The sequence below is a fragment of the Girardinichthys multiradiatus genome, chromosome 9, assembly GCF_021462225.1.
Source record: "Girardinichthys multiradiatus isolate DD_20200921_A chromosome 9, DD_fGirMul_XY1, whole genome shotgun sequence".
Classification (NCBI taxonomy): Eukaryota; Metazoa; Chordata; class Actinopteri; order Cyprinodontiformes; family Goodeidae; genus Girardinichthys; species Girardinichthys multiradiatus.
The window spans coordinates 43,367,248-43,509,077 of record NC_061802.1 but is presented as its reverse complement, the minus strand read 5'-3'; the positions used below and the strand labels follow the sequence as shown (position 1 = coordinate 43,509,077).

The 141,830-nt window shown below is 40.4% G+C and overlaps 7 protein-coding genes and 1 long non-coding RNA gene across 13 annotated transcripts; 3 read left to right on the top strand and 5 right to left on the bottom strand.

Moving 5' to 3' along the window:
* The first annotated feature begins 1,345 nt into the window (after positions 1-1,345).
* gadd45ab (growth arrest and DNA-damage-inducible, alpha, b) lies at positions 1,346-3,364 on the top strand. Its single transcript, XM_047375291.1, has 4 exons — positions 1,346-1,585; positions 1,941-2,042; positions 2,130-2,337; positions 2,554-3,364. Exons 1-4 carry the CDS (start codon positions 1,410-1,412, stop codon positions 2,665-2,667), a joined length of 600 nt encoding a protein of 199 aa, XP_047231247.1. The 5' UTR covers positions 1,346-1,409; the 3' UTR covers positions 2,668-3,364.
* Positions 3,365-12,553: 9,189 nt separating this feature from the next.
* On the bottom strand, positions 12,554-58,325 carry gng12b (guanine nucleotide binding protein (G protein), gamma 12b). 5 transcript variants are annotated; one of them, XM_047374012.1, is made up of 5 exons: positions 58,187-58,325; positions 42,088-42,148; positions 31,592-31,699; positions 15,351-15,471; positions 12,554-13,926 (listed from the first exon to the last, which is right to left on the bottom strand). In XM_047374012.1, coding segments are annotated over exons 3-5 (249 nt in total). In that variant the 5' UTR covers positions 31,594-31,699; positions 42,088-42,148; positions 58,187-58,325; the 3' UTR covers positions 12,554-13,800. The 5 variants fall into 5 exon arrangements, with proteins under 5 accessions (XP_047229968.1, XP_047229970.1, XP_047229969.1 ...); XM_047374014.1 differs by lacking the exon at positions 31,592-31,699 and adding an exon at positions 24,586-25,210; XM_047374013.1 differs by lacking the exon at positions 31,592-31,699.
* Positions 58,326-74,114: 15,789 nt separating this feature from the next.
* LOC124873511 (putative protein tag-278) lies at positions 74,115-80,726 on the top strand. The gene is made up of 2 exons (XM_047374209.1): positions 74,115-77,316; positions 79,309-80,726. Exons 1-2 carry the CDS (start codon positions 75,162-75,164, stop codon positions 79,410-79,412), a joined length of 2,259 nt encoding a protein of 752 aa, XP_047230165.1. The 5' UTR covers positions 74,115-75,161; the 3' UTR covers positions 79,413-80,726.
* An 8,957-nt stretch (positions 80,727-89,683) lies between these two features.
* Positions 89,684-98,070, bottom strand: dr1 (down-regulator of transcription 1). Its single transcript, XM_047374302.1, has 3 exons — positions 97,227-98,070; positions 96,932-97,095; positions 89,684-90,864 (listed from the first exon to the last, which is right to left on the bottom strand). The coding sequence occupies exons 1-3, from the start codon at positions 97,444-97,446 to the stop codon at positions 90,718-90,720; spliced, it is 531 nt and encodes a 176-aa protein (XP_047230258.1). The 5' UTR covers positions 97,447-98,070; the 3' UTR covers positions 89,684-90,717.
* Positions 98,071-98,250: 180 nt separating this feature from the next.
* Positions 98,251-101,560, top strand: LOC124873575. 2 transcript variants are annotated; one of them, XR_007039579.1, is made up of 3 exons: positions 98,251-98,670; positions 100,910-101,012; positions 101,506-101,560. It is a non-coding gene; the product is annotated as an uncharacterized LOC124873575 (long non-coding RNA). The 2 variants fall into 2 exon arrangements; XR_007039578.1 differs by having other exon boundaries at positions 98,251-98,698.
* On the bottom strand, positions 100,806-107,273 carry zgc:109982 (uncharacterized protein LOC553564 homolog). The gene is made up of 6 exons (XM_047374301.1): positions 106,954-107,273; positions 105,948-106,109; positions 104,686-104,865; positions 104,505-104,598; positions 104,016-104,199; positions 100,806-101,224 (listed from the first exon to the last, which is right to left on the bottom strand). The coding sequence occupies exons 1-6, from the start codon at positions 107,048-107,050 to the stop codon at positions 100,988-100,990; spliced, it is 954 nt and encodes a 317-aa protein (XP_047230257.1). The 5' UTR covers positions 107,051-107,273; the 3' UTR covers positions 100,806-100,987.
* A 46-nt stretch (positions 107,274-107,319) lies between these two features.
* On the bottom strand, positions 107,320-117,865 carry scinla (scinderin like a). The gene is made up of 17 exons (XM_047374300.1): positions 117,709-117,865; positions 116,539-116,728; positions 116,279-116,433; positions 114,929-115,090; positions 114,673-114,822; positions 114,477-114,563; positions 112,819-112,951; positions 112,531-112,619; positions 112,229-112,435; positions 111,973-112,106; positions 111,649-111,739; positions 109,868-110,038; positions 109,614-109,788; positions 109,408-109,523; positions 108,051-108,128; positions 107,903-107,963; positions 107,320-107,824 (listed from the first exon to the last, which is right to left on the bottom strand). The coding sequence occupies exons 1-17, from the start codon at positions 117,847-117,849 to the stop codon at positions 107,664-107,666; spliced, it is 2,301 nt and encodes a 766-aa protein (XP_047230256.1). The 5' UTR covers positions 117,850-117,865; the 3' UTR covers positions 107,320-107,663.
* A 16,718-nt stretch (positions 117,866-134,583) lies between these two features.
* si:ch73-389b16.1 (coiled-coil domain-containing protein 18) lies at positions 134,584-135,946 on the bottom strand. Its single transcript, XM_047375610.1, has 2 exons — positions 135,561-135,946; positions 134,584-135,476 (listed from the first exon to the last, which is right to left on the bottom strand). The coding sequence occupies exons 1-2, from the start codon at positions 135,739-135,741 to the stop codon at positions 135,259-135,261; spliced, it is 399 nt and encodes a 132-aa protein (XP_047231566.1). The 5' UTR covers positions 135,742-135,946; the 3' UTR covers positions 134,584-135,258.
* Between the last annotated feature and the right edge of the window lie 5,884 nt (positions 135,947-141,830).

Below are 141,830 nucleotides of genomic sequence, written 5' to 3'. Positions count from 1 at the left end.
GGAAGAAATGCTGGTTGCTGTTTATGCTGAATTCTTAACAATGATCTAGGAAAACTGACCGCAAAACTGGGACGTGTTCAATTTCTATATGTAAACACCAGGTCTATTACTGTCAGAAAATGCAAGGCAATAATTGGTTTTCCCACATTTTATACTTCTAATCAATGCAGAAACATGTTTACTAAATACTAAATCCCCAAAAAATATAGTACTGTCTGTGTGACAGTACTTTATGCAATAAAATAATGCAAACAGTTTTAACTGCAGATGACGACCACTGGTCTAAAGGCCATGGGTTCTCTGCAATCAGATCTCAAATTAACATTTGATTAGAAGTTGGCCATACTCTCAAATTAATCTAAAGGTTTGATTTATAACAAAAAAAAGTATAATTTATTGTTGGAAAGGTATAATCAATAAACCGGTAGTTTTTAGGTTCTAAGTTCCAGGTATAGCTCAGAAACCTTTATTTTTAAATTTCTCTTCACTATACGTTTTTTTTTTTTTTTTTTTTTTACTAAATTAGTAATAAAACATCGTTTTAATTTGCACCATGTTTGAATAATTTAGTTTGCCTGTTTTTGCCTTCAATCGATATAATATAAATCTTGTCACATTTCAGATTTCTCTTAATCCTAACAGGTGTATTTGTCTCTTTTATTAAGGATATAGACAGATGGTGGAAATGATTAGCTAACGTTATACATTACAAAGTAATAATCATATGTAAATATGTATGTATGTATGTATGTATGTATGTATGTATGTATGTATGTATGTATGTATATTATACTTTAAAACGTAAGATTATACAGTAATATGCAAGGAACATTGGTCTCACTCTAGGGAAACCCAAAGCATTCAAAAAGGGGTCCTATCAGATGCTCATATCAGCATAGCTGACTCCTTTCAATTTGAAGAAGCAGTGAATCTGCTCTGAAATCCACCTGCATGACACCCTTATCTCTGAAGGTTGCATCTGAGATCAACATCTTTTGGCTTTTAACCCTATGGGAAAAAGTGAGTCGAAACGCAGATTTGTCATACCTAAATTGAGAACTTTTGGGTTGTGCTCAAAGTTCACCAGACCAGAGCATGTCAGACCGCAGCAGAATCCACATTTTGTACAGACACAGCTTGTATCTGTCTATTACTTCTATAGTTGAACTTATTGTTACTGTTTTTATACTTAAGAACAAAAGGCTTAATTTTGAACATGGGTACTTCTTGCCTTGAAAAAATGCTTGGTCTGTTTCCTCAGGTTGTCTTGTTCCATCGTGCCCACAAGGGGGCGCTATATTCCCAAGAACGCAAGCACATTTCTGCACAGGTCCGTGATTAAACGGGTTGTAACCCGGCCGGGTATTTGCATGTTGCCGACCAACAACCAATGGGAGGGCTCCATGTAAATGAGTTCTGGGCACACAGGCTGTCTCACTACAGGGAACACACAGTTCACCAGGCAAACAACGAGCATCCCAGAACCGACAGCAGCTCAATCCGTTCTGGACTGTGTAGGACACCGAACCGTCTGGATGTGCAATATGACTTTTGAAGAGACCGGAGGAGAAAACTCTGCAGAAAGGTCAGTTCCTGTTACACGAAGAATATTTAGTATTTATTGTAAATTTACTTTAAAAATTAGTTTTTTTATGTCGAAGTTCGTCCGTTTTTGCTACCTTTTAATATTGTTACGTCGCACCAACAGTTTGCTAAGCTTCGGTTATGCTAGTTAGCATTAGCGGTGAAGTAGCCTGGAAGTTCAGGTAGAGCAGTTGTTTGATTCCGCTTCTGCTCATGTCTTGGTTCGTGCTGCAGTTGCACCCTACATGCAACGTTACATCATTGACTGACATCCTTCTCATGAAATGAATTTGGAAAACTCTGCGCCTCCTGATGCGCTTTCAGTGCTTTGATCCAAGTTTTCCTGTTTCCTCCAGGATGGAATCGGTGGCTCAAGCTTTGGAGGAGGTCCTGAGCTCTGCGTTGCCTCAAGGTTGCATCACTGTCGGAGTCTACGAGGCAGCAAAGTCCCTCAATGCGTAAGTTCTTCAGATCCTGTATGCACTCTTAAATAAAGATTTCTGAGGGGGTGGTCACTGTTTTTTTCTGATCTTTTCCTGTTTCAGGGATCCAGACAATGTGGTGCTCTGCCTGCTGGCTACAGATGACGAAGAGGATGTGGCCCTGCAGATCCATTTCACCTTGATCCAAGCATTCTGCTGTGAAAATGACATTAACATCCTGAGGGTGGGAAACATACGGCGTCTGGCAGAGATACTGGGGGGAGTGAAGCCTGTAGGGGAGCCCATGGACGTCCACTGCGTTTTAGTTACTGTAAGTCCTATTGCTCATGTCTGTTTACCCTTCTTCTGCTGTTAATTGCTTATTACCTTGAGTAGTCTGATGATTTAGGGCTTCACTGTAGCTCCATTGCATTGCCAAGTACCCAGAAGGCTCATATGTTAGTGTTGGTTATGCATTGTGAATAATTATGGTCTTTTTGCACACTTTGTGAACCAGCATGCACTAACTGTTCTGCTCCTCCTGCAGAATCCGCAGTCAGCCCTGTGGAAGGACCCTGCACTGAGCAAAGTGAACAGATTCTGCAGGGACTGCCGCTGCCTGGATCAATGGGTACCCGTCATCAACCTGCCTGATCGATGAAGCCGTTGGGAATATCATCAGTATTGTTTGCATCCAGGGGGAAAAAAACTCCTGCACAGGGCCTGCTTTGATGTCTGTGTTGGACTATATTGGAAAGCCCCCCTACTTCTGTCCCCCTCACAAACCACCCAGAGAGCAATGGGAAGATTCAGTTAAAAGAGGGGGGAAAATTTAAAGAATGAGAAACTTAAACGTTTCAGCAAATTTTCCATGTCCAGATGAACTTGCAGGTCAAGGAAGAGTGACTCAGCAGTCCTGGATCTCCAACGTATGACAGCGCCTCTCTCTGCCGAGAAAGGATCCTTTTACAAGGAAACTGCATCATGTGAGCAGAATGAGCGCCCGGCGTGGTGAGCACATGCACAGGGTCTGAAGGGAGGGGGGAGCTGACCACACTCCAGGAACTGGACCACGCGGGGGCGACCCGGTCAGCTCTGTGAAAGTTCGACAAAACAAATATTTCTTTAGCACCACGTTTATTTAATGCTATTTAAGAATTGTCACTTTGTTAAATTAAAAAGGGAAAGTTTTCTCCTATTGTTACCATTATTATCTTAAGGACAACATGTTCAGAGTCGTCCATTAGAAATGCGTGTTTTTACGTGTTGTTAATTTAATACATTTTATTTATTGTGCATAGTTCACTGGAGTTTGCCATGTGAAATTGAAAGAAATAAACCAACAACAGTTCTCAGGATTGTTCTGCCTCCTTCATTTCCAGTAACTACAGACATTCTTTGAAGGAAGTACCAGGCGTGTTTTTATGACAACTTGTACTGAGTTGAGCTTATTGCCCCAGTGTTTGGCACATTACCAGGCAGATAGCATTACTTCTTTAGCAGGTATTCAGCTTTTCATGCAGCATGCAGCCTTCTGCACAAAGCATAAATATCATTAAAAGGAACACCGGCAAACCTTTCTGACTCTATTCATTGTTTAGGATATGCAATTCTGATGAATCAAATCAGACCGGTAAAAGAGGTTTTTTAGTGCCTTGCACCAGTGTTCACACCCTCGACACGTCACATTGCAACTATAAACCTAGTGTATTTTACTGGGGTTTGATCTGATAGACCAGTCGTCCATAAGGCGTCCATTATTGCAACATAGAAATAAAAGGATACACGGTTTAATTCATTACAAATAAAAATCAGATATAAGGCATGCATTTATATTCAGGCCGTGTTTGCAGTGTTGCCTACATAGCTTGTGGCAAAATACTAATGAGACTTAAGTCTTTTTTTTCAACAATGGCTTTCTTCTTGCCACTCTTCCATACAAAGGCGAGATTTGTAAAGTGCATGACTATTAATCATCATGTCAATGGATTCTCTCACCTGTCTGCTGTGTTCCTTGGTCTTCATGATGCTGTTTTTTCACTAATGTTCTCAAACAAGCTGTTGAGGCCTTTACAGAACAGCTGTATTTATACTAAGATTAACACACAAATAGAGTATTTTTAATAATTAAGTGACGTCTGATTGAAATTAGTGGCACTGTTTTTTTAGGGGTATCACCCCAAAGGGGGTGGAATACAGATACATGCCACAATCCTCTTGTAAGGTTTTCCAGCCTGTAAAAAAGTTGGAAAACCCTAGTTTTTTCCTCCACATAACAGTTATGCATTACTTTATGTTTCTCCGTCACATATAATTCAAACAAATTACATTAAAGGTTTTAGCTGCAACAGAATGCAAAAAAGTCCCAAGGGTTGGAATACTTTTGCAAGGCAGTCTAGTTTGAGTAAAGGAAAATACCTAATATGGTTAAATCTGTGTAGGACCAGACTCATTGTGGCAACATGTTCTTTGAGGCCATCTGCTTTAATGCAATCCAAGCTAAATTTACTGCTGACTGGATAAAAATACCAAAGAGGGAAGGAAAAAAGGCAGCTGAAGACCCCTCTCAGGCTGTAAAAAGAGAGAACCAGAACTTATTAGTGCTTGTGCTCAGAGTGGATGCACAAAGCTTTCCACACAGAGGGTCACGAGACAATGGCTGCATGAGTCAGGCCTATTCAGGTCTCTTATTGCTAGAGCTGTACAGTAGTTTAGCTTTGAGGCTAAAAATAGCCCTGTGAATAGAGGCGTTCCCCCCTGACCGCTGACAAACTGGCAACAGAGGGTACTTGTGATCGACTGCTGCAGAGATGTCAGTTTGCAGATAGGGATGTCAAGAAAACAGCGAGCCTCTCTGGGGCTGCTATCAAGGATGAAGAAAAGCAGATTGGGAGGAGGAACTGGGTCAAAATGCAGGGAGCTACTGAATGTGGGTTAACACAGTAGCTGGAGATTTTATGCTGATCTTTCTTTGAAATTTGCAGGAATTGTTTGCAAATTTTATAAGGTGTGCAGGGTTCAAAATAAAGAAACGTATTAGAAGTCCCCTGCAGGGAACATTTTGCATTGGCACCACATTGTTTAAGACTTCCTTAATGATTCTGTGGAAGCTGCAGAATTATGAAAGTTTCAGTATGAAGGTCTGAAATGACATACAGGGGTTGGACACTGAAACTGAAAGTGGCCAGGTCACTACATGATACTGGTGGAGGAAAACGTTTCCTGACTCGCTCCTCCAAAACACCCCAAAGTGGCTCAATAATATTTAGATCTGGTGACTGTGCAGGCCATGGGAGATGTTCAACTTCACTTTCATGTTCATCAAACCAATCTTTCACCAGTCTTGCTGTGTGTATTGGTGCATTGTCATCCTGATACACGACACCGCCTTCAGGATACAATGTTTGAACCATTGGATGCACATGGTCTTCAAGAATGGTTCGGTAGTCCTTGGCAGTGACGCGCCCATCTAGCACAAGTATTGGACTAAGGGAATGCCATGATATGGCAGCCCAAACCATCACTGATCCACCCCCATGCTTCACTCTGGGCATGCAACAGTCTGGGTGGTACGCTTCTTTGGGGCTTCTCCACACCGTAACTCTCCCGGATGTGGGGAAAACAGTAAAGGTGCACTCATCAGAGAACAATACATGTTTCACATTGTCCACAGCCCAAGATTTGCGCTCCTTGCACCATTGAAACTGACGTTTGGCATTGGCATGATTGACCAAAGGTTTGGCTATAGCAGCCCGGCCGTGTATATTGACCCTGTGGAGCTCCTGACGGACAGTTCTGGTGGAAACAGGAGAGTTGAGGTGCACATTTAATTCTGCCATGATTTGGGCAGCCGTGGTTTTATGTCTTTTGGATACAATCCGGGTTAGCACCCAAACATCCCTTTCAGACAGCTTCCTCTTGCGTCCACAGTTAATCCTGTTGGATGTGGTCCGTCCTTCTTGGTGGTATGCTGACATTACCCTGGATACCGTGGCTCTTGATACATCACAAAGACTTGCTGTCTTGGTCACAGATGCGCCAGCAAGACGTACACCAACAATTTGTCCTCTTTTGAACTCTGGTATGTCACCCATAATGTTGTGTGCATTTCAATATTTTGAGCAAAACTGTATTCTTACCCTGCTAATTGAACCTTCACACTCTGCTCTTACTGGTGCAATGTGCAATCAATGAAGACTGGCTACCAGGCTGGTCCAATTTAGCCATGAAACCTCCCACACTAAAATGACAGGTGTTTCAGTTTCATTGTCCCACCCCTATACTTCTAAAGAAATTTATCAATCATTCCAGGAATACAAGGATTTGTTGACTAAAATGAATGAGGAAGCCAATGAAGGCAATAACAGAATGCCTTTCTGTTACTCAGATGAGTGGCCACTGAAAAGTAGGTGAGATGGTGGAGATACTGGATTACTAGTTTACCACGGCATACATATACAACAACACCTGAACTACAGCTGAGACTAATCTAAGCTCATATACCATCTGATTCAAGTAAGGATTACATCGATGTGGGCCATAAAATACAGCCTGACCTGGTTGTAAATGTAACATTACACTTGAGGAGCCAGAGGGGGGGTACACAGGGCTCAGGAGGATTGCATAACAAGCAGTGCATGGCTCTGGGGCACATAAACACTTGGGATGAGTAATTAGAGCAAACATGTTTGTACGCCTGACCTTGTTGGCTCATCCATCTGTTTGAACACAGTGACCTGTGGCTGCAACACAGGCATAATGATCACAGTGTAGAAAAATAACCTCCGAATGGTTTCAATCATGGATCATCGGATATGCTGATAAAAATATTTCATTTATGCCCCTATGGAACACTGACAATGTGGACTGATGTGTGGCTAGAAAAATCAGGCTGGTTATACAAATATGTTGTTGGCAAAAGGAATATGAAGCAACAAAACCTCCTGTCAGCTACAGTGTGATTCACCAACACATAGTACCAACATAATTATGAAGTAAAAGGAAAAGAATGAATGGGTTTAAAAACATTTCAACACTTAAAAATTTGAGTGTCAGCCTTTTTTTCAGCCCACCTGGATATATACTTTGTAGAATCACGTTTTGCTGCAATTACAACTCGAAGCCTTATTTGCCATGAAGTGACTGAAACGTTTGCCCATTCCTTTTTGCAAAATTGGATTGGAGAGCTTCTGTGAAAAGCAACTTTCAAGTCCAACCCCAGATCTTCATTTGGCTTTAGTTCCAGGCTTGGACTAGACCAATATAACACATGAAGTCATGATTTTAAATCACTGATTTGAACCATTCCATTGCAGCTCTGGCTCAGAATCAGAATCAGCTTTATTGCCAGGTTTGTACAGACAAAAACGGAATTTGACTCTGGTACACTTTGCTCTCAATAATAAAGAATATCTTTTTTAAATATACATATATACACAATCGACTTTATAATGGAAGATAATCTGAGATCAGTCCAAAAATGCATGGTATTGTTATGGAACTCTTGACTGTCAAGTGTTCATCAGAGAAACAGCCAGGGGGAAGAAACTGTCTCTGTATTGGCTGGTTTTAGCAGACAGTGCTCTGTAGCGCCACCTGAAGGTAAAAGCCTAAACAGTTTGTGTGCAGGGTGTGTGGAGTCTGCAGAGATGTTAGCTGCCCTTTTCCTGACCCTAGAGCTGTATAAGTCCTGGTTGGAGGCAAGTTCAGCCCTGAGTCTGGACCTGTCCTGTTTGGTGGGTGAGCCAAACCACACTGCGATTGATGAAGACAGGAGAGACTGAATAATGGCAGTGCAGAAGATGACCAGCAGCTCCTGTGGAGGGTTGTACTTCTTGAGTGGCCTCAGGTAGCACAGCTTCTGCTGGGCCTTCTTCTGAACATTGTTTATGTGTGAGAACCATTTCAGATTTCCTAGGAACTGGAAGTGGTCCCCAGCAGACACAGTGTTGTTGAGGATGGTGAGGGGTGGTTCTGACCACACCAGTGTACCAGCCGATCCATCTCCTGTCTGTATGCATCATCACTGTTTTGGATCAGTCCAATAACAATGCTGTTATCTGCAAACTTCAGGAGTTCCACAGATGGGTCCACTGAGGTTCAGTCATTTGTGTAGAGGGAGAAGAGGAGTGGGGAGAGAACACACCCCTGTGGGGCGCCAGTGCTGATGGTTATTTTGCAGGAGAAGATGCTCCCCAGCCTCACCTGCTGCTGCCGGTCCTTCAGAAAGCTGGTGATCCACTGACAGGTGGGAGACAGGACTTTAAGCTGGATGAGCTTCTAGTGGAGGATGTCTGGGTTGATGGTGTTGAAGGCTGACCTGAAGTCCACAAACAGGATCCTGGTGTACTTCCCTGGGTGGTCGAGCTGTTGCAGAATGAAGTGTAGTCCCAGTTTGACCGCATCATCTGCCAACCTGTTTCATGACAACAGATGTCAGGGCGACAGGCCTGTAGTCATTTAATCCTGTGATAGTGGGTTTCTTGAGTGCTGGGATGATGGTGGAGAGTTTGAAGCAGGAGGGAACCTCACACATCTCCAGTGACTTGTGGAAGATCTCAGTGCAGGTGGGTGCCAGTTGGTTGGCGCAGGCTCTGAGGCATGTGGAGGAGTTGGGCTGACGTGTGAACTGCTGCTTTTCATACCTGCAGCAGAAGCCATTCAACTGATTTGCCAGGTGATCATTCTGCTCAGAGTGGGTGGAAGGTCTCTTGTAGGCAATCAGGTTTTTAAACCATTCCAAACAGCAAAAACGTCTCCATGTGAGAAGCTTTTCTTTAGCTTCTCTTCACTGCTTTGATCTCCTTGATCAGTTTGTTCCTGGCCTGCTTATAATGGGCCCGGTTCCCACTGCTGTGACCCTCTTCTGTATCCCTGTGCAGCTGCCTCAGATGAGAAGTGAACCAATGTTTATTGTTATTGTATGTGCAGAAGGTCTTGGTCTGTACACACATGTTCTCACAGAAACGGATGTATGATGTCACCACCTCAGTGAGTTGATTTAAAAACAGTCTAATCTGTGCAGTAAAAGCAGGCCTGTAACATCTGCTTTGACTCATCCCTCCACTTTTTAACAGTCCGAACCACAGGTTTGGAAGCTTTCAATTTCTGCCTGTAGGTTGGGATGAGGTGGACCAGAGAGTGATCAGAAAATATGCTTAGGGTCCGGGTCCTGCTGAAATGTAAACCTCCGGCCTATTCTTTTGCAGTCTGATAGGTTTTCTTTGAGGATTGCCCTGTAATTAGCTCCGTCCATCTTCCCCATCATTTCAGCCCACCTTCCCCTGCTGAAAACAAGCATCCCCACAGCATGTTGCTGCCACCACGTTTTGCTGTAGGAATGGTATGTGTCAGATAAGATTTTATTTATAAATATGCATATACAGTTATGTACTACTTAATGTTGATTAATCACGTAACAGTCTAATTGTCGAGGTTTTGGTTTGTGTTTTTTCTGCACTTTTGTTTTCAGTTTCCAGATTATGCTGGAGTTTCTCAAGTGTGCTGGGTGACAGGTGCAACTGATCTGCTGATTGCATTGGAGGAGTATTTAAGCAGGAGGCTGCCAGCACTTCGATGCCAGAGTGTTCGCCTTCTGTGGTAACAAGCTCAGCCACTTCTAAGCTATGCTTCGTTCTTTGTCTCTAAGCTGATGTTGTTTATGTTCCTTCGCAGGCAGAAACCTGAACCTTTTGATCATTCTTCGTTGAACTTTGACTTTGGTTCCAGAAGTTTCTGGACGATCAAGATTACCTGTGTTTGGTGGATTTCGTTTGGATTTCGTTTCTAAGTACCAAGCTGGCAGCTTCCTGTTATCCTCTGTCTCCTGAACCAAGGCAGAAGCGTAACCTGTCCACCCTCCAACACAAGTACCTGAACATTGAATTAACTACTGAACTCACCAGAACTCACTCTACAGCTCAAGTAAAACCATCTGGATATCTCCGCTTCGCGAAAAAGTTTTTGAAAAAATGTCGTTTTGCATTGCATTGTGCACAGTTGTAGTTTTTATTTTACCTTTTTATGCTCTTTAGAGAATGAAACTAGAGCATTTTGTATTGATACGTAGACCTCAAAACAATAGGTTAAGAACAGCAGGATGATCTGAAGATCTATGAAAGACTATTGTTGGGACCCACAGCCATGAGTTACAACAGGAAATGCAGTACGGACCTTTCTGGAACTTTCAAGATAAATTGCATTAACCTACTTCTTAGGAAGTAGGGGTAACGGCAAACTTCCCATGATGCCACTGTCCACATAAAACCCCACTTCCCCCAATGGTCCAATCTCTACCATCCGGACTCTGTGCGAGGCTGGCCGGTGAGACAGCGCGCTAATGTCTCTTTGCTGGCAAAAAAGACAAAAACTCTTCAAACTGGATCCAAGGGTGTCATAAGATCACGCGATCATATGCACTTTACTTTCTCTCTGAGGCCTGCAGAAGCAAACTGTGTTCCAGAGTTCCCTGCAGAGATGGTGTCTCTACAAAACAGAGTGGAGTGGTTTTTCCCCGGTCTGAAAGGACGACAGCAGGAGCCGCATCCCGTGGTAACGTGCAGTGTGGTTGGCAGACAGAACGCACTTTCAACCCCCCCACAGCTACGGAGGTTAGCTGAAAGCAAACCGTTTGTTGACTGTGGACGTTTCTTCAAACTTCATTGTTGCCTGGAAAACTCCTCAACGCGTTCATAAGAGGTTAGGTTTGGGCAGAATAATAGAGAAGGATTTAGATTGAAATGATCTAAACGTTTTTAATTTTATGAAGTTTGGTTTTGTTTTGGTTGAACTCAGCTATCTTGGTGCTAGCAGACTTATCTGCAGCACACGTGTTCAGTTTTGTGTTCTTTGTTTGTATGTTTTTAAAGTTAAGACAAACTTTACTTGAAAGGTGATTTTAAACAGAAGATTGATCATAACGCGGCGTCCGGGCTCATGCATTTTAACCCTTTTATTGACGGTATTTTTAAAGGTTTGTGTTTGATTCTGGTGCTAAGCTATCAGCCACCTTTGTTAGCTTTAACTGCTAACAGGTAAGAACATGTGCTTGCTGCCAAATAATATTTACACAGAAAGGTTTAGTTTTCAATCCAGTAAATAATAATTCCCTAACATCATTTTACTAAATTTGATAACTAAGTAAACACCATTAAGCCCCATTTCTCTGGAAAGATTTGGCTCTTTTCTAAAATATACCCTTAATAATATTTCTTTAAATATTATTTTAATAAATAAAGGCAGCTAATGAGACACCACTGAGAATTAGTCATCCAGAAGGTTGGATCTATTCAGCAGATCATTCTTTAAAACATTATTTTATTAAAATAATATTTTATGATCTTGCATTGTGAAGGGTCATCTAAACGTTTGCTGATTATTGCCAAAGTTGGTTCCAAGACTAACTTAACTTCATTTCCAGATACTTCAAGATAATCCTTGGTTCTCAAACATAAATAACATTGAATGGTAATGTTGCATCACTCTTTTGGTATTTTGTCCTAATACCACCGCCTTACTGGGCTGGTATTCACAGGACAACCTTTAACAGACCAAAATATTATTTGATAATATATTGATTAGAAATAATATTCTCAGATTCATAATCACAACACTATACAGTCAGGCAGTAAGTCTCTATAACCTGACCCTTAAGAATGCATAGTAGTTATATTACACTTCAAGCTTGTCATCATCTGTCTTATAAAGACATTTTGTCACATAAATGGACAATTTGTCAAAAGCTCTGGCCATGAATTATTTCGCTCCAGCATGTTGGATATCAAATTCAGATTTAAATCCTGTTTGATGGTGACCAATCCATGTCTTATTATTGACTGGAGTTGCACAGAATGTGTTGCATTCGACATTCAAGAACCTATTTTAATGCAGTTATGATGTGGGGAGATTCCTGACTACAGTTCCAGGATTTCAGCGTTCAATCTTTGAGCCATTTTATCACTTTTACCCTGTGACATGGTGCATCATTTTCCTAGAAAGAGCAATGATCATCATCAAAATATGCCAGGGTTGTTGAAAGAAGCGGGTATTGGAGAACGTATTGACCCACCCTTCATTAATCACATCCTAGGAATGTTTACCACTGTTCCATGTTTTCTCCAATTGTGGATTAAGACGTGGCTTAGAAATGGCTTTATAACTTCTTCCAGTCCAATAGATATTAATGACTCTGCTTGGACTGGCACATTATGTGTTGCTCTTTGAGATCTTTCAGCCTATATCATGTTGTCAGACAACGTATATTGAAGTTATTTCTCATTTCTACAGGTCTGGTAGGAAACAGGCCTTGGTGTGACTAGTAAAATATAACCAACAAAATGTGGTTAATCCCAGTTAATTTACTATGAGGCGGAATTGGTTTTATAAATAGGGACAGGTTGCTTGAAATAGGTTTTGCCCTTAGTAAATGAAATCGTCATTTGACAACAAATTTCTGTTTACTCACATTATTCTTTGCTGATATGAAATATATTTGACGACATGAATTATTTCAGCATGACAACAAAGGATGGAATCTGTAAGGGGCCAAATACTTCTTAACAGAACGTTTAATTAATGCAAATAATCAATAACCAATCCGTTACACAGTGAAGCCAACACATGCTCAAAGCCTTCATTGTTCACAGTATCACCCTAGAGCACTTATGTGGCTGAAAAATGTAGGTATAAGAGTTAATGTCTGGTTTCAGGATTAAGAGTGTGACAGATAAACCTGTAACAGCAGTTCTTGAGTACAAGCATGCAAATTAAAGCCATGTTAATACAGAATATATATGGAAGCTAAGAGCAAAGAATATTGCAAAGTATAACAGTCATCTGCAAACTAGCTTCCACAGAGCTTTAACAGTCCAGCTTAAATACTCTAGAAACCTGGACTATTTAAACGGCACTGTTAAAGTAATCAGTGGGTAGATCACAAAGAAAATTATAGATGTGTAAAAAGATAAAAAATAATGGCAAGAATTCACCCATAAATAGGAATAGGTTTCAGAACCACAGTTGTATTCATCATACCCAGCAATGATGTTGCCATTTACTTTTAGATGCATATAATGAATAGTAACAGAACAAAGAAACAAGAAATAAGTAAGGAGTTTTTTTCTGGTTGACTTGGTTCATTCTGAGTTCATAGTTCCGCTGAACTAGACTGCAGTTTGTTTTTAAGCAGAGTGGGAGTCAATAATCTCAATTTACACCGTTTGAATACCAGAGCAATGACAGCAGGGTTTGTTTTATTCAAACTAAACACGCCACCTAGAGATACAATTTGTCGATTTTGAGTTTGACGGGCCCTAGCTGGTGACCAGCAGGTCAGAAACTCTGTCTGGTCCAGATCGCATTACTGAAAATACCAAACTTTGCACAGGCTGCAGTCACTCAGTGAAGAAGATTCCAAGTTAGATATTTTCAGTATCAGTGAGGTGTTTGAATTAAGGTCAGAGGAAAGTCCAACTATTTTCTATGTATGTTGATATGGATCCACATTCTATATGGAACATGGAGACTGCTGTTTGATGCAGTCTTAAAATGAACAACATAGTGATAATTTCTTCTTGATCATTACTGGTGATTGTTAACCCACGGTTTTCTAAGGCATCAGCTGAACATCGTGGCAACCACAGGGCCTTTTAGATATCTGCCTGTTCTTTGGTATTATCTGTTTTAGCAGGTATATGTGGAAAAGGTAGACAGCCACAGAAGCCCTTAGGCAAGCTACCTTCACAACTATCAGCTATGTCACATAAGAGTTTTGAAAAGTGAGAGTGTGGATCTTCAGCTACAAAACGGTGCAAGGCTTCTTGTCCTTGAAGGGGTTCTCTGAAGTTGGGATGCCCATTAGCAAAGGGTCATTCTTGGCATGCTCTCCACAGTATCGCATCAGGTCTGATGAAGCTTTAGACACCTGCAAAAAAGAAAACAAAAACACAAATTAATCCACCTGCAGTTTTTAGAGTGCCTTAAAAAATATTCATACCCACTGAAACTGTTCACATTTTGTTACATTCCAACTGCAAATTTGAACAAGCACTTTTGGGACTTGATTTTATAGACCAGTACAAAGTGGGGCACAATTGTGTAGTAGAAGTCACAGAGTCCACTTGTGTCTAATCTAATGTTAGTAATAAATCCACCAACTCTGTGAAGACCTCAGAGGTGTGTTAGAGAACATTACTGGACAAACAGCTTCATGAAGAACAAGGAGCACAGCAGACAGGTGAGGGAGAGCACAGTGGTGAAGAATACAGCAGAATTATATCTGAAACATGTGGAAGATGATTCTCTGCTCAGATGTGACCAAAATCAAACTTTCTGGCCTACAGTGCGAAATGCAATTTATTGGTGAATGTTGCGACAACAATATGACGAGCAAAAAATCATTTATTAAGCGTTGGTGTCTTTTTGCTTTATGTTCGTTGTAAACATAAACTCCAGACTACTATAACTACCAACTAGACTGAAAAAATATACAATTCAATATTTCCTTACCACCTTTTCTAAAACTTTCTATGCAGTACTAAACACACGTCACGAAACACACTTATTTCCATTTCAACATAAAGGTTCTGCTGACAACCTTTGTTTGGCAATAAAATAAGTTAATCATAGTTTCTTAAGGACTTTAACTACTCATCATCTTAATGTGGCAGCATCATGCTGTGGTGATGCTTTTTCAGCAGAAATTACACGATGGATGGAGAAAAATATATGACATTCCTGGAAGAAACCTAAAAGAATTGCAGATAAACTTACATCAAAATGTGGTCCTATGAAATGTTTTCTTAGTGTTTAGTTGTATGTCCAGTTTTTTCCTGTTTGTATAGTTTCCCCTGTATGTGCTTGTATAATTGCTTTGCTCTGTCATTCGTCAGTTAAACCCAGCTGCTAAGTCCCTTCACAGTTGCCACTCATTGTATATGAACTCACTTTTCAATCGTTGCAGTAATCAGTCCTCCTCAATGTTTAAACACTTAGTTTTCTGTCATTTCTCACTAGATTCTCTGTTGCACTGTCATTGTTCCTGGTTCCTTGTTACTCCTGAGTTATAATGTTTTAGTTCTTGTTATGTTTTAGTGCTTCTACTATGCCTGCCTGCCTGCATTTGGGTCCTCCTAGCCGCAACGCGTAGGGGACACAGACACATGCCAGACTTTTCAGATTGCTATGTATAACAAAAAGACTGAAAACCATGTAAAAACCATTCAATTATTCACTGCTTTGTGTTTGTCTGTCAACTAACATCTCAATAAAATACATTGGATTTGTTGTGACATGTGACATAACGTAGATAGAGCAGATATGTGTGAATAATTCCGAATATAGCCAGACTTTTATCCTCTCGATGCGAGCTTCTCTCCTCAGCTGCTGCACCGTCCGCCTGGCCTGAGCGATGCTACCAGAGCTCAGCGTTTTGGATGACATCTCCACTTTCAGACGACTGTGCTTGAACCTGTAGAAGAGAGAAACCGACTTGTTAACTGGAGTTTAATTAGACAAAGCATACAGATCATATTTACAAAAGGTAAACTAACAATGCCAACAGTGGAATTAGGTTGTTTAAACATTGACTGGCAACATGGTGTTTCTGTGGGATTAAAGAAGCAACAAAAAGGTCAAGGTGCAGCTAAAAATGCAGTTGTGGCTACTGCTGCTTTATTAGAACTGCTTTATTAGAACGTCAATAAAAGCAGCAATAGGCCAGTAAAATCCGATTTGATATTATTATCAATGCTATATACTAACAAACAATGTCATTTAGAAACCAAGGTCTTCTTCTCTGTGTTGCTTGACAGCTGTTTGCAAATCCTCCCATGTGCAGGGTATCTGTTTGGCTAAGGTTAGTGCGTCCAGTTACAGTTATCATTCCTCGGTATATCTCTGAGAAAACAGGAGCAGTTTGTAAGAAACAGCAATAAACAACATGCTAAGAGCAGAAGACCGGTTTGATGAATTATAGTGAATGTTTAAAAAAATGAAAATGTATTCATAGTATTTTACCTTCAAAAATAATTTAATTAAGGTTAATAATTAATGATGTTCCTGGTAAAAACAAAACAAAACAGAAGCAGACTGAGCAGGCTGGCATTTACCAGACTACCTGATGCACAGTAAGACATATTTTAAAGTGACTTAAGCCAATTTGGGTGAATCAATTTATTTTTACATTTAGTTATGGCATTTCATATATTTTTACACTGCGTTTGTTTTGCATTAGTTAGCTACTCCGAATGTTTACACTCAACCTGGTCGCCAGTCTGAGTAACAGTTACAGTACGCTGAGTTCCTAATTCTCCAGAGGTCACTCAGACATCTACCACTGTAGGGAAGACACAGACTGCAGAACATCAATCAGATCAGAGCTAACAGATCACAAAGAGTGTGTAGTCCAAAGTATCTTATACCAGGTACCCCTACTTGGCTCCAGCTGAACAGTGTGGAGTCAGCTGTACCCAGTTACCTGCAGGAGAAAGTCTACACCTGGAGGGCACAGACCGAAGAAGCACAGTAAGACACAACCAAATAGCAGTAGCTTTATTGAACAATGCATAGATGGGGAAGGACACAAGCTGTTTGGTAAGCAGCTACTGCTCTAAAGTCTTTGTTGGACTCAGATGGACCATCATGCTAAAATACAGTTAAGTCTTTGTTGGACTTAACTGTATTTTAGCATGATGGTCCATCTGAGATGACTCTAATAAGCACAGAGGAGCTGATACCACCTCTGTATAAAGTTAGACTAATGGTACGTTTTAGAGATATTCTGATCAGATCCCAGATATCAGCTTCACATAGGGTTGCCTACTTTTACCCATGTAGAGTGAGACTCAAGCTTTTCTTCTATTTCTCAATCTCTCACTTAACCCACATAAATTTCCCTCCAAATAAGGAAAGTACCTGCACTGAAATGATCTTTTTTCACACTGTTTTGATTGTGTAAACACAAGAGAATCTGGCTGTTTCTCTCGGAGGTCCTGATCACTCTGCAGATGCTTAAAGTCTTTTATAATCTAGTGGAAACAATCCTGGTTTGGACACCCTTTGTAATGTAATCCAAAGGGTTCCCTTTATCCTGTTGTTGGTTCTAATGATATTGATGAATGATTGTCCTTCACGCAGTGGCAGTGAAAGATCAGACGTGCACTCTTGGGGACTGAAATCACTCCTGATTAATTTAAGTGTTTAATCATTTTGTAATTTTGTTGTGCAAAGGCAGAAATAATACAAATGTCTCCCAATCTTTTCTTAAAGAATTCAGTCCTTTCATAATAAATTAGTTGACAAAATCCCTAAATGGAAAATGTTTTACACCAAACCACAATTATAATCACAAAAGCTGTTTATGGTACTTTGTTTAAATTGTCCTTGCCTAGACAAATGCATGAGTTACTTTATACACACTAAATGAAAAGAACATAAACCAAAGACCTTGGGTCCATACTTCTGCAATTAAATAACAGGTCCAGGCAGGGAAAAACAGACAAATAATAAAAATGAAAGAAAAAGCTCAATCAATGTCATGCATACAGGAAATGATGTTACTCCGATGTTGAAGCAGAATGTTTTTATCTAAATGGCTGTGCAACTTCTGGGAAATGACTGTTGACTTAATGTTGAATTAACTCAATATGCGCAAAAGCTCTGACCCAACCTAACACACTACTGTGTCACAATTCCCTCTTCCAGGATGCAATGCTTTGCCTTTACCGGCTCACTACGTCACTCCCTATACTACTTGCAGGAGAGGCAGCACAGTTGCTATTTTCAGCATTTCATTCCGGCCAACTGCTGTGCAGCACTCAGAGGGGAAAACTGACATTGAGCAAATCCTGATCTCTCCTGCATGGAGCACCTCAGCAAGCTTACGACGGAGGAACAATTTCCTGGAATGTGTATGGCTAATACAAAGTAGTTCCTTTGTATTAGCCTCCACAGGAAAAACTTTGAAGGCTTAAGCCAGAGGAACAAAACAAAGTGTATTTAATGTTACAGTGAGTGGTCCACTGTTAAGCAACAAATTAGAAACCTTGATCTGCACCTACAGTTGCTCTGTTCTGATCATTTGATCTGATCATTGGGAGAAATGAAGAAAACTGCAGGATGTGGAGTGGTGACGTGGAACACTCAGTGTTTGCTCTATGCTCTGGTGCCGGATATTATGGAGGAGGGGGACCGGTTGAAATTAAGTCAGATGAAACATGGGCAACTGCAGGCCCAACTACAGAGAGGAGAAGAGACCAGGCATCCCTCTAATCCCATTCCTCTTCCCCCACCCACTGCCCTTCCGCTTCCTCCACAGGAAACTGGATCGCCAGTTACCCTCCAAAGCATAAATGATTAAATATGGGGTGGAGGCTTCAAAAATAGAAGCTTCACACAGAAGTGTTACCAAGGAAACAGAGAAATTAGTTCTGGTGCAGCTATAAATAGATAGGAGTTTTAAAGCACTTCTTTAGGTCAAGCCGTCCAGCAGATTAAAGATTCACTGGTGTTTAAAATCACAAGCAACATTACACTTTTTCAAAGTGCACACATACACTCAATTTGTTGTTGTAAGTTTTGCTTTCTTGACCTTTGGACTCATTGTTCCATGTCGTGCCTCTCATGTCAACACAGCTGTAGCATTAAAACACACAACGGCAGCAGCTAGGTGTGAGTGGCTGCAAAAGAGATAGCTGCGTCACAGCATGGCCGCGCACAGGCACTGTGTGACGCTGGCTGCTTTACAGACCCATGGTTCCTACTGATAAACTCCTTTTTTTATAAGATGGTGTGTGCAAACATTTAGTGCATCCAAATGTGCGCTGGAAAATTGCTAAGTTCATCTCTGCAACTCTGCCCCCTATGTTTTGTAGGTAGTATAGCAAAGGCCATTAATGGCTCATTTATACTTTTCCATATTCCAACAGACCCATTCCAAAGGAAAGATTAACATCTTGTCACAAAGTTTTGCAGAGGATTTAAAGTCCACTGTCCATTTAAATCTGGTAAGTTGGAGCAGAAAAACAGGTAAAACATTCCCCCAAGTACTAGGAATGGAAACACTCTAAAACACACTTACAGCCAGGGTTTAGCATTGACATCACCAACCATGCAGCTTCAGTTCATGTGGTGGTATTTACTGTAACATTGTATCTTTGCAGAAAGATAGGGATGAGGCTTAAAAAGTTTACTTTGCCTTTTTGTAATTTTCTCTCTGTATTTCTGCCCTTGAACAATGTCTAACTTTATTACTCCTAAGCACAGGTAATTTGACTGTTGTAGAACAGGAGCATACAGGTCCTTCTCAAAAAATTAGCATATTGTGATAAAGTTCATTATTTTCTATAATGTGATGATGAAAATTTAACATTCATGTATTTTAGATTCGTTGCACACTAACTGAAATATTTCAGGTCTTTTATTGTCTTAATATGGATGATTTTGGCATACAGCTCATGAAAACCCAAAATTCCTATCTCACAAAATCAGCATATTTCATCTGACCAATAAAAGAAAAGTGTTTTTAATACAAAAAAACGTCAACCTTCAAATAATCATGTACAGTTATGCACTCAATACTTGGTCGGGAATCCTTTTGCAGAAATGACTGCTTCAATGCGGCGTGGCATGGAGGCAATCAGCCTGTGGCACTGAGGTCTTATGGAAGCCCAGGATGCTTCGATAGCGGCCTTTAGCTCATCCAGAGTGTTGGGTCTTGAGTCTCTCAACGTTCTCTTCACAATATCCCACAGATTCTCTATGGGGTTCAGGTCAGGGGAGTTGGCAGGCCAATTGAGCACAGTGATACCATGGTCAGTAAACCATTTACCAGTGGTTTTGGCACTGTGAGCAGGTGCCAGGTCGTGCTGAAAAATGAAATCTTATTCTCCATAAAGCTTTTCAGCAGATGGAAGCATGAAGTGCTCCAAAATCTCCTGATAGCTAGCTGCATTGACCCTGCTCTTGATAAAACACAGTGGACCAACACCAGCAGCTGACACGGCACCCCAGACCATCACTGACTGTGGGTACTTGACACTGGACTTCTGGCATTTTGGCATTTCCTTCTCCCCAGTCTTCCTCCCGACTCTGGCACCTTGATTTCCGAATGACATGCAGAATTTGCTTTCATCCGAAAAAAGTACTTTGGACCACTGAGCAACAGTCCAGTGCTGCTTCTCTGTAGCCCAGGACTGGGGAATGCGGCACCTGTAGCCCATTTCCTGCACACGCCTGTGCACGGTGGCTCTGGATGTTTCTACTCCAGACTCAGTCCACTGCTTCTGCAGGTCCCTCAAGGTCTGGAATCGGCCCTTCTCCACAATCTTCCTCAGGGTCCGGTCACCTCTTCTCATTGTACAGCGTTTTCTGCCACACTTTTTCCTTCCCACAGACTTCCCACTGAGGTGCCTTGATACAGCACTCTGGGAACAGCCTATTCGTTCAGAAATGTCTTTCTGTGTCTTACCCTCTTGCTTGATGGTGTCAATAGTGGCCTTCTGGACAGCAGTCAGGTTCTCAGTCTTACCCATGATTGGGGTTTTGAGTGATGAACCAGGCTGGGAGTTTTAAAGACCTCAGGAATCTTTTGCAGGTGTTTAGAGTTAACTCGTTGATTCAGATGATTAGGTTCATAGCTCGTTTAGAGACCCTTTTAATGATATGCTAATTTTGTGAGATAGGAATTTTGGGTTTTCATGAGCTGTATGCCAAAATCATCCGTATTAAGACAATAAAAGACCTGAAATATTTCAGTTAGTGTGCAATGAATCTAAAATATATGAATGTTAAATTTTCATCATGACATTATGGAAAATAATGAACTTTATCACAATATGCTAATTTTTTGAGAAGGACCTGTATGTACTCAACCACAGTGGTTACCTCCAAAGAAGGCAGCAATCATCCCTTTGCATCAAATCACCTAGATGTGTAGGGAAATTCCTAAGAATCTGAAACTTGAAAGAACAGTTTTCTGGATTTTCCAGACCTTTAAGGTGAGGAGTTTTGATATCAAGTTGATATCAATGAAGGAGACTTCAGGATGTCCAAGAGAGCCTAGCAAGAGGATTGTGGTGCACCCATTACAGAGACTGCCCAACATTGGCTTCAGATGGTTGAGTGCATCTGCATTTACATGCATTCATTGTCTATACCCACTTATCCTTGCAGCATCTCAGGAGAATGGTGCCTATATCCAGCGGTTATTGGGAGAGAGGCAGTGAACGCCCTGGCCATCACAGGGCAAACAACCCTGCACACACACTCACACCTGAGGGCAATCTAGAGTAACCAGCTAACCTAACAGCCATGTTTTTGAACAGTGGGAGGAAGCAAGAATACTAGGAGGGAACCCACATATGCATGGGGATAACATGCAAATTCCATGCAGAGAGACATTTTAAGATGTTATGAGAGCCCCATTCTCCCTGTTTACCTTTCAAAAATGTTAACCATCAAACTAATTGAGAAATGGTGTGGAAATAAGAAGCCACATGGTATGGATTCTATGAATGTCCTAAAAAATCTGTGAGCTCTGTCCTGCAGTGCCTTGCAAACATATTCACACCACTTGAACTATTTTATGTCACAATCACAAACTTCCATGTATTTCTGTGGGATTGTAGGTGACACACCAATGGAAAGTAGTGTATGATTGCAAAGTGGAAGGAAAATGACCCATGCTAAAAATCGGAACTAAAAATCGGAACAATGTCCGGGATTCATTTGTATTCTGTCCCTCTTACCCTGATGCCCCTAAATGAAATGAATTGTGCCTATTTAGTAAGCATGAGTATACCTGTATTTTTTTTTATTTTTTGCAGAACTTGCAGAGAAACTGAGTTCGGACATGATGCATTATGCATGAGTGTTTATTTGAGAATAATTTCCTAGTTTGAGATTCATTTCCTTTATTTTAGGACCTGATAATGACCTGATGAAGTTTATTTTTATTACAAACAATCCTTAGAAAGATAATTTATTTACCTTTTTGTACAATTGTAGTGTACCAGGTCCCAAACTGTTGCAATACTCTGCCAAGGAGTTGAGTGAAAATACTGTTGTTAGTTTATAAAGCTTAAATTTTTCTGGGACAAAATACTCTTTGGATCTTCAGGTACTTTCGTACGTTTAAGTCGCTGGCAGCAGGATCGGGTTTGCCTTCTGTCGTAAAAAGTTACAGATAAACAAAAAGAAGCTACTGTTATTTTGTGTTCACAATAATGGTAGAACAAGCTCCTAGAGAGCTGCATGCTTTCTGTAACTCATGCTTCATTCCACCCTATTCTGAAGAATTTCCTTCTTGCCACTGCAAATTAAACAAATTTAATGAAGGACTTTCCTGTAAAGTCTGTTATGTTTCATAAACTGCACAACCTTAATGTTGAACTGGGCTATATAGATAATCATGGCTCAGTCAGGGCTGACAACAATGCAGGAACCACTGCCCCTGCTTTTATAAAAACACATTCAACAGCTTTTTATTGCTCTTTTTGGACAAAATATCAGCAACCTACATTCTCAGAATTTTGGGAGCAACACATCAACATCAACATGCTCAGCACCATACCTCACAAAATGATTTTGTCACATTACTTTTTATAAGGATTTTATGTGATGGATCAACAGAACATTGTTATCACATGTTTTTTTAACAAATAAAAATCTGTAAACTGCAGAACGCATATGTATTCTCCCAACTGATTCTACACCTTCTACAACCATATTCACTGCAGTTACAGCTGCAAGTGTTTTGGGGTATGTCTTTACCAGCTTTGCACATCTAGAAACTGATCTTTTTACACGTTCTTCTTTTCAAAATATCTCCACCTCAGATTGGATGGAGAGTGTCTGTAAACATCAATTCTTTAAGTCTTAGAGTAAATTCCCGGTTGGATTTACATCTGGACTTTGATTGGGCCAATCTAATATATGAGTAAACATTGATCTAAACCATCCCCTTGTAACCCTAGCTGTATGGTTAAGGTTGTGATGGAAGGGGAACCTCCACTGTGGGTCTCTTGGTCACTTCTCTCATTAATGCTCATTTACCCATTCTGTCAGTTTAGCCTGGTGGCCGGCTCTTTTAAGTTTAGGGTGTTCTTATTTTTGCACAGGGATATAATATGCTCAGAGTTGGCATAGGGTCACAAATATACCTGTAAAATTTAGTGAAAATATATTTGTTATCATACAAATTTGACAAAACAATTATTTTATTTTTCAGTGAGCTCTTCCTCTCTGTTTAGAATCAGCATCAATATCTCTGAAACAACAGTTAGGTAAAATTACATAAAATACATAAGTTCATGGAAAATATCCCTCTTTGAGTTATGGCCCAGAGCAAAGATGTGTAACTAACTGTCCTTTTCTGAACCGCAGCAGCAGGAAGGGACCTTTGAAGGCTAATTACATTGGCAGTGAACACTCCTCCCTCAGGCCTGATGTGCCTCATGTGGTATATTGTCTTTACTTAGTGGAAAGGTGAACAGGGTTTGCACACAGCTCCAGCAGGACTGGTGTATCACACGTAGCTAACTGAGAGCAGCCAGGTCTGGTGAGGCCCCTCTGGCCTCAGGCAGAGGGGCCTCACCAGACTTGGCTGCTCTCAGAGGGGTAGTGTTCAGTTTTACAAAAACCCTGCAAGTTCTGACAAATAGTAATAGGCACACAATATCTTGATTCATCGCATCATTTAACTTTTCTCAGTGGCCCCATGCATAATGCATAATGTGTATTTTTGGGAATTAAAGAAAATACCTCCAATAATTCAACAAAAATTAGGAAGTTAAGGTTGAAAACAACAGAAGGTACTGGCTTTATTATTTGGCTTTATTAACTGAGCTGGATGTTTTCTCCACATTCCATGCTAATCTATGCTGTTTTCATGGCTGTACCATTCTGTTTAACACATTTATAATAGTGTTTGGTTTTTTTTCTTTATTATTTTGAATTGTTCTTATTGCCTGGGGTTTAGAGTGCCTGAAAGTGATCCAAACTCTCCTTTGCTTGCTTCCATCTCCCATGCTTGTTGTTGGGAGTCTCAGCATACTCCAGCTGGACATTGTGTGTTTCTGCCTCTGTTATAAGAGACCTACTTGCATGTCCACTAACAATGCTTTTATCTCACAATGTTTTCCCGACAGCTCGGTACATACTTCTGTAATTTTTTCTACAGGCTTTTGATAGAAAGGGGAACATCTGCAGCACTTGAGATTTATGGACCTGTTGCCTATATTTCTGCAACATTTTAACACACAAGTCCAAGACTTAATGTCTGTGGTCAAAAATAATTAGAAATGAATTATATAGAAATGTTTCTCTGATAAATCCTATTCTAGCTTGGCATTTGAGCTTAGGTGGAAGGCAATGTCTTGGTAAGTTTTCTGCTTCCATTCCATTAAAAAATCTGTGAGATGTTAAAAACTTAGGATGTGATTTCACAATGTTTTATTGCGAATGTATTTTTTTTTTCTGTTATTAAATGAAACAAGCAATATTTAAATAAAACAATGTAACTGATTTTCATGAAAAGGGATGTCATAATGTAGAACTGTGTGATGTTTGAGCAGGTAACAATTACCGAGGCAGCGTTTTGGTGAAACAGGTTCAGGAGTCCGGTTCCTTCAGGGGTGAGTATGGTTGGTAGAGGAAAAGGGGAAATCAGACCTGATGGTGAGATAATCTTACTGGTGCGAGTCGCAGAAGTGATTCCGGAGAAGGTGAGTAATATCACGGAGGCTGAGCTTGACAGGAATGGTAGTCAGTTTACATGGGTTACTCTCCGTTGTTTGTTACCTCAGATGGTGGTGCGAGATGCTGGAGGGTAGACAGAAGCATAAGACAGGAGATGCAAGAGAGTGGTTGGTGTCTTCCATGAGCAGGCAGGTTCCAGGAAGCTGGAGGAGGCTCTTTGTAGGAAAAACACAGTTAAGTGCTTTAACCAATAGAGGACTTGGACAAAGGACATCAGTAATCCAGGTGCGGTTCTTCAGCGGTCTGATTCACTCTGGCAACAAAGGTAGAAAATTCTGGTGAGCAAGATGGTCAAGGCGACAAGAGCTTACAGAGCTAGGTCTGCTGCTCTGATTACTACTCTGGGCGAGTAAACAATCCGACGCCTTCTTCAGGGTTCCAGCTGCGTATGAACGCTGTCCTTGATGAGCCCTGATGGAAAGCAGCTGTGCAGCTGGTCCTGCCTGTCGCACCTTGCAGCCGAGAGAGAAAAAGGGATGAAACACAAGCAAACCACACAAACTTGTGCTCAGCTCCGTGACATGACAAGAGATTTGTAAATTTGTAAGACCACACCTAATTTGCCTAATTGAAACAACATTTTGTACTTTTATGGTGTCAAATTACTACTTTTTTGTCGTTTCTTCAAAAATGCAGTGTTTTGCTAACTTTAATGAATGAAAACCATTTAGTTTTCTCCTTGACCCGTCTGCTGTGGTCCTTGGTCTTCATGATCCTGTTTGTTCACTAACGTTCTCTAACACACCTCTGAGGCTTTCATAGAACAGCTAGATTTAAGTTAGACACAGGTGTGAATATAAAACTGTTAATAAACATAATAAACCCTGTTTATTATGTAGGTGAGTTCTCAAGGCAATAGATGCATCAGCGTTTATTTAGGCGTATCAGATCAACATGCACAACATGATTTTTGTTAGCAAAACATTTTGAAATCAATATGGCATTTTCCTTATAAATCAAATAAATTCCAGATCCAATATATAGATGTTTTTGGTTGTGATGTAAACATTTTTAAAAGGTTCAAGGGTTACGAATACTTACAAGCCACTGTATGTATGAGACAGAAGAGTTTGAATTTGCTGGGATCTTTGGTGATAGATAGATAGATAGATAGATAGATAGATAGATAGATAGATAGATAGACAGACAGACAGACAGACAGACAGACAGACAGACAGACAGACAGACAGACAGACAGACAGACAGACAGACAGACAGACAGATAGACAGATAGATAGATAGATAGATAGATAGATATAGATAGATAGATAGATAGATAGATAGATAGATAGATAGATACCCATTGTCAGGTAACATAGTTCGTCTCTACATCTGCAAGTTAAAACTCTACCATGCAAAGCCACATACAGTGCCTTGCGAAAGTATTCGGCCCCCTTGAACTGGTCAACCTCTTGCCACATATCAGGATTCAAACATAAAGATATGTTTGACCATTACACCCTAATGTGTAGAAATTTCCATGTATATATTATTACAATGTGTGAGTGGTTTTATTTTGAAAAAACAAGAAACATCCTTTTGCTTCTATCAGTGCATATGACAAGTAGGATGATACACAGTAAAAGGGAGCAGGAAGAGGTCACTTGAAAGTGTTTTTTATGCATGTCTCATGTTCAACAGCACTGACAATTTTTAAAGGCAATTCATAAACCAACATCGTATAGCCATCAGTTGGACTACAAGAAGAAATTGCACATCCATAAGTTGAATGATGTGCCTTAGTTGAATTTCTAGTAATTTATGCTTCATTCTTTTATTTTTACTGCAGAATCAAGGATGCCTTTTTTAGCTGCCATGATGCTCTTTATTTTCGCTGTCTCCATGTGTTTTGTGAAAGAACCGAGGCAGTAGGTAGTCGCAGTCTGGTATCAGCTGATTTGAGTAAGGGCTGCCTAAAGGTGGGATGCAGCAATTAAAAAGGGTCTGTGCAGCAACTATACTGAGAGGAACGGCTCCACTTACTGGAACATTCGCTGAGTCAAATATAGTTTCTTGATCAGTCATGCTTGAAAACAGAACAAAAACAAAAAAAGTGGCACCTGACACTGATGTTTTTAACATTTGGGATTTTTCTGAGACTTATTTATATGTCCCATTCTTTATCGACCTTGCAGAATTCTACTCCATACTTTTTTTGGTTCCACGAAGCCAGCTTGAATTTTGAAAACTCACACGTGTGCGGGACATTGCCGGCTTTTTTAGGATTTATGAATAACCTGAGGAAGCTCAGAGTTCAGCATATCTTTGCGTTGTTTTGATAGAATTGTTTTATGAAATATGTTATTAACATTATAACACTGAAAAGTTTTCATTATATTAATTTGAATAAAAATATGGCTTAATCTTCTCTTTCAGCGGTGCTAAGAAAAGATAAATGCAAAGTTAGGTTTTTAATTCAGACAAATTGAGAAACCTAAAATATTTTCTTTGATTTAAAACAAGTCTAAAATACTACCTAAACTAAACTAAACGTATTATATTGAAAACCAGACAATGTAAAGAAACATTTCACTTTACAATTTTGTAACTTAGAATCAAAAAAGAGGAAAGGTGTCTTTGTACTGCAACCAAAAGAGACCATCTCCTGTCTGTTTAAAAAAAAATAAAAAAATTGCTGTCAGACACAGAGTTTCTCTGTTATCAAGCGGGTACACAGTTAAACTGCTTGGCAACAACACGGGCTGCACACACTTTCCACTCTCAGGACAGGGATCTGTGGTTGCCTCTACAAAAGGCTCTGAGGCTTTGGCACATTTGAGAGGCATGGCGACAATGCAGACAGGCTATCAGTATTGTGTCACACTCACCATGGTTATTTGTGCATTGTATGGAACGGAGGCAACTGGAATAGGAGGCCAGAGCTTTTACAAGTTTAACTGCACCCTCATGAGCTCTAATCTCACCCAGCCAGATGCTATCAGGGAGTCAGACTGCCCAGTGAGGCGTGTAGAGAGAAGAGACAGAGGGCTCCCAAAGAGAAAAAAACAGTACTCTGAGTTGTGGAAGACATAATGTGTGACTAATGCTGCAGCATTCTAATCTGTGCAGAAACTTCATTAATTCCGACCTCTGATGGTGATAGATTTTTAAAGGTTAAGAAACATAGAAGGTGTCTGTGTTCAAGCAGCAGACTAAAACAGAAGACATATATTCCTAACCACATCACAAACTAAAAGTTTCTCTTTGGGCTACAGACTTTAGCGAGCACATTTCTCTCAGAGCTCTGAGGCGTCATGCAGCATCGTGACTGAAGGTGAGGTCACCTACAGGACAGCCGGTCTAACTCCTGTTTCTGACTTGTCATTTATGCTAAAAAACAGGTTTCTTTTAGTGTGTGTACTTAGTCACAGCCATTCTATAGTTCAAAGCTCTGAGTAATGTGCTTCTGATTTCTTCAGAAAGAACTTCATCTAAGACCATTAACACTGCCTGCAGAGATGCATACCGAATAACATCCAGAGATTAGAGATTTCTTTGAAGTTTTGGCCTCTTTTTAATTTATGCACTTGCAATTTAATGAAAGCAAGAAGTAAGAAAATCCCAAGCCAGGTCCTGCTTGATTTTATGAACACCTGGTAGATGTGATCTTTTTTAGACTTGCACTGCTTTATGTGAAGCATACAAGTTCACCCAAAGAAAGTGCACCAGCTAAACTTCATTCAACATGATGTTCGCCAAGTTGAAAATAAATATACAAGTTCTGTCAAACAGATGTATTTAGGTGGGGGCGGAAAAAAGACACCAAGGTCATCCTGGATCTTACAAGGATGCAGAGTTCTTTACAAGAGAATGCTATCTAACCTGAGTGCAACATTAACCCTATTTTAAGGCATTCCTTTCAGAGGAAGCAAAGTGAAGATTGAACAAGCAATTCACCAGAATTGGCCAATGGTACCCTTGTTTGGGCCTGATTATTAATTGGCTAGTTGGAGACTACTCTATAAAATATGATGTACTAATCCTAGCTTTTTTAGGTGATTGCACCACACCTAAGCACTAAAAACAACATTCTTCAGTTAGGAAGTTGTTACTGAGAGAAAAAGTTTAAGGTGTTTTCAGTGTCAGTGTGTCCTAAATTAAGCCAGTTGAAGCAAAAAAGACATTAGAACTTTCTAAAACGGAAACAGTATTTTCTACTGAATCATGTTGGCTATTCCTTTAGGCTACTACTTCAAACATAGGTCAGAGTTCAGCAGATAACAGCAAGCTGAATGTATTGTGGCAAAGTTACTCTAATTTGTACTTTTTTTTTTTTTTTTTACTTAAGAGTCCAATTCAATCATGGAACATTCTGGATTAGTAAATGTTGGCTGTCTTTTGGAAATCTCACAGTTAGGGTAAGGTTCTACTAAGCTTATCGATAATACTTAAGGGGAGTGATGTTTATATTTAGTAATGCTAATTGTGCTAATCAAGTTAACCCTGATATAAGTCAAAAGACAGGTAAATTGTCCACTCCACAATAATTTCATTCTTAATTTTCTAATAATACTGAAATTCAATCTAACTACAAAGCTGTGCAGTGCCAACTGATCTATCTCATGCAAAAGGTGTGCCCCCTACCCCTTTTCTTTTGTACTAAATGTAATTGTTAACAACCAATTGGTAAGGGCAGGTCAGAGCATTCTGAAATTAATGATTAGAATTTGGCCACACAATTTGATTGGTGCACCTGTAGTAGGAAGGATCATTTATCTATCAAGTATGATAAAACGTATTTAAAATTGTTTTGGGTATTTCTAAGGCATGTCCACACACAATGCAACATCCAAGTCAGCAGAATTTTGCAAACATTTATTTGGGATAGCATTGTCTTCAAGCTTGTCTTTGTATTCATTCTCTTAACTCAAAGACAAGCCAAATGTGGGGTGGGGGGTTGGAGTGGAGACCATACTTTACAGCCTCCCAGGTAAAACTTTACAATGTTGAAAAGAGGCTCTGACCAGTTGTCAATTCTATGAGTCAGAACAAGCATTGTGTAAATGACCACCAAAGTGGCCCAGCGAATTTAAGTAGTTGTTTAAACTAAGTTTTTTTCTGACTTTTTCCAGACTCTGTTATTTTACTTAGACTTTGGAAACTCTGTCAACACACTACAAATCCTCAAAACAATGAACTATCTCAGCTTCAATGGAATAGCACACAGAGCTCTATGAAAGAGCCCTCAGGGAACGGTTGAGCATAACAGTTAATGAACCCTTAGTCAGACCTGTTTGCACGCCAATCTGACGCTTTGCGAGCCATCATGTTGGCTTTTCTTTACTGTGTCTTGAAGCACACAATTACTCCAAGACAACAAAGCCACACAAAGTAGCTCCACAAGCAGGGAGCAGACAATCTGCTTTAATGTATTTGCATCACAAGGTAAAGTGAGTGATAGTGCACAGAAGCTTGTGTGTGCGTGGCCTGGTGTGCAGAATTGATTCTGAATGTTCAGCACGAAAGATGAGACATCCTATTACCTGAGTGGGAGACATGAAAGCACAGATTTTCTTGCACAGTTGATATCACTGCACAAATACACCATGCTGTCTCCACCCTAACATGGGAAAAAAACTCCAACCACAAAAACCAGTCGAAGTGGCAGGCTGTATTTGTTAAAATTCCCCAAGGAAGGAGAAGGGAGCAGGACAGAAGGGAAAAAAAGACCACTCTCTTCAATAAACGTCTACTTCCTGGAGCCTGGTGCAGTCCTAGATGTTCATGGGCCTCCCCGATAACTGAGCTTTGTCTAGAAACAAATTATTTGCTCACCAGATAGGAATTTAGCATAACCACAGTCCCTCATTTTTAAACCACCTGTAGCCTGCTGCCCTCACATGGTACAGAACAACCAAGTCACAGCTCCCATTGTCTCAATAACCCAGCATTTATAGTCCCAACTAAGTGCACCTTTCTTTTATTCAGTAACGCAACAGATGATAGTGACCTTGGTTAATCAGGATGCTTTCTGTACACTATTTTTGGCTTGCCTCTGTCAGTTACCAAGGAATAACCTTCAGATATGCTTCCTTAAAAGTTTTATTATTACACATATGACACAGCTGACAAATTCATGCCATTTTCATTCAAAACATGAATGGCTCTAAACATGCCTCCACTTTCCTATTTTGCTCACCACCCCAAATACACAAATCTTAAAAATGAATTGTCTTCAAGCTCAAAGACAAGCCGAAAGTGGGGTGGGGGGCTGGAGTGGGATCATGCTTTACAGCCTCACTGGTAAAACGTTACTCTACGGTGTTGAAAAGAGGCTATGACCAACTGTCAAACCGCTGAGTCAGCAAAAGCAGTGTGTAAATGACCACTAATATGGCCAAGCACATTCAGGTACTTGTTTAATGCTTTTTTAATTTATACAGTAAGTGCCATTTTATGTAGAAAGCAAGGCTATTGTTTTGTAATTATTACCAGTAGGGTAATAAGTAAACCAGCCCATGTGAAAGAATATGGCACAACTTCAATCCTACCAAGACTGACACGTAGAAGCAATTGATTAGATCAAGCTAATTCATGTGTTAGAATGGCTCAGTCAAAGTCCATCCAGGCTGGAAGGTTTTGCAAAGAAAAATGGGCAAAAAAGTCAGTCTCTAGAGGTGCAAAACTGGTTGAGACTTACCCATTTTGCCACTGCAATTGCAGTGAAAGGTGGTTTTACAAAAGCATTGAATCAGGAGGCTGAATATAAATGATCTTCACACTTGGATTACACTTGCAAAATAAGAAGAAATAGCATGGTGCATTTACAGCATGCAAATGCCGACTCTGACTCCATTAATTTGAAAATAGTAGGAGAAGGGGATCACCCTTACATTTTTGTTGTTGTTGGGAAAGAATGTGATCTAATCAGCACATGCCAAGTATGATGTGAAGGTGGTAGTTGCAGATAGCGATACTTCTTACAGCTGCCTTCTGATTGCCTATCATGATGAACAGAAGACAGAGAGAGAATAAAAAGGGAGAAATTGGGAAACAAAACAGAGCCTTCTGACCTCAGTAACACCTCCTTCACCTCCACTTCTTCCTGTGAACTTTGGAGCACCCCAGAGCTGAGTGAGCACTAAAGTGTACATAATAAGCAAGAGTGGGGGAGGTAGAACCGAGACCTGCTGATGTAAGAGAGGCTGACTTAGACACTGTGTCCAACGACTTCTTGCAGAGAAACTCCACTAGTGATTACAGATTTTGCCAAGTCACCTCTTTACCTTAAAGCTACCTGATCATATGTTTACGGGGCTGACGCATTAATAAGCCACCCTTTGAACTGCAAGACCAGAAGTATTGCATACGGTAATAAAAAAGGTAATATTAATAAAGAAGAATTCCAAACATCCAACACACCTCGCCCAGTTCCGGAAAACCTTAGTCAACATATGCAGACAGGGAGGTTGCTTGTGCTTTCACAGGGAATGCAACATCCTATTTAAAGGGATTAATGTCTATTCAAACCTACAGGTTATAACTATTCCAGCATATCTCTGTGCATTTACAACAAATAGATTTTGACTCAGTGGTTGGGCTGTGGGAGAAATTCGGAGTATCCGGAGGGAACCCACACTTGCATGAGGAGAATGTGTAAACTCCATGCAGAAAGACTCCCGGGCGGGAGTCGAACGAAGGACCTTCTCCATGGTCTCCAACTGTGCAATTTAATCTCAGTAAATCCAGCTATTCTGTGAAGGCCTCAGATGTTTGTCAGATAACATTAGTGAACAAACAGAATCATACAGATCAAGGAACATAGCAGAAGGGTTGATAAAATAATTGAAATATCAATATAATCGATATTAAAAACATGAATTATTCAAATACTCATTTGCATCAAAATGGATACAAACGGACCCATTCTTGTTTGCACTACTTCCGGCAGCAACGCAGCAACACTCAGCTCCTCCCTGAGCTGAGCTGAGTACATCCAGGAAAAAAACATATGCTAACCTCTTTAGCCGACAAGGCAAACACAAATCATTGTTCAGAGGTACTTTTCTAATTACAGAGACCACCAGGAAAAAACTCTCCCAGATGACATAAACTAACGCTATCTGTTTAAATATTAGTTTCACGGACATGGACACAATGACGGTGTTCAGTTGGTTTGAGCTTGCATAACCAGATGCAAGATGCAGAGTTATAACCATGCAATGCTTCAGTCTTTTTTAAAAACTTTATTAAAAACAACTAAACGGGACATAGCACACAAGTTGACAGGAACACAGAATGAAGTATGAAGGAAATAAACGAAACGCATGCAACTGAAGTATACTATAAACACATAATGCCAGGGGTTTCAGATCGTTCTAACACACAAATCTAAAGTACATTAAAATGTTGAAAAAGATAACACGTTTTTAAGCTTTTTTTTTTTTTTTCATTCTTGCTGTCCATTATTGAGAAAATTTAATGCTTTATATATAAAGTAACTGAACAAAATTTGGCTTACTTTGGAGAACTTAGATTTATGAATTTAGAATTTGGGCAGAATAAGTAGCAGGTTAATAACATAAAAGTGAGAATTAAATTTACTGTCAGTATCTGTGTAACCCAACAAAACATTCTTCCAGCAAACAGAAAAATTAGAGTAAACATGATCAGAAAAAAAGGGGAAATTTGTTTCCAAAATGCTTATAAATGAGAAATACCAGATTAGGCTTCACGAAAACTACAATTTACATTAATATCAATGTACTGATCAGTTGGATAGAGCTTATGAAGCATTTAAAAAGAAACTCCCTATACTTTGTTAGTCAAAAAAAACTTTTACAATGAAAGCCAGACTTTTCTACAAAGCTGAACACAACGCTCCGTTCTACTGCGATATGAATCAACGCAGGAAAATGTTAATCGACTGATGGCCGATTCGGCTAGGAAATAGTGAAGCAATGAAACAAGCTTATGTTCCCCGCTCCATTACTCCTACTTTAGTTGTAAAGACCATTGAAGGCTAATGTAGCTAATAATAACATATGTTGTTGTGTAGCCATACTGGACCTGACAATTACAGGGGTTGGACAATGAAACTGAAACATCTGGTTTTAGACCACAATAATTTATTAGTATGGTGTAGGGCCTCCTTTTGCGGCCAATACAGCATCAATTCGTCTTGGGAATGACATATACAAGTCCTGCACAGTGGTCAGAGGGATTTTAAGCCATTCTTCTTGCAGGATAGTGGCCAGGTCACTACGTGATACTGGTGGAGGAAAACGTTTCCTGACTCGCTCCTCCAAAACACCCCAAAGTGGCTCAATAATATTTAGATCTGGTGACTGTGCAGGCCATGGGAGATGTTCAACTTCACTTTCATGTTCATCAAACCAATCTTTCACCAGTCTTGCTGTGTGTATTGGTGCATTGTCATTCTGATACACGGCACCGCCTTCAGGATACAATGTTTGAACCATTGGATGCACATGGTCCTCAAGAATGGTTCGGTAGTCCTTGGCAGTGACGCGCCCATCTAGCACAAGTATTGGACCAATGGAATGCCATGATATGGCAGCCCAAACCATCACTGATCCACCCCCATGCTTCACTCTGGGCATGCAACAGTCTGGGTGGTACGCTTCTTTGGGGCTTCTCCACACCGTAACTCTCCTGGATGTGGGGAAAACAGTAAAGGTGGACTCATCAGAGAACAATACATGTTTCACATTGTCCACACCCAAGATTTGCGCTAATTGCACCATTGAAACCGACGTTTGGCATTGGCATGAGTGACCAAAGGTTTGGCTATAGCAGCCCGGCCGTGTATATTGACCCTGTGGAGATCCTGACGGACAGTTCTGGTGGAAACAGGAGAGTTGAGGTGCACATTTAATTCTGCCGTGATTTGGGCAGCCGTGGTTTTATGTTTTTTGGATACAATCTTGGTTAGCACCCGAACATCCCTTTCAGACAGCTTCCTCTTGTGTCCACAGTTAATCCTGTTGGATATAGTTCGTCCTTCTTGGTGGTATGCTGACATTACCCTGGATACCGTGGCTCTTGATACATCACAAAGACTTGCTGTCTTGGTCACAGATGCGCCAGCAAGACGTGCACCAACAATTTGTCCTCTTTTGAACTCTGGTATGTCACCCATAATGTTGTGTGCATTTCAATATTTTGTGCAAAACTGTGCTCTTACCCTGATAATTGAACCTTCACACTCTGCTCTTACTGGTGCAATGTGCAATCAATGAAGACTGGCTACCAGGCTGGTCTAATTTAGCCATGAAACCTCCCACACTAAAATGACAGGTGTTTCAGTTTCATTGTCCAACCCCTGTAGAGCACGAACAATGTTGAACCTCTAAAGACACTAGTATGAAAAATGTCAAAAAAGAGAAAGATTTTACAGGGCTGTTGCTGCATACATTTTCATGGACCATATTCTACTTTCACATGGCAAAAGACATATGTTTGGTATGCGTCAGATCCATGTTTGTCTTGAACAAAATTTATTTTAGTTTGGATTGATCCTTTATTTGTCCTTAAGTAGCAAAATGTATTTGTATCAGGGTCAAATTGAGAGGCATACAGTGGCGCAGTTGGTAGCACTGTTGCCTTGCAGCAAGGTCCTGGGTTCAATTCCTGACCTGGGGTCTTTCTGCATGGAGTTTGCATGTTCTCACCGGGTAGTCCGGCTTCCTCCCACAGTCCAAAGACATGCCTGTTAGGTTAATTGGTCACTATAAATTGCCCTTAGGTGTATGAATGAGTGTGTGCATGGTTGTTTGTGTGTTGCCCTGCGATGGACTGGCGACTTGTCCAGGGTGTACCCTGCCTCTCGCCCATAGACTGCTGGAGATAAGCACCAGCTCCCCCGCGACCCACTATGGAATAAGCGGTAGAAACTGACTGACTGACAGTGGCACACTATCAATTAGCCATTATCAGTCAGTCATTTTCTACCGCTTATTCCATAGTGGGTCGTGAAACCAGGACCTTCTTGCTGCAAGGCAACAGTGCTACCAACTGCACCACCGTGAAGCCATATTATAAAATAAAATAATTACACAACTGAATCAATGGTGCACACTTCCATGAAGGATATTAACACTTGCCAAAAAGGGAAATAAACAGGGAAACAAAGTTTTCTAAATGAGGGCTGAATTGCACCCTACTTATTGGTTTCGCACTAATAAAGGAAGTTCAAATATTCTAACTTATATTTTTTCTCCTAAATAGATAAAGCCCTGTACTTCTTTTTTTTTTCTTTCTGCTTTATCTTTTCAGGGGTCACCACAGAATTACAGGATGTTTTGATAGCACCCTTTAGGTCATCTGCATTGTTGGGTCTGGTGTCTCTCTTCCTCTTGACAGTACTCTGTAGATTCTCTGTGGGGTTCACAGGTCAGGCCAGTTTGCTGGCCAATCAAGCACAGTAACACCAAGGTCATTGAAACAGCTTTTGGTAGTTCTGGCAGTGTGGACAAGTCCTGCTGGAAAATTAAATCATCTCTGTAAAGCTTGTCAGCCGAAGGAAGCATGAAGTGCATGATTGTGTTAAGAGAGGACTTTGGACCACTGAGTAACAGTCCATTTCTTTTTCTCCTTAGCCCAGGTAAGGCGCAACATTTGTAGCCCATGTTTAGGATTCATCTGTGCGTAGTGGTAATGTGCTGACTCTAGTCTCACTCCACTCCTTGTGATGCTCATGCAAATTCTTGAATGTATTTGGCAGAATTTTCGGTTTTCATTATCTGTAAGCCATAATCCTTATTACAACAAATAAAGGCTTGACATATGTCACTCTCTGTGTAATGAATCTAAATAATATATGAATTTTACTTTGTGAAATAAGTCACAAAAGAAATATAACTTTTTCGCTTTGCAAAAGAAAACCTTACTCTTTCCAATGTTAACTGTAACTCAAGGCACAGAGCTGACACGTAGTACAAAAGCAAGACCTATGTTTATTTGGTGGTACAGTGGTTCCTGTACAAAAGCCTGTTTACAGTATGCACATCAGCAAATGAATGGCCACCAAAAGTGAAGTATGCACTTGTTCTGCCAGTTAGATAAAAAAGAAGAACATTTAAATACATAAAACAGAGAGGTTTCTTGCAGTTCAAATGTCTGCATTCATGCAAACTAAAACACTCCATAAAATATCATTTTGAACAACTTTTTTATGAGCTGGTCTGAGTGACCTGACCTGCTCTGCCACCGTCACGCATTTGACAATGAAAGTTCAACCAAGTCCTCTGAAATGAACTTTACCACAAACCAGTAAATCATTTATATGAGTGAGAATCATAAGGTCTCTAAGACCTGGACAAGTCTGCTCACTTTTAGAAGTGAGGAAAATATGTGCAACTGCAACGCAAACCTTTAGCCAAAGTGCTTTACCCCAGACATCCTAAATGAAGATGACAAGATCTGATACATAGCCTCCATCTGGTGCAGATAGGTGCTGACATTTCTACTCATGCATTTTGGAGAGCTATAATGTTGTGTTCATTCAAAGCAGCGACCAGGATCTCACAGGGAAAGTATGTGTGGGCCGGTTGGAACGTTTTGTTTTCAGAACAGTGTTAACTCCAATGGAACGTGGCTGTAATGCTGGGCAGCATACCACCCTGTTTCTCCCCGAATGAACATCAGTCCAAAGCACATTTTCACAGAGGCACAGACCACCAAGTGTATACTTCCAAGGCAAAGCAATTAACTTATTTCTGGACTGGAAAATTTTTCCCTTTCACTGTCTTGTGAGGGGGAAATGTTTTAGAGGAAAAGAAATCAAAGAGAAGAGCAGTTTGTAGAAAGGAATGCCAGGCATGTAACCAGTGGCTGGACAAACTCTATGGGCAGGGTGACATCCCGCCAGCTGCTTAGTCTTCCTCTCTTAACTGCCAGACCGTAATGTTTGTTAACTTGAGGCCAAGATTCCCTGGACTCCCAAGAACAGCAAAGTTCAGGGTGGCTGGAATTCCTGCTCGGCAGACACGTGGCAAAGAAGAGCCTCAAATGGGACACAGCACATCAGGGACAGATAAAGGAAGCTGGATGGACTGGTTATTGTCACAGGCCTGCAGCCATGATTAGAGGGCACATCCTGTTGCTTTGCAGAGAGATGTTTTGAACACAAACATGTACAGTGACAGCAATGTATTGAAATATGTTTTTTCACTGCTCATGCTGTTCCCACAGACACAGACTGAGCCACTCAGAGGCCAAAAACACAAGGCCTGCAGTTATACATGGACAAAAAGCAAACTGCAGGCATCGAGAATCTCAGTTTTGCATTTAGAGGACATGCAACATTAGTTGTTTTTTTTTTAATGACCTTTTAAATGAACATTTGACTTCTTGACTTTTTAGTCCTGTGCTTGTGGATACAAAACATAACCCCTACTGGAATTGTTGTATAGTACCCTTTGAACTTGGACGTACTGTTTGCTCCAAAGCACTTAGTGCAGACAATGACTGATCACTGTGTTCCGTAAGATGAAAGGAGAACGGACAAAAGAAAAACATTCTCACTTACTTCCTCTGTTTATGCACTGCTAACCACCCTCAGAGGCTGCAGAACTAAATTATTCTTTAAACGTATGTAAAAAATATTCTATAGAGTACCAAAGTGGGTCAGTCTCCCAACTGGTACTGAAAAGATTGAGCTTTTTATATTACAGAGAGTGTCCTTGAGCATCCTTAGCAAAACGAGTAATGTAATTATTGATGTGTGGTTGTATGGAAATATCAGGATGGGTGAGAGGGAGATCAACCAAGATGCTTCCTTGGATTTCTTAAATCATTAACAAATAAACTGATTAAACTATCAATGCAAGGAATGATTCTCACTTCCAGTAAATAAAGGAATACATTTAACTTCTAGTGGGGGAATAAATACAAGTAGTGTTTAAACCTGTAGAGACCTTTATGTGTAAGAAATGATTTTTGGTTTACATAAAAAAAATTAAGGCAATGGCGGAAACACATCATTCATTCAACCTGTTTAAATTGTGCATGTATTTGTATTTAGGGACTGTATTTCCTTTTCAAGTTTGTGAGTAGTCATTAAGGTGTACAAACCTGACTGGTCTATAGGGTTTTGATTTTTAATAAGTGAGTGTTTTTCTTTTCATTGACATTTCTTTTTATTGCATTGGCATTTCTCATTTGTGCAACGCTCTGTTCTACTGCAGTATGAATTAACACATGAAAATGTTAATCAGCTAACGGCTCCGTTGGCTACTAGCAACGAAACAAACCAGTGCACCCACCCCCCAGACTTCTCTGTTTAGTTGTAAAAGACATTGGAGGAGATTCCAGAGGAGATTTTTCAGTGCATCACTAGTAAATAGAGCAAAACAAGTTATTATTGCTAATCCCTATTTTACCTGTAAAAATCTGCAGTTTCCTAGTGAAACATAATAAATATTTTCCTCATTTGAAAATTCTGAACCCTGCAGAAAAAAAAACCTCTTACTGTATTTCTAAAAACATGTCCAAAAGCCATCTAAGGTTAAAAATAAAACATACAAATAATGCCTGTAATTCCGCTCTCACTCAAAGGCAGAGGCAGTGCCTTGCCGGGCACTTGTTTCAAAAACTGATCCATGGAAACATGATCTGCAGTGACCTAGTTGTAGAAAGGGCGGATAATGTATCACAAGAAGAACAACGGGGGGAGATTACACATGTGAAACTGTGATTAATATTCATTCACATAAATAGTTTCATGTTACACATTCAGAGCTGGTCACTGATAAAGCACTATAGAAGAAATATTCCTGTTTTATCAACACAACTTATTAACTGAAACATTCTATGTAAATACAAGCAAACATTTAGTGGCTGCTACACGTCTCCAAGGATGCTTTCTGCAACCTGAGGCAAAAGCTTGATGCAACTGTTTGCCCTACTTCAAAGCCAACCAGTATTTACATTATAACTGTGCAGAAAGGACCGCTAATCTAAATGGTATCTGCATGTGTCCACAGGACACCCAGAGAAACTCAAATTGTGCACTGAATTCCAAGAATTAGGGATACATGAGTAACTTTAGGAACATGAACTCTGTTAGAGTGTGATTTATTTCTGAAAGCCACATGTTCTTGTTCCTTAGAACAGGGCAGTACTGAAAAGAGCAGCGCACGTGAGAACAAAAGGTCTTGAATTCATGCATTTCGTTCTTCTAAGGATGAAAAAAGGAGACTTTTTTTTTTAGATTTTAAGGTCTTACCCTGTCAGGACAAGTGTAATGCATCACAGATTGTCTGAGAAGAATAAACATTCCCACGTGAATACATACATTATTGTAAACACCCTAACACATGGCTCCAAAATGCAAAGGACAGAATCAGAGATGTCTTACTGGTCATGGAAGCGAACCATAAAATGAGTATTAACCACATTAGTTCCTGTTTGGGCAAAAGGCACTCATGTCTCTGCCCATAACTAAGCATAGTCAGTAGGAGTTTGTGATTGCACATATATGCGTATGCGTGAGAAACGTTAAGGCAGAGAGGAAGCTTTTTTTGTGGAAGGGTGTGTGTGTGTCTGTGTGGGAGGGAGTTGTTCAGGAAGCGGACGTGGTGCAAGCAAGCAGGAGGAAGGAGGACGTCCATATATGTGCACATGCCTACAAAACAGGATGGAGACTTGCATTAGAGGCATGTCTCCCATACCAAAGCCTGGGATCTCCTATGGGTGTGACAGGAATGCGGAAAATATTCAAACCTTCGCATAAATGCTCAAACACACACCCTTGTGCTCAGAATCCTTCACTTGAACCAAGTACCAAAGTTTACATAATTCTGACACAAACTTCCTGTCATCCATCAATCATTTTACCCGAAACCCTTCTGCTATGTAACAGTCATTTCAAGCAGCTGTGGGAAATTAGGAAGTTATGGTGACATCAATGATTTCCCTGGAAGGCGAAGTATTCAGCCAGCCAGCAGCTTTTTGTTTCTGCCAAGCTTGCACAATGAACAGTAGCCCAACAAATCAACTAGCAACACACCTGCACAAAGGCAAAAAGAGCCTTCATTTAACACCTGCACCATTGTCACTGATTTACTCTCAGTCAGTTATACACTGCATACACTAAAACACATATATGTTCCACTTGCTGTTTTCACGAGAATCTTGTCTGCTAATGGTGGTTATTTAGCATTTCTGAAAAATGATTTGATCTCCTGACTTTTCAGTGCTGCTTCTGTGTCTGAATGTAAAAAGTATCACCCACCGGGATAACCCTAAGGTCACTCTGACACCACCAATGAAAGCTCTTTGTACTTGGAAATACCAACAAAGCTGGAAATAACTGTGCATGCACATCCACATCCACATCCTGGTGATCAGATGACTTTTCAAATTCTTTAGGTTTTCAAGTTATCGGTCAAAAAATATATTTTTCTTCATAACATTTTAAAATGATACTGACCCCCACAGTAAGACTCAGTTACAAATTAATAGACTGACCAATACTGACACCATGTGGTGATTTTTAAAATAAATGTCAAAATACAAATTTTAGCAACTCTGGCCTCTTTTACTAATCTCTGTCTAAATTGTTCTTTGACTGTTCATCTTCTAAGATATTCAACATTCAGTCTTTCTGGAAAAAAAAGAAACGGAAAAAAAGTCAACTTAAAAAATGGGAGAAGAAGAAGACAGCAATGGAAACCCCTGAAATCCCCAACTACTTAAAATGCAAAATTGAATTGAATGATGCAGCTATTTAACTTAATGATGCTAACTGGAAATGAAATAGTATCTCATTGTTTGGTGTTGGCCTTCTTGCTTCTATACTCTTGCTCACCAGAAAATATGGTGTTTCAGTACAACAGCACATCTCTTTGCAGTATTGGTGAAACTGTGAGGCAACTGCTCTTACACATGATCTGACCTTTGCTCCTACTATTAATACGAAATGACTGCTCACAACTATACAAAACATAGTGATGGGAAATCTTCCAAAAGACTCTGCATCTCTAGTAAATACTAATTTGCATTGTCTTGTGAAAAAAATGCATGGTTAGCATACATAGCTCGAACATCTCTGTGAACTTTACAGAAGTATGACTAAGCTTTACCAAAGGTATACACCCATCAGAGCTTTGCTTTGGGACTTGTTGCTCAGAACAGTTGTCTGGGTTTACTGCTGTATACATCTGTCCTGCAAACTTTACTGTTATCTCAAGAGGGCAGCAGATTACAGACATTCTTTGAAGTCTGGCCTGATATGTGAAATACTGGTGGGGACTGGGCCTGCTTAATTATAGATAAACTGTGTTTGCAACCTGAGCAGCCACACAAATATACTAAAAGCTCAGGATGCCAGAGTTCCCCACAGCTTGCACACAAAGACACTTACCTTTATGGAAGCAAATTGTACTAAGCATTTATCAGGTTTTCCTGAGTATGTCAGCATACATCTGGAAAGAAGAAAAAATAAAGAAAGGTTTAACTAGAAACCTAATGCGGCTGGGTAAATTTGTGAGACAAGAGAAGCACCGAAGAATATAAAGTACGTGAGTCGGAAAAAAAAAAAACAGCAGTGGATAAACAAGACTCTTAGTGTATGAGGTGAATAGCAGACTGACACTATTTACTTCATGACCATCTGTCAAGCACTGAAAACTGCTGTGGGTGGGAAGAAATCTACTGTGCTCCACTTACTTCCATTTCTACATTCCAGCAAAACAGTTAGATGGCCAGTCCTAAGGTCTGACAACCTTCTGTGGGTTTGTGTAATAAGTGGAGCCAACTAGAAAGCTGTTCTAAACACTGCTCTGAGTGAACTGCTGCCAGGGTCACAACCAAGCTGCCAAGAGAGGGCTGCCCACTAAAACTCACAGATCGGGTAAGGAGGGCATTAAGCAGAGAGCAAAGGTAACCCTAAAGAAGTTGCAGAGTTTAACAGCAGAGACTGGAGTATCTGGCCATAGGACCACAATAAGCTGTACAATCCATAGAGCTGGGCTTTATGGGAGAGAGGCCAGAAAAAAGCCACCTCTTAGTGTTAAAAATAAGAAGCCATAATTTGAGTTTGCCAAAAGGCCTGTGGGCGACTCCCCAAATGTATGGAGGAAGGTGCTCTGGTCAGATGAGACTAAAATTGAACTATTCAGCTACCAAAAAAAAAAAAAAAATGTCTGGCTTAATCCAACATATCCCAGAGGACCAGGAAGACAATCCCAACAGTGAAACATGGTGGTGGCAGCATAATGCTGTGGAAATGTTTTTGCAAGATGTGGCAAGCTCATAGAGAGTTATCCAAAGCAACTTGCATCTGTAATTGCTAAAAAAGGTGGCTCTATAAAGTTTTGACTTTAGGAGTGGTTAAATGTTATGCATGCTGAAGATTATTTTGTTCCATTTTTTGTTTGCTTCACAATAAAAAAAATAAAAAAATAGATCTTCATAGTAGGCATGCTCTTTAAATGAAATGGTACAAATTCTCAAACAATCCATTTTAATTTCAAAACTGTGCTTGCAAAAATATTTTTGCAAGTCACTGCACATAATCACAAGGATCATAAAGGAAATTTAATAAAACTTAGATTTGTTAAAATCATTGCTGCTGTATTACCTACTGCCTTTTATCCTTGCTAAGCAAGAGTTAATTCCCTCATCTGGTTTATGATTTACCAGACTTTCCAGTAACAACAGGAGGTGTTGTTTGACCTGAGCGTTTATGACCCTGTACAGCACATTTAACAGCACACAGCTCTCATTTATCTCAAGATAATACTCTGTGGGGTAATCAAGATAACACAAGCAACAGCCGAGATCTACTGGTGTCATTCAATTCAGTCCTATTCAGTTTCTTTACATAGCACCAATTCAACAACATACTTTACACATCTCAACACCCTTTACAAGACAGATTAAATCTATAGTCATATAGAGAGATTCAAACTCAGTTACATTCATTCTAATTCATTTATAGTTCTAATGCAATGCAGTCAAATTTAATTTATAAAGCCATTTAGTAAAAGGTTATGTAATATATATCAAAGAAATCATTTGAGTCATTGAATTTGCAGCAATTCCTCTGCTTGAGCAAGCATGTGGGGACAGTGGAAAGGAATAAATCCAGTCTAGCAACAAGAAACTTTCAGCTGAGCCACCTGACTGACTCAAGGGCAAGAGGACTGAGCAGACACATAGAACATACAAAAGCACTGGTCCAGGAGGTACTTTTCCCATTAACAAACATTTGAGTACAGAGTTAATGTCAGCTGGAGTTTCCTTATTGGTGTCTAGGAGAGAAACAGCTAAACAGAAAAGCGAGTAGTACGATCTGTGGAAGGAAGAAGTTAGTAGCAATAGTAGCTTTGTCAGTAGACTCATCCGAGGAAAGAGATATGGTTAAAAACAAATGACAAGCTCATCTAAAGAGTGAGAATATGCAGTTTTAATAATATATGCAAATAACTGCTGTCATTTAAAAGGAAACAGTGAACAAAGCCTCCTCAAAAATTTTATAGAATTCTATCACTCCACCATAGGTACTATTATCTTCATAAAGTTAGGTGTGTGCATTTATTGTGTGCATCAAATTTCAATTCGCACACTAAATTGTTTGCCATTTTATTTTACAAAAACAAAGTCTGACAAAAAAGACCTAATGAGACTGTTTTTCAAAGCAGTTTTTATCCTGTATTTAAAAAAGACAAATATTATTCAGACAGAACGTCATCTGAAAATGAACTCTGCTAATGTGAATTAAAAACTGTACAAGTTTTTAATCCAATAACGGTCAAAGACAAAAGTTAGAAACAACATGATGTGTGTTGGGTTCATCCATTTCAGTCGGACAGACTGACTAGGCTGCACAGTTCGACATGCGCAGCTCAACAGGCGTCACGGATCTGACGTCATCCGCGTTTATAAAACCCACGGAAAACAAACTTGTTGCCTCGTTGCCATTTCCAGCCATAGGGTCATGAGACTACTACGTTCGGAGGTGCATCTCTGGAGAATAGGAGCTCGCAGGCGAGTTTACTTTTCCTCAACAAGGCCATTCCCGGAAGAGCTTGAGAGCTGGAAATCTGTCTGAAACAAGAAGGTCAGAAGATTCATAAACCGATTGTAGACCCTGCTGACACCCGGCGCAGGTGAAAACCCACAGAGTTGTTGCCATGGAGATACGTTTTCCTGCTTGTTGATTCAGTCAACTTCAACGGGTCTTCATATTTCCAGCCCCGCCCCATTTTTCTTCAGACCTACGACCCTTAGTAAATAATTTCGTTCTTTTTATATTAAATCCAATAGGTGTATTTAGAGGTCTGGGCAGGATGAGGCATAGTTAAGGTGAATTAGAATCACCAGTAGTTAATCCAAGGTTTTAACTCATTGCATGCAATACTGATTGAAATGTTTCATGCTGAGCTGTTTTGATTTGCTGTACAAGTGTTGCTGAATCACGGACCGTGTTTGCAATCAGTAAGGTGCGTGTGTATGTTTTCGTCCGGCTGATCCCAAATCAGCCAGGAGTTAGAAGTTGGACTTTTAAAAGTTTTCCATTCAAAGCCTCGTGGCCTGAACACTACTTTGTCCCAGTTTTATTACTGGAGTTTTTTTCCACCGTGTTTTATGACCCTTTGTTCAAGATTTTGGGCAATCAGCTGTTAGTGGTGCGGCCCCACCTGTTCTACCAGCTGATAGCCGCCATCCAGACACATCAGCGCACCAAGAAGGCTGCCCTGTACAGTGGTTCTGCTCCACTTTCCAAATTTCACAAATTGCAAATTTTGCCCATAAAACAGCTGGTCTGATCTTCTTAGACACTCATATGTTTTCTTTTATTATTATTTTTAGGTAGTCATTTTACTCCTTTTTTGTAGAATAGTGCAGGTTTGGTTAGGTGAAGGTTTTTGGACCAGAATAGTAATTGTATTGCTATATGGTCAATAAATATTCACGTACACTCACCGGCCACTTTATTAGGTACTCCTTGCTAGTAACGGGTTGGACCCCTTTTTGCCTTCAGAACTGCCTTAATCCTTCGTGGCATAGATTCAACAAGGTACTGGAAACATTCCTCAGAGAGTTTGGTCCATATTGACATGATAGCATCACACAGATGCTGCAGATTTGTCGGCTAAACATCCATGATGCAAATCTCCCGTTCCACCACATCCAAAGGTGCTCTATTGGATTGAGATCTGGTGACTGTGGAGGCCATTTAAGTACAGTGAACTCATTGTCATGTTCAAGAAACCAGTCTGAGATGATTCATGCTTTATGACATGGTGCGTTACCCTGCTGGAAGTAACCATCAGAAGATGGGTACAATGTGGTCATAAAGGGACGGACATAGTCAGCAACAATACTCAGGTAGTCTATGGCGTTGACACGATGCTCAATTGGTACTAAGGGGCCCAAAGTGTGTCAAGAAAATATCCCCCACACCATTACTCCACTACCAGCCTGAACCGTTGATACAAGGCAGGATGGATCCATGCTTTAATGTTGTTGACGCCAAATTCTGGCCCTACTATCTGATTGTCGCAGCAGAAATCGAGACTGATCAGACCAGGCAACATTTTTCCAAGCTTCTATTGTCCAATTTTGGTGAGCCTGTGCGAACTGTAGCCTCAGTTTCCTGTTCTTAGCTGACAGAAGTTGCACCCGGTGTGGTCTTCTACTGCTGTAGCCCATCCGCCCCAAGGTTCGATGTGTTGTGCGTTCAGAGATGCTCTTCTGCATGCCTTGGTTGTGACGAGTGGTTATTTGAGTTACTGTTGCCTTTCTATCAGCTCAAACCAGTCTGGCCATTCTCCTCTGACCTCTGGCATCAACAAGGCATTTGCACCCACAGAACTGCCGCTCACTGGATATTTTCTCTTTTTTGGACCATTCTCTGTAAACCCTGGAGATGGTAGTGCGTGAAAGTCCCAGTAGATCAGCAGTTTCTGAAATACTCAGACCAGCCCGTCTGGCACCAACAACCATGCCACGTTCTGTTAGGGTTTTTATGACTTTTTGTATTGTTTATCACTCATCTAAGTGCTTTTCCCTCCTTACATGTTACAGGAAGGGAGATGGTCACAAGAATGAGTTATGCTTTTATTCTTTTATTCTTTTATTATTTTACTAGCAGCATCTGGGGGCTATACACCAGGTCCCCACTTCCCACTTCCTCTGTTTGTTTATAATCAAGACACATGAACCCTAACCTTTCTGACTAAGCAAGGTCAACCATACATATTGCTGAAGGGACATAAATATGTTAAAATACTAACTGTGTGAGTGCTGTTTTGTGTGTGTTTGGAAGACTAAGCATTTTGGAAGAATCTTAGTAGGATTCTGCTGGTCTTGTGTTTTCTTTTGCCCAGTATAGAAAGACGTATTGGTGATTCTTGGAAATAAAGGTCGGGTTTAATCCCAGAAAATTAACACCGCTGCGCAGTAGAAGGGCGTGTTAATGTCCTCTCCTTGAATCTCATGCCAGTGAATTTCTATTTGGGACATTTATAGTATTGTGAACTAAAATTAAACATAATGGGGAAGAAACAAAGTAAACTAATTAACTTAGAAGGAGATGTAAAGTTTATGGAGAATTATGTAAAAGGAGTAGGTATGATCTGTCAGTTCCTACAACTCCTATAAGTAAGCAAGAAAAATTAAGTAATCCTTCTAAAACAGAAGAACAGAGCTCTTCTAGTGAGCCCTGGTCTCCTAATTCCTGGTGGGACACAGGAGTGCGAACTAGGAGTCAAAATAAGAAAACTACCCCCAGCATGTACCCAGGCGAAGCCTTAATGGCTCACAAACAGAAAATTCATCCATCTGAAATAAATTTAGAGGGAGACACATTCCCTCTTGTTGAGGTAGCAAATCCAAACATAGATGACGCTAATCACCGACAGCCGCCAACTATTCTAGTATATAGACCATGGACACAGGAAGACAGAACTGCTGCTTTAAAAGGTATCCCACCAATACAGGAAGGAGTAGAGGAGTTTCTAGCAGCTATTACAGAACTCAAAGGAAGCTTTCATCTTAATGGCAGAGAGATGCTCCAGTGTTTTACCCAGCTGTTTGGTCATCGCTGGTGTAGAGTAGCAGGAGGTTTCACTGGATGTGATGACAATGGTGACACATTAGCACATAATTCACCAGATTTAAGGGACGCCTTACGTTTACTCTTTGAAAGAATTTGAAGAGTTTATATACAGACAGCAGATTATGGTAAAATCTCACAATGCAAACAGAAGGAGGAGGAAGACCCACAAGATTTCTTGGATAGGATGAGACGTGTTTTTAGAGCAAACTCTGCTATACCATATGATGAAGCAGAGGCAGGAGCCTATCAGCAACAGTTGAAGAGAACCTTTTTGCAAGGCCTTAAAATTGAACTCAGACGGTATATAGACAAACACTGGGTTCATCAAAATACAGGAACTGTTACACAAGCTTTAGAATACGCGGAGCACGCTCATAAAACACAACGAGATAGGAAGACAGATACGTTTGGAATGCAAGACAGTTTAATGGCTTTGCATCGCTCAGGGGCAAGCGGGCAAAGAGGACGGAGGGGATTCAGAAGTCACAGAGGAGGAGGAGGAGGGCCACGACACAGTTACACACAGAACAATGCGTGTCTGAGGTGTGGGAAAATAGGACATTATACTAGAGAATGTAGGACAATTTTACAAAACCCTGGCGCAAGAGATGACAACTGCTGGATCTGCAATGAGCCGGGACATTTTGCAAGAGAATGTAATGAAAAGCGGGTGTATAACCCCAACTCTACCCAGAATTGACAATTACAGCCACAGCCCCCACCTCCTCCCCCACTAGAAGAGAGAAACAGTAGTGAAATGGAGGAGGTTGATATACAAGCCGCATTAGAACTTATAGCACTAAGTAGGACGCAAGATTTGCCATATAAAAACATCATAATAAATGGCAAAGTATATAGCTGTTTGTGTGATACAGGGGCATGTAGAACTGTGCTAACTAAACCTCCACCCGGAGTAAAATATTCTAACACCACATTTCATGTTAGATCAGCAGCTGGCACATCAGAGGTACATTACCTAAGTGCACCAGTAACAATAACAGAACCTGAGACAAAACTTACTTGTCAGGCTCCCGTTCTGATAAGTCAAAAATGCCCAGTAAACCTGTTGGGAAGAGATCTTATGCAAACGTTGCATATAAATATAGTATCAACAGAAACAGGTATGAAAGCTGTAGTGGAAGAAGATGCCCTAGTCCTAAATGAACTCTCACAGCCACATTATTACTGGTCCCTCGATCTAGGCCCCACACCAACAGCTCGAGAACTGCTGAGGAGAACCAGAGAAAAACAAACTTCCCAGGAGGCATAGTACATGCCAGATACTGAACTCCATGTAACCATGAGATATAAAAATACTGCAGGGCCAGATTATCAGTATGATACTGTTTTTCACAGAAAAAATAATCAGACTGTTACCATACAGCACCTGTATGTTGACCCAAAAACAGGGAAATCTTCCACCTCGATCATACTGTCAGGAAGACAGCTTCAACAGTTTAAAGGCAGTACACCTCATCTGTCATTAACTAAACCTGTGGGGGGTCAGTGGAAAGAATTAGAAAACTTTATACAGCGTGCTGAAAGAGGGAGATATGAGGCATTAACAAGCTCTGACTGGAAAGTAGATCCTAACACAGGAATCTGGAAACTCACTCTAGGGTGGACAGTCAAAGTTCACCCAAAGACACATTTGGATGAGGCAAAGTGACAAATACAGGACCTAGCTGAAAGTAAAGAGAGCAACAGGCACCCTGCCTTAGCTGCTGTCCCACCTGAACTGTGGTCCCAATCATCGACTGATGTAGGACTTATAAAGGGGTTTCCACCATATAAGGTTAAATTAATATCTGAAGAACAGCCAGTAGTTCGCCAGTACCCCTTGAAACCAGAAGCTGAAGAGGGTATTAAGCCAGTAATACAGGACATGCTGAAATCAGGAATATTAAGGGAAGCACCTGATGCTACATGCAACACACCTATCTTTCCAGTGCAGAAAGCCAGCACAGGAAAGTGGAGGATGGTTCAGGATCTTAGACCGATAAATAAAATAGTGTGACATGCAATTCCAGACGTCCCAAATCCACATACATTATTGCCTTCATTAACTCCAGATAAAAAATATTTCTCAGTGGTAGATCTTAGCAATGCTTTCTTTACAGTACCACTGCATGAATGAAGAGTCACAGCATTTATTTGGCTTTCAGTTTAAAGGGAAAAAATACACTTAAACCAGACTATCACAAGGCTTTAGTGAAAGTCCACATGTATATACACAAGCCTTAAGATACTCTATGAGCACCTGTGAGGCGCCTGAACATAGTCAAGTCCTGTTGTATGTAGATGATATTCTCATAGCTTCAGACACTCAACAACACTGTGAGGAAGCTACCATAACAGTTTTGAAACATCTCTACCAGACGGCACAAAGCCTCTAGGGATAAACTGCAGTTTTGCAAGGAGAAAGTGATTTATTTGGGACATATGTTATCACAACATGGTCGTTCCCTCCTAAGTAGTAGAAAAACAGCCATACCAGAAGCCCCAAAACCACAAACTAAACAACAAATGATGTCCTTTCTGGGACTGTGTAACTTTTGCAGAGAATGGCTACCAGACTATGCAGCCATTGTACAACCCTTGCAATCTATGATCTATGGCAAAGACATGACATTAAAAGACAAAATCCTATGGACTAAGGAAGGAGAAGTAGCATTCACAGAGCTAAGAAATCTGCTTCAAACAACAGTCACCTTAGCTCTGCCGGATTATAGCCAGCCTTTCACACTTTGTGTAGATGCATGTAAGGGTTATATGAAAGCTGTATTAACCCAACCATTTGGCTCCAAATACAGACCTTTAGCATTTTATTCTAAAAAATTGGACTCTGTGGCATGTGGATTTCCAAATTGTCTGCAGAGCTGCATCACAGCAGCAGAAGCTGTGAAGCAGACAGCTGAAATTGTGTTGTGCCACCCGCTCACACTGAAAGTTCCTCATTCAGTGCCACTTGTATTGCTACAAACTTCACTTCCTTTCTTGACTCATGCAAGGCATATTACGTTGACCTCATTGTTACTATCACAACCAAATATAGCTCTGCAAAGATGTGGTCCACTGAACCCTAGCACGCTAATTCCAACAGCAGAAGATGGGAAACCACATTCTTGCAAAACAAAGGTTGAGGAAGAGACAAAACCTAGGCAAGATATCTCTCAGACACCTCTGGAAAACTCACAAATAATCTTTGTAGATGGATCAGCATCAAAAGATGAATATGGAAAAAACAGAGTTGGTTATGCAGTAGCCACTGAAACTAAAATTATAGAATCACAGGCCCTGCCCCATACATGTTCAGCACAGACTGCAGAGCTGCATGCTGTTATCAGAGCGTGTGAATTATATGAAGGAAAAATCCTAACCATTTATACAGACAGCTAATATGTATTCAGTTCTGTTCACCATTTTGCCAAAATATGGGAAAATAGAAGGTTTAAAACATCAGCTGGAACAGAATTGACACATTTTAATCTGTTAAAATGACTGCTGTTAGCTATCCAGCTACCTGCAAAGATAGCGCTTTGTAAATGTAAAGCGCATCAATCTGATGAAGCCATGGAAATGAAGGGAAACACCTTTGCTGATATTTCTACTAAAATAGCTTCGAGGCTTCCCCTCACTTTGAAAATGTCAGATCTCTTATTTATAGATACAGATGTGCTGAAAGATTCACAACAATCTGCACCAGCTGCAGAAGTTAAATCTTGGCTGAATTGAGGGGCCATAAAGAAAGATGACATTTATCATTTGGAAAATAAGCCAATATTACCAAAGAATTTATACAAGACGGCGGCCCATGCGACACACGGGGTTTCCCATGTGTCGAGAGGGGGAATGATACACTTAGTAAATCTACATTTCCATACCATACATTTTTCTGACTATGCAAAAAACTTTTGTAGATCATGTATTATCTGCTGCAAACATAATCCACAGGGGAACATGAGACCCAAAAGAGTTATCATGGTCAGGGGGAAAGAAATATTGTTTAGTGGTCATAGATGCATTTTCGAAGTGGGTTGAGATGTACCCTGCAAAACACTGTGATGCGCTCACAGTGGTGAAGAGTTTAGTGACACATTTCTTCCCTATATATGGTATCCCACAAATCATAAGATCAGATAATGGGACTCATTTTGTAAATAATGTAATAGAACTGTGCTCTAAAGCATTAGGGTTTCAGTTAAAAAACCATTGTTCTTACCACCCACAATCTGCTGGGCTGGTTGAACGAACAAATGGGACAATAAAAAAATAGATTAAGGAAAACAATGGAAGAAACAGGGAGGCCATGGCCTGAATGTCTATCTCTGGTTAAATTATGGATGAGAATAACTCCAAATCAAACTGGTCTCACTCCATTTGAAATAGTACATGGCAGACCTTTTCCATTGCCATCAGAAATGGATGACATAGGAAAAGCACAGCAGGAAACATTATTAGCTGAATGGATGAATAAGATGTTACAAACAAAAGAAGTACAGTTGTCCAGTAGTCTGCCAGTAAATTCTGCTCCGATTTCACAGAACCTGATGCCTGGGGACCTGGTCCTGATTAAGACACTTCACAGAAAGGACTGGAGCACCCCCTGCTGGAGAGGGCCCTACCGTGTTCTCCTGACCACACCGACAGCTCTGAAAATCGCAGAGAGACCATCCTGGATCCACAAATGCCACTGTAAGCTAATATCACCGTTACAGGAGCCTAACCAACCGACGGGGTAACAGGGGAATGACAGGGTACAAAGGGGTTGGACCCATATGGCCCAACATCTCAAACCGGCGAAGAAAACAACTGACCTGTGCCCATTTTAGCATGGCTTTCTGTGACGTGTGGACAGGACTGATAAGCCTGAGCTTAATCCTGGTAGCAGGGTTCTTTCTCTGTTTAAGGCAGGATCCACAGGATGTAACATCACATGAGAAGAGATGGACAAGATGGACACTGGATCCAAAAAGCAGATGATTATGATGACATGTTGTAAATTAATATATCTTCAATGCCTGAGTGTATTCATACTTGTACTTCATAAAATGACCTTATAGCAGAAAATCGAAAGAAGTTGCTGTTTAAGTGAAATGAGAAAAAGTGCAATGATGATATGAACAAGGCTTGTTTTAACTTTTTTTTATTTTTTATTATTACATTTTGTTTCTTTGTTTTATTATATTGTTTCACTCTGCCATGATTGGTGGTTGCCTAGGGCGGAGGAACCGTGTAAGTGTTTCCCACAAAATAATCTGTTTTCCGTCCTGTGGGTTTGTGCTTACACAGAGTGTTTCATTTTACATGTATTTACTCATGACTTATTCGTGATAAAACAGGGGGGAACTGTTAGGGTTTTTATGACTTTTTGTATTGTTTATCACTCATCTAAGTGCTTTTCCCTCCTTACATGTTACAGGAAGGGAGATGGTCACAAGAATGAGTTATGCTTTTATTATTTTATTATTTTACTAGCAGCATCTGGGGGCTATACACCAGGTGCCCACTTCCCACTTCCTCTGTTTGTTTATAATCAAGACACATGAACCCTAACCTTTCTGACCCCACACACACACACACACACACACACCCTGAATGTTGTTGAACTGTGTGTGACCAAGCATGTATAAATAAAGAGAGATGGGTGCCAACACTTTGTAGTTTTGCACTGCAGAGTGTGACCTACCCTTGCCGCAAGTATAACTGACCGTGTCGTTTCCTTACCTCTGAGTTGACTAAATAATACCTATCACGTTCAAAGTAATTTAAATCACCTTTCTTCCCCATTCTGATGCTCCGTTTGAACTGCAGCAGATCGTCTTGACCATGTCTAGCTTTCTGTAAGATGTCACTTCTGTTCTTATTGCGCTTTTAATATTTGCAGTGCAGGTTTTGCTGAATTACATATTCACTGTAAGCTAAAACACAATGACATCACAACCAGGTATAGTTCAACTTCTCAACAACTGTACCAGTAAGGCATGAGAACACGTAATCACCCGCCTATGGGTGAGTGTGTGTCTTAGAGACATTAAAAAGAGAACCACAGAGGCCTGCTTTCATCTATGCTCCTTCTATGATGCCATGGCAACACTTGGCTTTTAAATGTCAGCATCCATATGAAAATGAATGAGATTTTTAATCATCTTCATATACATGTATATATTAAATCATTTGTGACCACATAACGGTGTATTCTGCTACTGTAATCACAGTAACAGAATCATTGGTTGTAGTTTTATTACTGATAATCACAGCGTTTTATTTTTTTAAGAGATAAGTATTGATGGAATTTCCTTTAAATTCCATAACAAGTACACACAATGCTTCAAGCAACTTCCCTTAGCTTTTAAATTGTGATCACTGTGAATAAACTGAGATCAAAGGCTGCATCTGTCTGATTTCACAGTTTTTTGAATCGCATTCTGGATTCTGTTGCTGTGGACTGCTAACCGCAGACCAGTGAAGATGCAGGAAGGAACATTGCATTGCGAAACAAAAAAAGCATTTCTGCTGATTTTTAACAGATTAACAGGATATAGAACCTATTTGTTACTTATTAGTTTTATACGTTTCCAATGAAGCTTTACGCCTACAGCATCAGCCGCCTATTTGCATGAACAGCCTGGATTTGGAGCCCATAGTAAACTACAAATGATTGCTGGTGTGAAATACAGAGGTTGGACAATGAAACTGAAACACCTGCTTTTAGACCACAATAATTTATCAGTATGGTGTAGGGCCTCCTTTTGCGGCCAATACAGCGTCAATTCGTCTTGGGAATGACATATACAAGTCCTGCACAGTGGTCAGAGGGATTTTAAGCCATTCTTCTTGCAGGGTAGTGGCCAGGTCACTACGTGATACTGGTGGAGGAAAACGTTTCCTGACTCGCTCCTCCAAAACACCCCAAAGTGGCTCAATAATATTTAGATCTGGTGACTGTGCAGGCCATGGGAGATGTTCGACTTCACTTCCATGTTCATCACACCAATCTTTCACCAGTCTTGCTGTGTGTATTGGTGCATTGTCATCCTGATACATGGCACCGCCTTCAGGATACAATGTTTGAACCATTGGATGCACATGGTCCTCAAGAATGATTCGGTAGTCCTTGGCAGTGACGCGCCCATCTAGCACAAGTATTGGGCCAAGGGAATGCCATGATATGGCAGCCCAAACCATCACTGAACCACCCCCATGCTTCACTCTGGGCATGCAACAGTCTGGGTGGTACGCTTCTTTGGGGCTTCTCCACACCGTAACTCTCCCGGATGTGGGGAAAACAGTAAAGGTGGAGTCATCAGAGAACAATACATGTTTCACATTGTCCACAGCCCAAGATTTGCGCTCCTTGCACCATTGAAACCGACGTTTGGCATTGGCATGAGTGATCAAAGGTTTGGCTATAGCATCCCGGCCGTGTATATTGACCCTGTGGAGCTCCTGACGGACAGTTCTGGTGGAAACAAGAGAGCTGAGGTGCACATTTAATTCTGCCGTGATTTGGGCAGCCGTGGTTTTATGTTTTTTGGATACAATCCGGGTTAGCACCCAAACATCCCTTTCAGACAGCTTCCTCTTGCGTCCACAGTTAATCCTGTTGGATGTGGTTCGTCCTTCTTGGTGGTATGCTGACATTACCCTGGATACCGTGGCTCTTGATACATCACAAAGATTTGCTGTCTTGGTCACAGATGCGCCAGCAAGACGTGCACCAACAATTTGTCCTCTTTTCAACTCTGGTATGCCACCCATAATGTTGTGCGCATTTCAATATTTTGAGCCAAACTGTGCTCTTACATTTAATAAAACCTTCACACTCTGCTCTTACTGGTGCAATGGGCAATCAATTAAGACTGGCTACCAGGCTGGTCCAATTTAGCCATGAAACCTCCCACACTAAAATGACAGGTGTTTCAGTTTCATTGTCCAACCCCTGTAGAACTTCCTGGGAAATTATTTTTCAAGGGAAAGTCCTTCTGGAACGCAGTCCAAACACACACAAATCTGTTGTTCTGGTGTATTACAAGACATAAATGTAAAAATATTAAATAGAGAAATTAAAATACCTTACACTAGGCCAGTTTAGAATTTCTATATGATGAATAATAACTAAAATAGATATGCTGCATACAATTGAAAAATTGGGGGGGGGGGAATTAAACCACACTAAGGTCTGCGGCTGCGGGGTAGCCAGGCAACATGGACATATCCACGTCAACACCAAGAACCACTTGAGCAGAGTCACACTAGACTGTAAGAGAAAAAATACCTGATGAAATACTGTATGTTTGACCCAAACTGTCACTCTAAAAGGACTCAGCCAGCCTGAGCCTTCCCATTTACATACAGTACATTTGCTCATTTTCAGAAAGCATATCTACAAAGCAAACATGTAATCCTTCTAACCAACGACCACTCCCACATAGGGCATTACAATGTGTCATGCTCTAAACAGTCCTCTCGTTTTCTGTTTGCAGTAAACATTAGAGTTCCTTGTTTAGAGGAAAATTAGGATTATATTCACACATGCTGCTGAAAAACTGCTCCTTTCAACTCTGTGAACTGACTCTGTAGATTCTGTAAGGAACCACATTGATAGGGAAGGCTCAAACAAGACAACAAGATAGCTGTACTGTTTGTCAGTCAATAACAAGACCTATGCTGCACATAACTATGCGTCCCCAGGTCATCTTTATGGTGCTAGGATGGCAGCACTCCTCTGCCCCCTCATTACTTTTTTAAAATAAAATTCTGTCTGTTCAATATCAGGAAATGAAGTAATTATAAAACAGTTGTTAATAATTGCGATATAGATATTAATTGTGACCAACCCACGTTTTACTCTCTTTCCTCCTCGTTTTACACCATTACAAATTCCCCACCCTTTATGTGAGCTTCAGCATTTTGTTGACTGAAATTCTTTTGAAGTTTTAGCATCAAGGGCTGGCAAAATACATTATTTGTATAAAGACAGTCATTAAATGTCCTTTGAAATATAAAAACCTTTTAAATCCAAGCATTCATCAGCCATTACGATTACCTGCAACTAAATTCAGCAAAAAATATGAATTCATTTATAGGCTTTTAGCAAATCATAACCAGGAAAACAAACAAATTAGCTCGCTTCTGTAAACTAAAATAATTTATTATTATTATTTTATTAATTTAAGTGTCATGATCCACAGCTATTTGTGTTTTCTTTCCTCCTGTGCCCATTATTCTACCATTCCTGCTTAGATTCTCCCCCAGCTACTCTGCATTCTGTTGATTATACTCACCTGGTTGCCATGTTACTAATCACATCTCCACAGTATTTAAGTCTCTCAGTCTTGGTCATTTCCACTGGATTCTACTGCTTGCTAATTTCCTGGTCCCCATGTTTATTTACCTCATGTTGTATTAATCCATCATTTTCCTCACTGAATATTCTATCTTCACCATTCGTCTGCTGATGTCCTGTTGTCATTTAGATGCTCAACAACCTTTTGACATAGCATTAAGTTTTCCTTTTTCCAACTTTTGGTAAATCGTTTACCATTTACAAAAACGGCACCATACTATTCCCCTAGGCAATAACATAGTATTAGTACTTTCCATTATTGAAATTAGTGGCAGAAAAGGTCAAATATTAAAAAAATATTACAAATAGTTAACTAAACTAATTACACTTGCCATAAAATCTCCAAGAAAATGTATGATCAAAGGATCAGATGGAGGGGATTAGAATTTCTGGGATGGAAGTTCACCACTTGACTTCCCTATAGTTATGATGTTCCCTATCCTGAAGTTTCAAGATTGAAAGTGCCATTTCAGCACTTTAAAGAACAATGTTAAGAGTCCATTGTAAAAGTATGAATTATTCTGCATAGTGAAAGGCAAAACAATCTGGAGGAACAGCATGGGCTTTAAGGGGTCAGTATTTCAGAAACACAAATCACAAAGATACTCTAGACTGAAGTCAAGCTTTAGACCACAACAATCACTCATACTTATCCTTTCAATATTTGAGGTTGTGTGCACTGACGTTCACCTAACCACAAATATTTCTCAATATCTGATTAGTACTCTCAATTACGCCACAGAACATGGCGCTTCTGCCTCAGCCTTCCAGTTACTAGAGTTTATTTACATATATGTTGCATTGCATGTATTTCTGGTTTGATATTGTGCGACCTAAAAAACACCTGTAAATGTTAACTAGACTAACTGACAGGCTTCCCATCAAACACCTAAAACCACTACCTAATATTTCAATTGTTTCCGTAGTGATTCACAGAAATATCCCCTTTTACTCCTCAGACACCGTTCTGCCTATTATTAACAGAAATGCTGTCTTCGCTTCATTAGAAAAATAAATAAATATAATTTTTGTATTGCTGATACTCACCAACGTCTGTTTTGATACGTAAATAATGAAATCCAACCATGAAATATTCCCTAGTGCTTTCCTTCCACCTGCAAAGTTTCCCTGTGGTCAAAACACATTCAGTTGTGTCGGAGCGAAGCAGACAGACGGCGGGCACAGGAGGTCGTCAACCGCTGGTCTCTGCTGTTGAGCGCTGGGGCTGGGAACGTACAACAGTGCCCCCTCCTGGTAGCTCTATCTGATTTAGAATGAACCGAACAGGAGGCTTCTCAGAGCGCAATTTATATATCCTTAAAAAGTGGATATTGACTATTTGTCAATGGCATGGAGACTGTATATTCATTTCTAGAATTGTAAAAAGCTTGTAGCAACAGCTGGCTTCTTCTCTTTAGTTGTAGTAATAAAATATAACCCATAATGATATAGCCAATATGCATTTAATCACACTAGATTACATAGATTATTAATCCCAGTATCTCCCATGGTTGCCCTGGCATAACCTCCATCCATTTTTCCATTAACTAACCTTCCCTGTGCCTGCTGAAGAAATGCATTCCCACAGCCTGATGCGGCCACCACCATTAATCATTGTAAGGATGGTATGGTAGGGTTTAAAGGGTGATGGTTTTCTTAAATCAGAATCAACTTTATTGGCAAAGTTTGTGAGTACAAACAAGGAATCTGACTTCGGTTTCCATTGCTCACATTGTCTAGCAAACATCAGTCCAAAGCAATATATATATATATATATATATATATATATATATATATATATATATATATGTTCCTACCCTCCCCTATGGCCATGAACTTTGGGTCATGACTGAAAGAACGAGATCACGGATACAAGCAGCTGAAATGAGCTTCCTCCGAAGGGTGGCCGGGCACTCCCTTAGAGATAGGGTGAGCAGCTCAGCCATCCGGGAGGAGCTCGGAGTAGAGCCGCTGCTCCTCCACATTGAGAGGAGCCAGTTGAGGTGGCTCAGGCATCTATACCGGATGCCTTCTGGACGCCTTCCTCTGGAGGTGTTCCAGGCAGGAGGAGGACCAGGGGACGACCAAGGACAACGTATTTCGGCTGGCCTGGGAACGCCTTTTATTAACACACATGAGCCTTTATTTCTGTTATTTATGATGGAACGTATAGAGATGAATCTACTTGCAGTCTTATGTGTCCAATAATGATCCTGAATTTTTGCGCATTACTGCGTTATTTGCTGCTATTTCGGCTTTTAACTTTATGTTCTCTGTTTTTTTATTGTTCTTGTTCCTAGAAGCTACATCTGGCCTGGCTCTATGTTTAGCTGTTACACCTTCCTGGAGGGGGAGATTGGCCAAGCTGCTGCTGCCAACAATTTAATGCTCACCTTATACAGATGATACACATGGCCCCATCTTTCAGTATTTAAAATATGTCTCTCCTAGACATAGCTACTGGCTGAGCTTCTAATGTGACTAACTGTATGTGCTCTCATTTATACTCTAGATATGAAAACTTGCTCAGTTCATCTGCTTCGCTGTCTTTCTCTCCTTGATGAAGCCACTAAAGAAGCTACTACCATTAATGTTTCACTTTTCTTTCCTATAGAAAGTACTCCTAGATCAGTGCTTCTGGGTTCTTTTTTTGTCTCTTAACCAAAAATCATGACTCACGAATAGAAATCAGAGATATCCTCTGGTGTTATGATTACGGGCTCAAAGCTCTTTAATAATTACAAATTATTAACCAAAACCACAAAATGTTTATTCAACCGCATCACCAAAGCTGGGAAAACTTCGACCTTGTTTTGACAGATTAATCACTCTTGCACGAAATAAACAGAAACGCTTCTCTTAATTATATATATATATGAAGATTTAGTGAAGCCAAATAATCCTGATATACCATTATTCTGGTCCAAAAACCTTCACCTAACTAACAAGTACTATTCTACACAAAGGGAATAAAAATGACTACCTAACAATAATAATAAAAGAAAGATATATGCGCATTTAGTGTCTATGAAGATCAAACCAGCTGTTTTATGGACAAAATGTGTAATTTGGGTTAAATGGAAGGGGAAATCTTCCTGGTGGTCTCGATTGCAGCAATCAGTTGATAAAACAGTGAGGCCACGCTCCTTTAGCCACAACCAAATATTGAACAAAGAGTCATAAAACTCTGAGGCGGGAACTCAGTGGAAAATCTCCAGCAATAAAACTGGAACAAAGAGTGGTCAGGCGAGGCCCAGACCGCAGTTGCTTTGAATGAAAGACTTTTAAAAGTCCAACTTCTAACTCCTGGCTGATTTGGGATCAGCCGGACAAACATTAACCACGCACAATTCAGCAGCGCTTGCGCACCAAATAAAACACAGCTCAGCATAACATAATTCAGTCAGTATTGCATGCAACAAGTTAATACCTTAGATTAACTACTGGTGATCCTACATCACCTTAATTGCCTCATCCTGCCCAGACCTCTAAATGCACTTATACGGTTTAATATGAAAAGAACGAAATTACTTTGAGGTTGATTTCTGCTCTCCACCAGTTGAGGATGGGTCAGGTCTGAAGAAAAATGGAGATCAAATTAAAGAAAAACACGGTAATTTTTCATCTGTCCAGGAGGGGAAAAGATGAACCGTTAGTTGACTGCATATACACAAGGAGGAAAACTCATCTCCTTGGAAATAAAACCTCTGTGGGTTTCCACCTGCGGCGGGTGTCAGTGTGGTCTTCGATCGGTAAATAAATCTCCTGATCTTCTCGTATCAGACAGATTTCCAGCTTTCAAGCTCTTCTGGGAATGGCCTTGTGGAGCAAAAGTTCGCCTGCGTGCTTTTGTCTCTTTAGATATGCGCCTCCTATGCCCTGTCCTGCGACAGGCGGGAAATGGCAGCGAAACTTTGGATCTCAGCCGGTTTATGTTCTCAGTGACATCAGAGCTGCAACGTCTGTTGAGCTGCCTGTGTCAAAATGTGCGACCAAAATGGACGGCCCCAATACTCTGCTCTGTTCTCTCAAACCCCTAGTCGGTCGGGGCAGATGGCTTCTCACACTGAGCCTGATTCTGTTGGAGGTTTCTCCTTGTTAAAAGTGAGTTTTCCTCTTCACTGTCACTATATGCATGCTCAGTATGAGGGATTGCTGCAAAGTCAATGCCAGCAACTTTCCACTGTTGCTACATGCTCATCCAGGAGGAGTGAATGCTGCAAGTCACTGACTTGATGCAATCTGCTGGGTTTCCTGAGATAGAAAATAAATTTGAATATTAAACTGAATCAGACTGAACTGTTTGATAGTTAGGATTAATTAGAATGTATGTACCTGACTTGAAATCTGTATGATTCAATTGAATTGACTTTTTAAAGTGCCTTGAGACAACATGTGCTGTGAAGTGGCGCTATATAAATAAACTGAATTGAACTGATTTAGGGCTGTGCAGTTGGTGGCACTGTTGCCGTACAGCAAGAAGGTCCCAAGTTTGACTCCTGGCCGGGGGTCTTTCTGCATAGAGTTTCGGGGTATCCGCTCATACACTGTAAACACTTCATTCATAAAACCCTGTTTGTATTTTTTGTCAAACACTCCACGTACCTTGGATATTCTGACAAGACCCCGTTTAAACATTGTCACTGAGGCCCTGCAATATCTGTTGGAGGTAACATCGTACAGATTCTGAAACACTTGAAAGGCATTTTCTGAGGTTACTTCCATTGGGCTCATCTTAATGCTGGTGTGGTAGCTGTGGTTCTAGCTTCTAGCTGCAGGACATCAGTGTACCGCCGTGTGTTGTTAGCAGTAAAATATCTCCACATCCTTGTTTTTAACGTACGGTTAAACCTCTCAACCACGGAGGCTTTTGCTTCACTTGCTGTGGCAAAATGTTCAATAATGTTTCTCCATTAGAAGCTTAAATTTCTTGTTAAAAAATTCTTTACCTGCATCAGTCTGACGTTTTTTAGGGACCTGACTTTCTTTAAAAACTGATTCAAAAGCCTTTAGCACCTCTGCAGCAGTTTTCCTCTTCAAAACACATACATACACCCTCATTGAAAAGATGTCAATGACTGTTAATAAATAATTGTAACCGTCATTTTCCTTGGCCAGAGCTTGCATGTCACAGAGATCGGCTTGGAACTGTCTCAATGGTCTGGTGACAAAAACTCTGTTTACTTTATTCTTGCAGGTTTATGTAGAGTATAGGTATCTTCTCCCAATAAAAAATCTTTAACTTTTTCAATCGCTACCTTCTTCCCTGTTTCATCTTCCAAAACCCTCCTCAACCTTTCTATACCCCTAAACTTCCCAGATTTGATGGGTTGTAATATACATTCTTCACCATCCTTCTTTCAGACATCCCAGTCTTATGCTCACTCTGACAACTACTTGTTAAATAATGAAAAAAACACCTGAGGGTATATTTATACTTCTTTTTTATTTTTACCCGTATTTAATAGAGAAACAGAACAAACACATTCAGATAACAAAGATCAATTCAAACATTGCAATCTTAAAAAAAAACAAAAAAACAGAACTGTTATATATGTATGCCAGTAGAAAGTCGAGAGAGAATACAGAAAAGACAAAACAAGTCATCAATCATCTGAGATCGGATCGTAGCACTCTGAAACAGAGTTAAGCTGCTTGAGACAATCATTACCGCTCATCTTATCGTACATATCAGTGATTGCACTATGGAAGCCTTGTACCGATTTCAGTTCATATAAAACTGTCTGTAATGAAGAGGTCTTCATTACGTGGACTATCCATATTTAAGTAATTCATAACACTTTATTTAGCACTGCACTTTAGGCATGGATTTGCACATAATCATTTGCACACAAGTTAAACTTTTTATTGAATATTTATTGAGTATTTTAGTGATGAGCATGTAGCCTTTTGTTCCAGGCTCTGCACAGCTGCTCCTCATTAAGAAGTGGCGTGGGTGTCTGTGAAAGGAGAATTGTTAGTCAGAGCAAATAAGGTCTACTGTTGTGAAACTTGAGCAAATGTTTGTGTAAAGTCTGTTTAAAAGTGTCAGTGAAGGAGAAGTGTTGTGCTAAGGAAGTGACTCACCTGTCTTTACTGTGTCCTCTCCAGGGTGTTTGGACAAATACTTCCCTGGGGGTCCAGACACCATTTATAGGTTCCGGGAGAGACCATGGAAAATGTGGGGGATTTGTGCAATTAGTATTTGTGAGGTTTTATGTTGTTTGGGTGTGTAGGTTTAAAAAATGTTAAATATTTATAAAAAGTAAGGGGGAATATGTATATATTTGATAAAATGTATGTTTGAGTTGGAAGTTGTGAGATGTTAAATTCCACGTAGAGAATGGTTTAGTCCTTTTATCAGCTGTGCCTATTTAAGGCTGCAATAGTGTCTTGTTAAAGGGTTTTTGATGCTGTTAGGCATGTGCGCCTGAATAAATCCACTGCTACTTCCACCTTCCTCTGCCGTCATTATCATTTCTCACTGGTAATCCAGCCGCAAAGGCCTCTGGTTGACACCGTCTCTGCAATCATTTTCACTGTGAAGTCATCTGCTTGTATGCGTCGAAGTGTCAGAAGTTTTTGAATAGCAGGAAGGAGCTTGGGGTTTTCGAGTCGTCGCACGATGCGTTGAAAGTTGATTTGGTAATACTCCTCCTCCAATATCTCCAGGCACTGATGCTGTCGTTGGCTCGGGTGGTTCGTAATGCCCCGTAACAGGTTTCTTTGACATAGTTCAAACAGGTTATGTTGAATAATTGAAGTGTCGCTGTTTTCACCGTATTGATGAGAGCGGTTGAGATCCAGCCGTCAATTTCTTCACCCTGATTACTCTCCTCCTCCTCCGGTGAAGGCTGAGGGGCAGGTATCGGTACGCATAGCGGTGAATAGAGGTCGGGAGAAGGAGGATGATACGATCTGAGGTTGTATCCTGTAGGTGTGCCTGGACTGAATAGGGACTCAGAGAGCTGCGACGATGAGGTGGCTGGTGAGTAGAGGTCTGGAGAAGGTGGATGATACGGCCCGGTGTTGAAGCTTTCATCATGCTCAGGAGAGAACAGGGTCTCTTCTTGCTAGTTGTAGAGGTCCCAGTATGGTGTTTCCCGTACACTCCATACATTCTCAAGGTCTACTGCCCGCTGTAAGCTCGCAGTTAGACCCTGATATATAGCGCAGGAAGGGGGAGGGTCCTCAAAAGAGGGTGGGCTTTAGATCCACAACAGGGAACGTCAGGATTCTTTTCACTGACATAACATCAATCCAGCAGCGTGAGTTTCGGAAAGGTTGGAAAGACGCTGTCCAATTTCATTCATCTTCTTAACCTAAGCATCATACGGTCGAGCCAGCACAGTCTTGAATACACCGCAGTTCTGTTTGAATGCCTCCAACACAAACAGATCTGAGGGGATCGTCTGGTTGTTCTTGCGATTGCTCGCCTGAAAAGACCAGCAGCCATTTGCTGTGGTTTTTGACCTCCACACTGCACTAAAGAGAGGTTCTCTCGCAGCTATTTCAACATCGGAAGGACACATTCTCATCCTTTTTGCTGGTTGAGGAGAGCTTTCATCTTCATCCTCCCTCTCGTACACTGAGACTGATTCAGGGTTATCGTTAAGGTGTGGGATTGCCAGCCGTAACACAGCCCAGTCGTTGTGGGTGAGAGTACACAGAGCCAATGATCCATTAAATATCCCATCTTGATCCAATTGATACAGGCAGAGCTCTCCTATTTCGTACATGAAAATATACCCCCAGCTACCACTCAGGCCATATGGTTCCAAAGACCTCTCTTCCTGCAGAGTGTAGAACGGAGGCCTTTGTATCTTGCATAGATAATATGTTGATTTCTTCTGTGCATCCAATTCAGGGCGCGTATCCCTGTAGACGGTTAGTGGGGTTTCACACAGAAGAGTCGTACATCGGCAGATGTACATTGGCAGATGATGTTGTTAACTTAGGTCTACACTTCATCCTGCAACACCTCGACCACCCAGGGACGTACGCCAGGATCCTGTTTGTAGACTTCAGCTCGGCCTTCAACACCATCATACCAGACATCCTCCACCAGAAGCTCACCCAGCTCAACGTCTCAGCCTCCACCTGTCAGTGGATCAACAGCTTCCTGACAGACCGACAGCAGTAGGTGAGACTGGGGAGCATCTTCTCCCGATCCAGATCAATAAGTACTGGTGGCCCCCAGGGGTGTGTTATATCCTCACTCCTCTTCTCCCTGTACACAAATGACTGCACTTCAGCGGACTCGTCTGTGAAATTCCTTAAGTTTGCAGATGACACCACTGTCATTGGACTGATCCAGGATGGGGATGAGTCTGCATACAGACAGCAGGTGGATCGGCTGGTACACTGGTGCAGTCAGAACTACCTTGAACTCAACCCACTCAAGACTGTGGAAATGGTGGTGGACTTTCGGAGAACACCACCCCCATACAACCCCTCACCATCCTCAACAACACTGTATCGGCCGTGGACCACTTCAGGTTCTTAGGAACCACCATCTCTGAGGACCTGAGATGGTCTTCACACATAGACACTGTTCGAAAGAAGGCCCAGCAGAGACTGTACTTCCTGAGGCAACTCAAGACGTTCAACCTTCCACAGGAGCTGATGGTCATCTTCTACACTGCCATCATTCAATCTGTCCTGTCTTCATCCATCTCAGTGTGGTTTGGCTCATCCACAAAGCAGGACAGGTCCAGACTGCAACGAACAATCAGGAATGCAGACAGAATAATCAGGGCTGACCTTCCCTCCATCCAGGACTTATACAGGTCTAGGGTCAAGAAAAGAGCTGCCAAAATCTCTGCAGATCCCACACACCCTGCACATAAACTGTTCAGAGCTTTACCTTCAGGCCGCCGCTACAGAGCACTGTTCACTAAAACCAGCCGCCACAGAGACAGTTTCTTCCCCCGGGCTGTTTCTCTGTTGAACATTCAATAGAGTACAAAACAACAGCATACAGATGTTGCAAATGCACCTTTTTATTATATATGTGTATATTGTACATTGTAAATATGTTTATTCTGTAATACAAAAACAAAACAAAGAGCAAAGTGTACTGGAGTCAAATTCCTTGTTTGTATGTACGAACTTGGCAATAAAGCTAATTCTGATTCTGATTCTGATTCTGATGGTTTAATAGGTCAAAGTAGAAACACATTATAAATTTAGAGCACAAAATGAATATCTGAAATATGACTTAATTCATCAGTCATCATGCGTTACAGTTGATAAAATCAACTTTGTTTTGGATTATTAGCATCTTGCGTAATATAATAATTAAAAACACCACAACCACAAAAATAAGTTAAAAATGTCACGGTGTTTTCTTGTTAAGTGTACAAATTACGATTTAAACTATTGACCTTATTTCACTTTTCCACAATATTCTTAATTTTGAAATCAGCTGTGCATGCACAAGCAATAACTGCTCATTAGCTTAAGTGTGATCACACATGCACACACTCACACAGGAAGACACACATACCCATTTCCTCCCTTGGACAACAGGTTCACTTAAGAGTCCAATGCAAGAGAAATCCTGTTCAACCAAAGCCAGGGGTTTCCAGCCTTTTTGGCCCTGAGAGCTACTTTTACAAAATGAAAGTTGCAGAGCTACTCATGTTTTGTAATATTCATCTGATGCTTGGCGGATACGTAAAGTTCTCATTGTTTACCTACTGATTTCTTAAATGCTGGTGACAACAGCTCAATTTTACATTAAAACAATTAAAACTGGTTTGCCAGGAGGTAAATGTAAATTGGCTAATCATGATTTCATAAAATTCCTAAACTCTTTGGAGCGCTACTTGGAAAAGTGGTTGAGAGCTACTCTAAGTTTACAAGCTACTGGTTGGAGTCCCCTGACCGGAGCCATGCGAATGGCAGAAAATTCGATTACACTGTAAATTACTATACCGTTTAAGACGTAAAACAATTGAGCTGTGTGAGGAAAAATACTATGAACATATCTAGTTATGCTTTCTCAGGTTGAAAGGCAAATTTTTGTATGCCTGGGCTATGATGAGTATTTGAAACACAGCAAACACTTTAAATAATATTTTTTTATTTCAAGTGCATCGAACATAAGCTGAAGTTAAGCCCATGGATGCTCTGGTAGCAACTCATTCTCCTCTATTGGGCACAGCCATCATTACCACGTTCAAAAATGCAGCATTTATGAAGCCTGACCGATTTGAGAGTGTCCAATGTACCTGTACAGCAATTCTATAACACAATTCTATAACACAAGGATAACATTTCTTCTCCTCTTAACCAGTTCAAAGCTGCATATTGCCATCACCTACTGTATAGAAGTGTAGTGTGTAATTTTACAGTCGGTGGGACAAAATAGACACAAACTACATGAATAAATACAGCCAATAGATGTAATGAGCAACAAAAGCCTTTATAGAAATGTAGTGGAGTAAAAATACATTTTCCAAAAAAAAAAAAAACAAATGCAATTGAAGTACAAATTCTCCAAAACTATGCAGGTACCGTATTCAAGTAAATTTACTCTGTTACTGCCTTCCTCTGCTCACTTCCATAAACAATAAAGTCAGTTTAAACACTTTGTTTTGGTGGTTAGGGCATGAGGTTTCATTTAAAATTCTTAAAAGTAAAGTAAACTGGTCTTTCCATGGAGCTAAATTGGGGCCATAAAGTTTGTTCAAACGAAAAAAATTTAAACCTGAAAAAGAAAAGTTTGTTCAAAAGAAAAACATTTGAACCTGCCTGAAAAATTAGTTTGAACTTCTCCCCAAAAAAATTTGAAAACTGAAAAAAAAAATTTGCAACTGAAAAAAAAAAGTTCAGAACTACTTTTCAGATTCAAGTTTTTTTTTCGAACTTGCAGATTTTTTTCTCGGCTTCAAACTTTTGGCCCTGTTTTGGCGTTGGGGGCGGGGCCTCAGATCACGGGGATGCGGAATCATGACTGACAGCTCAACACAGCGGCTGAACATGTTCCCAGCTGTTGCATTCAGGGACCGTGGGAACTGGAATTATCTGTAATAAATCATAAACTGGCATACGGGGCAACCGGGGAAATCCCCGGTGGACTGCTAGCTTTGTGGGACGGTGGTTCACTTCAGCCCGTGAACCACCGGCCCACGAGCTGAACCATAGGCCCTCCGCCCTGCACAGACGCAGGGCGAGCGCGACATCAAGTACGCAAGAGGCGACAGTTTCTGGGGCGATGATATTTTGCTGGACTATTGTGCCCTAAACTATGCCATATCAACTTGTTAAAGATAACCTTTATTTATATGACTCCTAGCAGTTTTTCCCACTTATCCCATAATGATATAAAGCATAAGTTTTAATGTTTCCTTTTTGTTAGAATAGGACAAGAATGCTCATCGACACACATTACAAAGATAAATGGCCCAAGGTTTGTCATGAATGACCTGTGGCTGGGGCACTGGGTTTGATGGTGGAGCAGGTTGGAACTGGTTTGATTAGAATGCTGCAGCACACTTTGGATGGACACCCGCTACTACACAACCTACCTACCAGATAGACCCCACAATGGTGACACATAGTCTGCTGATAAACACTGAGGGAGGGAACATCCATTGCATCGGAGTGCCAGATATAAAACTATATGTGACCTTCTATCGAGGCTCTTCGTCATCCTTTCACAGACGGCGACGGTCCGAGATGGGAGCCTCAGCGCTGATCTCTGTAATCATTCCTCTGCCTAATTTAGATTTAAGGAGCTGAAAGTTAGAAAATGTTTGAGAGTCGTTCCTTTAAGAGTCTTTAGATAGAGTGTGATCGCTTCTGGGGACCAAGGACAAACCTTGGGCCATTTATCCTTGTAATGTGTGTCGATGAGCATTCTTGTCCTATTCTAACAAAAAGGAAACATTAAAACTTATACTTTGTATCATTATGGGATAAGTGGGAAAACCTGCTAGGAGTCATATAAATAAAGGTTATCTTTAACAGGTTAATATGGCATAGTTTAGGGCACAATAGTCCAGCAAAATATCATCGCCCCAGAAACTGTCGCCTCTTGCGTACTTGATGTCGCGCTCGCCCTGCGTCTGTGCAGGGCGGAGGGCCTATGGTTCAGCTCGTGAGCCGGTGGTTCACGGGCTTAAGTGAACCACCGTCCCACAAAGCCAGCGGTCCACCGGGGATTTCCCCGGTTGCCCTGTATGCCAGTTTGCCCCTGGCTGTGAGTCACTTCACTAAATGAAGACCAAACACGTTTTAATCAAAAATCCACCAGAAACCGAAACCCAAGCCCAGTCCATGTAAAAAACAAGTCCGGGCTTAATTATGCAAGGATATTTGGATGCTCGTTTTGCATCTGGTTTCATACTGTCGCTTAGTCTAGCGGTTCTTTTGCTTTATGTTGAGAGCATGGGAAATCTCCAACACGGACTTAAAATGCTGTGGAAATCTGTCTAGATCATATTTTCTTCTCTGAGATGCGCGTCATGTATTCACGTAAGCTGCTTCTATCGGTGAAGCATGTTATCTTTCAAAACCAATCACATATATATAGAATATCGATGATGTATTACAGATAATTCCAGTTCCCACGGTCCCTGAATGCAAAGCCTGGGAATATGTTGTTCAGCCGCTGTGTTGAGCTGTCAGTCATGATTCCGCACCCCCGTGATCTGAGGCACCGCCCCGCACGCCAAAACAGGCCAAAAGTTTGAAGTCGGAAAAAAAATCTGCAAGTTCAAAAAAAAACTTGAATCTGAAAAGTAGTTTTGAACTTTTTTTTTCCAGTTTAACACCATTTTTTTTCAGTTGCAAAACTTTTTTTTTCAGTTTTCACATTTTTTTTTGGGAGGAGCTTCAAAATAATTTTTCAGGTTCAAATGTTTTTCTTTTAACAAACTTTTTTTTTTCAGCTTCGAATTTTTTTCGTTTAAACTAACTTATTTTTCAGGTTCAAATTTTTTTCGTTTGAACAAACTTTATGGCCCCAATTTAGCTCCATACTTTTCCCTTACTGTCATGGGTTCAGACTCACTTCCCATTGACTAATGCATGTCTTTTCAAGGTTTGCATTCTGACTGTCGGGACACAGACAATTTGGGCCAGGTTTACAGTTATTCCCCAGCAGAGGGGGCTGGAGGACAGCTCAGGATGAGACATTTCCCATCTTCGGGCAGTCGTCTCATTACAGCAGTTCTGGATGATGATCAGCTGTCTGCTGTTGGTGAAAGCTCCAGAAGACTCTCAGCACCAGACAGATTATCTCTTTTTTTTCTTTAAACAGGTCCTGTTGCCGCATTTCAGTCATACAATATGTAACAGATCGTTGCCAGGGCAGTCTTGCTCTATAAAAACAATATCTCAAGACAGTATCCTAATTGCCTTAATAACTTTATAAATTCCAGATTTAATCCAGCGTCAAAGTAGGCAGGCCACGTTGATGTTATAGTAACCTGAGGTGTATAACCTTTCAACCATTTTGAGTAATCGTGTGTGTTTATGTTGGTGGGTGTGATGGTGGGTGGGCATATATGTAGAAATAAGTGTGTTTGTGTTGAGTTGGTGTGTGGGTCGCCAGCAAGGCACAGGAACTGCAGCCCCAGGTCAAAGATGCACAGAGCAAGACGCAGGGCACTGAGCCCCCCCAACCAAGAACCACTGCCACACCCGGCCGTGCAGGGCGAGCCTGGGAAGCGGTCCCTCCAGTGGCCTAGGGCCCGCACCAACCTAGCAGCAAGATTGCCAGGCAGGGGAGACCACCCAGAACCTCCAACACGTCAGGCAGGTACCAGCTCACCACAGCTGTTGGAACCCAAAGGGACCAAGCAGGGCCCCCCCCCATGAAGACATCAGAGACCCCCGATGTCATCTCCACACCCCCAGTCACCAACGAACTGCCCCCCCCCCCAGCACAGTACCCCCCTCCATGGTGTTTGTGTGTGTGTGTATGTGGTAATGTGATGTGTTGTGAGAAATGCAGATTAATCCTCTGCTGAAACTCACCAGAGGATGATCTCTGAGTATAAATTGTGGCTTGCAAATGTATTTATACACCTATACCCTAGGATCACAAAAATCAATGTATGTTCTTTAGATTTAGGTTGTAAACCAACACAGAGTAATGCATAATGGTAAAGTGGAAAGAGAATGTTGGTCTCTTAAATAAAATCCCAATAAAATGGCGCTTTTAAAGTGGAAAAAATGTAAAATGTTTTAAGAATTGTGAATACTTGCTTTTGTTCCATTGCTGTTCAACTACCTGCTATTGCAATTCCTGCCAGTCGAGTTCTGTCTTCCTCTGCAAAGACTTAACTGTGTCGGCACCTCCTGAAGAAATATGTTGGTAAAATTCTAATATTGACCTTTACTCACTAAAAGAGGAAAGACAATACTCAACTACTTGGAATACACTGGCCCTTTTCCTTGCGCAAGGAGTTCAACAGACAGCACAGAGCATGTACAGTCTTACCAATAACACCCCAGTTGAACTAACCAATACAGAAAATGTGTCTCTATTTACCTGCAAGTCTCCCCCCGCCAGGTGCAAACAATATTCATTTTCCCAGAGTATACAGTCAAAGAGCTCTTTGTCAGATCTTGGGTGAGACAACATTAAGCAAGTTACACTTTGCAGAGCGTCAGCTCCTTTGGATACAGTCTCTTGAAGGCCACATGCTTCTGCAAGCAAATTCCTGCATATGAGGTCATACTAGGTTCAGCTAATGCACAGAACAATGCAACTTTATCATAACAATCACAATTTTCCAACAAAATAAAACAACAATCCCAAAGAACAAGTTGAGGTCTTTACTTTTAGGAGATACATGATTAGAGTTGGGTATCTAATTTGTCAAACACTGAATTAGAAGTTTTTAATTGGGAGTATAAAAAAACACTTTGAACTCACATTGTGCAGAATCACCAACCATTTAAAACATAACCTCTTTATGGGGACAAAGGACTAAACCAGTGATTCTTAGCTTTAGTGGCCTTTACATGAGCCTCTTCTTAAAACTGTTGTTGATTGTTTGCTCCTTATTCCTAAACGTTTCACTTATACCCTTCTTACAGTCTGAGATCCTTTTGACGAGGACAGTAAAAGGATTGAAGAGATCTGTGTCTTCTCTGGCTATGTTGAGCATTAAACAATGTAGCGCAGTCCCTCCCCCACCAGTTGCTGTACAGTTTTTTCTTTTTCTTTTTTTTAGTTAATTAAAAGTCAGCTAAGATTGGCAATATATGCTTAATGCTTTATTAGGTAGCATTCCTTCCTGGATGGATTGAAAACATTTTCCACAATCAGAGCATCTGCTGCATAGTTTTATATGTATTTGTATTTAGAGTCATATACAATAAATAATGGAATCAGCATGTCAGGTCTCAAAGAAAACTGGAAATTAATGAGAATCTTGACCTGCGAGTCTTCAGAGGAGCTAAAGGAGAGCTACTCATCATGTCTTTTAAGCTAAATCTGGTTTGTATCAACTGTCTGGAAGCTGTGAGCAGCATGTCTGACTGCAGGCTCACTAACTGCTCTCATAGCACAGTGGATTTTCTGCTAATACCAGTGCATAACAAAAATGTTTACTTGAAAACTACCAGAGAAATTTAGCAGGTGTTAGCACTACATTTTTGCTTAAGTCTATATCAGCACATTTATAAATAGGCTATGCTATATTATATTTGCAGCAGCTGGAATAGTTCCTTTTTGAAATAAAAGCAGTCAGATCATGCTATACAGTTTGGTATAAAGTCTTCATTTAAATACTGTGGTGTGTTTACTCAAGGTTATATTATGGTGAGAATCCACCACCAACCCACAGCTGTAATGGATGTATCGTATTTGGTTGAAACCAGAAACGGTTAATTTTATTTAAACCTGCAACAATAAACCTGCCATGTGTGAAGCTGACAGTGTTCTGGTGTTGCTTAAACTGTGAGTCAGTCATTCCTTTACATTTATTCATTTAGGAACACGGGGCGATCCAAATCAAAGCTGTTGCTTTAACCCCAGCTTTACAGTGTGTCAGTCATTAAACAAAGGGTTCATAGCTTAAGGGACTGTTTTCCTGATGAGTTTTCTTCAGTTTAAGTTCTTTTTACAGGATTTGCTGTCCCAGATGACTGTCTTCTCTTACTACCGCTGAGGGTTTTAGATATTTAGATATTCTGCTCCCTACAAATATTTAACTGAAATAACAGCAACAATATTTCATTCAGTTAAGAGGCATCAATTTGTTCAATTCAGTTCCATTCAAAAATACTTTATTAATCACAAAGGGAAATTAAATGTTGTTGTAGCTCATATTATGAAGGTTTTTTCAAAGAGCCGTTGCTGATGGCTGTGGGCAGGAATGATCTCCTGTAGCTGTCTTACAGCACATCTGAAGAAGCCTCTGACTGAGGACATTCTGTTGTTGTAGGAGTCTCATGAAGAGGATGCTCAGGGTTCTCCATAATGTTCTCTATTTTATGAAGAATCCTTCTTTGCATAATGATCTCCAGAGGTTCCAGATGAGTCCCCAGAACAGAGCCAGCCTTCTTTATCAGCTTGTTGAGCTTTTTTAAGTCCCTGGCTCTGATGCTGCTTCCCCAGCAGATCATTGCAGAAGAGATCACACTTTCCACAACAGACTTCTAGAAGATATGCAGCATCTTGCTGTAAACACTGAAGGACCTAAGCTTCCTCAAGAAGTACAGTCTGCTCTGTACCTTCTTGTAGACGGCTTTACAGTTACATCTCCACTCTAGTCAGGTGTCCAGGTGAACACCGAGGTATTTATACTCCTCCACCACCTCCACCTTTTCTCCCATGATGGAAATAGTGTTTGACCTATTCTTGTTTCTCTTCAAATTTGCAATTATCTCCTTTGTTTAAATCATGTTCAAGATGAGATGATTTATATCATCATACGGATGTTGGCGTAATGATGTATTTTCATTTAGAAGCTTTTTTACTAAACATATAGGCAGGGCTGTGTGTTTTAAATAATAATAATAATAGCTTGGTGTCACAGCAAATTGGTGTTCCTGTTGGTTTCAGATTTGGATGACTTTGCACTTGTCTAAATTGTTGCCTAGCAACATTTTGAAATAGGTTTAGTTTTGTATTAAACCACTTCTAAATTGTAGAAGATTAAAAACTGATGTTTCGTTATGAATGCCAACACAGGTATAGGAACAGTTTAAAATCGCCTCCAATGAAATTATTCAGCTCAGATCGGATCAGTCCAAATATGTCAGATATTTGTTTTTTTTATGTTTTTTGCTACTGAAAAGTATTTTTTTTAGTATGTAAAGCACGTTGAATTGTCTTGTTGCGAAAACATGCAATACAAATAAACTGTCCTTGCCAGTAAACTATAAATGAACAATAAAGGTCCGGGCTGACTAAAACATTGTGTAATAGCCCTTTAGTTTAGCGCCGATTGGAAGCTAACCGTTAACTATTCTCCCGGTGTTTACGAGTCTTTCATAAGCTGTCTGCCACTCTGTCTGTTTCTGTTTTCCACTGGGTTCCCCAAAATACCGTCAAATACTTCGACAATAACAGAAGTTTCTTTGATGCATTTCTAATCGAGAGTCGTCGGTCAACCCGTCTCAGCAACTTCCCTTTACTCCTTTCAAAATAACAGTGTTAAACAAAGCTGGTTATCAAGCTTTAAGTCACGCTGGCAGCCACTGTGTAACTTTGTCAAGAAATATCGCTGCGTTATAATACCGCGAGATCCTGTTCTACGAGATAATATCATGGAACGTCACTTGAGAAATACATGTGATTCGAAAATCTGATGACATCTTGGAACGTGATGTCACAACATGCCTTTGTGACGTATCAAAGGACTATACATGGTAAATAACCAGATAAGCTTGTTTTTCACTTGTCTTGGTCTTGGATCCAGCAGGAAGATTGTCATTGAAAGCTCAAGTCAACCTTAGTTTGAAGAATTTGTCTGAGAAATTTAAGAACTTCACAAAGATTAACTTAAGGCTTTTACATTATAATTTGCACAGCACTGTAATCTAAAGTCTCGACATGGCTGCACAAAGAAAGAGGACAAAACTGCATCTGAACCAGAGTGGAGCAATTTCTGCTGATGTTCTTCAGACTGATCTGCCAACGTTCAATGGAGAAAAACTATCTACCTTCCAAAACAACCAGGTTAGTAGAAAAACCACGGAGGGTCAAAGTGTCACACAGACCTCTGAAACCGACACTCAAGCCTGTCAAACCAGGGGACGAACAGAGAAGGTTGGGAATGATACTGAACCATCTGTACGACCACGCAAGTGTTCCAGAAAGAGGAAATGGATCGAAACTGATCCCTCTGCTGACAATTTTCAGAAACATTCAAATGACAAGATCTCATCAACATTCACTGTATCTTATTTACCACGCAATATAGACCTTTCTGAATTTGACCTTATACAGCCTGATGGAGAAAAACCCTCAACCTCACAAAACTATCAGGCTCACAGGAAAGTCACAAGGCAAAGGAAAAATGTTGCAATGACCTCTCTGGGTGAACACTTAGGGTTCAATCAGGAATCTGAGACTCAAACCCAGGCCAATGGATATTCTAGGCAAACGCAGCAGACTGGAAAGCGATTTGAAAGCGATTCAGAACCAACTGTACGTCCACACAAACAATACAAGACGAAGAAGTACAATTGCCAGTCCTCTGGTGGTTATTTTCAGAACAATTCCAATAAAAGAAGAGATAACTTTTACAAGCATTCGACCACTGACCAACATAATACCCATGTCAGTCCTCAGTATAGCTATAATGGGGACGAGTGGGATAATTCTGAGTACTATCCACATGAGAACTTTAATCCAGTCAGTATCACCCAAAACCAAGAACTACCACAAGAATTTCAGGATGACATGAATCCTCTTCTAAATGAAAATCGCATGCTTTGGTCAATCCTGGAGGAAAATAACATTCTTCTTAAGCAAGAGAAGAAAAAGAGAATTGCGGCAGAGAAAGCTTATGATACTTGCAACGAAGAACTGAAACTGCACTATGAAGAAGCTAAACGATTCCTGGAATTTATTGACCAACAACAAAATGCTGAAGAAGCAACTCAGGAAGAGCTGGAGAATCTTAACACAGAAAATAAGGAACTGCTTAGAAGACTTGCCTTTTTTGAAAACCAACAAGGGGCTAAAGCAGAAATTCAGCTGGAGTTGGAAAATCTTAAAAAAGAAAACAAGCAACTGCTTGGAAGACTTGCCTTTTTTGAAAACCAACAAGAGGGTAAAGCAAAAATTCATCTGGAGGTAAAAAATCTTAAAAAAGAAAACAAGGAACTGCTTGGAAAACTGGGAGAAGAACAACTCAAGACAGCAAAACTGAAAAAGCATGTGGATTCTGCCTTGTCATCCACTAACCACCTATTAGCTGTAGCCCAATCAGAACAACAGAAACGCATTGAGGCTGAGAAAAAATGCAATAATTTGTTTGAGCAGCTCAAACATTATCAAGACCAGCAGGTTTGTGAGGAAAGTGAGCAGATACATACATCTCTATTGGTTTGTGATCCTGAGATCTTTGAAAATGCCTTTAAAATCAACAAAGAAGAATCAGATTCTCAGTATGAAAAGGTCCCAGAAGCCCCAGTTTGTGATTCTGAGAGCGACACAGAACAATCCGATTCTGAGTCTGAATGGGTCCCAGAAGCCCCAATTTGTGATTCTGAGAGCGACACAGAACAATCCGATTCTGAGTCTGAAACGGTCCCAGAAGCCTCAATTTGTGATTCTGACAGCGACACCGAACAACCCGATTCTGAATCTGAAACGGTCCCAAAGTCCCCAGTTTGTGATTCTGAGAGAAAAAGAGAACAATCCAAATCTGAGTCTGAAACGGTCCCAGAAGCCCCAATTTGTGATTCTGAGAGCGACACCGAACAATCCGATTCTGAGTCTGAAACGGTCCCAGAAGCCCCGATTTGTGATTCTGAGAGCGACACCGAACAACCCGATTCTGAATCTGAAACGGTCCCAAAGTCCCCAGTTTGTGATTCTGAGAGAAAAATAGAACAATCCCATTCTGAGTCTGAAACGGTCTCAGTGGCCCCAGTTTGTGATTCTGAGATCATCACTGAAGATCCTGTTTCCAGGTCACAGATTGTCGAAGCCTCCAAAAATCATCAAGGTGAAGTCAATATAAAAATCTCAGAAGCAGGTAAGACCAAAGATCACGTATCATTGTGGAGGCGCATTAAGAAATTTTTCACTCCTGTTCATAGGCGCAAATATAAGAAAGAAATGAAAAAGCATCAGGAGTGAAAATATCTTTTTTGAAAAACCTTTTTTTAACACTGTTACTAAATAATAGACATACACTACAGCTTTTCCATTAAAAAGATTAACATTTTGCAGAACAATTTCTATCAGTCTCTTCACCAGCAAACCACTGGTATTTTCATGGAAGCACATAAGTGCTGAAATCTTTTTTGTATATATCAGAGTGCCAAACTAATCCATTTGACTTATAGCGTTGTACACGAACACATTCTTTTAGGTTTACCCCGGGGTCTCCGGTTTTTCCTTAAAAAAACATTTGAACATTTGTTTTGATTTTCAAGGAATTTGAAAATTAATTTTGAAACTAATTAAGGGAAACTGGCATGTGTTCAAATAACCAGTCACAACGCAAAATCAGAAGGGAAAGTCAAATATTATTTTAATAAAAAGTTAGGTTTACCCCGGGGTCTCCGGTTTCTCCTTAAAAAAACATTTGAACATTTGTTTTGGGTGAGGTACACCAACAATATTATCTCAGGTAGATTTTACACACAAGTTATATTACTAGTCAAACAAAGAAAATGATACAAAAGGGCAAAAGAGTTGTGAAATTTATTGAAAACATTTTCATAGGAGCACAGCTGTGCCCCAAAGCTTTTTGCATTTCACATTTAGATTGTGGTCATCTGCATGCAGAATGACGTGAAGGTTTTTGGAATATGATCTCGTGCCAAGAAGAGCAGCACACAAGCCATAGATTTTAACTCGGAAATATATTATTAAATTACAACTGCTTTGAAAAAATCCAATGATTACATTTTGTGTTACATCTAATTCTGTAAAATAGCAAAGCTATTTGTTCATTAAATTGTATTATTTAAAATTCCTTTAGACTTTGCTGTCTAGAAGTGTAAATACTGGATAATTCTGATTTTTGTTATGCAAATTAGCTGGAATGTATATGAAAATATATGTATATGAAAATGTATATGGAATGTATATGAAATGTAGCTAACAAAAACAAACAGGTACTGTAAAATGTCTTCAGCAAGGAATCCAAACAAAACACAGCCAATACTGAACATTTATGAGTTTATGGTTAAAAAAAGATGAAGATCATTCTAAAATGTTTGAAAAATGATACTTTCCTAAAAAAGGTTTATTAATATCTCTTTTTTCATTTTTTTATTTAAAGAGAATGTCAGGTATAACAATATAACAAGTTTCCACTGTACATTGCTTTGCATTGTACAGTGAATACAGTTTTACCTCTGTATACACTGTTATCCTGGTTCTAATCATAGATATCTATGGTTCCAACTCAAAGAGTGACACCACAGGGATATTATCTGCTTACAAAATTGCCAGTGATACTCATAGGCAGTAATCATGGTGGTGATGGGGTGCACCCCCCTAGGAACCTTTATTTTTAAAGAATATAAAAATATAAAAGCAAAAAAGGATGCATCTATTCCTCGCTACCATTGTTAATACAATGGTTTGGTCCGTTGTAACAGCAATTGGTGGGTTTCTGCCCAATTGGGCCTCTTTTGAACACATTTGGCTGAAAAAAATACCATTGGGCAAGTTAAAATTTGGGCTGCTTTTTACATTTGCCGGGTTTTTAGAAAGCAGTCATAGGAAAATTCTAGCAACATTTTCAGTCATCGAGTGGCAGAAAAGTTAAAAGTTACTGTTGAAAAAAAAATTTTATTTCTAAAGAAAGAGAACGATGATCACCATTCAATCAGCTTTATTAATTTGGCCTTATAAGGAAGACATGTTTCTAGCATCAGACGTTTAACACCTAGTTATATCAGAATTGTAAAATCCTAATGCAGCGCTGCCTCCAGGAAGAGCAGAGGTGAGAAATTGAATTAATTCTCTCCCATGCATCTTGGCTCCTCTGTGATAAACATTTCCCCTTTAGCTTGTAAATGCAGTAGGGATGACCAGCAGGAGGGAGCAGGAAGGAAGGTGGAAGCCATTGTCAGGTCAGACAGATCGTCACCTCAGAAGGACAAAAGCATTTAAAGTTTTGTTATCACACTACACCTTTCAATAAAATGTTGTGTCCTTTGTTGGATAATCATGATTTTCTGGTAATTAGCAACTAATATTAATTATAATTAATCATTAGCACTTATTAACAAAATTACCAATAACGTTGAAATATAGAATTTTAGTCAAATGTAGAAATCAGTGCACCGCCTGATCAGGAATCACTAGCCAAAAACATTCGGTCTGTCAAGTATTGTCCTATGATGACTAGCCCAACATGCCGTAATATTATGGATCAATAGATGAAAAGGGTAATCCAAGCACTGGCGTTCGCTAACAGCAAGCTCTATACATATATGGAATTAACACAGACAACTTATCTCCAAAATATAAGAAATTATTAACAAAACAATTCAACTCCAAGTTAAAATATTTCAACTCTTTAACTCGGTTAGAAACAATTGAGCTAAAACTAGTAAGCAAAATGAAGGAATGAGGGAAATTAATAAAGTATTTACAAATGAAGGAAAAAGGGAAACAATTAAAATGATGCAATAATATAATAGTTGAGTATATTAATGTTTAAGAACCAAGGTTTATTTTGAGGTATTTGGAACTAAGATCAAATTAGTTTTAAAACTAAGGGCAACTAAGGGCAAGTGTTCAAACAATCAGTCACAATGCAAAATCAGAAGGGAAGTAAAACATTAATTTAATAAAATTATATTTTAAAGAATTATTTTCCAAATTAGAAATCAATAATGTTTTGGACAATTGTTATTGTTGTTGTAAAGATGGACAAGAACCAGGTATAACTATTTGGCTTTCCCTTAGCAAAAAGTAATATACTTGAAGATCATTTATTAATTATACTTGACCTCTACTACAGATCATATACTTGTAGTGTACTAGAAAGTATATAAATAATTTATACTTCTTCACACTAAATTGGGACATTTTTAAGTTTCAAAAGGTTTTCAAAAGTATAATTTAAGTATAATGTTATAAGGTCATTTTAAGTTTACCAAATTATAAATTCAAGAATGCAGCAAGTACACTCATCTATATACTATATACTACTATATACTTGTAAATTTGCGTAGCATATTACTTGTGGAATACAATTTTTATACTGAAATATACTTCTTAAAGTATTTTTATTGTAACCTATACAGTATGACTCTACACTGCAATGTGTTTACAGAATTAAAAGACTGAATCATGAAAACAACTTTGATCTATTTAAATAATATTTTAAAACATATTGTACAGTGTTTTTACAAATACCTGCTTAAATTATTAAAGATGTGCAGTTCAAAAACAGAAGGCCTCTGTGAAATAAAGCCCTGCTTTAAAATTGAAATAAAAATGTAAACACAATGAAGTCCTTTTTGTCAAAAATGGAAAATTAAGTGTGCAAAATAGTGATTTCAAGAACAAAAAATAATTTGCATTTCTTTCTTATGATTCGTCTCACATCTTCCATGTGGTGTCTGGGCATCGACTGTAAATGAAAAAACGCATACAAAACAAAACATTACTACAATGTTATATTTATTCAAAATCTACAATTAACACACACGTCAAAGAAGAATAAAGGATGCTTTATTGGGTATATTTGTGAACTTAAATGCAAGCAGCACAAACTGTTATCACACCCCAATCAGTTAGACTGAATATGATTAAGCAAAAACAGTGGAAAACACTGGGCAGCCGGGTGGTAGTGACATCACATGCAAGCCCTCTATAATTTACCAAAACTAAACATTATCTTTTGTTTACCATCTCATGGAAGCGTAATTATTTGTTGTTTGTTAGAACTATGATATGGACATGCAGATAGCTGTGAGTGAAGCATACCTGTACGTTATGCATATTAATAGTGACAGTAACTGGGCGCAGTGCTGGTGGGGCAGGGGGTTAAGAACGCAACCCAGGCCCTAGTCCTCATTGCAGACTGTCGTGGGATTGAAGTCTGCTGATGCTTTTTGGACTCCCTTACCCTGCTTTTCCACCACTTCCTGTCTCATTACCATCTAAAAAAATACTTTGAAAAATAAAGGCCACTAGAGCCTAAAAACATAATAAATAAAAAAATGACAGTAACCGAATTAAAATCATCTCCAATATTACAATACATGGAACATTACAGTCATTTGCTCATAAAAGAAGGAAAACACTATGTAGGGATTTATTTTAGAATGAGTTTTGTCCTAAATTATATGCAAGTATAGCATTAAGCTTTGTGTGATCCAATTGGGACGGTCAAGCTTGAATTGGACAGTGTTGCTCTACCATAAATCCCCAATGTACAAAGATGAGCCTGTAGCTCACAGAGACTTCAGCTTTCATCTTTGAACTTTTACATCAGTCTGACACAAGAGGCACTTGCAAAACATTTGAACGCTATTCACCATATAATGATTAAACAATTCAAAATAATAATAATAATAATAATAGTAATGATAGTGATAATATTTAATAATGTATTTGTATAGCACTTTACAATAACCACTAGGTTAATTAAAGTGCTTTACAGTGAGTAAAAAATAAAACTTAAAACACAATCAATAAAACAGCATTACAATAAAAAAAATACTTACAATTTACATACAGTATTTGGAAATCTACTGTATCTATTCATCTGTGCAGTGAATATGCATAGACCTATAGTTTATAGACTAACTGCAGGAATCTGGGGGCATCATACCATTTCCTAATCCATCATTAATGGTATTAGTCCAGCACCAGTTGATATATTTTATTTTGCTTATGTGTACAATCAGTAGATGTAAAGAGAAATTGTATAGCAACTTTTCTCCACATAGATCAGTAACATATAGTATCTTCGCATTATGAGGTAATTACCATATCATCAGGGTCAGATAACACTTGAGGAGAGATGGGTGGAGAAACTGGTGGCTCCACAGATGGTGTGGGTGTTGACCAGGTGGATACAGAAGTTGATATTTAAACGGTGATTCTTTTGAAGACATCTTTGAGCTGTGTCACTACTGCTGGAAGCTCTGTAAAAGAAATGAAACCAAAGGAGAAACAAGGTAACAAAAGCTTTGTGTCATTACTGTGTTTGAGACCATTAAAAAAATGACGTTAGTCATTTGTGTTATGAAGGGTGGAGGTGGAGTTTTAACTAAGGAGTAGACTGAATCTGCTATAAGGTTTAAATAGAAGATTTTCACACTTGGCTTTTAAAAGCAGTGTTTTATAATTTGCTTTACTTGAATTAATTATCAGAAAATACCTCTCAGGGCATCTATTATATCTTTCACATAGTTTTCTTTCAAGCTCTTGAATTCTCTCTGAACAATTGACATATTTATCTCATTTTATTTATCAAATTTCAATATGTGTTTTTTTTAATCAATTTCTATACAGTATAACTGGGCTACGAGCGACAGATTAAATTAATGATATCAAGGTAATTAGGAAGCAAAAATTCAACAATTTACAACCAAACATTAAAACTTGGACTGGGAATAAGGTTGCACCATATGACTTTTTTCTGCTTCTAGTGTGTCACTTTACCTCCATCCATCCATCTTCACCATCCTGTTTAGGGCACTGGGTGATTCGTTTTGGACATTGCTGCTGGTTGTCAGTACTCATCCATGAAGTCTTCCCAACTTCCACAGTTTCATTCTTGAAATAATAAATGGCAAATGCTATTGTGGTATCTCAGTGCTGAAAATGACGTTTCAGTACAGGAGCGGGCTTGATCATGCAGCTTTTTTTTGTGAGAACGAGACTGCTGCGATGGGCGACAATTAGTGATGTGACGTTCACGAACGAATCGATTCTTTTCAACGGCTCTTTACGGTAGGACTCGAGTCTTAGTTAGTGAAAGCCATTCTGTGTTATTTTGCCTCCTTTTTTAACTTAGGCAAAACACCCAAAATACGTAAGTTTCACGCACACTGGCGGCTCCGCCAAATCTGATGACTTTTTGAAAATGTTAGAGCACCCAAAGAGCCAATTTATTTGACAGATGAATAATAATAATACTTATAATAAACGGAGTAATTACAATAGGCTTTCGCAGCTCTTGCGCTGATCGGGCGTAATAACAATAATAATAATAATAATAATAATAATAATAATTACAAGCCTTGGATTGGTAGCCTTTGAACTCGTTGATGCGCCAGAGCTTTAAGTTCCTGGTTGACATCTTTAGGTGTTGCTTCAATATTTGAACATACATAATGTTCTCTCCTAATGATGCCATCTATTTTATGAAGTGCAACAGTTCCTCCTGCAGCAAAACAGCCCCACAGCATGATGCTGCCACCCACATACTTAACAGTTGGAATGGTGTTCCAAGCCTCACAAGCATCCCCCTTTTCCTCCTATTGTAATGATGGTCTTTATGGTCAAACAGTTGCACTTTTCTTTCATCAGATCATTTTTGACATGTCTCCAAAAATGATCCAGAAATAAAGGTCTTTGTCCTCCAGTTTACTGAAATGTGTCAGTTAACCTATCAGACGTTTCCAAAACCACGAAGTCATCATCTGTGCTTTCCCTCATTGTTTAGAGAGATAATAATTATTCTGTTTGACATTAATAAATATCTCTCTTAAATATTCTTTCTCTAATTATTGTGGCATTCAGCAAATAAAAATAATTTTGCTAATTGTAACTGACCTAAAACAAAGTTTGGTCTGATTAAACTTCAGGCAGTGAGAAAAAAGTTGTATGCGTCCTTTAATGCAGTGTATGTAAATTTCTGGTCTGAACTGTGTTCTGTATGTGCTAACTGTAGCTGTGGATCCCGTCCAGTCAGCCAGTATGATTTTACTGTGTCAACATCACCTTGAGAGGCTGCAGTATTTTGCCTCACTATGTTAGTTTTTGTCAACGCATGACATTTTATTATTGAATGATGTGGAGTTGAAGCACATAGTGAGGCAGCCTGAAGTCAGGCTGTTTAAAAATAACTGCACCTCCAGAAGTAAAAAAAAAAAACAGGCAATCAAGCTATTTAGACCTGAAGGTAGATTCTAAAAACGTTTTTCTACATACTAATGTCTGCCTTATACTTCACATATATTCTACGTCCTATGCTGGGAAATATCAAGTCCGCAAGATCACGGCATATCTCATTCGAGACATCCTGTGAGCTGGCAGATTGGCTACTTTCATCATCCATTTTTTGTGTGACCCTCCCTGAATACTTTAGATAGATAGATAGATAGATAGATAGATAGATAGATAGATAGATAGATAGATAGATAGACAGACAGACAGACAGACAGACAGACAGACAGACAGACAGACAGACAGACAGACAGACAGACAGACAGACAGACAGACAGACAGACAGACAGACAGACAGACAGACAGACAGACAGACAGACAGACAGATAGATAGATAGATAGATAGATAGATAGATAGATAGATAGATAGATAGATAGATAGATAGATAGATATTTGTATACAATATTTGTGATAATCTAGTTTTGTTATTTCATCCTTTAAAGATGTTAGGTGTAGCTCTCATTTTTAAATCCAGTGTTTATTTTATTTTTCACTGGCTGATCTTGTTGGTGTGATCAGTTCTGTCTAAATATCTGATAGCTCCGCCACAGCGAGTGGTGAAATATCAATAATTATCCATAATCACTTTTATATTTGTTTTTTTTTCAGCTCTGACATGGTGAAAAAATTTCTTTTCTTTTAACTGTTACTTGAGGATCACATATCTCTCAGATAGCTAAAAGAGAACTACTGAAACGTTTTGAGGTTTTCACTTTTTACAATTAAAATAACTATGCCTATTTGGAGAGTATTAAATGATTTAATTTCTGTTGTACATACAGGTCCTTCTCAAAATATTGGCATATTGTGATAAAGTTCATTATTTTCCATAATGTCATGATGAAAATTTAACATTCATATATTTTAGATTCATTGCACACTAACTGAAATATTTCAGGTCTTTTATTGTCTTAATACGGATGATTTTGGCATACAGCTCATGAAAACCCAAAATTCCTATCTCACAAAGTTAACATATTTCATCCGACCAATAAAAGAAAAGTGTTTTTAATACAAAAAACGTCAACCTTCAAATAATCATGTACAGTTATGCACTCAATACTTGGTCGGGAATCCTTTGGCAGAAATGACTGCTTCAATGCGGCGTGGCATGGAGGCAATCAGCCTGTGGCACTGCTGAGGTCTTATGGAGGCCCAGGATGCTTTGATAGCGGCCTTTAGCTCATCCAGAGTGTTGGGTCTTGAGTCTCTCAACGTTCTCTTCACAATATCCCACAGATTCTCTATGGGGTTCAGGTCAGGAGAGTTGGCAGGCCAATTGAGCACAGTGATACCATGGTCAGTAAACCATTTACCAGTGGTTTTGGCACTGTGAGCAGGTGCCAGGTCGTGCTGAAAAATGAAATCTTCATCTCCATAAAGCTTTTCAGCAGATGGAAGCATGAAGTGCTCCAAAATCTCCTGATAGCTAGCTGCATTGACCCTGCCCTTGATAAAACACAGTGGACCAACACCAGCAGCTGACACGGCACCCCAGACCATCACTGACTGTGGGTACTTGATACTGGACTTCTGGCATTTCCTTCTCCCCAGTCTTCCTCCAGACTCTGGCACCTTGATTTCCGAATGACATGCAGAATTTGCTTTCATCTGAAAAAAGTACTTTGGACCACTGAGCAACAGTCCAGTGCTGCTTCTCTGTAGCCCAGGTCAGGCGTTTCTGCCGCTGTTTCTGGTTCAAAAGTGGCTTGACCTGGGGAATGCGGCACCTGTAGCCCATTTCCTGCACACGCCTGTGCACGGTGGCTATGGATGTTTCTACTCCAGACTCAGTCCACTGCTTCCGCAGGTCCCCCAAGGTCTGGAATCGGCCCTTCTCCACAATCTTCCTCAGGGTCCGGTCACCTCTTCTCGTTGTGCAGCGTTTTCTGCCACACTTTTTCCTTCCCACAGACTTCCCACTGAGGTGCCTTGATACAGCACTCTGGGAACAGCCTATTCGTTCAGACATTTCTTTCTGTGTCTTACCCTTTCTTACAAAAGAAATAAGTAAACTTAACTCAAAAGAAAGAACTGTATATGGCAAGACCTAAACTACAATAAATGAACAACACAGATAAAATTAAGTGAGTTTGGCAAGGTAGAAATAATAAAGAAAATCATAAACTGATCAGCTCACAAACACTAAAGAAAACCAAAACACAAACAGCTATGGATCATGACAAGCAGTGTGAAAAAAATCCCAAAACTTCCTGAAAACATGCTGATGGTGAAAATAAACCACAATAATGTACATTTTGAAAGACATGTTCTAAGCCCCATAAGCAGCTTCGCCTGCTTAGGAGAAGAGAAAAAATCATAATGGAGCACTTCCTGTTTAGAAAAAAAGATGCTGCTTGTTTCTGTAGTCAATCTGAATAATCGTAACATGATTCAATTTAGTTAGTCTGGTTATCAGATTCACCTTCAGCCGTAACACATTACTTCATCAGTCCAACATTTGAAAAAGGAACAACAAGCAGTTTTAATATTGGATGGAATCAAGTACTCATTTCCCTAGTTTAATGAGGTCCTCCTTTTTAGTAGTAGAATCGTTGTCAATCTCTTCTTGTCGTGTATAATTCTGTCACCAGGTGGCAGCATCATGACACATTACAGGTATTGTTCCCTAAAACCCGAAAATACGTATGGTTGTTGATTATTTTAGTTTTTAAAAATAATGAAACAATAATTTTTTTAACACTTTGCCAGAAATTAGAATTGAATCTAACCAGAATTGACTCATTTAATATGCAGACAAATGTTTAACATATCAGAAACAGCCCTTTGAATTAAAGGTTTAATACTGGAATAACTGGGTTAGGCCAGCTGAGAATGCTATTGTATGTCGACTAAATGACTCCTTTGTTAGCACTGCTGGAAAGCAATTAAAACAGGGATTGGAGTGTGGTGGTGTTCTCCTCTAACTTGTCAGTTATATTCTGGAAATGAGGGTGAAAAAACATCCGTGTCTGCTATCTATTCAAAGTGCAGCTCAGGCTCATTCATGTCGTGGTGTCTTGGAGTGAATTGGCCTCTGAAAGGACAAAGCAGGGAGACATTGAAGTTCTAGCAGGGAGCCGATGATCATTCTTGCCAAAGGAGGTTCTGTTTACTCCTGTTATTGTTATGGAAAAGATGAGCTTATCGGATACCTCACACTCATTAATGACCCTGGACTGTGCAGCTTGAATTTAAATGATGCCTTAGAATTGAGAAAGTCCTTCGGGTCAAGAGCAAAACATCTTCAACTACAAGAACTGAAATCCAGTTGTTTTATTTTTTACAGCACATGGACTGCCTGACACTATGCATGTCACTTTGTAGACCACAAACCTAACTCTTTGCTCTGTATAATCCCAGGTTTTTGGAACCAACAGACTTGTGTCTTTGGCAGATTTTTGTCTTTTAATGCTTAAAATTTTTCTATTTTCTGTATGCATTTTTTTTAATATGCATTACCTGTGTTTTGTTTGAGGGTTTGAGAGAAAGGCAATTTCAGTTCTCTGCATGTATTTATGTGTGGCTGAACTGACAATAAGGTGTTTTTTGACTTTTTGAAATGAGTGACTGACCATGTTTGTTTCCCCATCCAGTTTTCCATGAACACAGACTTCCTTCTGCGTAAAAGGTGCAATATGACTGAAATTGTGTTTATATGCCATTTACCTGTTTAATAACACCTGTTGGTGAAAAGCAACTCATTTGACAGGTAATTTAGGAATGTCAAAGTCACATTTTAACAGGAACTCAATTACTCCCACCTTACTGAATACCAGAGTGGGGAGAGCAAACCAAATCTCATGAGTGCTTTTAAGAAAAGACTGAAGCCAATATATTTTAAAAACCCTATTCATTATTTCAAAATGATTGCCTTTATTCCTCCATATTCATTATTTTAACTGTATCATCTTTTTTATGTAATGTTTATTTGTCCAGATGAAGTAAAATTTTAATTCGGTAAAGACCTTAATGTTTGGAGGTATAGGTACGGGATATGCAGCTTGAATAAATCTTGAAAAAAAAGTCTCCATTAATGTTCTAAGAGACTTAAGTCTCTCTTTAACCAATTTAATCTGCATTTATTAATGTTTTGTTTTTTTCATTACTTAGTTTGATACTACTCGTTGCAGTTTTTGTAAGACAAATTCCTATACCAAACCTCCAGTTTAACTGGTATGCTGTATGATTGAGAACAATCAGGGATGCTCGTTATTTTGTGCCTCTCAACATTAAAACACGTCCACTCTTTGGATAGCCAGGGTAATCTGGTCTGATTTTTTTTTTTTTTGATTTTAGGCTGCTAGATGACTTAAAACAATATTCTGATTGCAAACCAAGACTGCAGTTTCTGGCTTGCTAAGAGCTCAGTAAATGGAATGAGCAGGGGAAGTGAAGCTGTATATTTTTGCCAAATCCCCTTTTTTTTTGTAAATCTGGGGCATCTGCTACGGAAACACAACCGTGTCTGTATGTAGGTACAAGGTTTTTGTCTCAAGATGGCAGTAATGCAACAAAGTGGATCCAATCCGCAGTGAAATGCCAAAGAAGAACTACTTGAGTTGAATAAATGCCAGTTGTTGAAATGCTCAAGATTTTTAAAAATGTATACAAATTTGTTGTTTGCAGTTCTTAATAGATGTTCAAAGTTTCCTTGACTCTTTATTTTAAAACAAAATTAAAGTTTTATACAGCCGACAAAAACAATACATTTAACAAAATCTTGTGAAAATAGTCTTCTCTAACACTTCCTGAAAAGCAATGATTTACAGTAACCGCTAAGTAAAACTTAAGAGACAAAATAAGTTGGTCTCAAACTGGCAGCTTAAACACTAAGATTGTTCCGAGCCAAATTCCGGACTGATCTTTTTTTGTCCCACAGTGGGTAAATCCAGGTGTGTCTGCAGCTAGGTGAAAGGCACATGGAAGCATGCAGATACACACTAAAGTAAAACAAAAAGATTAAGTTAGGGAAAAGTTTACAAAAAAATACTAGTACTGAAAATAGCATACTCAGATCTTTTGCTGACGGAAAAGGTCTGAAGAACAGCCTAACTAGCAAAACTAGCCAATATAAAGTTTTACCTCCGGGTAAAACAACAGTCTTTGGCCTTTTAAAGCAAAGACTGAAGTGACATAATCATCCAATGCATTGGAACAATCTAGAAATATTCAGTAACTGGAATAAAAACAGAAACAAGCGCAGATGTAACCGAATGACTGTCTTAAAGGAAACAGAACAGCCGTGTATAAAAATGATGCCTTTATTGCTGAAAGAATACAACTTTGTAATAAACTCAAGCAAATGTGCATCACAACATTGTTTTCCTCATCTTTACAGTTGGAATTGAACAAAGTCACAATGCTAGTCGTTTGATACTGCACCGAAAGAGAAGTAACAAATTCAGCCTGGATATGAAAGCATCTTACAAAGTTGGACAATAATATTCCTCAACATCGTTTATACTGATCTGGAGTCAGCAAAGGGAATCACTGTAGCACCTACACCTTCAAAAACAAACTCTGGGCTTGTTAATCTGTCCTCTATCTTTGGTTCTATGAGACAAAAATATTCTCTCAAAGGTGTAGCTAAATAGCAATACTGTGGTGGTTCTAGGAAGAACAAAAATGACACAGAATATTCAAAAAAAAAAAAAAAAACTAAAACAAAACTTCCATCTATTTTTTTACATAAGAGGAGAAATTTAATATTCACAACCCCTCAAACAATCCATTGTTGAACAAATATACCAAGGAGGGGGAAAAAGAAATCCTTGTTGGAAAAATGACCGTCAAACATTTCATGAGAAGGAACAAGATGCTGCAATCATTCAAAGGCAGTTCATCTAAACCACTGAATGAAACTGGGCACAAATCATTTGGTAAAGTACCCGAGGACGCATAGAACCGGTGAGAAGAGAAAAAATAAAATAAAATCACTGAGATATCCCCCTTAGCAGTGTCTGTCATCTGTGGGTTCAAAATACACCCAGACATCGCACAGAACAGACAAACAAAAGTTCATTTAATCAGAAGCAACTCAAAATAGGGTGATGTCATATTAATCAGAAACATCGTTATCAGTTCTTTCCATCCAATTCGTTTTCAGGTACTGGTATCTGAATGGAAGTCCGTCTTTAAGTTCCCCTTTCATCTTTTGCTATTTATTCCCAATATGAATTTTCCAGTGCTTGAAGAAGTCCCACTGCTCTGTCGCTGACCGCTCTGTGTCTTCACGCTGTTCCAGGAAAGAAACCGGACATGTTGAAAAGCATCCTGGGATCACATGTCATCCTCTTCATCTTCATCCTGTGATGAGCTGGTTTGTTGAGCTGCACTGGCAGACGCTGCAGCCATCTGTGCCTGCTGGGCAGCCTGCTGCATCTGCAACCACTCCTGCTGGGCGAGCTCTGCCTGCTGCTGCCGAGCCTGCAGGGACACGGACACAGATTTAAAGGACTTGATCGGTAAAACAAAGGACCGTCTATGGGATTAAAATGATATGAATGAGCCAAGACATCACATCAACGGCACAATAATAGGCATGAAGGAATGGTGTTGTTTCTAAAAGTCTTATGGCTCAGATGGAACTACATTCAAGAACAGTTAAAACACAAAACAAGACACTCAAAGGGAATGGTCCAACCTGGATGTAATTTGGTAAACATGGAGATCTGATGGGTGTGGAAATTTGTAAGGAGCTGGCACGTCTGAATCAGGCACCAGAGGGCATAAGCAGTGACATCAGGAGTCAGGCTAGACGTTACAGGCAGCTGCTGAAGAATCCGACATACAGTTAATGCAGGGAGGATGGGTCACCAGACAGAGGCTGCTCTTCATGAAGCAGATAGCTGTGGGACTATTTGGGTTTGCATAAAGCCAAGTGATCATTTTTTAACTGCCTTGCATGTGGAACCAGTGGGTGTGTAGCAACCATAAACCTCACGTTATCCTGAACCACGTTGGAATATGCAGCTTACAGGAAAGTTCGACCTAAACAAAACCATTTATTCCTTTTTCAAAATGTTTATGTCAATGGGTGTATTTTGCAGTGATATTGATTTAGCAGTGCTTGGTCTGCACACTTAGACCTTGTACAACAGCTTATACCTTCACCTTTAAACTCAGATAAAACATGAGCTTTATATCCACATTTGCAATGCGTTTAGATTAGAGCTGAACAATATAGCAAATAGCAATATTTGTGATATTGTACACACTATCACAAAGGAGTGCCTGGATGCTAAATCTGGTAGAGTATTTTAATATTAAGTATTAGGCTCCAACTACCCTTACTGGCTGAGTTGCTGGATGTCATGGAGAGTGCTGGGGACACTGTATAATAGCAAACAGAGGAATGTGTCCTGGAGATATACGTTAATTCTACTCAATATCATTATTGCAATTTTTAGCAACAGCATCACAATGAAATATTTTACTGATATCATGCATTCTCAATTAAAATATTCATATTCTGTAGGTTGATAAAGTAAAGGGAACATCAGAGACTTGCAATAAAAAATCATAGGTTTAATGCAGTTACAGCTCGAAACATTAGAATATTTCTTCAATCGTTTTTCTCACTCATTTGAGAAAGTGAAACTCATCTGGATTCATTTCACACAGAATAAAATACATAAGCCATTATTTCTTGTAATTCTGAGGATTCTGGCTTACAGATCATTAAAACCCAAAATTCATTGTATCAGAAAAATTGAAAATTGTGAGAAAGTTAAATATTGGAAACAATGGTGTCCCACCCTAATCAGCAAATGATCTCAAAACCCCTGCAAAGGTTTCCTGAGCCTCTAAAAGGTCTCTCAGTCGGGGTCATGGGGAGAACTGCCGAGTTGACAGATGTCCAGAAGACAGTCACTGACACCCTCCGATATGCAGACAAATCATATCCTGAACCAGAGACAACCTCAAAGCTGGGCTAAGGAGAAAAAAAACTAGACTGTTGCTCAGTAGTCCAAAGTAAAGTTTGCATCTCGTTTGGAAATCACAGCCCCAAAGTCTGGAGGAAGAGTGGAGAGGCACAGAATCCATGTTGAATAAAGTCCAGTTGGAAGTTTCCACAGACAGTGATGACTTGGGGTGCCATGTCTTCTGCTGATGTTGGTCCATTGGGTTTTTCTGTCCACAGTCAATGCAGCCACCTACCAGGAAATTCTAGAGCACTTCATGCTTCCTTATGCTGACAAGCTGTATGGAGATGCTGATTTCATTTTCCAGCAGGACTTGGTTCCTGTCCACACCACCAGAATTATATACAGATAGCCTGGAGGCTGCCATCAAAGCAACATGGGTTTCCCTTACACCTCAGTAGAACCACAGGCTAATAGCCTGCATGCCACACCGCATTGATGCAGTAATTCATGTAAAAGAAGGCCCTCCTTTTACTTTTCAGAAGCATGACATTTCTATTAAATATTTCCTTTTTTATAGATCTTATGTAGTATTCAAATTTTCTGAGACACTGAATTTTAGGCTTTCATTATCGGTAACCCTTAATCATCAAAATTACAAGAAAAACAGGCTTGAAATATTTCACTTTAACTTGGTCATAACTGGAATTGGCAGAACAGATTGCAAGAAAAGCAGGGTGTCCAGCCCTGTCACGTCAGTTAATGACTTTCTAACAATTCATTTGTATCGGGTCAAATATAATAAAGTTTGCTGCCCCTGTTTACGCTGCTAGTGTGTCTTCATCAGAGCATGACAGTACGAGGACTAATAAAAGATGAACATATGGGCTATATGCAACATAGGGTTCTAAAAGGAGACATATCATGCTTTTAAATCCTGCCTTTTCCTATTTAAATCATTTAGATGTGGTCTGTATAAAGTGGAAGTGCAATGCTTTGGTATGAATTTGTCATCAGCTGTTTATTTTACCTTTTTGACCGTCTTGTTTTGCTGCGGTCTCTTTAAATGCAAATGAGGCACTTCTTAAACAATAGCAAAGAAAGGTTAAGGAACTCACAGTAGTGACAAAAGCAATAATCCCATTACTAATGCTACTGACAATATTTTTACACAAACTACATGTAAGATACCTTTTAAAATGTTAATATTACCACAAATTGAATGAACACAACTTTTACACAAGACCCCAACATAGTTAAAGAGTTAGCTAACGCTAGCATCAAGAACATCACTGAATGCATTTGGATCATGTGTTTCTCAAGGTAAAAAGAGCAACCAAACAGATTGCCAAACTTTTTGTTTAATACTGGGATTCAAGACACACAATGAGGTGATGTCCTTAAGGAGTGTCCAAAGCTACCGCACTCTGTTGGCGGTCAGACGCCTTGGAGCTCCACCGGGCCTTGGACCCCAGAAACAGTCACCACTTCTATCTAAAGACTCTTAAAGGAACGAATATCAACCAGTTTCTAATTTTTAGCTCTTTTTAATCTAAGTTAAGGCAGAGGAATGATTACAGAGATCTGCGCCGAGGTTCCCATCTCGGACCGTCGCAGTTTGTTAGAGGATGATGAAGAGCCTCGATAGAAGGTCACATGTAGTTTTATATCTGGTTCTCCAATGTAATGGATGTTCCCTCCCTCAGTGATTATCAGTAGACTATGTGTCACCATTGTGGTGTCTATCTGGTAGATTGTGAAGTAGTGGGTGTCCATCCTTAATCTACAGGTCCTTCTCAAAATATTAGCATATTGTGATAAAGTTCATCATTTTCCATAATGTCATGATGAAAATGTAACATTCATATATTTTAGATTCATTGTACACTAACTGAAATATTTCAGGTCTTTTATTGTCTTAATACGGATGATTTTGGCATACAGCTCATGAAAACCCAAAATTCCTATCTCACAAAATTAGCATATCATTAAAAGGGTCTCTAAACGAGCTATGAACCTAATCATCTGAATCAACGAGTTAACTCTAAACACCTGCAAAAGATTCCTGAGGCCTTTAAAACTCCCAGCCTGGTTCATCACTCAAAACCCCAATCATGGGTAAGACTGCCGACCTGACTGCTGTCCAGAAGGCCACTATTGACACCCTCAAGCAAGAGGGTAAGACACAGAAAGACATTTCTGAACGAATAGGCAGTTCCCAGAGTGCTGTATCAAGGCACCTCAGTGGGAAGTCTGTGGGAAGGAAAAAGTGTGGCAGAAAACGCTGCACAACGAGAAGAGGTGACCGGACCCTGAGGAAGATTGTGGAGAAGGGCCGATTCCAGACCTTGGGGGACCTGCGGAAGCAGTGGACTGAGTCTGGAGTAGAAACATCCAGAGCCACCGTGCACAGGCGTGTGCAGGAAATGGGCTACAGGTGCCGCATTCCCCAGGTCAAGCCACTTTTGAACCAGAAACAGCGACAGAAGCGCCTGACCTGGGCTACAGAGAAGCAGCACTGGACTGTTGCTCAGTGGTCCAAAGTACTTTTTTCAGGATGAAAGCAAATTCTGCATGTCATTCGGAAATCAAGGTGCCAGAGTCTGGAGGAAGACTGGGGAGAAGGAAATGCCAAAATGCCAGAAGTCCAGTGTCAAGTACCCACAGTCAGTGATGGTCTGGGGTGCCGTGTCAGCTGCTGGTGTTGGTCCACTGTGTTTTATCAAGGGCAGGGTCAATGCAGCTAGCTATCAGGAGATTTTGGAGCACTTCATGCTTCCATCTGCTGAAAAGCTTTATGGAGATGAAGATTTCATTTTTCAGCACAACCTGGCACCTGCTCACAGTGCCAAAACCACTGGTAAATGGTTTACTGACCATGGTATCACTGTGCTCAATTGGCCTGCCAACTCTCCTGACCTGAACCCCATAGAGAATCTGTGGGATATTGTGAAGAGAACGTTGAGAGACTCAAGACCCAACACTCTGGATGAGCTAAAGGCCGCTATCGAAGCATCCTGGGCCTCCATAAGACCTCAGCAGTGCCACAGGCTGATTGCCTCCATGCCACGCCACATTGAAGCAGTCATTTCTGCCAAAGGATTCCCGACCAAGTATTGAGTGCATAACTGTACATGATTATTTGAAGGTTGACGTTTTTTGTATTAAAAACACTTTTCTTTTATTGGTCAGATGAAATATGCTAATTTTGTGAGATAAGAATTTTGGGTTTTCATGAGCTGTATGCCAAAATCATCCGTATTAAGACAATAAAAGACCTGAAATATTTCAGTTAGTGTGCAATGAATCTAAAATATATGAATGTTAAATTTTCATCATGACATTATGGAAAATAATGAATTTGTCACAATATGCTAATATTTTGAGAAGGACCTGTAAGTGTGCTGTAGCTTTCTAATCAAACCAGTTATACCAGCTGCTCCACTATCAAACCCAGTGCCCCATCTTCAGGTCATTTATGACAAACCTTGGGCCATTTATCCTTGTACTGTATGTCTATGAGCATTCTTATCCTATTCTAACAAAAGGGAAACATTAGAACTTATATTTTATTTCCTTATAGTATAAATGGGAAAAACAGCTATGAGCATATTAATAAAGGTTATTCCTAACAGGAGCTAAAAGCAAGCGCACAACGCTAACATTAGCAGGAGGCACGAAGCTGTGCTATCAAAACAAGCTTGATGTCATTTAACCGTTATCTTCAGCTTACCCTCTCAGACGCTTCCATAGACAGAAGGAACTGAACCCTCAAACAGACGGAGTCTTTCGGCTAATCCTCCTTCATAGTGGCTGAGGTTGCTGAAATACTCCTCCCTGAAGTGCTTTGTGCAAACGAACAGGACACCGATGTCGACATGTTTCCATAAAAATTTAAATTTAACCAGGCACTCTGAAGAGGTTCTGATCCTGGGGGATGGTGTAATGGCTGGTGTTGGTTAATACACTCGACAGAAGAACATTTAGATTTTTCCGCTCCCTGCTTCAGCATCCTTCAACTTGAACTACAAGAAACCTCTGAAAAAACAAAATGGTGGATTCGCTGGATTGATTAGCCTGAAGACCACGACCATCTTTAGAAGTACCACAGAAAATACTGTGACGTAATAGAAAATGGAAAAATCTGAATAGACTGACCCAATATGAACCAAAAAGCATCTAAATATATTATTGGCGGGTCTGGAGTGACTAAATTCAAATTTTCTAGACTTTCAGAGACTCCCAATACACAGAAAATGTGTTTAAGAACTAAAAAAGTGGATTTTGCATTATATGACCCCTTAAAAAAAAAGTAATCACGTGTTACAGTAAAATCACCAATCAAAAATGTGAAACCGTGTTTACGGTTTTTGTGCAGCGATAAAAGCTCTACAGGCTCCAACATTAACATAATTTCTTGACATGAGTGTGCTGTAAACAGAGGTAGCTTCCCCACCCTGGGTATAACAAAAATACATCAACACTGTTTAACACTGCTTATTCAGACCTACTGCTTGTGAAAGTGTTGAAACCATCACCCTGCCTTTCACAACATGCACGTATGCAAATTGAGGTTGCTCACCCGAACAGGTGTGTTAGGAACATTCACCTTCTTCTAGGAATCCTACCTTTGCAAATAATTCCTGTTGCTGCCTGAGCAACTCCTCTTCTGGGATGCCCAGGTTCTCCAGCCGGGAGCTGGCCTTCCTCCTCTTCAGAGCTACAGTTTTGCACTCCTGCAGGACGTCCTTCACCTCCGTTATGTACGATGCGAAACCGAGGCTCTCAAGCGCTGCGAAAACGAGAGGAGAAAGCGCAACAATTACTTTCAGTGGTTTAAAGTCGGGAAGACACACGCCTCCTCACACATACTAATCCTTAATACATGAATCTAGAATGAAGCAGCCATGGGTCAGGTCTCACCGTTGATGACATGTTCCGGGGATATGGTCTTCTTGTCAGATTTGTTGCATATTTCGTTGGCTTCAGAGGAGATTAGGTGGATGAACTCCGTACAGCAGTTGACCACCAGCTCCCGGGCGTCGTTAGCTACTCTTACATTTGGAAGAGTCTCTTTGATCATCTTGTTGATTGCTGCTCTGGGGATTGTGAGGTCGTCGTCGTTGCCAGAGGAGGAAGCCATCGTAGCGAAAAAATATTTTTGTTCCAAGTCTAAAATAGTAAAATAATCTCTTTCTTCTTGATGACGTAGGTGGGAGTACCGCCTGACAACTAAATGCCCTTTTGAGTCAAATAAACCCGAGCAGGTTGACTGAACGTCAATACGAAGATAAGTGTCATGGAGAAACGACCCCCTATCTGAAAGTTAGGTTTGCAGGTTAGCTACCTTAACACACCATCCCTGTTTGAGCGCTTTAAAGCAAACAGTGGACCGCTTCTGTTCACCGACGCTCTTACACGAAATAAAACAGGAGTCTATCAAACGACATCCCAAACATACACAATAAAACGACAACACTATTCGAAAAAGCTTAACTAGCCAGCTACAAGGCTAGCTAGCAGCGGTGGTCCCAGCGCGGAACAGAAGTGAAAGCGGCAGAGAGCATGGCTACAGCTAGGCTAACAATGAGCTCCGAGTGGGGGCAGCTTTGTAGCGGCCCTTACGAGGATGGCGGCAGGAATGAAATCCTCACAACACTGCAAGTTGCTTTGCATCGTTAAAACATTGGAGCAATTTATACAGGGTTACAGGTTGCATAGATCAATTTAGGATAGTGTATTCGGGGCAACATTAGCTTAATTTCATCCGGATACCACGTTAAAGAAAGAACCGGAAACACAGTGTTACTGTCATGGTTTTTGAAGCCGCATAGCTAGTGTATACTACCCCCTTGTGGCCAATTTGGGGCACAACACTATTTTCCAGTGTTGGACTAGTTACACCAGACCTGCCATTTCTGTTTAGCTGTTGAGGAGGTACCAGCTTTCACCAGAGTTATTGCTGCCAATAACTCTATGTTCTATTTTTATAGATGATAAACTTGGCCATATCTATTATTATCTAAACCTGCCTCTCTCCTAGAAATGGCAACTTAAAGAAGTTTATGCTGCGACTAGCCTGTTATGTGCTGTTTTTAATGCCATCCATTTTACAACTGACTCAGGGATCATCTGTTTAGTTTTGTTTCTCTCCTAGATATAGCCACTAACGGAGCTACAAATGCCATGAACTATACTTATTAATATTGAAGGTACCTCTGGACCAGCAGTTCTGTGTTATTTTCTGCTCTGTCTTTTCAAACCCCTTGTAGATCAAGGGAGACGGCCGCTAACACTGAACCAGGTTCTCCTGAAGGTTTCTACCTGTTAAAGAGGTGTTTTCCTCTCCTTTGTCGCCACATGCTTGGTCAGTATGAGGGATTGCTGCAAAGTCAGTGAGTTGATGCAACCAGCAGGGTTTTCTTACATAGAAAACATTTCATCAATTTGAATAATACACATATTTTTCTGCATTGTTTTATAACTAGGATCGAATTAGAATGTATGTATTTGGGTTTGAATCTGTTTATATGATTGGATTCATTTAAATACATATGTCTGTCTTTGAGTCTGTGCCATGAGACCCAGTCTAAATAAAGAAATGTATATTTCTGTATTTAATGGGGGTCTGTGCCATTAGACAGTTGCTTTGAGTCAACTCTACATAAATAAACTGATGATTTAAATTGAATTAAATTGGAAAATGGAGAGACATTATTAAACATCTCATAAAAGTAATCTGCCAAATCTCTCATGCACGGTAAAGTGAAATATTATATATAATTTAATGTGAAAACAAGAAATGTCAAATAAAGTTTAATCAAGAGAAACACAGTTACTTAGAACTTGAATCGTTGCTAAATGTCATCAAGTTTCTACCCAGAATAAAAACAACAACTGAACATAAAAGTAAACTTTAACAATTCCCACAGAGATTTGTTTAAATGGGACGTCATGGCAGGAAACTGCTTCGCAAGAGTCACATGATCTTGGTTGAGAAATTTGTGGTGCCGTTACACTAGTTGGACAGAGGGTGGCAGTGAATGCAAAGAAACGCTACAATCCAATAAAGGGAATAACGTGCACAGTACACAATTATATCTCCATACATTCACATTATCAAGAAGTCAATGTATTTCAATAATTCAGTTCAAAAACTGAAACTCATATATTTTAGATTCTTTACTCAAAGAGTGAAATACTTAAAGGTGCTTATTTCAGTTTTGATGATTTTGGCTTGCAGCTAAAAAAAAGAGAAAACATAAAGCCAAAATTGAGCTTGTCAGTAAATTAGAAAATTGCATATTATCGATAACGAAATCGACATTTAATACAGAAATTTTATGTTACAATGTGCACTTTTTTCACTATCATTGAGAAGACCAGCAAACAGCCAATGAGACCCACAACATGGAGGGCAAGCCATAAAAGGTCATGGCTAAAGTGGATGGCTACTCACAGACAGCAGTATTTTAGCATATTAATGTAAATTTTAATGGAAGGAAAAGGTGTGGAAGAAAAGGGTGAACATGCAATAGGAATAACCGCAGCTCTGAGAGGATTTTGAGAGGAAGGCCAGTCAAGAGTTTGGGGGAGATCCACCACGCATTGACTGCAGCTGGTGTCAGAGCTTCAGGAGCAACTACATACAGACATATCTAGCGCATGGGCTATAACTGTCACATTCCTTGAGTTAAAACACCCTTAAACTGGAGACAACATCTGCACATCTCAACTTCGCTAAGGAGAAAAAAGACAGAACAGTTGCTCAGTGGTCCAAAGTCCTCTTTTTAAATGAAAATAAATTTGCATTTGATTTGAAAATCAAGGTTCCAAAGTCTGGTGGAAGACTGGAGAGGCACCAAATCCAAGCTGCTTGAGGTCCAGTGAGACGTTTTCACATCCATAGCATCTGCTGGTGTTGTTCCAGTGTTTATCAAGTGTTTTAAAATCGGGAAAAATAAACTCGCTGGCAAGTTTTATGGAGATGCTGATTTTATTTTTCAGCAAGACTTGGCTCCTGCCCACTCTGCCAAAAGCACCAACACCTGCTTGAATGACTATGGTATCACAGGCAAAGAAGCATGACCTAACATTGTTATATATAGTAGTTTCCTTTTAACCAAATCATTGAAATAAACTAACTTTTGGGCGATACTTTAATGTACCGAAATAAATTTGTACCATCAAAGCCCATCCATGTACAAGAAAAATTCTTCAAAAATGTACTGGACTTACTTCTATGCAGAAGATTTTCCTTATTTAAACTCATTATTGTGGTGTAACGTTTGTTACAGACCAGGACATGTTTTTCCAAAATACTGCTTCTCTAACTCATTATGACATAGTGGACTACTGTAATAAATAATGGACATTTTGTATTCCATTTCAATTTAACATGCTTGTGTCTGAAAGGCCCTCTGAAAAGTTGGGCCAGTAGAACTGTTGTGCATTCTGCTTTGAAACACATTCTGTAGTGTAGAAAACTACTGAGACATATGATTTGTTACTCAGAAATTCAACAATTTATTTCATAACAAGTTTTAGATAACAGAATTTATTTTAATATTTAACGTCCAATCTAAAAGGTCTTTTTGCTACAACAGAAATAGAGGAAAACCTCTGGACAACTTTGGTTGGATGTATTTCTCACTAAGGATCTGGACCCATGGACACAGAGCCTCTCAGGTGCTCTTATCTTTTTCCAAGGTAAAACTCTTGCGGCTTCTCCAGCGCAGCAGTTTGAGGAAGTTGAGGCTGGCGCTGAAGACTTTGTCATGTTCAAACACCATTTTGTAAAACGTTTCAATGGGAAGGTCTCCATTGGGATCAGCATATTTTAGTGTGGTCATGGGTGTGTAGAGCGTGTTAGTCTGATGGCGGAAAGGAGGGTTGTCCATGGTGATGATCCTGTGGGTGTGCTGGAAAGAAAACACACACAGCAAGAATAAGTTCAAACTACAGACACAATAACTTCTGATGATTTGCTTTTCACTCCCTTTAAGCTTTTTTTTTTTTTTTTTTTTACGTTGTCACAATACAAACTCAAATAACAATGTAGTTTATTTGTATTTTATGTTATATACCAACACAGAAAGGCACATTGTGAAGTGGAAGGAAAATATATGTCACTTTTAAAATGCTTTACAACTTTTTTACAACAAAAAATCTGTAATTGACCTTTGGTGTATGTCTCAACCAGACTGGGACGCACTGTGCCAGCCACATGAAGAGTACATCAATGCCATGACTGAGTGTGTGACCGATTATATAAACATCTGTGTGGATAACATCATCCCCACCAGAACGGTGAGATGCTTCCCCAGTAACAAACCCTGGATCACCAGTGACTTGAAGGACCTGCTTAACAAGAAAAAAGATCCTTCAGAGAAGGAGACAGAATTATTGAGGATTATACAGAAGCAACTTAAAGTCAAAATAAGAGACATCAAGGAGGTGTACAAGAAGAAGCTGGAGAGCAAGCTCCAGCAAAACAATATCAGAGATGTGTGGTCAGGGATGAAGAAGATCACAGGCTTCAAGCAGAAAGAAGATTGGACCGATGGATGTCTGGACAGAGCCAATGAACTGAACACATTCTTCAGTTGGTTCAGTTCAGAAACAAGCTCAGCATCCTCCTCTCCTGCTCACAGCCAAACAGACATCCCATCCAACTTGGACCCACAACTTTCCTGTCACACCTCAAATGTTATATCTTCCACCTTTGCCACGAACCCTTCTGCTTCTACATGTGTGCCTTCGACCAAATCAGAAGATACCGATGCTCCCTTCGCCTCCACCTTCCACCTGTGTGTCTCAAGAAGTCAGGTGAAGATGCAACTGGAAAGATTGACCCGGAATAAGGATGCAGGTCCAGATCATGCCAGCCCTAGAGTCCTGAAGGCCTGTGCAGAGCAGCTCTGTTTGATTCTGCAGCACCTCTTCAACCTTAGTCTGGCCCAGAAGAAGGTTCCGGTGTTTTGGAAGACCTCCTGTCATCTGGACAAAGCCAGCAGCACTGTGAGGATCATGTTCTTTGATTTCCCGGCAGTCGTGGGGGGGATCAGAGATGGACAAGAAGCTGAGTACAGGAAGGTGGTGGACCACTTTGTGTCATGGTGTGGAAACAATCATCTCATTTTGAACGTGACTAAAACAAAGGAGATGATTGTAGATTTTAAGAGAAACAGGAATAAGTCAAAAACTATTTATATCGTGTGAGAAGAAGTGGAGGTGGTGGAGGAGTATAAATACCTCAATGTTCACCTGGACAACAGACTAGAGTGGAGATGTAACTGTGAAGCCATCTACAAGAAGGGACAGAGCAGACTGTACTTCTTGAGGAAGCTTAGGACCTTCAGTGTATGCAGCAAGATTCTGCATATGTTCTATAAGTCTGTTGTGGAGCGTGTGATCTCTTCTGCCATCATCTGCTGGGGAAGCAGCATCAGAGCCAGGGACTTAAAAAAGCTCAACAAGGCGATAAAGAAGGCTGGCTCTGTTCTGGGGACTCCCCTGGAACCTCTGGAGATCATTGTGGAAAGACAGATTCTTCATAAAATGAAGAACATTATGGAGAACCCTGAGCATCCTCTTCATGAGACTGTCCTACAACAACAGAGTGTCTTCAGTCAGAGGCTTCTTCAGATCTGCTGTAAGACGGAGCGCTACAGGAGATCCTTCCTGCCCACAACCATCAGCATCTACAACGGCTCTTTGAAGAAACCTTCATAATATGAGCTATAACAACATTTAATTTCCTTTTGGAAATTTTTTATTCAATTGAATTGTACATCTGGAGACTAACATCGTTTTTTGACATATAGCTCGATCTCAGACAGATTGGATGAGAGTGTCCATGAGAGTCTTGCCACAGATTTTCCATTTAATTTAAACATGGATTTTGACTGGGCATGATGGGACCTTGCTTTCAGGATGAACCATCTCTCTCAGTCATCGCTTGATAAGTTTGCAGTTGTGACACAATCTTCTTATGGTTGAATGATGTCTGAAAGTGCTCAGTGGAAACAAATGCATGCAACGGTTTTTATTTAAAAAGAACTAAATTGAACATTTAGTTCTTTTTAAATAAAAAAAATTAAAAAATAAAAATAAAAAAAAAATACTAAATTGAACATGGGCTGCACGGTGGCGCAGTTGGTAGCACTGTTGCCTTGCAGCAAGAAGGTCCTGGGTTCGATTCCCAGCCTGGGGTCTTTCTGCAGGGAGTTTGCATGTTCTCCCCGTGCATGCGTGGGTTCTCACCGGGTACTCCGGCTTCCTCCCACAGTCCAAAGACATGCCTGTTAGGTTAATTGGTCACTCTAAAATTGACCTTAGGTGTATGAATGAGTGTGTGCATGGTTGTTTGTGTGTTGCCCTGCGATGGACTGGCGACCTGTCCAGGGTGTACCCCGCCTCTCGCCCATAGACTGCTGGAGATAGGCACCAGCTCCCCCACGACCCACTATGGAATAAGCGGTAGAAAATGACTGACTGACTAAATTGAACATTGTTTTCCTTCTACATCACAATTATGCACTACTTTGTGTTGGAGTATCACATCAAATCTTTATAAAACACATTTAAGGTTGCTGTTGTAATGTTACAAAATGTGAAGTTTAAAGGGTGTGAATACTTTTGTAAGGCACTGTGTGCATATGCTGACTGTAAAAGTGGCAGGCGTTAAAAGAATGTTTTCTGATGGAATACCTCTGCTACATCCTCAGCTGTCTGACCGAGTGTTTCGAAGATCTGGTTGTAGTTCTTCAGGTAGATGTTTGTGAACATGTCTGCAGTCACTCTATCAGCTTTGCTAAGATCCGTCTTCAGGCCTTCTTCATAAACCTTACGCTCAAACTCTGTGATCACTGGACCTGGTTCTATCAGGCTGATGCTGGCAAATAAGTTGAAGAAAAGTACAGTGAAAAAGGTGAACTGTTGTTATTACCATGGTAACCTGATAACCAGTGCTATCCTTCATGAGAACAGGCAGTTACTGTCTGATATTAGGGAAGTGATTGGTGCTGTGTAAGAATTTGCCTTAAAGCAGAGCAGGTTGTGGATGCCTGTTGCCATGACATACTTTAACTGGCATACTTCTTTCTTTGGCTGTTGTGCAGCATGTCTAGACAGATACTCTATTCATGCATAAATGTTGTTTGCAAGTTTTGTCATGTTGATAATGCGCATTGACCTTACTTCAGACTGAACCTCAGGGCTTGAACTGCCAAGCTCTCACAAAAGCCTTCCACTGCAAACTTGGATGCCGCATAGACATCATTGAATAAGATTCCTAAAACAGAGAGAGAGAAAGAGAGAGACACTGTCAGGGCAATGTTTCAAACCCAAATGGACTGAAGAACAAGTTAGCCTTTCTTACCTTGAATACCCATGACGCTGCTGATGACCACGATGTGGCCTTTTTTCCTCTTTTTCATGTCAGGCAGGATTTCCTTTAGCAGTCGCACCAGCCCAAAGAAGTTGGTGTCCATGACCGTCTTCATCTCATCGATAGACTGACACTCGATGGGCCCAATCAGTCCCATCCCAGCATTACTGACTGAGGAAGGAGAGAAACGTTAACCCTTTCTTAAATGAGATATCGTCTGCATTGTGACACCATTTTCACCAGTGTTGCCTTGCAGCAAGAAGGTTCTGGGTTCAAATCCCAGCCTAGGGTCTTTCTAAACGGAAATTGCATCTTCTGTCCATGCATGCATGGGTTCTCTATGGGTACTCTGATTTCCCCACACAGTCCATAAATATGACTACTAATTCAATGTTTCCAACTAAGAATGTTTTTCCTGTATGTCTCTATGTTTTCCTGTGATGGACTGGAAACCTGCTCAGGGTTCACTACACGTTTCTCACAATGAGCACCCCCACCTAGACCCTTTAAGTGTTTTCAGTCAGCTTTAGGGATTAAAGAAACTTACCTTTTTTTTTTACATGCAGTTTTCAAAGGGTTTTTGATACATTGCTTAGATGGCTTGAGATAAATCTGCCAGTATAAAAAAGGAACAGAAAAACAAGGTTTCCATACTGAAACAGGTTCTTTCTGAGCTTCCAGACATATGATGTTTTATGCTCTGTCAGGTGGTATATTCTCAGCTTCTTCCACACCCTACATCACTACATCTAGCATACACCTGTCCTTTCTCTGAAAAGGACTCATTTTCACATCACTAGCATCATACTCAATTGACATGAAATTAGTACTTTCTAATTTCAACACTTTTATTAGTTTGATGTTACATCTTTAAACCTGTAAGGGTGCAATACTTATAGAAGGACCGGTAAGATATTCCCAAGATGCTTTGCATCACTGCTTGACCACTGGGTTGAAGAAATTTATGTAAACTTACACTGACTTCCCAGTAGGTGGCAGTATTTGGAGTAGCACTGTAGTGGCCTTTGTATAAGTACATCATCAACACTCATGTATATACAGGACAGGAAATCCGCAATGCATCATTGTAGGGGACACTATGCAAAATATTGGCATGCATTGTGCAGGTACTGTGTTGTAGCATTTCTATACAACGTGTGTGCAGAATAAACGCAGAACAAAATGGCTCCGGAACTGAATGTGCATAGCTTGAAGTGTTTGAATGGTTTTGCAACAAGTGCGTGCAGGCTTACTGAGGATGTCCACTCTGCGCTCTGGCAGGCTGTCCACACAGGCTTTGATGGATTCCTCATTGCACACATCCAGCTGCTTGATCGCCAATGTCCTGCCCAGAGTCCGGCCGGCTGCCTCAACCAGATGCTCAGCCTTAGTCAAGTTTCTCATGGTGGCATAGACTGCAACATACAAAAACTGGCCCTTTTAACATAGATCTACATGATATGTAGTATGATATACACGGTCTCTTGTTGCATATATATGATCAGGTATAATGTGGCTTTATTTCTTAGTTCTGGTCCTAATTTGTCTGCTGAACAGTCAAAACAATGCAAATCGAGAAACTGTTATGTCAAAGAGGTAGAAAATTGAAAGCTGTTCAGATCGACTTGAGCTACCTTTTTCAGGATCATGCGAGGATACAATCATCCCAATTACTCAAGATAATCCCCAGACCTCTGGGACTTTTCTTTCCAAGAGAATAGTTCCTGTATGAAACCTTTTTACTGGGATATCACCACAAACACCACTATTAATAAACATATGCCCCCATGATATTGAATTTTTAGTGTTAGAAACTGTAAGTAATAAATAAATAAGTATATAAATAAAAAAAAGGCCAAATCACTGAAACTGTGAGGTAAGGGTAAAAGAATTTAGTTAATCTTCTCCTAATCTATATTAACCATTACATTTTAAAGTCTGTTTTTTATATCGTAACTGGAAGTTAGGGAAAATGATTGGACTGCCCAGTAAGGTAAGTGAACAGACCCAGTAGCTTAACGGAAAGTTGAAAGAGAAACTAAAAGATTCTTCCAAATTCCCCTTAAACTAATAAACCCTAAAAGTTTCTTCCTTCAGGAATTTTTTTTTGCCAATGTCCTGTGCAGCAATTTAATGGAATAATATATTCATGTAACAATGTAATACCTGTACTTGACCTAAACCGTAAAACATCTGATCATTTTAAAGTTTAAGCCAACACATCCCGTTTTGAGAAAAGCTGCAAATTGAAACATTTACCCATGAACCTCTTCTTCTCATCTTTTGCAATCCGGGCTGCCAGAGCGAGGCCAATTCCTGAGGAGCAGCCCGTGATGAGTACCACCTTCTGGTTCATTGTGCCTGCTTTGTTCGTGTCTTGCAGCCACAGCTGATGCAGAATGAAGGAGAACAAAAGAAGGGAGGCAGTTGGAGCGATCTTAAAGCCCACTCCTTAATCCACAGGCCTGCAACTCAGCACAAACCTTGTGCGCATGGTCTGAAGATTACCATCAAGTATGGCCAACACATGGTGCTGATTCACAAGAGGATTTAGGTTAACGATAGCAAGGCTTTTGTCACAAGGAAACCAAGGTGTGGAACAAACCAGGCTTGTCAGACAGAACATGGGGTTAGAAATACATTTATTTATTTATTTATTTTACAAATTTAGGGTCAACATTTTTCTCTGCAATCTGGACCAAAATACGCAAAATGCAACGTAAAATTTGAAGCTGTACTTATATTAGGATGTTTTCTTAAATCCCACTTAACGATATGTGGATTAAACAGTTTTAGAAGTCACAAAATTTGAAAACTTACAAAACAAGACCACATCATGTTATTTTCTTAGTGGGTTGCAAAAAATAACCAGTTTACTGGTGTGAAAAACAGCAAAGATAGTGGAAGAAAGTTTTGCTGAACATACTTCAGACTTAGGGTGCATAGCCTTAAAGTATGTGTTTTGCCCCTTAAAACCTTTTGCTAAAGGCTGCCAAGGGATCTACATCCCACATCTTGGGGTCCCAAGCATGGAACCAGCCAGTGAAGGAGGGTGGCTCCTGCCCCTGCTTGATGGTGGTGATTGCGATGTCACGACGGCCAGAGGGGTCTGAATTCACATAGTCCTGGGCTGAAAGAAAAATAAGGTGACATTAAGAAAGTCAAACTTAGGTGTTTTCTGGAAACTTTCTTCACAAATGGGTTGTACCGATTTTAGGTGCTCCAGTCTTCTCGGTTTCGTTTGCTTCATTTCCAATCCAAACAAAGACCTGAGGACAGAAAAGTCTAAATGAGTTTAAAGCCAGGATATTACCTCAAAAGAGAGTTACCATCAAACTGTATCATCCTCAATGGACCTGATCCCACGTGTCCAGAATCATGACGTCGTCAGTTGCCAGATCAATCTGTGAGAAGTCACCAGGCACCTCTTCTGCCTGTACATTGTGAAACACATGCTTATGTTAATAAATGGTGCCTTTTTAAATGTATTTCAGTCCTTTGAAAATTTTCTTCACGCTTTGCCATATTACAACAGCAAACATCAACAGCAAATGTCAAGGTACTTTATTGGAATTTTATGGAGTAGACCAACACAAAATAGAGATTAATTATGAATGGAAGGAAAATGATACAACTGTTATTTACAGATAAAAATCTGAAAAGTGTGGTGTGCATTTGTGGCCCCCTTTAAATTAAACCCCTTAATAAAATCCAGTGCAGACAACTGACTTTAGAAGTTGCTGATAAGTAAATCAAGCAATTTGTGTGTAATCTTATTTCAACATAAATCTACCTGCTCTTTAAAGGCCTCAGAGGTTTGCTAGAGAACAAACAGCATCATGAAGACCTGCTCCGGTGGGAGAGTCTGTTGAAAGGGCAACTATTAATTGTCTACTCACCAAATCTGGCCTTAATGGAGGTGTGGTACGGAGACAGTCATAGTAAGTCTTCTGTGCAGTTTGTCACCCACTATATGTAGGATGCATCAAACATATGCAAAAAGTTGCTCTGCTAAGATCAGTCCAAAGTTAAAAGTCTTGGTCAACATGCAAAATGCCATGTGTGGAAGAAAACTAAAACTGCACATCACTCTGAAAGCACAGTGGTGGCAGCATCCTGCTGTGGTGATGCCTTTCATCAGCTTGGGAAGGGAAGCTGGTCAGAAATAATGGAAAGAACATGGGGCAAACCTGAAAGAAAGCCTGTTACAGCCTGCAAAATACTAGAGATGGGAGCAGAGGTTCCACTTTTACAAGGACAACATTTCTCAATGTACAGTCAGGGGTAGAATGCAATGGTTTAAAACAATTGATATGCTTGTGGGAGAATGACCTAGTCAAAGTTCAGCTCTAATTTCAATTGAGATTATTTGGCAAGACTTGAAAACTGATCACAGATTCTCTCTGTCCAATCCGATTGAACTTTGACTCATTTTGCAAAGAAGAATGGGCAAAAATCTTTGTCTCTAGATGTGTAGAGGTAACAGAGATGATTTTCCAAAACACTCGCTGCTTTGATTGCAGAGGAAATTACCTCAGGAGGGCTTAATATATATATGCACACCACACTTTTCAGATTTTTATTTTATACCTAAGTAAAAACTATGTATCCTTTTCCCTTCACTTCATAATTATTTGTTACTTAAACATAAAAGATTTTATATTTGCAGTAGTAAAACAAGACAAATTGTGAAACTAGAACATGAATACTCACTATGAGTCGGCCAGTCTTATTGGAACACCCAAACAGCCTTGGAGGTGTGACTGTTTTCTGGAGGGTCTTGGAGGTCTGGTAGTCTTTCTTTCCCCCCAGCGCTGACCAAAAACCAGCTGCCAATAGGGCAATATCTTGTTTAACAAAACAACGTACTGCCCACTTTACCATTTTGCAGTGAATAAACATCTACTTTGGCCTGTCACCTGGCTCCTTGGATTCCTCCACCTCTGTTGGAGTTCCACCCAGCAGGCTGGCAACGTACTTAGCTGCAGTCATCTCATCTGGACTAGCTCCTTTTCCTTTCCACACGAACAGGGAGTTAGGCGTTTTCAGCACAAAGACATCGTTAGTGTTCAGACTGGAGGCCGTGGCTTCCACCTGGGTAAGAGATGAAAGATTTCCATTGTCACAAAAAGCATAATTTCCACATTAAATTTGTGTAATAAACAGAGCTGACCTCAACAGCCCGCAATGCTTTGGTGGAGCTCTGGCGGATATGGAAGAGCCGCGTGTTGGCAGGTTTGCTCTCTCCACCCTTACGGGACGTCCCACCCAGGTGGATGACCAAAGGCTTGTCCCTAAACAAGCTCACAAGATGAGGAGGTTCTCGGCCCTGAGTCACCCGGACCTGTAGAGACACAGCTGTTGCTCAACCTGCATGTTTATAGAGGCCGTGCGTGTTCACAGGTGCAGCCCATATGCTTTAAAGTTAGATATGGGGCATCAAGGAAAGTTTTGTATCCAATTAAAGACCAGAGGGGAATCTACACGGGCTTCGAGGTATTCAGAGAAGGCCCAGAGAGGAGCCAGAAAGGAAATAAAAAGTATAAAAGATAAGTGTTAAGTCATTTCATCCAAAGATATACAGGGAACTTCGTTATATTTATTCTAACTAAAAGCTTCGTTCTTAAGTAGATGGTCCATTGGCAATTTACTAGTTCTGTATTTCTTGTTCCCCGTTTGAATACAATGACCTGAACTAAATAATTGCACAAGTTCAACCGATTATACTTTGATTTGCCAGCAATGAGCATCTTTCTTTCTTTAGTCCAGGCTGTAGCTCTATAGTGCTGCTCAGAGACCTTTGTGACAGTGAAAATGTCTGCTGGGGGATATGATATTGTTATTGATTATAATTGATTATCAGCTCTGCAGCTGAAAAAGACACTCAGCTTACTTTGGGTAAGAAAGTGCTGCAGCTTGTTGGAGATCTATTTTGGAACCAGGAAGGTGGTGTATAGTATTTTCGTCTCTTTGGTTATGAATATATATAATATATACTTATATAAATAAGTGTTGCAAATACAGGAAATTACAGGGGGTGGTGTTGAGATCCTTATGACACCTTACTCTTCATAAACTGGCGGGGTTTGTTTGTTTAACCCAAAGGCTGGGTTTCTGCTGTAGTAGTGGTGACCAAACATTGAGCATTTGAACAAACAAATAACCTGATCTGACTTCCCCGAAACACCAGGATGTTCCCTGAAGGTAACATGATGCAAGTCAAGCAAAGTGGTTAGCTATCCATAGTTCGACCTTCACACTTTGACCATTTAATTGGTCAGAAAGTTGATCCAGACAGGCAATATTTAATACTTTATTATATATTGTAAAAGTCATTTTAGACATTATAATGTTGTTGTGTTTATGTTTTTAAATTTGATCATTTTCAGCTGAAAATAAAAATTGTTAATTTTGGTCAGCATGTTTTTGAGGGCACTTCTTAACAATGTTGCCTAAAAGAAAGTTGTGTGTTAGAGTCCAGCTGAGGCCTTTCTTTGTGGCATTTGCATGTTCCTCCTATGAATACTCTCTGGGTACTCTGGTTTTCTCAAACCATCCAAAAACATGCATGTCAGTTTAAATGAAAACCTAACACTGGCCTGAGGTGGAAAACCTAACCCAGTATAACAGGTCAAACTCCATATCCCAACATCATTGTGTTAAATCCATCCAGGGATGGATCGGTTCACACTAGACCTAGAACTCAGTTAGCAATGAACCTAAATTAGGTTATTTCTAACTTTGTTTCATTTAATTCAAAAAGACTAAAGGATGGATTGATTTAATGAGAGATAAGGGGGCGAGTGCAACAGTTCACTTTCTACCTGGTTTTGAAGTGGTTTTACGACATTAATGTAGCCTGTTTCATTGCATCAGGTTGTTACCAAACACTTACTCTTGCACTGTTATTGTATAATAATTGTTATTGTATAATACCGGATGAGGATAACATACCTGGGTGGCCACTCCTCCCATTGAATCATCCAGTCTGACTGTGAGAAAAGCTGAAGCAGCCAGTTCATCCTGACTGCACTTCTGGCCTTGCCTGCAGCAAAGCAACACTAAATTCACTGATAAGAATGTTTTTTTAAGCTTTGAGCAAAATAAGCAGAAAAACAAATTGGGTCATCTGCTGTTAATAATAATTAACTCATTAAATAATTTAATAGTTAAACTCGATAGGAGTGTAAAGGAAATGTACAGAGGACTATCAGGGACCAGTTTGTCTTGGGCCATCTTACAGGTGATGCTCAGCCATGCTGAGAAAGTTGCACCCACCAAGTATAGATGATATGCTTCTGTCTGCTTCCATCATTGTAGGAATACTGCACCAGGTAACAGTCTCCTCCATAGAAGTGTCCATAGCTGGATGGGTTCACAGGGGCTTTGTCACCTCCTTCCACACGCCAGATCTACAAACACCCACTAATGTCATTTGTTAGCATTTATTCTACTACTATTGCTAATGATGATGGTAATTATTATAAGATCAAAAAAATACCCTTCATGATTGTTGCAGAGCCAGCAGCCTTACCTGGACCTTCCCAGAGCCATCATCCACCATGCCGTGCTGGGCAGCCATCAGGTTGTTGCCATGGAGTTTTGAGGCATCGAAGGGAATCTTCTCCACTTTAGCGATACGACCCACAGTGTAAGTCTGGCCTGTGGTCTGTCCTTCTAGCCATTTGGAAAAGAACTGCTTGAAAAGAGTGGTCTCACTCCCTGCGGGAATGATCTGGACCTGTTCTTGGCAGAAATACACCAAGCAATGAATATGTTTTCCTGATTCCATTTAACAAAGATCTCATGACCGCACTGATGGCATGAATACAGTACCCTTGTTCTTGGGGAGTATTTCTTTTCTTTGATAAACTGTTGAGCAACAGATAGCGCCTCTTTACGCTCATTTGGGTTTGCCTTCGAACCTGCAATTCAAGATGTGGTACAATGGTCAGAATGGAACAAATGTTGGTCAAATCTGTGAATTTGTATTTGTTCTTTAATAAAGAACAATCACAGAGTACTAATGGGGAATTTTATGCTATGTGCACAACCCATTCAATAATAAATATACAGAACAGACCAAAAGGTTGGAAAAAGGAACAGAATTTAATAGTTGTATACCTTTCCAAACAAATATGTTGTTATCTTCTCCATTGTCCAAGATGTAGCATTCACTGGGGGAGAGCATGTCTTGTTTGAATGGGTTTGAACTGGCCACCAAAGTTGTTGACATGCGACCAGCAGCATCAGAAACCTATAAATAAGAGATAGGATTCAAATCTTTCAGTATTTCACACTAATCTATTAGATACCAGTGACATGCAGTCAGTGTAGGCACTGCATACCTATATTTTCAACATTTACAATAAGTTAATCACTCTAATGCATGTTAAACATGGCTGAAAAATAACACTTCAGGTCATGTGTTTTTGTTACTGTCAAAGCACAGGTGAACACAGCTGTGTTGTGCCTCTGCACCCCGAGTTATCATAATAATTTGATTGAACATCCACATCTGTTAAAGTACTTTTAAAATGTAGGAATAATGTAAGAGAGGCAGCCTGTTAAGCTACATGTATAACTACATGTACTTATACATGGTGTATAGTGGTGTAGCTTTACGTATGTAAAACTATACCACTTTTTCATTCTGCTAATCTTCATTGCTTAGATAAAAGAATGGATCTTTTTTTTAACTGAGAGTTAAAGACTGCTGTCATCTTTGTTTTAACTGTATTCATAGCAAAGTCTTTAAATTCAGCTGGTCTTTCTAGCAGAGTTGACAGATACAATATTGAATGGACTGCCGTGTTTTTAGTCATACTGATCAATCAAAGCAGTTTTGTACAACGCTTCATCGATACATCGATAAGCAGAGTTGCCGTAGGCAACCTGGTGTTAAGTGTTTTGGGTAAAAACACTTCGAGATGTGAAAATAACCTTTTGGATTCCCTATAACTTTCTGATTGCCAGACAACAGCTCCTCCTACTAAACCACAGCTGTCCCTGGACATCACATCTGTCCACATCACACCGCAGTGGGTCTGTTGTAAAACCTATATGCTAATGCTATGGTGGATGTCTGTTATGAAAGCACTGGAGAGTACCGCCACCCATTGTTGGCTAGTATAACATGTAGTTACCATGGAAACTGAACAAGGAAAAGAGATACTGCCTACCAAGGAGTCATCTGAAGGAACGATTTACTTTATTGACATTCTCCGGACAAGAGAACCACAAGTTAGCTTGACTATATTTTTAATCCATATGAAATTAAAAATAAATCACTCTCTACTTGTTAACAATTACACTTAAGTAGTGGTATATCTGCCAAAAAGCCACAGAAAAACTGAGAGGCTTCAGAACTAAAAGCACTTGAGAAACTTTCAGGATTCTAATATTTATTAAGGGGGACCTATTACTCCATTAAGTTGTGTGGACTTTTCGCTCTTCTGCAGATGGGCCTCTGAACTGAGATAATCCGTCTCAAAAGAAGCATCAGTCTTTTGGGCTTTTGGGACTTGCCGTACCTTTTGGATTGGATGATGGAGAAGATTTTGTAAAGCAGCAAGCCAATTAATCTAAATATCTCTTTAAGGTTTGAATGACAATTGGAAGACTCGAGTAGATGACGAAGGTGCTCTGTATTATAACTACACCTGAGCCTTGATGAAAAATGTTGATGTTTTAATAGACTTTTGAGATGACCATCAAATTATTGATAACAAGATTCAAATGAACATTTCATAAAGGTATGTTCACCAGTAGTATATCTTTACCAGATAAAGAGACGCCTTATTCATCTTGGTCTTTTCATCAGACACATCAGATTCTCCTGAAGGGAGCTCCGGCTTTGGTCCAAGTTCCTGTTAACAAGCAGGTAATTGTTATTAGACCTCTTGGAAATCAAAAGAACAGCAACAACAATTTTGCAAAGCGTTTTCTGGTAATGAGTCAAAGAAGAAAAAAGCTCACTTTGATAACAGCCTCGGGTTCAGAACCCTCTTCAGTCATGTGCACCTCAGCACGGCCATTTCTCTCATTGTCACGGATGTCGTTGGCCATCTGAGTGGTTTTGAGCCGCTCATAGCGATTGCTTTCACTGCCAGACCAGTGGTAGATGTCCTATTTTTCACAGAGTGGAAGAGAAAGTAGCAAAATAACAAGACCTGGTTAATGAAACATTTTTTTAATTAAGCATATAATTACTTCAGGAAAGATTTTGTCTTACCTTTCCTAGGTCAATGATGAAGCAGTCTCCTCTGTTAAAGCTGGCCCAGGACAAAGACACCTCAGTGGCTCTGACTGTACGGCGGCCTTTGACATGCAGCAGGCGCTTCACATTCATGTCGTTGATCACAACATGCTTGAAGCCTGAGGCTACTCCACCTTGCTGTAGAAAACACACCATTGTTACGTCCACTGTCCCATTCAGAACAAACACGCAATGATCAAGTATGAAAATAATGAATATATCAAACATCACATCCTCGTAACTTTGTTAAACCACTTCATTCTGTCAGAACAGAGAAATGCTTCTCTTTAAAGCAAACACCACCCTGTTTGTTCACCTTTCAACAACCAGCTCAAAAACAAATGAACACCTGTCATTACGTCTCTTAAATCAAGGCATGTTCCCTTTGTGATCCTTCCATTTAATCTTTCTTGGAACCACTGAATTTTGTCGGGCTTACAGGTAACAGCCCACAATTCCAGGAAATCCACTTCTATATGCCACAAAAGCTTTTAAAACCACAACTCCTTGTGGATTTTTCAGACTATCTAGCACCTTTTTCTGTCTAGACTTAATGTCTTAAGAAGACATTGTTAGCTGAATCAAATGTTGGTCAATTAGACTAAAGAATAAATGTTTCTGAGTGGAAATACTCAAGTAATGCTTGAGTATTCAACCAATAATCTGACTCACAAGTCTCCTCCAGTTTTTTTAAGTGGGTCAGAAACTAAAAGGTGTGGGCTATAATCAACCAGATGATCATGCAAATATCTATTAAGACTGGTTTCATTGCACTTACAATAAATACAGTTTAAAGGCATTCTGAGGCATCAAATCAAATCAGAAACTGGATCATCTGTATGGCAGAGTAAAATAGAAGAGAGTCTGCATGAAATTTCAGCCAACAACACAAGAGGAATGTGATGACTCATGTGAACTTGCACCAGAATGTAAAAAGAATGTTTTTAACAGCAAGATCCTGTTTGATTTCCTACTTTATCTTGGGGAATCAGGAAAAGAAGCGGGAAGAGAAACAAAATGACAAAATAAGAATGGAATTTGACAGATTATATATGTTTATGGCATCTGTAGCCACTGAAGTCTGGTAGTTTGGTATTGTCAGCGCATGTCCCCGTTTGCCTTGTTTGCCAATTCAAACTCTCCATGGAAACCCTTCATGGAAAACCAGGAGGAGCAGCTTGCCGCAACTCCCAAAGGCTCCAAAAATATCCCCACAAATTCAAGCCCTCTGCCTAAAAGGTTCCATTACTGCACTGCATTAATAAGCAATAAATTGCTCTTTTTTGTACGGGCAGAAGCTGAAGAAATGTAACAGGAGTAGTTTACCTTGTACTTGATGCCAGACTTGAAGTAACCCTGAAAGGTGAGTGACTCTTGGTTTTGGAACTCGTTGAATTGCACTGGAGCCCCACCAAGGTGACTGTCCAGCTGAGTGATGAAAATGGCAGCAGCCCCGCTCTCATCTTTGGTGGCTTCATCACCTGCAGCACAACAGATAACAGAAAAAATGGGACATCAGAAGAATAAAACAGTGTTCTGTAGTAGAGCAGTAGTAAAAAAAAGAAAGGATTATAAATCAGCTATACCAATCCATGAATGCACGTTGTAAGAAGGAGCAGATGTGGTGTAGAGGATGATGTACGCATCCCCGGTGTAGAAGTCTCCATAGAGCTTAGATGGAACGGGCACCAGATCCATCTTCTCCACCCGCCATATCTGCAGGCCGGGCTTCTTCCCTGCTAACTGGAACTCCTTGTGTGCCATGGTGCTGAAGGTCTTAAAGGAGACAGGTAACTGATGGAGACTGATAAGAACTTGCCCATCATACAGAAAACTATTGATGTGTCTCTCACATGGAAGAATTTCCATTTTAAAATCCACATTTTTTATACTTTCTTCATTAAGCTTTTCAAACCAATCAGTGCACTTTTTCTCTACTAAGGTGATCACAATCTGATTTGCTTTGGGTTGGAGACAGTTGATAACGTTTTAATTCTCTCCACCAGAGTACACATTTGAGTTTTACTCACTTTTACTTGCACTTTTTGGCCATTGTTCAATGACTCAAACATGTTCTCACAGTAATGCAGGTTTGAAATCAGCCACTAACTATTAGGATCAAAGCATCCACTGTAAACGCAAACATTAAACCACATCATGATGAGCACATTACCTTGCTTTGTTTAATTTCCAGTAAACTCTGACTGGGTTCCAAGAACACCTGGTCCAACCTGTGTTACCGAACCTGTCATACAGGCACCTGCATTTATTAAACTGCGCTGCTCTTAAAGTGAATATGTTAATTGCACCAGGGTGTGTCTAGCCAGCCTTCTAATAACCTACACTGTAAAGGGCCTGTTGGGGGTTTTAAAAATCAGGAGCCGCTCCCCTTGACACTGAGAAAGTGCATCTAGCCAATTGTTTGAGTTATAATTATGCCCAAGTGGAAAAAGGCAAACCAACACATTCACCAAGGCATTCCACACCCAAGCACCCTGCATAAAGTCTATTTGCCATCATGCATAAAATGTTTTTTAGCAATACCAGCTCATAATATGCATTATTTATTCATTCTTTATTTTAGTTGGATGCAACTTGTAATACATATTAGTTTGTTTTAGTAGATGCATAATGCAGACAGGGGTCATGTAGGAGAATGATCAGTCTTGCAGCAACTTTTTTTCTGTTGCATAAAGGCAATGTAGAAACAAGACAGTAAAATAACAGAAGATTTATAGAAAAGACATGTTCATTACCTGGTTGAGGAGAGAAGTCAGATTCTGGTTGTCGACAAGCTGCACTGCTGCTTTTCTTCCGTGCTGTCTGTTGGAGCTGCCGTGGGCTATATAAGCAGAAGAAATATCCACCCTCAGACGGAGAGGCGTGTTTACCCACATCCTGGCGTGGCCCAGCCTGCAGAAGCACTTACATCTCTCAACTTGCTGCAAAGATTCCCCAGCACATACAGCATATGCACCTCTTGATTCCCATTTTTACATGACTTAGACTTCAATCATGGGGAGAGAAAATGTGTCACTTTTAATTTGGCACAGATCATTTATACTTAAACATGCACATAAAAACAGGAAGTGAAAATGAAATGAGAAACCAGCTTTTAAGCCTGCTATACACATGAATATTTTACCCCAGCACACATTTTATGTGTAAAGTCCACCAGAAAGAGAAATTTACCATTTCAAAACGATCTGCTAAGATACTGAAGTGTTTAGTTTAAAGTTCTTCTATTTTAAGTCTTGAAAAAATGTAAAGGCTTATCTCAGAATCGCCATTAAAGAGCATCTGTCTTAATAAAAGAATCTGAAACTCACATGGCTTAAATGATTTTGAGCCTTTATCCTCACTGGCTCCTGCAGCTTCAGAGCTGCCAGGCAGCTGCCTGTAATTAGTTTTTAGCCCAGTCTCATTGCAAATAATAAAATTGTCAAAACACAGTCAATAATCTGTTGCTGTATAACACATGACATGGTTTAGCTTTAGCTGATGTACATACAAACATTAAAACAGAAAATGTAAAAGCATAACACATTAGAATATCATTTCCCCAAATTACAGATGTGGAACTTCACAATGCATACAGGCCCCTACATACTTATTGGCACTCCTAGTAATGATGTGTAAAATAACAAATTAATCTTTTATGCAGTATTAGTACAAAATTGTATTATTATTATTATTATTACAGAATTTCAACAATCAAAATAACAGTCAGTTGTGATGTGGTATCTACCGGTCGTTGAAAATGGTGTTTACTTTTCTTATCATCATGTGGATTAGCAAGATAAACTTAGACTTTCATAGATCCAGCTGTTTTACATGTCCTAATTATTGATGTGAGTAGATATTTTCATGGATTGCTAAAGAATCAATCCTTGAGATTGAAATTAACTCAGTTCTACTGTACTCAATTTGAAGCTTAGATTTATACAAAAATACAGTAAGTATGATATTGTTTTACTGCAACAAAGGATCATACATATTGCCCATAAGTGTTTTCATATTTTTTAGTTAAAAAGTCAATTCAGTCAGAGCCCTTCTATTCGAGGATGTTAGGGCTTGTGAGATATAGGACCCCAGAATGCAGACCAGAAGGCAGCATGACGGTAAGTGCAACAGATTTAATAACAAAAAAACTCACTCACTACAGGAGGTAGGAACAAAACAAACGGGAAGGCAAGACAGGCATGGCATGATCAAAAAACAAGACTTGAGCATGAAAACAAGACATGAGCATGAGAGCAAGACATGAGAATGAGAGATGTTTCCGCGATGAACAACTGAACAGGAGTGTATATATGGAGTGAAAACCAGGTGGAGCAAGGAGACAGATTAACCTGGACAGGTGAACCGAATAAACTTAATTGACAGACAGAACAAAACGTGGCTGCGGCAAAAACAGAGACTCTAATATACAAACAAAACCAAACTTGACAAAACATGAACAAGATGACAAAACTAAAGCATGACCAGGAAGATAACAGAAGCATGATTCAAAATCTAAGAAGAATAATAACAAAAGAACGAGTCAAAACCTTAACTGTGAAAAACATAAGAAATAAACAGAAACCAAAAACCAAACAACCCCAAATCATAACAGAGGAATTCTGTTTTGCCTGCTATTTTCTCTCAGTGGAGCTGACCTCTATTTGTGCTGCAGCTTGCTTTGCTGTGTTTACATCTAAAACATGAAAATGGATCTCAGTGTTAGAGATTTTTTAGCTGCCAAACAGTAAAAAAAACAGGAAGTAAAATTGCCAGCATCAGACATTTCATGTCGCCATAACCTTTGATAAATCATTTACATCACTTTTATCAGTTATAAAGCATATTCTGGTACAGGTAGACAGTTTACCAAACAGTAAAAAAAACAGGAAGTAAAATTTCCAACCTCAGACTTTTCATGTCGCCATAACCGTTAATGAATCACTTACATCACTTTTAACAGTTATAACGCATTTTCTGGTACAGGTAGACAGTTTTCATCCCAACTGTTTGTTTTGTTTTGGTTCCTTTTTATCAATTTGTAAAGCATGACACTAACTCAGATAAAAGATGTTGATCTGAATGCTTCTTCCCTGTAGAGCATAATGCATTTTGTCTGTCTGTGCAGAAGCTTTATAGGGCGGTCGATGGAATTCTGCTAAGCTTCTGCAGTGTTTCCTATATCTGCGTCATAGAGTTCATACTGGAGAAGCAGAGATGAAGGTACATTTAAGAAGCAATGTTGTTATTTCCAAATGAATCCAAAACCAGACACAGTTAAAGTGGTCTAAGTAGGCATTTTATGAGTATGCCTAATACAAATCCAAAACAAGAATGACTCATAATTTCTCTAAAGTAGAAAAACAGATCTAAATATAGAATGTTGACTCATTTGTTTCCTGAGCTCTTGCAGTGGATCTCTAATAGCCAGAAGAGCTGGCCATCCCTTGGAAGTCATGATAAACGCCCCTTATTCCTGTTTCCACAGTTGATTTGGCAATTGCATATTTGCTGTTTTAGCCCGCGCTTTAGAGATTGTGTGGCTGTGGCCTGCCAGCCGCCCAAGATTGTAGCTCAGCTAAGGCACAAATCTCTCCTCTGAGCTCCGGCAGTCGCCTCAGATCAGGCCTGCTCCATCAACTCCCACTGTCAGTGCTGCATCAGCACATTCTGCCTCATTGTGCAGAATACACACATCTCTGTCCCTGACTCAGACATACCAGCTCGTATCCACAAGACCAAGCAATGCTAACACAACAATTGAGCATAAAGACAGCCACACACAGTCTTGTTCTAACTTGTGAGGGCAAAAACCTCCCTGAATTATAAGTTGCATAACTTTTGGGCGTACAGGCTGCTATCATGACCAAAGGGCCCATGGAGTTTCACACAAAGATACAGACCGCCCATAGCAGCATTTTGATAAAGCATGTGGCACAGTGATATAACAGGGATTATTTGTTATATCATTGTATATCACTTAAGATTGAACATGAGAGACGCAAAGAAGCATGGATCTAGTCAAAATTGCCCTCAAGTGCCTCTCAGTTTTAATTTCCTGCTGCAGCAGCTCAGTTCATGTGAAGGAGCTTTGCAGCTGATGGCAGATCAGGACTGATGCTAATGTAAGTGATAGTTTCATTATTTGTACTTATCACAATGTCTGCTTCTCACCAAGACCTCATCAAGACTAATATGAGTCACCCTTCTTAGCTGTGGGAATGCAGCATAGTAACATTTTACCCTAGGTGCAGTTAACTGTCTGTCAAAGGTAGACAATTGCCTGAGGCTCCATCACAAAATGACCCAGTTAAAATATCCAATACTCTTAGGAAATTGTTTTCTTTTATTGGTGCTTTTAAATGTGCTAAAGATGCATTTTAAAACATGCCTATTTCCAACATAGCTTGAAATTACAATGCGGACAAATCCTGGGTAATTGGGTACAAAATGGAGCTGTCTACTGCAGCCATTTCGTACCGACCATTCATCAGTTCGTACCTTCCTGCGGGATGTTTTGTGCCTGCACTGAGAATTGGTGAACTAAGGTAAACCTCTATTACCTACTCATAGTCTACTGTAAGCTCATATGATGAGGTGACTGCCACCATGATGTCATATTTCATAAGAATGAACTGGCCCCAATAGAGATCAGAACCAAAATAATTGGAAATAGGGTGTAATGCAAAGTTTTACAAGGTAATACAAAGCCACTCCTTGAACCGCCACCTGGTGGAGGGGTTTCAGTGCTCGAATTATTCAGTTTATTTATATAGCGCCAATTCACAACACATGTTGTCTCAAGGCACTTCACAAAAGTCAGGTACATACATTCCAATTAATCCTAACCATTGAACAGTGCAGTCAGATTCAGTTATTTATTCAAATTGGATAAAACGTTTTTCTATCTAAGGAAACCCAGCAGATTGCATCCAGTCAGTGACTTGCAGCATTCACTCCTCCCGGATGAGCATGTAGCGACAGTGAAGAGTCACTGGCGACAGTGGAGAGGAAAAACTCCCTTTTAACAGGAAGAAACCTCCAGCAGAACCAGGGTCAGTGTGAGCGAAACATCTGCCACGACCGACTGGGTGTTTGAAAGAACAGAGCAGATACAGAAAAAGAACACAGAAGCACTGATCCAGGAGTACTTTCTATGGGCAGGAAAAGTAAATGTTAGTGGATGTAGCTCCTTTAGTCGTTTCATCCAGAAAGAAAGAACAGATAAACTCTGAGCCAGTTTTCAAGGATAGAGTCTGAAAGAGAGCACATATAATTAGTTACAGTAAAAGCTCAGTCAATTGCTATATCTAGGAGAGAGAAAGGTTTAAACACTAAAAGACAGGGCCAAGTGGATCACCTGTTGAAGGTGAGCATTAAGTTGTTGCCAGCAGAATTATCCAAGAGGCTATTTTGTCCTGGGCTTAAATGCCCCTGGTAGAGTCTTCCATGGCAAAAAGACTCTGGGTGATAGGTTGAACAAAGAGTGGTTCAGACACCTTCATGAGGACTATTAAAACAGGCACGTGATGTCGCCCAGCATGGCAAAGCCGGGGTCCCACCCTGGAGCCAGGCCTGGGGTCGGGACTCAATGGCCAGGTTAACCCTCACGGGACTCGGCCGTGCCAAGCCCAAATGAGAGATGCAAGGCCATCCCCCAGTGCAGGGGGGAACCATGAGGGACCGGTGCAAAGAGGATCGGGCAACGGACGAAGGTGGAGACCTCGATGACCAGATTTCCAGATGCTAAAACTTGCTCTAGGGACGTGGAATGTCACCTTGCTGCGGGGAAGGAGCCTGAGCTCGTACAGGAGGTTGAGAGATATCGGCTCATCAGTGCACTTGGCACCAGGACACCCTAGGCAGGAGGTTGATGACAGACTTTGTAGTCCTGTCTTCAGACCTTCGACCGCATGTCTTGGACACTCAGGTGGAGAGGAGGAAGTCAGACAGACTTGGGAGGCCCAAGAGTATAATGAGGGTCTGCTAGGAACGTCTGGAGGAGGTCGGATGAGCTCCACCCTCAAGTCTCTGGATGTTGTGGGACTATCGTGGCTGACACGTCTCCCTTCACAATAAGAAGTTCGGTCCACCTTGCCGGCATTAAGTCGGACCTGTTTCCAGTGCATGTTGGATTGCCATTTGTCACCAATCCTGTTCATAACTTTCATGGACAGGATTTCTAGGTCAGCCAAGGGCCGGAGGGGGTCTGGTTTGGGGACCAGTGGATTGTTTCTATTTTTTCTGCAGGTGAAGGGGTCCTGCTGACCCCCCTAGCCAAGACGTAGGTCATGCACTGCATCCAAGTGTGAAGCATCTGGGATGAGGATCATCTCCTCCAAGTCCAAGATCCAAGTCCAAGATCGACAGATGGATCGGACCCACAGTAATGAGGATGCTGTGCCGGTCCATTTACCGTTTGGTCTTTGTTCCTACACTCACCATGAACTTTGGGTCATGACAGAAAGAACAAGATCCCAGATACAAGCAGCTGAAATGAGCTTCCTCCGTAGGGTGGCCAGGCACTCCCTTAGAGATAGGGTGAAGAGTTCGGCCATCCGGGAGGGGCTCGGAGTACAGCCGCTGCGCCTCTACATCGAGAGGAGCCAGTTGAGGTGGCTCGGGCGTCTGTTTTGGTTGCCTGCTGGATGCCTTTCCCCGCCCAAAAGGTGTTCCAGGCAAGTCCCACTGGGAGGAGGCCCAGGGGATGGCCCAGGACATGCTGAAGGGACTATGTCTCTCAGCTGGCCTGGAAAGGCCTTAGGCTCCCCCTGGAGGAGCTGGAGGAGAAGAAGCTTGGGTGTCCTTACTTAGTCTGCTGACCCCGCAAACCCGGTCCCGGATAAAGCGGAAGACGACAAATATGTACAAAGTTTCAGATTAAAATTTATAAACCAACAAGAGTTGTTATTACACTTGAGCATTTTCATGATGGTTTTTTGCATAATTTAATAAAATACATATTTTCAAAGAAAAAAGAGAAGCCAAATGAAATGTTTTTTGTAATTTTTGGAATAAAGCTGATTACCAAATTCACATTTCATATATATATACAATCCTTATTGAGATATCTCCAAAATACAGTAATTTGGCATATCCCGAAATACTGTAGATGTAACTTGTAAAAAGTTATTAGAAATAGCAAATATTTATATAATAACTGAAAAAGCAGTTACAGGAATCATTTACTGAAATTCTTACATGCAGCAATTTAATAACAAATATATGCAAAGGCAATTTTAGATATATGTTCAAAACATTTTTTTCATTGCCCTGTGATGGATTGGCAACATTTCCTGGTGGTACCCCGCCTCCCGCCCATAGACTACTGGAGACAGGCACCAGGTCCCCCGTGACTCACTATGGAATAAGCAGTATAGAAGATGAACGAACGAATGAAATTTTTTTCAAATTTGTTGACATATTAGGAGGGGAAATAAAAAATTGGAGGAAAATCTACAGCGTAATTATTATTAATTAATCAATTATTATTATGACAAATGCTCTTTAATTCAGTTTCTCCTGTGTTAGGAATTATTTAGTCAACTCAGAGGTAAGGAACGACACAGAGTCAGTTATACTTGCGGCAAGGGTAGCTGTCACTACAGACTACGAAGTATTAACACTCCTCCCTCTTTATTTATACATGCTTGGTCACACACAGTTCAAACAACATTCAGGGTGTGTGTGTGGGGGGTCAGAAAGGTTAGGGTTCATTTGTCTTGATTATAAACAAACAGAGGAAGTGGGAAGTGGGGACCTAGTGAATAGCCCCCAGATGCTGCTAATAAAATAATAAAAGCATAAAAGCATAACTCATTCTTGTGACCATCTCCCTTCCTGTAAGATGTAAGGAGGGAAAAGTACTTAGATGAGTGATAAACAATACAAAAGATATAAAAACCCTAACATCCTGAAAAACAAATCTGTTTTAAATACCTGTAATGTTCATCCTAGAAAGCAAACATGCTTCCATTAATATCTGCTCAAAGTACTGTATATGTATTTTGAGCAGATGTAATTAGTTATATCCTTGATCATTTTTCAGATACCTGAAATGTTGATTAGTGACAAGCGTAAAACAATGAAATATCTGAAATGTTCTTCATAACTGGATGCTACAACGTCCTACTGAAAAGACAATTTAAAAGCAGTTTTATGACATGATAATTTAAGTGAACAACAAATTGGTCATAGTTTTTTTAGTAGCTTTAGGAACACAATTCAAGGCCACATGCACCACAAAGACCATCAGTAAACTCACATCACTGATGAGGATCCCTCCCCTGACTAATCTTCTAAAAACTGCAGATGTATAGATCACTAAATAATTTTTTTTTTTTACTTTTAAAGAAATTTTGAGGAGACTACACTTATGAATCCCCGTTAAACTAAGACTGATTTGTAATGGTGAAAAAAGTAAAAAATGCCATCAGTTCTTTGGTATCTAACCTCAGGTGTAGAAATATTCCTCCATGCCTGTTTAATAAATAAACAAAATCTGAACCAAAATAAAAGGTCTGAGAAAAATAATTACTACCAATTCTAAAATAAATAAAAACATTCTTTAAAAAAATAGCAATAATCCAAGTAGTAGAGAAGGGTTGAAAGAATGATTTCTATAAAAATATTTCACTTTTTTTTCTAACAGCTTTCACTGAAGACAGACAAAGTCAAAGTGCAGTCACTGAACTACAGACTCAAACAGATTTGAAAAAGAAATAAAACAAGATGGCAAGTTTTCTTTTCTAAAATGCTTAGATGAATTTTGCAAGGCAATATTCTTGGATCATCAACAATCCCCCTAACCCCTCCTCTAACACCCTGCCTTTCATTTTACAAGGTTTACCTTAGGTGTACAAGGGATTTTTGAGTGGATACACAGAGGGAGAACAATAACCTGATGTGGATACGGCATAATGCTGTAGGGGAAGAGGATTTGAGTTTCTTTTGAGTTCATATCAAGAACACAACTCATCAGCAGGTCAGGATCAAGACAGCATGTGGACATTTGTCTCTAGCAATGCCATAAAATTGTAGATGCATTTCTGAATGTATTCTTTATTGCTTAACAAATTTAAAGTAAAAGAGTTATACTAAGGTATGGACTATTGGTGAATGTGAAGTACTGCCTAATCAGGAAGATTTCATCATCTTCTTCATGGTTTTACTTCTGGAATATCAGCAATGCTCACGTCTGTGTTGGTGTCTGCAAACCATACAGGTTTTAAAAAGCCTCACAAGTTCACTTCTTACAAAGCATTTGATATTGCTTTATGTTTCCTAACCTAAATCATCAGTCACTATAAATTAGAGATAAATATTTTTTGCGTTCAGAATAGAAACAAAGGCCTTCAAAAACACTTAATCCACATACAGAATGTTAATGTTGTCATTTTTTTCTTTGCTTTTCTTTGTTTGTTGAAGGGATTACCACAAACTACTTTCATTTCTTAATATTGTGAATAAAGTAGAATGCCTTGCAAAAACATTCCTACTCTCAACCTTTTTACACACCTTAAACTTTCATCTTGGTTTTTTTGGGATGCTTTTGTATAGCATATTTAAGGTCATTGCTGATGTGTTTTCTTCTTGGCATTGTGATAACACATATCTCTATGCTCCAGACTATCAAGCTGCAAACAATTCTGCTTTTGAAGAGGAACTCACACTGATGTTTATCAGTTAATCAAGTGCATTTGCTTAGCAATAACTGGTTCTCCTCCTCCGCTGGAGGACAAGAAAGCCGGACAGCCTTGGCAGGCCCAAGCGCATAGTGAGGGTCTGCTGGGAACGTCTGGCGGAGCCCTCGGCCAGGGATGTATTCAACTCCCACCTCCGGGAGAGCTTCAACCAGATCCCGGGGGATGTTGGAGACATAGAGTCCGAATGGACCATGTTCTCTGCATCTATTGTCGATGCTGCTGCCCGTAGCTGCGGCCGTAAGGTCTGCGGCGGAAATCCCCGAACCCGGTGGTGGACATCAGCAGTAAGGGACACTGTCAAGCTGAAGAAGGAGTCCTATCAGCTGTGGTTGGCTTGTGGGACTCCTGAGGCGGCTGACGGGTACCGTGAGGCCAAGCGTGCTGCGGCCCGGGCTGTGGCAGAGGCAGAAACCCAGGCCTGGGAGGAGTTCGGTGAGGCCATGGAGATGGACTACAGGTTGGCCTCGAAGCAATTCTGGCAAACCGTCCGGCGCCTCAGGAGAAGGAAGCAGTGCTTCGCCAATACTGTCTATAGTAGGGGTGGGAGGCTGCTGACATCGACTGGGGACATTATCGGGCGGTGGAAGGAGTACTTGAGGATCTCCTCAATCCTGCCATCACACATTCCCTGGTGGAAACAGAGGCTAGGGACTCGGGGTTAGACCCTTTCATCACCCTGACTGAAGTCACCGAGGTGGTTAAAAAGCTCCGCAATGGCAGGGCTTCGGGGGTGGATAAGATCCACCCTGAGTAACTCAAGTCTCTGGATGTTGTAGGGCTGTCATGATTGACACGCCACTTCAACATTGCATGGCGGTCGGGGACAGTGCCTCTGGACAGGCAGATGGGGGTGGTGGTCCCCCTTCATAAGAAGGGTGACCTGAGGGTGTGTTTCAACTATAAGGGGATCACACTCCTCAGCCTCCCTGGTAAGGCCTACGCCAAGGCATTGGAGAGGAGAGTCCGGCCGATAGTCAAACCTCGGCTTCAGGAGGAGCAGTGTGGTTTTTGTCCCGGCCATGGAACACTGGACCAGCACTATACCCTCTACAGTGTACTTGAGGGTTCATGGGAGTTTGCCCAACCGGTCCACATGTGTTTTGTGTTGTGGACCTGGAGAAGGCATTCGACTGTGTCCTTCATGGTGCCCTGTGGGGGTTGCCCAAGGAGTATGGAATCAGGGGCCCTTTATTAGGGGCCATCCGGTCTCTGTACAAGCAGAGCAGGAGTTTGGTCCACATTGCTGGCACTAAGTCGGACCTGTTCTAGCCCCCTCTGTTAGAGGCCCCCTCTAGCCAAGAACTGCAGCATGCGCTGGGGTGGTTCGCAGCCGAGTGTGAAGCGGCTGGGATGAAGATCAGCTCCCCCAAGTCCGAGGCCATGGTTCTCAACCGGAAAAGGGTGGCTTGTCCTCTTCAGGTTGGAGGGGAGTTCCTGCCACTAGTGGAGGAGTTCAAGTATCTCGGGGTCTTGTTCATGAGTGAGGGAAGAATGGAGCGGGAGATCGGCAAGGTGTTCCAGGCAAGTCCCAGTGGAAGGAGGCCCAGGGGACGGCCCAGGACACGCTGGAGGGACTATGTCTCTTGGGTGGCCTGGTAACACCTTGGGCTCCCCCCTGAGGAGCTGGAGGAGGTGTCTGGGGAGAGGGACGTCTGCGCGTCTCTGTTGAGTCTGCTGCCCCCACGACCCAGTCCCAGATAAAGTGGAAGACAACAAGTACGAGTACAAATAAAATCCACAAAATGTGGTTTGCATACAGCCCCCTGTTTTCTGATAACTGCAAGATCACCTAAAGAACACTATCCCTACAGTGAAACATGGTAGTGGTAGCATCATGCTGTAGGAATGTTTTCCTTAGCAGGGACAGGGAAGTAGTTTGGTGGGGATTTCTGGTACTGCTTACCTTTCAAACAGCACCTTTAATGTCCATATAAACCACATCATGTCAGATTCTACTGATCTAATATGTTCCCTACCACAAGATTCTGTTTTGGGCTCACTTCATTATATAGACCCCCTTATATTGATCATAAATATATTTCATAATATCCCTTATCACTTTTATGCAGATGACATTCAGCTGTACTGCTACTTCAAAAATTCAACTGTTTGGATAACTTGAATGTTTTAAAGGAATTACAAACTGGTTAAACAATTTGTTTTAATGCCATTGTACAGGTTACCTGTTCCTTTTAGAATTATTTCTAAAATCCTGACATAAACCTTCAGGGTCCTGCATGGTCAAGCTCATTTTAATATTACTGAATCATTAAAGCCACATACTCCAATTCGAGCCCTCATTTGCTAGTGGACCCAAGGACCAGAAATAAAACTTGGAGGGAAAACTCCTTCCAGGCTGTTGCACCTTGCCCACATTATACTCTGTCATTAGTGCTTAAATGTTTATTTTTTATGCTTTCATTTCTTTTAAAAAGAGAAGTAGCAACCAGCTACTCGTACTCGTACTCATCGTCTTCCGCTTATCCGGGACCGGGTCGCGGGGGCAGCAGACTCAGCAGAAACGCCCAGACACCTCCTCCAGCTCCTCCAGGGGGAGCCCAAGGCGTTCCCAGGCCAGCCGAGAGACATAGTCCCTCCAGCATGTCCTGGGCCGTCCCCTGGGCCTCCTCCCAGTGGGACGTGCCTGGAACACCTGGCTAACACCTGGCCGAGCTCGTCACCCTATCTATAAGGGAGTGCCTGGCCACCCTACGGAGGAAGCTTTTCGCTTTTCGGCTCAGCTCTCTTTTCACCACAACAGACCGGCACAGTGCCCCCATTACTGCGGCAGCCGCACCGATCAGTGCCCCCATTCCTGCGGCAGCCGCAACGATCCATCTGTCGATCTCCCGCTCCATTCTTCCCTCACTCGTGAACAAGACCCTGAGATACTTAAACTCCTCCACTTTAGGCAGGAACTCCCCTCCAACCTGAAGAGGACAAGCTACCCTTTTCCGGTCGAGAACCATGGCCTCGGACTTCCCCCTGCTTCCCCCTCTTGAGGCGCCAGACGGTTTGCCAGAATCGCTTCGAGGCCAACCGGTAGTCCTTCTCCATGGTCTCACCGAACTCCTCCCAGGCCCGAGTTTTTGCCTCTGCCACAGCCCGGGCCGCAGCACACTTGGCCTCACGGTACCCGTCAGCCGCCTCAGGAGTCCCACAAGCCAACTACAGCCGATAGGACTCCTTCTTCAGCTTGACAGCATCCCTTACTGCCGGTGTCCACCACCGGGTTCTGGGATTGCCGCCGCAACAGGCACCGCAGACCTTACGGCCGCAGCTACAGGCAGCAGCATCGACAATAGATGCGGAGAACATGGTCCACTCGGACTCTATGTCTCCAACATCCCCCGGGATCTGGTCGAAGCTCTCCCGGAGGTGGGAGTTGAATACATCCCTGGCCGAGGGCTCCGCCAGGTGTTCCCAGCAGACCCTCACTATGCGCTTGGGCCTGCCAAGTCTGTCCGGCTTTCTCCTCCTCCAGCAGATGCCTCCTGGACACTTTCCTCGGGAGGTGTTCCAGGCACGTCCCACTGGGAGGAGGCCCAGGGGACGGCCCAGGACACGCTGGAGGGACTATGTCTCTCGGTTATTGCTAAGCAAATGCCCTTGATTAACTGATAAACATCAGTGTGAAAAGCAGACTTTTTTGCAGCTTGATAGTCTGGAGCATAGAGATATGTGTTATCACAACGCCAAGAAGAAAACACATCAGCAATGACCTTAAATATGCTATTTGTACTCATCAATCTGTAAAGGGTTGCATTTTATGGCACGTGCACAGAGACATAGCAAAAACCCAAGGCCTCAGTTAGCATTTTAAACATTAAAGTAAATTATCATAAAGTTAGAGGAATGATTTGTTTGGAAACGTTGCCATTATAAATCTTTTCTTCCTTAAAAAGAATATGAAAGCAGGACTTAGAACTTTAGGTGGACGTATTCGTCCACAATGCTCCTTATTCGACAAAAACAATCAGCACAAACATCTCATGTCAAGCATGTGGGTAAAAGTTGTTTGGGATCGCAAGACCTCTGTGCCATGTAGTCTTTGAGTCAACCATGATCCTGTGTATATTAAGGAATTCTACAGTCAGATGTGAGGCCATCTGATAGCTAAAGCCTGGTCAAAAGGGGATCCGGCTGGCAATGAAGCTGTGCTTCATAAAGAAGAGTGTGCAACCATTATTCCACAATGATGTGAGAGAAAATGTGTGTGTCACAACTCTGGAAAAATCTCTTTTTATATTATAAGAACCAAAACTCCTGTCCATGTTCTAGTCCCTTAAGCCTACAGGCTCACAGGTCCTGATCTCCATTGGCCAATGGGCAAGGGGCAGGTATACCCTGGACTGTTCGCCAGCCCTTCATGAGGCAACCAACCATGCACCCACACACCAACGCCTCAGGACAATTTAAAAACCCTAAGTTTAAACTGGGAATAGGAGGTTGTCAGAAAGAACCCACCTGTGAAGTGAAAGAACATGCAAACTCAAACCAGGCCAGAATTTAATCCCTGGACCTCCTTGCTGTAAGGTTATAGTGCTACCAAGATCCAGTTGAAAAACAGGTAACAGTGCAACGTATGGATCGTTCTAGGAAGTTTTTAATACGGCTGGTGAAATTACAACTATCTGAGAGACTTTACAACAATTCTTCTTCATGAATTTATTTATTTACAATATTCAGCAAAGTTCTGAGCTGATTTCATAAATCTATGTGATAACAGTGACAAATGTGGCACCGCATTCATTGTTAGGATGCTTTTTGGTTTGCTGGTTTTGGCTGTCAAAACAAGGACATCTTTCATGATGTTGTTGTCCTTACTTATTGTATATTTAGCAGCAGGAAACAAACAATTTTCCAACCATTTATCAAACCGAGTGGTGTTGTCTTGCCAGTCCTTACCCAACTATACATTGGGTGCTGATTTAAAACTTGCGAATAAAAACAGAAACATTTAGCTTCTGAAGAAGAGTGATGTGTGTTAGTGAGTTCATACTGGATGTGTTCATCACATGCAGTTGGTACTTTGGTTGCCAAGAGCCAGCGCTCAAAAATCTCATTCAAGAATTTTGTCCACAAGAAAACAAACCCGTTTTCTCTCTTTTTGCATCTCTTCTTTCATTGAGGTTTGTGAAGATTTGTCTCTGCACAACTCTTCCACATCAATATTTCTTTTACAGACTGTTGTCTAAACTTTGAATGGATCAGTGGACCATCTGGATTTTTATTTCATGTGACTTGTTGATTTGCTACTTCGTTTAAGATCTACTGCTATGAAAAAGTATTTTCCCCTTTACAGATTTCTTCTGTTTTTGTTTTTGATTTTGCTTTTGCGTCATACCTCAAACACACCTAAAGTACAGGTAAGGAACAAACATCTATCATCCTGGAAAGGCTTTGAAGCCATTTTGGGGCTTCTGTTGGCCACAGTGAGAGCCATTATACAGAGAAATCATGGAACAGTGGTGAACCTTCCCTGGGGTGGCCTGCTAAGCAAAATTACTCAAAGAGCTCATCAATGACTCATCCAGAAGGTCAGAAAAGCAGATCAGGATTCAACAACAAGGAAGAAACAAGGCAAAAGTGGAATCAATGGGAATTACAAAGGCTAAAAGACATTTGAAGCAATGGTTATCCCTAAGATATTTGGGGAAATATTCTGTGGACTGATGACTCTAAAGTGGAACATTTTGGAATAAAGTGTCCGATTACATCTGGTGTAAAACTAACACAATGTTTGAAGAACAGACAACAATACTGACAGCCAAAATGTTGAATTGGTAATGTTTTTGTGCTGCTTCGTGACCTGAAGGGCTTGAGGTAATCGAGGGAACAATGAATTCTGTTCTCTACCTGAAAATCCTGATGGAGAATGCATAGCCATCAGTTCGTGATTTTAAACTCTAGTGCAGGTCATGCAGCAGGACAATGATCCAAAGAACTCCAGCAAGTCCATCTCTAAATGGGTCATGAAGTATGCTCTAAATCTCCCATTGTGGCTTCATCAAAACAATACTGCGTAGACATGTGGGTCAAAATTCCTCCACGGTGATCCATAAGACTCAGTTTATTCTTTTCCTGATGTCAAAATTTATTTAATGATCGGAAACATTTAAGTGCGATGAAAAAACAAATTTAAAAAAATCAGTCCGGTTCAAGAACTTTTTCACAGCACTATAAATGCCTTAATGCAGATAAACTGTATGCAGTTGGACAGATCGCCTCACATTTGATTGTAAAATACTTGTAAACAGGGACGTTCATGGTCAGCTCAATGTCTGTGAGGTGCACAAGTTCTAGGCCTCGTGCAGCAAAACAAACCCAAATCATTAACCAATCACTTGACTTATCTATACAGATTTGTTGTATTTAAACTTCTCAAAACATGCTGCTGTGCATTAACAGTCAAACATTGTCACTTTTGCACTATCCATCAAACGACATTATTCAAGAAGTTGATAAAAATTTGCAAAAGTAGTAAAAATGTGATTTGTTTTCCATCAAGCAAACTCTCTGAGCATCCCAGACAAACTTGTTCGGTCTTGTTTTACTGTCATAAGGTATCACGTTAGGAACCAACAGTTGCCTTTTAAGATTACTGCAGATTTACTTCACCCATGCCATTATATGAGAACAAAGCTGAATGCCCCAGAGCAGTACCCTGCCAGAATCTAGATTTTTCACTCTTGCTGAAAACTGATTCAGCACATTTGATTAGGAATACCAAGCTGCAACTTACCCTCTTAAAAACTATAGGAGCTTTTCTTGCATTTTTGTCACGTTACAACCTTAGACTTATTAATATATTTTAGTGTGATTGTATGTGGTAGTCCAATACAAAATAATGCATAATTTTCATTGCAATAATCACTGTGTTTTGGGGTATATTTCTACCATCTTGACTTATCTAGAGAATAATTCTTTTTCCATTTTTCTTTGCAAAATAGTTCAAGCACAGTCAGATAGGAGAGGCGTATGCGAAATCAATTTTCAATTATTGTCACAGATTTTGAATTAAGTTGAGGATTTTGGCCAAATATAACACCTGAATATGTTTTGATATTAACCAGATGTTTACAACCCACCCTCAAGGTCTTTATCCTCCAAGTGGAAAACTGCAAATGTGACCTCTCAGGGCTTTTTCTCAAAAAGGGCTTCTTTCTTACCATTCTTCCATAATGGTCCGTTTTGTGGAAATTTGGATCTCTGCTGCTCCTTCAACGTTCCCATGAGTCTCTAGGCTGCGTCTCTGATTAATGCCCTTCTTACCCAGCCAGTCAGTTTAGGTTTTAACCTCAATAAAATGTCCTTTCTAATTTGCCTGCTGAGTTCTTTTGTCTTCATGAGGCTGTTTGATCGCTAATGTTTTGTAACAAACCTCTGAAGCCTTGACAGAACAGCAGGAGTTTTACTGAGATTGAATCACACAGAGGTACAATGTGTTTGCTAAGTAGGTGACTTCTGAAGGCAGCTGGGTGCAGTGTAGTTTATTTTGGGGTATCTGACTAGGGGGGCTGAATGCAAACATGGTTTGCTGGTTCTGCAAAGTATTGACACAGGGGGAAGGTGTAAATTTCATGCCACAGATTTCTTTTCCAGATTTTAATAAAAAAATATGTAGTTTTGTAAAATACTAGTATTATTTTTCGTTCAGGTCACCCAGCAACCACAAACATTTTTCTAAACACGCATGTTTCTTTACAGTCAGGCACATACAAAGGAACAGTGAGAATGTGCCTATGCTTTTCTCTCCCAGGCTGATTTCCAAGAAGTCTCTGGTGCCCTCTGTGGGAACATCAGCGATGAACATCTACCATGCCTCCATCACCAAACTTCCTCATGTTCTCTCAAAAAGCAGGTTGCCTCTCTTCAGCTGTCAGCTTGCTCATTTCAAATAATAAATCAACATGGTGGACATGGTGGATCTCAGTTGTTTTATTTCACAATATCATCATCTTGTTTTTTCACAAAAAGATCACAAATCTGCATCACTTCATATTTCTAGCTACATGTACAAGCACAAACCTGGTAATATAACAATCCCTTAGATGACAACACTTTTTGTTATGAGCATGCAGAAGCAATAATTCAGGATGGATTAGTCCATCATTAGTATAAACCATTCATACAGAGTCAATGTCACGATGAAGTCAGTTTCCTAAAAAATCTTTCCACAGCATGTGACACAGTGTGAAACAGGTTGGACTAAATGAGTTCTGATCACATCTCAGCACAACACCCTTCTTTGTCTTCAGGGAACAAAGCAGGCAACAGAACCTGACTTTAGTACAAATCTTGGAGATCACATTGCAGAACAACGGATTTTCAACACATTAAGTGACTAATATCTTTTTTGTACATCACGCATTGATCTGTTTATTTAATAGAAATATACAGGAGTGATTACTGTCTAGGATCATGAAATCATTCGCACGTATTGAGAAAAACAGTGAAAGCAGCTTAAGTCTCATCCTCTTCAATTTATCAGTTTACAGATGGGGTATAAATAGACGGGTTACAGCCTTGCATGATGATGAATGATTTGATTGGTGTTGAAGCAAGAAATTGTGAAAAGTTGACTCTAGAAGACGTTGTTCACCTTAGACCCGCGGCCAGCTTCTCCATGGCTGCTTTGCGCTCCTCTGCTTTCTGCTGGGAACGCTGCAGGACATTCCTCAGCTCCTGGAGATGGTCCAGTGTGCCCACCAGCTCGCCTTTCACCGTTTTCATCTGGCTCTCTAGCATCTGTGTGTGATGGAGGGAGTTTCTTCTGTACCTCCTGGTGGAGCGCACCTTTTCCTCCAGGTCCTCCACTGTAGCAGACAACAAAAATAACAGTGTAACACCAGAAACACCAAGCGTTATAAAACTTTAAATATGAAGTTTGCATTACAGACCCATGTTCTCCTGGTAACCCTTGCTTTCCAAACTGAAATCTGTCTTCTTCTCCAGCATGTTCTTTGTTTGCTGCAGCATCTTCTCCACCTTGGCAAGTTCAGCAGCCTTGGTGTCGCTGTCCCGGCGGATTCTCAGCAGCTCCTGCTCCCTCTGGGTCAGCTCACCGTGAAACTTACTCATGTCGAGTACTGAGAATCTAAACTTTAAAACCAAACCACTTCTAAAACTCCAGGTAAGGTTTGGGTTTTAGCATCTATCAGTGCTCTGAACCTGAAACCTCTGAACAGCTCAGTCCTCCCTTTCACATGAAATACTGGTTTGTTTGCAGTTCAGCTGTCCTGCGTGGTATTTAGCTTTTTATAGGGCAGAACCTCAGCACATGCCCAGAGGTCATCTGAACACAGTATCTCTTAGTATAAAAAATTACAATTAGTCAGTCATAAGACTGTTGTTGCACAGCCCTAAAGAAACAGATCATTTTCTCAGTCAGTCAGAGGCTGCAAAGAGGAAAGTGGACGGCTTAAAATAACTCAATGTACTGGAGAAGAAGAAAAAACTAATGACACGAGAACAAACAACTGATGAAGCATCGCATGGCCCTTTTTAAGCAAGAAAAAACTAATCGGAGTCACTTATAGATCGCAACATTTGGTGCCAGCTACATGCAATAAAAACGTGAGAGACCGAGGCTTGTTTGCTATGAGACAAAGTCTGAGAAATTATCCTATTTTTATACTGAATACAGGATCTCAGCTGATAACCAGTTAGTCACTGTAATGCTATCCTCCTCTTCACGTTGCCTTACATATTTTCAACACAACTGGACCACATACAGACCACTAAGACCACAATGTGTTGGAAGTCATGTATTTTAAGGTCTGACATTTTCTTGTTGAAATTATACTAAATACCAGTACCAGTTATAATAGGACAAGGTTAACTCAAACTAGTTACAGTGTCTTGTAAAGATATCCATACACCTTGAAATTTTTCCTTATAACATATAATCTGGCTGTATGTTTAGGGCCGTTGTTGCACTGGAAGGTTGACCTCCTCCCTAGTTGGGAGGCTTTTACAGACTGTAACAGGTTTTCTTTCAGGATTGGCCCATATTGAGCTCCATCTATCTTCACATCAATTGTTCTCAGTTGCCCTAGCCCTTCTGTAGAAATGTCTCACCCACAGCATGATGCTGCGATCACCATATTTCGCAATGATGATGGTGCATTCAGGATGATCTGTTTGTATCCTGCCACATATGGTGTTTTGCATTTAGGCTAAAAGTAGAACACTGATCTCATATAACCAGAGCACCTTCTTCTCAGTGCTTGCTGTGTCCACTACATGGCTTGTTGTGAACTTACCTTCTTTCAAAAATAGCTTTCTCTGCGCCACTGTTCCACCAGGTTCTTATTTGTTAAGTGCACAGTTGGCCTAAAGACAGATTCTCCTGGCTGAGCTGTTGACCTCCACTTACCCGGTCTGTCATTTTAGATGAAAGGTTGTCTCTTGGTTTGCAGTCATGCCATACTCTTTCCCCCTTTTCGTATGTTGGTGTGACATTTAAAATTTCTATAAAAAAACTTGGAAGTGTTGCTGCAACTTAAAAAAACTGTGAAACAGTTCAAAAAGTATGAAGACTATGAAGGTACTGTAAATCAGCTTGAAGAGAAGATTTTGATGTTTTTGAAATGGGGTTGTGTGAAGTCAGTATCTGTCAGTATCTTTCCTGAGAAACAGCACTTATGGAGAAACAGACAGAATCAGTCATAGGAGAACAATTCAACTAGCCAGTCATAAGGTATCTTATAGGGTAGATTTTAGATGAATAAGACAATTCCACCATAAAAATACATACTAATGCAAGTGAATGCTCAGCTGTTTATCATGCCAAACTATTGTTTTTTTCTCATTTGAACAATCTCTGTCTTACAACAATATATGGTAAAGCTGCTAATTGTAGTATGTTTGATCAGGTTAGCAAATCCAAATAAACTAAAAATAACAGAAGTTTTAAATAAGAAAAACTGCATTTCTGTGACTTTTTGTAAAAGACTGGTGGCCTAGTGGTTAGAGAGCAGGGTGTTGTCCTGCAGGGATCTGAGGCCACACAGATCCCTGATCAAGACCCTTGGCCCCATAATGCTCCCCAGGTGCTGCACAGTGGCAGCCCAGTGGTCCCCTAAGGGATGGGTCAAATTCAGAGGACAAATTTTGTTGGAATGTACAATTGCAATGACATATACTCGTTCTCGTCGTCTTCCGCTTTATCCGGGACCGGGTCACGGGGGCAGCAGACTCAGCAGAGACACCCAGATGTCCCTCTCCCCAGACATCTCCTCCAGCTCCTTTGGGGGGAGCCTAAGGCCAGCCGAGAGACATAGTCCCTCCAGCGTGTCCTGGGCCGTCCCCTGGGCCTCCTCCCGGTGGGACGTGCCTGGAACACCTCCCGAGGGTTGTCCCCCCAGCAAGGTGACATTCCACGTCCCTAGAGCCAGCCTAAGCATCTGGGGATCGGGCCGTCGAGGTCTCCACCTGCCACCCAATCCTCTTTGCGCCGGTCCCTCATGGTTCCCCCCGCAGGTGGTGGGCCCAGTGGGGAGGGCCTCGCGTCTATTGTTCGCTCTTTGTCTGACCCATCACCTAGAGCCTGTTTGCCATGGGAGACCCTACCAGGGGCATTTAAGCCCCAGACAACATAGCCTTTAGGATCATTCCAGCACTCAAACCCCTCCACCACGTTAAGGTGGCGGTTCAAGGAGGATCTAAAAAAAGAGCCTTTTAAATTGAAACAAGATGTTAGATTTTACAGTGTATCAAAGTCATTTTGATAGTGTCGCACACCCAATATTATACTGTTTAGGTAATTAAAAACTATTTACTATTTTGCATTTGTAAACGTACCTCTTAAGTGATCGAGATTTCTTTATGAGAGTTTGACAAAAAAGGTGAGACTCAAGCTACGTTTGCTTTGTAAGACTAAAGGCCTGTTCTTCAAAAGGTTTGTGTGTAAAAAAACCACAAGCAAAGCAGTTTGCGTCCGCAAAACTGATCCCCAAACGAGGTGCTAATCGGACTGCATTTGTAAAATCAACGAATCAGCGGGTGCAAAGTTTTTCGTGTGTTTGCCTTAATAAATATGCAAAACATAAGATAATGACCCAAATATGCAAATGTATGGGAGGGGATATGCAAATGTTGCCACCCGCACAGTTTGATTACAATGTTTAAATGTGAATATATGCCAGGGGAGGGTTTATACAATGCAAAACGATTCTGTGTCACCAAAAAACTATTTAAGCAATCAAACACATTGTATATTGTTAAAATATTGGCAAAATAAACCAAATGAATTCAATAAAATAATTGGAAAATAATTTATTTGTATGTACATAATTGTTCAATTTATATTCTTTGCAGGACAGTGATTTGACGGTATGTTTTAAAATTAGCAAAGCTATAACATACAGATTGCCAACTCCTACAACAAACTATTTTTATGTTGCTAATATTACGTTCAGGCTTGAATATTGTCGCTGTTTATGACAAACATATACTCTCAAAAAAAGAACACGGTGAGTCTCCGAACAAAATGAAAAGATCAAGGGAAGCAAACCTCTAATAAATTAATAGACCAACATGTTTGTCTTTTACATTGTAAATATTGACTGGCAAATTTGTTGCGAGTTACGTCGAGCAACACAGTTAACAAGCTGTGGGCGCTCTTATGGTGTTCTCACTCAGACACAGCATTTATCAGCTGCCCCGTGTGCGCACCCTACTTTGGACACAGGCTTGCCCTCCGGCACAATGGCCTGTAATCCAATATTTTTATTAAAGGCGAAGAGAATGTAGTCTCTGCCTCAGTGGATCCGTCTGAACCCTAAATATAAAGCATCTGCTCACAGAGCAACTTCAAACTCAGCCTTCTGCATGTGCAATTATGCAATCAGAAGTGCCCTACGCAAATGAACAGAGAGGAGAAATAATCTCAAACCTGCTGCTGTGAATAACTGTCCAGAAAAGCTGGAGCAGAACGGAGTAGAAAGATAAAATCAGCAACTGGATCATTTATAATGATGCAGCGCAACAACCCCTGCATGCTTCAAGCAACACAGCTTTTGTTCGCTTTCCTCTAGTTCTATTGCCAGGTTTGTTCTTGTACATTTTCCTCTAGCACGCACAATTTCCTTATTTTAATAGGATCGTCTGCACCTTTTTTGCACCTGTTATCTATTGCACGCACAATCTTTGAAAATCACATTCAACACGTCCACTTATTGCACATGCAATTGATTTCGTACAAGCAATTTAGCGCCCCTTATTTGGGATTTTGGGGTCAACTATTAGGGCGGACTGGGCTGCGCAGTTCAACATGCGCAGCACAGCCTTTGTTGCAGTGATGGACATCAAAGCTGACGTCATCAGAGCTATGAAAGCTGAAGAAACAAACTCTTAAACTGCCATTTCAAGCGTGTCTCATGGGTACGAAGCAACGGAGGCGCATATCTGGAGCGACAAACTCGCAGGCGAGTTACTTTTTTCCTGTACATGGCCAATCCCCAAAAGAGCTTGAAAGCTGGAATTCTGTCTGATACAAGAAGGTCAGAAGATTCATAACCTCCGCCAACACTCCGGCGCAGGTGAAAACCCACAGAAGTTTGTTGCCAAGGAGATGAGTTTCCTCCTTGTTGATTCAGTCGACTGCAACAGTTCCTCATATTTTCCCTTTTGGACGGATGAGAAGTTTACCGTTTTTGAGTTGATTACAGACGCGCGTCACTCTAGTCCCCCCCCACCACGTTTTTCTTCTTCAGACCCACGACCCATCCTCAAACCGTTGGAGAGAAGATATCAACATCAAAGTAATTTTGTTTTTTTTTTATATTAAATTGGATAGGTACATTTAGAAGTCTGGGCAGGGTGAGGCATAGTTTAATGTGATTTAGAATCACCAGCAGTTAATCCAAGGTATCAACTTGTTGCATGCTGAGCTGTGTTTGATTTGCTGTGCGTGTGTATGTTTTTGTCCGGCTATTCCCAAATGAGCCAGGAGTTAGAAGTTGGACTTTTAAAAATTTCCATTCAAAGCAGCTACGGTCTGGGCCTCATGGCCTGTCCACTCCTTTGTCCCTGGTTTATTACTGGAGTTTTTTCAATGAGTTCCCGCCTCAGAGTTTTATGACCCTTTATTCGAGATTTGGGGCAATCAGCTGCTAGTGGCTACCAGCTGATCGCCGAAAATTGAGACATCAGGAGGGCTTCTCTTTCCAAGTTAACCCAAATTGCAAATTTTGTCCCTAAAACTGCTGGTTTGATCTTCATAGAAACTCAATGCGCTTATATTTCCTTTTACCATTATTGTTAGGTGGTCATTTTATCAAATTTTCACAAAATTGTTTTACACACACATATAAGAGAAGCGTTTGTATTTATTTTGTGCAAGAGTGATTTATGTATCAAACTAAGGTCTAAGTTCCTCCACCGATTGGTGAAGCAGCTGATTAAACAGCGACATTTAGAGTGGCTTTGGTTAATAATTATCAATTTTAAATGATAATTAACTAATTGTAATTAAGTGCTTTGAGCCCATAATCACAACACCAGAGGACATCAGACTGTAGAATGTCAAATATATTGTTGCATATTTAATTACAAATTGTGATTTATTTTGACTGTTTCAAACTATTAATATGCTGCTGTCACATTTTAGATTTCTCTTCATTTTCTAAATGTTGAAAGAAAATGTTTTAAAAACTGTTTAGAAAATATTTGCCTTTGCACTTGTCACTGTTAAATTAAGATCTGAACATTTTTGTCTGACTACATGTTTTGTTGTGTATCAGAAAAGCTTTGGATTTTTATGGTAATGGGTTTTTAATGCAATTTTAGAAAGTAATAAAGCCTTCGCCCTCACTTGCAGACATTGATCAGAGCTTTTCTCTTTCTTACCAACCATGCTTCAGTCATATTTACAGGCCCTAATGGGACATAGACTACTCCTTTGATTCTGTTGATCAGAACCTGACTTGTTCAGAGTTCCGTTCCGCCTGTGCTATTATTGCTTTGCCACACATCCCTGTAGAAGCTCAGTCTACTCCCAGGCTATTTGTGGGGTTTTTTTTTGTTTTGCTGTGTGACTTGCCTTTTCTCTATAGCCACCTTCGTCCTGATCACATGCAAAGAATAATGACAGAAAAAAAGACCAAAGCAAAGCCAGATATTTATTTAAAAAGACCAGTTTTGGTGGATAAATCAAATTGGACATG

What these genes read in the sequence shown, in the direction of transcription:
- dr1 (XM_047374302.1), bottom strand. Translation starts at nt 97,446, where the DNA reads ATGGCTTCCTCCTCTGGCAACGACGACGACCTCACAATCCCCAGAGCA. An exon ending in CCCGGAACATGTCATCAACG is followed by an intron (nt 97,096 to 97,226) that starts GTGAGACCTGAC and finishes TCGTTTTCGCAG; the next exon opens with CGCTTGAGAGCCTCGGTTTC. An exon ending in AACAGGAATTATTTGCAAAG is followed by an intron (nt 90,865 to 96,931) that starts GTAGGATTCCTA and finishes GTGTCCCTGCAG; the next exon opens with GCTCGGCAGCAGCAGGCAGA.
- scinla (XM_047374300.1), bottom strand. Translation starts at nt 117,849, where the DNA reads ATGTGGGTAAACACGCCTCTCCGTCTGAGGGTGGATATTTCTTCTGCT. An exon ending in AAGCATTGCGGGCTGTTGAG is followed by an intron (nt 109,789 to 109,867) that starts GTCAGCTCTGTT and finishes TCTCTTACCCAG; the next exon opens with GTGGAAGCCACGGCCTCCAG. An exon ending in TTCTGGACACGTGGGATCAG is followed by an intron (nt 107,964 to 108,050) that starts GTCCATTGAGGA and finishes TTCTGTCCTCAG; the next exon opens with GTCTTTGTTTGGATTGGAAA.
- gng12b (XM_047374012.1), bottom strand. An exon ending in CTCGCATCGAGAGGATAAAA is followed by an intron (nt 13,927 to 15,350) that starts GTCTGGCTATAT and finishes TCTTTTTTGCAG; the next exon opens with GTGTCTAAAGCTTCATCAGA.
- zgc:109982 (XM_047374301.1), bottom strand. Translation starts at nt 107,050, where the DNA reads ATGAACCAGAAGGTGGTACTCATCACGGGCTGCTCCTCAGGAATTGGC. An exon ending in CAGCGTCATGGGTATTCAAG is followed by an intron (nt 104,599 to 104,685) that starts GTAAGAAAGGCT and finishes TCTCTGTTTTAG; the next exon opens with GAATCTTATTCAATGATGTC. An exon ending in CAGCTGAGGATGTAGCAGAG is followed by an intron (nt 101,225 to 104,015) that starts GTATTCCATCAG and finishes TTTTCTTTCCAG; the next exon opens with CACACCCACAGGATCATCAC.
- LOC124873511 (XM_047374209.1), top strand. Translation starts at nt 75,162, where the DNA reads ATGGCTGCACAAAGAAAGAGGACAAAACTGCATCTGAACCAGAGTGGA. An exon ending in TATAAAAATCTCAGAAGCAG is followed by an intron (nt 77,317 to 79,308) that starts GTAAGACCAAAG and finishes TTTCCCCTTTAG; the next exon opens with CTTGTAAATGCAGTAGGGAT.
- gadd45ab (XM_047375291.1), top strand. Translation starts at nt 1,410, where the DNA reads ATGAGTTCTGGGCACACAGGCTGTCTCACTACAGGGAACACACAGTTC. An exon ending in GCAGCAAAGTCCCTCAATGC is followed by an intron (nt 2,043 to 2,129) that starts GTAAGTTCTTCA and finishes TTCCTGTTTCAG; the next exon opens with GGATCCAGACAATGTGGTGC. An exon ending in TCCACTGCGTTTTAGTTACT is followed by an intron (nt 2,338 to 2,553) that starts GTAAGTCCTATT and finishes CTCCTCCTGCAG; the next exon opens with AATCCGCAGTCAGCCCTGTG.
- si:ch73-389b16.1 (XM_047375610.1), bottom strand. Translation starts at nt 135,741, where the DNA reads ATGAGTAAGTTTCACGGTGAGCTGACCCAGAGGGAGCAGGAGCTGCTG. An exon ending in GGGTTACCAGGAGAACATGG is followed by an intron (nt 135,477 to 135,560) that starts GTCTGTAATGCA and finishes TGTCTGCTACAG; the next exon opens with TGGAGGACCTGGAGGAAAAG.